The 144,179-nt window shown below is 41.4% G+C and overlaps 1 protein-coding gene and 1 non-coding gene across 2 annotated transcripts; one reads left to right on the forward strand and one right to left on the reverse strand.

The window, feature by feature from the left end:
* Positions 1–5,915: 5,915 nt before the first annotated feature.
* Positions 5,916–76,048, forward strand: LOC126162184 (probable peptidyl-tRNA hydrolase 2). Its single transcript, XM_049918513.1, has 4 exons — positions 5,916–6,291; positions 15,275–15,448; positions 63,428–63,513; positions 74,659–76,048. Exons 1-4 carry the CDS (start codon positions 6,211–6,213, stop codon positions 74,861–74,863), a joined length of 546 nt encoding a protein of 181 aa, XP_049774470.1. The 5' UTR covers positions 5,916–6,210; the 3' UTR covers positions 74,864–76,048.
* On the reverse strand, positions 35,170–35,244 carry Trnaw-cca (transfer RNA tryptophan (anticodon CCA)). Its single transcript has one exon. It is a non-coding gene; the product is annotated as a tRNA-Trp (tRNA).
* Positions 76,049–144,179: the final 68,131 nt, after the last annotated feature.

A 144,179-nucleotide genomic window follows, 5' to 3' on the forward strand; every position in this document is an offset into this window, starting at 1 on the left:
AGCAGGAAAGGGTGGTAATGACTGGCACATAAAGTGCCCTCCGCCACACACCGTTGGGTGGCTTGCGGAATATAAGTGTAGATGTCGATGTAGATTCAGCTGCCTTGTGAAATACTGAAATATTGCAACCCTAAAATTCTACCAGTCTCCAAATAATGACTCCAGTACTAAAATTAAAATGCTTAGATAGGTAATTAGGCTGTTTAGTAGTGGATACATATTTCTAACATGCCATAACGCTAGTAGACGAATCAAAATAGGTTTTCCTCTTATTTCTTGTTACAAATTTATCCATAATTAAAAACTATCACAACAGCGCATGCTACCAAACAATAAACGACAGCACTTACACTAAATTCAACTGCAAGGAAAAACTGGCCTGCTTACCACAACAACATCTCAGCTCAAGTAAGGTCAACAACAATGCACAGCACTTGCTCTTGGCTTAAATACAGATGGGCGATAGCTGATAGTGTTATTGGCATATCGGTAGCTTTACTCTATCTATGGCATGGTTGACTTGATAGCACATATCCATTTTTCGTCTTATGACTAAAAATCAAACTATCTTTCAGTTTCACTTTATAGCAATTAGATCATGTGTAATTTCATTTAGATGATATGAGAGTTCCAGACCCCCTTGACCCTTCCCCCCTTCGGCTAAGCCTTTGAAGGAGTGACAGGGTACTCAATTAACATTTTTGAGAACCATCTTATCGAAATATAGCGACGATGAGATTAAATGTACTATTCTTTCCACAGAACCAATAGTGAGGGAATAATCAAAGCTGTGGAGTGTCTCATGTCAGTAAAACAATTGGCTGCACTGCCGTTTCAGACCGGAATTTGGCCTCATATGACTAGCTGCTGAACGCGCCTGGCTGCAACGTCAGATGAACAGCTGAAGTGAAATTCTGAGTTCAAGTGAATAAGATTTATATTCGAAGCTATAAAATTCTTGTACTTTTCCTCATTTTGATTGCTCATTTCTCCATAAACAAGTTAGCGAGTATACTCAAATGACTGTTAATAAAGGGAAGAATATGGTGTTCTAATTACATTTCAGTTGTGGTTAAGAACTTTCATGTGACAGAAAGAGTGTGCTTGCTTTTTTTGTAACAAATTGTACTCCTTTGTAGACGTAGACACAAACAGTAGTCAACATTTGTTGTAACATATGTCGTCAAATTAATCATCACTGTTCATTAAATACCGAGAAATGTGTTACTGTATTGAAGCTTTCCTTCAGGCCGGCCGGAGTGGCCATGCGGCTCTACGTGCTACAGTCTGGAGCTGAGCGACCCCTATGGTTGCAGGTTCGAATCCTACCCTGGGCATGGATGTGTGTGATGTCCTTAGGTTAGTTAGGTTTAAGTAGTTCTAAGTTCTAGGGGACTGATGACCTCAGAAGTTAAGTCCCATAGTGCTCAGAGTCATTTGAACCATTTTTTCCTAGCAGAATTAATACAAAAGGACCATACCATACACTAATGGCACTATGCAGATTACTTTAAGTACCTTTACACAGGTATTTAAAATGTAACTACTATTCTATGCCCATAAATTTCTTTAATGTTGTACAACTTTTTCTAAACCAAATAAAAAACCTTCAACTTTCTTAATCACTTCTCTGTCTGTTTGGCGTGTGACACAAAACTCCCATATTTTTCTAGGTGTCTGTATCACTGGTAAGGGTAGTATACTGACATATTCATGCTGACAAAGTTAAAACTATTAAGATTCATTCTGTCTAAAAGCGAAATCTAAATTACTATCATATTTAGGGTAATGTGTGCTTATATCAAGTCTTTGTGATAATACTCACGCAACTTTTGTTTGCGTTTAGAATAAGGCATTCTTTTAGTGAACAATTGTAATACAGCTGATATAAATCACTGAGAAGGGTGGCCTATATGACTCAGTCACATATTTGGTATTCCTTCAATAGTCGTGATCGTTTTCTTTTGCCTCAGGAATACTATTACTGTGTGGTATGCTTTACACAGAGACTAATACAAAAAAGAAAATTTTAACAGAAAAAAGTGTAGCACGTAAGCAACTGTTTTTCACTTACAGTGATCCTTATTTAGTGAAGGATGAAAGTACTTTTAAGAGCTTGCTGTATATCTTTTGTATACGTGCGTACCCTGTCAATCTGAGATACAGTTATATGACTAGTGGTCTGACTGAGCATACTTATTAACTCCATCCATTGTGATACAAAATGTAAACAGCATCTGCTTCAGTGTTATTTGAAATATGGACGCCCTACGAAAAAACAATTAAGATTATTTACTTTTCCACCTCAAATATGGAGTCATATTATGGTTTGAAGTGAAATGAGGGTATGGCATTATCGGCCGGGAGGCCACAGCTGGAGAGTTTCGGGCGCCAAGTGCAAATCTTATTTCAGTCGACACCACATTGGGCGACTTGCGCTCTGGTGATGAGGATGATGACAACACAACGCCCAGTCCACGAGCAGAGAAAATCTCCAACCCAGCTGGGAATCGAACCTGGGCCCACTGCAAGCACGTTACCGCCTAGCTAAACAGGCGGACATATTATGGGATAATTTGGCAGCAACTAAGCAAGTTTTCAGAATACGAAAAGGACGATTAAAATCATAAAGGATGTAAACCTAGAAAGTCCTGCAAGCACATGTTTAAGAGTTTAAGTATTCTACCTTTAACGTTTATTTACATTATGGACGCTTTCATTTTTTAAAACTAATGTAATGGAATAGCAGACTACTTAAATAGTGACAATCATCACAATAACAATGTTGTTGTTGTTGTCGTTATCTTCAGCTCGTGACTGGTTTGATGCAGTTCCCCATACTACTCTATTCCATGCAAGCCTCTTCATCTCCATTAAAATACAGAGACCAACATCGTCTTCAACCTGCTTGCTGTATTCATCTCTCTAGTAGCATAAAGTATATAAAATAAGTAAATTCCTGCCGCAAATATAAAACAACAAACAAAAAATAACAAAGAAAGCAAGTGAAATGAGAATAAACAAACGATATGGGAGGAAGCAAGGTTAGTACACGTCTTAGCGGCTACTTTCAAAATGGTAGAACACATGCAGCCACGAGTTCTCTGAAGCTGGGTGGGTTTGGTCACATGACATTAGAAATGTCAGTGTAGCCACGGGGTTTGCTGCCACCAGACACTCCCATCAAAGATCTATTAGGCTACATGTCACATAACAAGAATATAACAACCAATTTATGAACCGGTTGACAGATCCTCTCTTATGTTACTGGAATTATTTCACCTGCAATGCTTTCCATAATGAACTATGCATTTAGCTTTTTATGTTCTAAATTGATTAAGTAATCAAAATTTGTTGATTGACTTCTTTGTGGTATTGCACCAATAGAATCAACAGTATGTGGGACCATCAATTCTCATTAGTGATATACTGGCTGTTCCATGAGTCGTTCGATTGCGTGTTTCATTCAGAAGTATTCAGAATGTCAAAAGTTTGTGAATATCAGCAATTTATCACGATACTATACAGTAATGTTAACAACGATCCACTATTTTCCTCGATTACATCACTAACTTTTAAGGAACAACTGCAATACAAATAAATTTTTGAGCAGTGAGTAGCCTACTTTGAAGGATGAAAAAAGTTTGGCTTTAATTCAGAACAATCCCATATTGTGCCAACCATTTTGAAAAACAAATGCACGTTATCGCTTTGAAATTATTCATTGAGCCCCATCCATACATAACGATCTGTCTAAGCAAATGTCTATACTTGCAAAAAGTCACTGCAAATGTACTATGTTCAAAGGTACAAGCTCCAGTCTTCGTTCTCACATCATCTGTCGGTATAGAAAATAAATTTCAGTGGCATGCGACAAGCCTCTCGTAACATCTAAGTTTATTTCATTTATTTAGGAATTTCTATCATGGTCTGTGTTCACAAATTATGTAGCAAGAAAAATGCGAGAAACTGCAAGAAACAGAAAGAGCGATCAAAATGGACTAGGCATTGGCAGGTTAAGCAAAGGCAGTTTTCGCACATAAATTTACTTCTCGAGTTGTATCGTGAACCTGTCAATTGGTGTAATTATTTGCAGAAGGATTTGTAAACATATAGTTATATTTTGACGCCTAAAACCTCTTGTATAATACGCAAGAGGAGATCAGTTTCTCTGCATGAGCCGGTGATGCTCACGTTAAAATTCCTGAAGAAGCTAGAAGAAGTAGAATTCTCTACTGCAATTTCGAAATAAGCGTAAGTGAAATCATATATGATACAATTGATGCTAATTATGCTGTCCTGAAGAAGGATTCCACGAAGGCAAATAAAATACCTCTATTCTGTATTACATCAATTCTGCGAAGTTACAGGTAATGTTTCGGTAGTCAGACGTGTTCGAATCTTAGTATATTCTTAGAAATTACAGATGTGGCTACTGAGCTATAATTTAGTTTTTTTTCTGAGTCTCGATTTTCAATTCAGTTTTTTGAACTCTAGCAACAAACAGGTATAGACTTTTGTGCCAGCGTATAAAACTCTATTCTGAACTCCAGACAGGGATTCATAATTAATCTGGAAAGTTTTACTTCTAATTTTGTGATAGCGGATTCTACACTTCACCTCCCATTCACTTTTGTAATGAAAAACGTATTATGTTAGAAATAAAAACAAGTGTATGAATCCCTATGACCCTGAAGGCACTGCTGCAGGGTCTATCATTATCAGCTGAACATAATATTCCGCCTACACCTCCTCTGGAATAAATAGGGCCTAACACTAAAAGCTTCACTGTCATGTAAGATTATGTCATAAGGCAGTACTGATTAAACGTATGCTAACAATCCCTTTGTCGGCAACGTAATGTGAGAGATTTATAAGTTCAAAGCAAGCAGAACTGCAAATTTTGGTTAAGTTATCCACTTGCTACTGTCACCTCAGTTTTACGAAATGGTTTCCACCTGCAGCGTCTTGGAACTGGGTACAGCTTTTTGTTAATATCTTCAGTCATGTCCGTCAGTTGTAACTTCTCTTTTTTTTATCGCTTAGATAATTAAATGACATTGTGAAAGACGTGTAATATTTATTGTTATCCATAACATAAACCTTAAACTGTATTTCATGCGATTCAGCTTCACTGGAAACACTTATAAAGCAGAGTGGCTTAAAATACCACAAACTTGGCTTACATATTCGTTCATTCCCAGCGTCTGATAGAATAGATTTCGTTACTTTGCTTAGCTATTTGCGGTAAACAATTCGTAACTTTTTTGCCATTTCTCTGTTTGCAGAATGGTCAACTGCTCGTAATTTCTGTATTAAAGAGTTATGAGCAGTTGCCTTCTTATCTTCATTGCTCTTAATTTTCCACAAACTTGTGTGCCTCCTATACCTTTCAATAAACTCTGCAATGAACTCTCTAGACTACTGGCGTGCTTCTGCCATTTTAAAATTCACTCTGCACATACAGTAGAGACACACTCGACTGAACCAACAAGCTGACTCAAACACGTTTCGCGCGGGCTGGTTTGAGGCTATCTACTGTTTATAAGCTACGATTTGTGTGTACAGATGTGGTTGGTGGCCACAGAGTTGAGCAGTTTTATTCAAACCTCCATTTCCAGGTTCTGCGCACGTCTGGTATCTGTGCGAATCTCCAGTCCACTTGCGACGATCTGTCGTGCAGATGTTTCGTGTAGAGATATTTGCATACATAGATCGTTGCATTTGAACAGGCCTTTACTTAAACTACGTTTTTTTTCAGTATGCACGCTTTAATCGCTGTGGAACTATTACATCAATACAGTTAAGAGTACAGTGTACAGATTCTCAAGTAACGTGAACACTCAAAGGGACGTTCGTTTTCATGCGCTAGCCAAGCGGTCTGTGCGAAGTCTGAGAAGGGATTTTGTTTGCAGTTTGTTAATGGCTGAAACGGAAATTCGTTCTCAAACTCATAATAATGTGAAATAAAAACTAAGTTTAAAAACGACTGTAGTTTTGTTTTTACTAATCGCGTGTACGAAAGTATCTCTGAGTGTTTTATTGACAATAATGTCTTTGAAAAAACTAGCAGTGGGGAAATTGGCAGAGTTTTGAATCTGTTGTTTGTGGTTTCTAACTTCCTGGTAATTTGAAGAATAGCGTAATATTGAATAATCTGCAGTAAGTGAAATTTGTACGCGTTTTTGTGTCGTGTAACACCTGGTATCAATGGATGGTGAGTGGAAACCAAATGAAGAGAGCTTGCAACAACTGTTGGAAATGGGAATATCGAAGGAAGATGCGGAAGAAGTATGTGCAGCAGTATATTTTTGTTGAATGTTTTTTCTATAAAGTTTCACTTCTCTTAGTGACACTTTCAGTTAGCATTATTCTCGATTTATTTTAATGCTGTGCTGAAAAAAAAAAGAACCATTGTTGGCATTCCCAGGCCGCGCATTTAGCTACGCCTCTTTTTATGACAATTTATTACTGTCGAATTTAATGAACGACGAATTGATATTTAGCTCTACATATTTATCAACGGTAAAAGTATTCAGAATTATTTAATTATATGTATATGCCGTACTATGCACCGTTCAGTATTTTCAGTAATATTTTCATTGCAGTTGTCAAATTTGTTTTATATTTTCATTTTTGTCAAATTTGTATCTACTATTCATAGAATTCATGTGCGTAGTGTTAGAAAAACGGCATTGTTGGCCATAATCATGGACATGACCTGAGTTCTAAAGTGTCGAAACGAAAGATTATGTGGAGCCAGTTTCGTGACTTAAAATATTGTTCCACTGTGTACTGTTTTCCCACATTTTGCGTTTTAATCATTTTCATGTACTCATTGAGTCTTGTTTTCAATCAGTATGGTGCTAGCTTACATTTTGTATTTTTGTTTACATATTGTAAGAATACGAGTAAAATATTTTTTGTGCTTGGGTTACGCTAAACCTCGACCCTTTTCTTATACCAGATTTAAAGTAATAGAAACTTTTAGTGGTTGTAGGAGAATAAGTTGTGGTGGTTGTTGTCTTATTCATTAGAGGATCACTTTTACCAGGGTATGGCAACAACGTATTTCATTTTATACAGACATTTACATACAGTTCTACTTTACCTTGAAGGAGACTTGTTATCATCCATAAGCTTATAGAAAAGCCATCCAGAATTTGCTTAATTCAGTTTAGGGAAACTAAGTGCAGCACCACTCAGGACGGCTGCATGAGGATTATAGCTTCAAACCTTTTTATTATAAGACCATTATGTTAGGTGGCATGCAGACCATGCTGATTGTAAGCTTCGATTTTGTTTACAACAAATTGCCATTAGTTTCCTGGAAACTTTTGAGAACTTTGATGTAAAATTTTGCAACACAGGAAAAATTATAGGTAGGCCCCTACTGTGGATGTTTTGTGAAATAATAAGTGTGTTTTATTGTTATTTACTTGTGTTATAATTTTTTCCACAGACCTATACTCACTGTTGTCTCAGTAATTCTTCACTGCACAAAAAATGTTACTCATCAGATATTTTAACTGCTTGTAAATAAGTGTATTTAGAAATTTTTTATTGCCCTTTGGTAATTTATAGTGCAGTTTTACTCCTTGGTAAAGAATGGCACATTTGGTTTTCTGCTTCTTCTTTCTTGGTACACACCATTCAGTCTAGATTTAGGTGTTTATGGGCAGAGCTGTTGATGCAGTAGATTCCAAGGCTTTTTATATGTGTAATTAGTTGGTTGATGTAGGTCTGCTGGTATGTTTTAGTTGAAATCACATATAAAAAGGCTTTGAACAGATCTTTAAACCGAGCTTGACTACAATTTTTGATTATTGTTCTTGTAGCCCTTTTCCAAGATTGAAATATCTGTTCATAATTGTACTACTGCTCCTTTTACTGCCTTGTAGACAGCAGTGGGAACAGCCCAAGACATAATCTGTGAGTGATGTTTATGTTTTACCAGAAATAATTCCACAGCTAATAATTGAGTATGCTTGCGAATAGAATGAAATTTACAGGTGTTGGCCATTAGGCACCGAAGATAGGGCTGTGGAACGTAACATAGTGCGGACATTCTGTTTGGAAAAAAGATAGAAGTTCCAGTCTTTTATAGTGCTCTATTCATTACCTCACTTTTGTTAAACAATAATAAAGCTCTTCTCTTTGCAGTGTATAAGGGAAATTTTATGTCTCACGGTATGGTAACATCGCAGGTTAAGCAATCCCAAACACCAAGTTGTTTTGGAGGGAAAATAAATCGTGAGGTGATTGATAATGATCTGACAGCTATTTTTACTGGTTTTTACAAGGTCAACCTTATTCAATGCATAATTTGTAACACTTACAAGTTAAATTTACTGATAATAATATATGTGAGTAGCCCATGATACTGTAGTAAGTGAAGTGACTCATTGTAAATAAGTTCAGTCCTAGCTGCTAATTGTAAGAAGGGCTGTATAAGACTGGTACATCATTTTCTATGATTTTCCGGTCTTTGACACCTCCTGTGCAATGGTTTTGTTATTACACTGGGTTCAAGACATAAATGACAAAAAAAAAAAATCTGCTGGACAGTGTATAATGAACAATAAATAAAATGAAAAGACTTCACCCACACACTCGTCTAAGAACATATTACAATTTTTTTTCTGTCTTGGGTAACTGAACAAGAAATCCATTGACTTATGATATTTTACATTGAAAAGTGGTCAACTTTGAGTTAAATCTATCCTATACAAAAAGTCCTTAGAGTCGGTACTAAGTTCTCCTTATGGTACCGTTAGATTCATAGTTTAATTTCAGAAGTCAATTATTTACAAATTAATTCTGAAAGCCATATGGCAACACATAGTGTAGATGACAGCATTTTTGTGCAACCCATATCGTAGTGATGCCATCAGTAAGTAACAGTGAAACTGATATTTTGTGTGATGATTGTGGCAAAATGTGTTTCTTAAGAGGGAGGCAATATTAATTGCTCTAATTCCTCACTAACCAGCTGTAATTTAATAATGTGTGCACTGGTGGTGTGTCCTGTCAGCACCAGTTCCTGTGTTTCTGTTCTAACAATCCCTAGAACTGATTAATATATACTTATATGTAGCATGTTGCTGCTGTGTTACTTGGGGCAGGTTGTGAGTTTTACAAATCAAGGCTATTGAACTATAGGAAGAGGAACACTGGGGAACCATTATCATCACAAACTTATTCTCTGTTTATATTGGCTTGCCTGTATGTTATCTGCTTGGATGTGATGTTTTCTCCTTACTGTATACCTGGAATTACGGAAGCGTCCGATCCCACCAGTCTGCTTTGACCCATGACATCACATATATGGGGGAAACGACCATAAACCATGATTCCAATATGGCGCATATAAAGTCGATATGTACACAGTATGAGGACTAAAATACATCGAAAAACAAACACACGCACTTTCCACAAAAAGCCTAATGACACTAACGGGACAAGTGCGGGAAATGGGGTGTTTTTGGGTGGAGGCAAACTAAATATAAACAGATTTAGATACCCACCCCATACAAAACCACACAAAATGATAAAAAAAACACATCACAGAACTCCCCAAATACCACTAAACACAATATCATTTGGAATCAGACCCTTCCCTTGACCTATATAACTCAACAGCAGCTCCCGGTCCTATAAATTAGGATAAAACACTTCCCTTGTCCTATATAGCTCAAAAACATCTCCCGATACCAATATCATCATACACAGCCACACATTGAGATCTAACACTTCCCTTGACCTGCACACTGTTGTTTTTATCCGTCATATCCATTCCTGAACAAAAACAACAACCAATTAACTTTACTAAAATTACCACACGATGTACAGTGAACAACACTAAATTAACCTTCACACAAAATCGTTAATTCACTGAAACGAATGCCACTACAAACACAGCCGACACTCGAACAATTCTGGATAATGAGCAAAAGCAAACTGAGCCCATTACACCACACAAACGAAAACCCTGAACATACCACCAGAGAGCACAACATTTACAAATACGCCACACTCACAAATCAAACTCCACGCCATCATGACTTCACACACGACAACATCCTTACGTCACGGGTCAAAGCCGACGCGTGGGGTCGGACGCTTCTGTCGACCCGTGTACCTTAGTTGTTTGATTAACTCAGTAAGGAGTGCACTTTGAATGGTCTTTTATATAAGTGTGAAGTGTCACTGATGCAAAGAAAACTGGAGAGAAAGATTGTCCATATTCAACTACCAATGGCTGGAAGACTTACAGTGTCTTAGAAATTGATAAATGAGCCTTATAATGGGATACCTGTTTTGAAACAACATTTCAAAAAGAGCAAACCCAAGGGACTATCCAGTTACTACATAACTCCAGTAATGGTCTTTTCCTAAGAGTGCGTACACATACGCATCCCATACACGTTTTGACAGTAGTTCTGCACACAGAATGTCAAAATGATGTGTGTGTATTGTGCAAAACCCAATAAAGCATTTATACTTCCATTCAGTTTCGTTGGCTATATTTACATGGTGTTAAAGAATTTTTCGTAAATATTTAAATGCAGAGATAAAGATCTCCGCATAAAAATTGGTTTGAACACCATAGTGCTTTACTAGGTAAGGTCCTATTGCAGATGGTATTGACATGCTGGGGCCAACTCAGAACTGTAACCTAATCCTTGTGATTTTTAGTCTGACACTTAGCCATAGAGCCACACCCGTGCAGTTATATTAATAAATTTGGCTTACAAATGTCATTAAAACATAGGAAAAATTTCTGATGATTGGCGTTAAAGCTACTTAAAATTTACAAATTAAGGTCTGACTCCTAAAGATTAATCTGAAACATCTGAATAGATATCATTGCTTTGTATCTGAATCAGACAAGGCTCCAGTTTCAAGCTGATAGATTGCATTAATGCAAACATTTAGAAACCTTGTGCCGAAGGATTATAGCACCCACAAAAGCAATTACCTTGGTGGAAGGAAAGCTAAAGGTGAACGATCCCTGTTGCTGAATTATACATACTACCCTCGTACTTCTCCCTCCTCACTAACTGAAAATCAACATACTTTCAACGCCCAAAACCTGCTTCTAACAAAGCTGGAGTGTCTCATACCGAACTTAAGCGACAGTTGACCGGTTGTATCCATTTCACCTTTGTGGATATGATGCATTAAGGAGCTCTGCCTCCATATATCCCAGTGGTAAAGTGGTTCAGATCCTCATTTTACTGGAAATATGTCTTCAGTACTCGGGGAAAGGCAGTCGCTTTGGCAGTGCTAACAAGATTTTTACCAGTACTTTTAATTGTAGTATTCTATGCTTAAAGTAACTGCTTAATTGATGTGTGCCCACGATAAAAATCATTTGACCTTTTCTTAGTTTGGGGCATGTCACATTTAGCTGTGATCTTAAGTCTGCATTAATACTCAGCAAGTCAATATTGATTCTAAATAGGTCATTTAACTTACACTGAGCCAAGCTTGTGAAATGCATTGATCATATTATGAATCAATTCCAAGCAGTATTAGTACAGGCACAGTTATTTTGTGGATTTACTGCATATTTAATTTGACTAGTGTTCAATGTATATCTCCTCCTTCCCCTCCATCTCCCTCTCCCCATCCGCCGCTTGGGGTGCCAGAGGTGACAAAACTTGACTATACTGGATGTATCATGACTAGTTGCAAAATTGACATTGGTGAAAGTATGCGGTAATAGAAGCCAAAACGTTCCACTAAACAAATAATTGTTTATGTATGTTGGGAGACACCACTGCCTCGGATATCAATATTGCCCTTGTTAGTATAAAAGCACTTGAAGTGTAAACTTTTCAATTAAGGCCTCATCCAGTTGCATTCAAGTGTCCCCCAAAAGCCGGCCAGTGTGGCCACGCGGTTAAAGGCGCTTCAGTCTGGAACCGCGCGACCGGTACGGTCGCAGGTTCGAATCCTGCCTCGGGCATGGATGTGTGTGATGTCCTTAGGTTAGTTAGGTTTAAGTAGTTCTAAGTTCTAGGGGACTGATGACCTCAGATGTTAAGTCCCATAGTGCTCAGAGCCATTTGAACCATTTTTTTTTTTGTCCCCCAAAACCTACCTTAACAATAAATAAAATGCTATTTCAGCACACATATTTTACTATTTAGGTTTCATGTGTTGTCCTCACATAAATATGTTAATAGCATATTTCTCTTTTGTGTTGCGTACCAAAAAAATTTGACTATCTTTACCCATTTTCAACTACTCTCAGGGCAGGTTTTTTACATGCTGATAGGGTTTCATCATGTGAAACAACTTACACAGTAAACTGTGTCTTATGTTTAATACATAAGTAGAAGATAAGATTATCTATTTTGTATTTCTGTCCCTATTTTTTGAACTAAATTGGAATAATTTGCTAATTATGTAATTCTCTTATCAAACTAATAGAATAAGAGAAATTTTATATCACCAATTTTATTGAAGCTAGGGCAATGCAGTAGCTCTAGTTCTTCCTGCTTACAGTCAAAGCTTTTTAAAGATTACGGGAATGAAAGGGAGATGAGCTGTTTCTTCTTGTAATATTTAACACTGAAATAATAATTAGAAGTTTATTTCTGTTACAGAGGAATTACTTTGCAGCACTTAATTTAAGAGAACAGGCAATCTATTTTCATGGTCACTAGATTTATATTTATTTTTAAGGTCTTATCAAGAGCTCAGAGATAAGCAACTGATGTCTGGGGGAGGTGGGGGGGAGGGGGAATACCATATGATACATCATTTGTGTGGAAATGTTAGACTCAGATGAAGCTTTTGACAGTGTTGACTGGAATACTCTCCTTGAAATTCTGAAGGTAGCAGGGATAAAACACAGGCAGAAAAAGGTTATTTACAACTTGTACAGAAACCAAATGGCAGTTATGAGTCGTGGGCATAAAAGGAAAGCAGTGGTTGAGAAGGGAGTGAGACAGGGTTGAAGCATTTCCCTGATGTCATTCAATTCATACCTTGAGCAAGCAGCAAAGGAACTAAAGAAAAATAATCTGGGGACGGAATTAAAGTTCAGGTAGAAGAAATAAAGCCCTTCAGATTTCCTGATGACATAGTAATCCTGACAGAGACAGCCAAGGACTTGGAAGATCAGTTAAAAGGAATTGACAGTGTCTTGAAAGGAGGACATTAACAAAAGCAAAACAAGGTTAACAGAACATAGTCAAACTGAATCAGGTGATGCTGAGGAATTTTTATTAAGAAAAGAGACACTACCAAGTTGAATCAGGTGATGTTGAGGATATTTCATTAAGAAAAGAGACACTACAAGTTGTAGATGAGTTTGCTATTTGGGCAGCAAAGTAACTGATTGTGGTTGAAGTAGAGAGGATGTGAAAAGTGAACTGGCAATGCAAGAAAGTTTTTCAGAAGAAGAGAAATTTATTAATGGGGAATTTACACAGAAGTAACAAGTCTAGGGATAGCAATATGCACAAATGCAGATGGCAGTAGTATCAGATACACAAGGTATAAAAGGACAGTGCATTGGTGGAGCTGTCATTTGTATTTCAATGATTCATGTGAAAAGGCTTCCGAAGTGATTATGGTCGCACAATGGGAATTACCAGACTTTGAATGTGGAACGGTAGTTGAAGATTAATGCATGGGACATTCCATTTTGGAAATCGTTAGGGAATTCAGGAATCCAAGAGCTGCAGCATCAAGAGTGTGCCGAGAATACAATTTCAAGCATAACCTCTCACCATGGACAATGCAGGCTGGCGGCGTTTGCTTAGCGACCGAGAGCAGTGGCCTGTGGGTAATTGTCAGTGCTAACAAACAAGCCTGAACTAACCACAGAAATCAATGGTGAACATACAACAAATGTACCTGTTGGGACAGTGCAGCAAAATTTGGCGTTAATGGGCTATGGCAGGAAACGACCAGCGAGAGTCTGCAGTGCTTCTCCTGGGCTCGTGACCGTATCGGTTGGACCCTAGACGACTGGAAAACTTTGGCCTGGGTAGATGAATTGTGATTTTAGTTGGTAAGAACTGCTAGCAGGGTTTGAGTATGGTGCAGACCCCATGAAGCAGTGGACCCATACTGTCAACCAGATACTGTGCAAGCTGCTGGTTACTCCCTAATGATGTTGGCTTTGTTTACATGGTATTGGCTGGGTCTTCTGGTCCAACTGAACCAATCATTGACTGGAAATGGTTATTTTCGGCTTCATGGAGACCATTTGGAGCCATTCCTAGACTTCACATCCACAAACAAGGATGATTGAATTTTTATGGACAGCAATGTGCCATGTCACCAGGCCATAGTTGTTTGCAGTTGGTTAGAACAACTTTCTGGACAATTCGAATGAATGATTTGGCTATCCAGGTCACCTTACATGAATCCCATCAAACATTTATTGGACATAAATTAGAGATCAGTTCGTGCACAAAATCCTGCACCAGCAACACTTAACGCAGTTACGGACGACTGTAGAGGCAGTATGGCTCAATATTTCTGTAAGGCACTTCCAGTGACGTGTTAAACCCATTCCATGTCGAGTTGCTGCACTACACTGGCCAAAAGGAGGTCTGACACAATATTAGGATGCATCCCATGACTTTTGTCACCTCATCGTATATTTAAGTGCTGGGAAGACTTTTCTGAAGGTATGTGTGTGAAGTGTAGCCTTATATGGAATGCAACACGGATGGTAAACAGTTGAGGCAAGAAGAGAATAGAAGCTTTTGAAGTGTGGTGCTATAGAAGAAAGCTGAAGATTAGATTGGTAGATCACATAACTAATGGGTAGGTATTGAGTAGAATTGGGGAGAAAAAAAAATTCTGGCATAACTTGATTAACGGAAAGGTTCTGTTGATAAGGCTTGAACAGGATAGAGTAGTGTGAAGAGCTGCTTCAAACCAGTTGTCGGACTGAAGACAACAACATCAGCATTAACAACACGCCCTAATGATGCCTGCTTATGTTTGTGTGTAGTTTAATTGATAGCTCTTTCTTATTTTCCTGGGTGAAAATCTAGTGTTGGTTTAATGGCTGAATAACTCGTTTTAATGTTCTTTATTTCTCTTTCGAAAATGCACATTTTGAATCTTTTCAGAAACTGATATTCAATGAGATGGGTCTGTAAACCATTTTAAGAAAATTTGAAAAGGGTTGTCTGTTTCTATAGAAAATAAATGAATAAGTATATGAGGATAATCTTGATTGTCATTGTTTAATATTACCTTTTTTTTCTAAAATAATGTGTTAACTATGTTAATGCAGGCACTGAGGAACACTGGAAACTCATCAGTTGTTTTTGCTGCTGATTATGCATTTGCAAAGCAAGATAAGATTGACCCATTTCTGTCTAGAGTATACCATATACCAGAAGGCTGTAAAATGGTATTTGTTGTAAACACTGATCTTGGCATGAGCATAGGGAAAACTGCGGCACAGGTATGTGGCTCACATTGTGTTTTATTTGTGTGTGTGTGTGTGTGTGTGTGTGTGTGTGTGTTTGTTTGTTTGTTTGTTTGTTTGTGTGTGTTTTTATCCCAACTTTTGCTGAGAATACAATCATTTTAAAACTTATTTATGTAAAATTGATGCACATGCCAAATGAATGTATTGCTTGGGATTGGCCAACAGGTTTCGGGGAGAAAGGGAAATAGTCAGTTGGTGTTAAGTGAGAGGGAGTCTTGAACTGACTGTGTTGATAAAATTCCATTATTACAAAAGCTAAGGATTGGAATTTGCACTGAATGGTGAACACAGTGAGTGCTTTACAACTTGTGACTTTATTCAGAGAATTCTCTCGACCTAGTATACATTTGCACTAAATGAGCTGTATCCACTAAAGACCAAGACATTACATAGAGACATTGACTAACTAGTACTGTTCCTTCAATTAAAAGAACCTGTCTGTACTAACAGAATCTGCACCCACAACACAGCACGCAGATGTCCTCAGCTACCCAGCTAGAACTCCATCTACTGTTCTGTGCTACTGCAGATAACTGTGCTCAGTCCTACTCACCAAAAACTTCAGCTGTTTCTGCCAGTACTGCCATCTCTTCACTTCCACTAGGACCTGCCTGTCTTATCTATCCTCTACTCCATTCTGCTGTAACTGCTGTGACTCTTCCTTTGGAGCATCCAAGTTTTAATCAACTTCCCCATTGCTACCACCAGTCCCTGACGTGGCATAATATTGAAGGTTCTTAGCCATCTCATTGGCTCTGATTATGCATTGTTTTTCAGAAGCTGATTGGAGGGAAGGAAGGAGGGAGGGAGGGAGGGATCTGATGTAAATTCGTCCTTCTATAGGCTCTTAATGATGTATATGTGTCCCTTCCAGAGACTCTCCTCTATATCTCTCTTACTCCCACTCTGAAGTGATATTCATGGCTTACAGCATTATTTCAGAAGTGCAGCTGGCATTCTCTATGCCACCACTGACAGAAAAAGATTTTCTTCTACATGACTTGAAGCATCTGACATTCCATGTAAGCCTGTTGTGATCTGGTGCTCAATACTGCCTTCATGCCTTGCCTGCCTTGTAACTTTTCTCTTGATGTGCTGTTGAAGTTTTCCTGTTATTAACTGTTAAGGCTTGGCTGTCATTTCTGTGGATACAAGACATATCCCCTGCCAATGTAATTGACATTACGCCTCAGAGTAGCATCAATTAAAACCTTTAGTCATCCTTACAATGTTTCTTTTACAGTAATATCTTGCATACATAGTCAGATATATTCTAACTCCTCATTTATTCTTTTAGAATAAGCAATTAATTTTATTTTCATTTACAATAACACAATATAAATTCTCCTTTCCTGAAACAAATACTTCATGATTAGGATAACTGCATTTTATACTTTCCAATTATGTTTGTTGTCTGTTTCTGACATGTACCTTGTCTTCTTGCTCATTTGGAATTCTTTTTCTTATGTTACTATTTCCGAGGAGTACTAGTAACAGGTCTTCATACCATTGGATTTTCCGCTCATTGATTTACAAAATCTGTTCAAAAAATTCTGGAACATTCATAATTTCGCGCCAGTGGTGTGTTGGAGTGAAATGTGGTTGTCATCCTTGTGCATACCTGTGTTTAATGTGTAACTGCCAGAAGTTTCATTGTTGTATGTTTGTTGGTTATTGTTCAGAGCTGTATTGAGTAGAACATCGTATTGCACAGTTTGCGAGTTTTGAGATAGCAGAGTTAGAGGAGCAACGCGCTTGCATTAAATTTTGTGTGAAACTCGAAAAACCTTTACAGAGACACACCAAACGGTGCGGAAGCCTTTGGTGATGAGAGTTTAAGCCATACTTAGTGTTATGAATGTTTCACACAGTTTAAAAATGGCCAGACAGAAGTTAGATGCCCCTCATTCAGGATGCCCTTTGACGTCTACCGATAACGCTAATGTCAGGAGCGTCAACAAAATTGTGCATGCCAATTGAAGACTGACTGTCCAAGAGATTGCAGAAGACTGTAACATTTCAGCTGGATCATGTAATAAAATCCTGACAGCATCTTGGAATGCATCATGTTGCTGCCAGCTACATCCAACAGCTAGAGTCAAGATCAGAAATACATCTGCCTCGCAATCTGTGAGGAGCTTTTGCATATCACAACTGAGAACAAAATGTTCCTTATGAGAATCGTAACTGGTGATGAGTGTGGGTCTATTGTTATGGTGTTGAGACCAAGGTTCAGTCTTCAAAGCGGGTTGGGAAAGGTTCTCGAAGACCCAAAAAAGCTTGTCAGGTCAGGTCAGGTCAAATATCAAAGCCATGCTGATAGTTTCCTTCGACTTGGAGTATTAGTTCATTAAGTATTCTTGCCACAGGGGCTAACTGTTAGTCAGTGGTACTATCGGAACATGTTCCTATGCCTGTGAGAAGAAACGGCCTGATATGTGGCGAGACAATTTGTGGGTCTTGCATCACGATAACATACCTGCACATTCATCCCTGTTCGTTAGTGACTATTGCACAAAAAGAGAAATCACCATGCTGCCTCATCCTCCCTACTCTCCAGACCTGATCCCTTTGGACTTTTCTTTATTTTTAAAGTTGAAAACTCCGTTGAAAGGATGAAGATTTGCAACGATAGACAAAATAAAAGGAAATTCACAGATGGCGCTTCATGTGACCCAGTAAGAGGCATCCAAAGACTGCTTCCAGAAGTGGAAACGGCTTTGGGAGCCATGTATCAATTGTGGAGGAAAGTATTTCAAAAGAGACCATGCACAATAAGTAAAAGATAAGTGTAAAAAATTTGTGGACGAAGTTCCAGAATTTTTTTAATAGACCTCAAATGATAGTTGTTCTTAAAAATATTTTACCGCAACAATTGTTGTCATCAAAGTAATTCCGTGTAAGTCGAAAATGTTCTATACAACATTTACAGTGTCGACAGGTTAATATAACGAGTATAATTAAGGTTACGATCACAAATGTAGTGACAGAATAATATATCAGATACTTCGTGTGTCATTCTTTCGTGCTGTTCATTAATCATATGATGTAAATCATTTAGATGTTTTCCAGCAATTTGTAATTGATTTAGCTGTGTGACCACATGATCTGAAGGTAACTCTAATTTTAGCAAATAAATGTTTGTGTTTTCCTTAATAACTGTTCAACAACCAAGCTCCAATTATATTTGTGGTGTTAAATCGTTTTTAGTTGTGTTGATGCACATTGTTCAGTTCGTTTGTATGAAGGCTCTTGTACCATTTATTGTAGAAACTTGTTTTTCCAACTCCTCTTAGTACTACATCTCATGGTGCTTGTTTCCCACACAAAACTATCAGACCTCCTTCCTTAGCAACTATGTATAACCACTAACCGTTATTTGAAGGTGTCCAGATACTTTGTTACAATACTATAATTCTGTTTTTCACAGTCCTCTGACATTATACTTGTTTGCTGAAGCAACCTCCCCCCCCCCTCCCACACACACACACACACACACACACACACACATTCGTGATCAAAACTAGATAATAGAGCAAAAGTTTGCCTACAAATTCACTGTTATTATTTAGATTCTTACCATCTAATTGCTCTGTCATTAATTTGGTGCCTTTTAGGTTTGTCTGTGAGTAGGTACTCCTTTTCTGTCTGAAGGAAAATATACTTTCTTTCTGACTGAGGGATTTCTTGTGGCACAGGGAACATTCTGTATAAGGTAAACATGTTATTAGCTACTGAGGCGACATGAGTCACATAATCTGATTAACTTTAATAAGAGGTAGCCCAAAGATTGGGCTAGAGACACAGGGAACCTTACATCTCTCATTTCATCACTTATTAGACTGAGGAATTCCACAATTTGTATTGGGTTTATGATGTGAGTCTGCAGTGTGAAGTGACTATAGTATTTATCATTTGTTCATACTCTGATTCTATATTGTTGAACACATCTGCTAGTTTCAGTACTTTCACATACAGTTACAAACATGGCAACCCATTTAAATCCTATGTCTGCCTCTTTAACATATACCTTAATAAACCTTTCTAATATTTCCATCGCAAATTTTAATGCGTACTTGTTTCCTTTTATCATGCTTACTGTTCTGTTTATCCCAGATAATGTGACTCTTACTGCTGCCACTTGTTCTTTAGTTAACCTCAAAAGATCTGTGAAATTCTTCTCCATCTTCCTTGTCATACATAGCATCAGCCTCATCTAGTGTTCCCAAATTGTGTTTTGCTTAACTCACCAGTGAAGTTCCTTCTTGTGTCATGTCTTGTTAACTGACTCACCATCCTTCCTAACTCTTATTATCTATTCCAAGGATGTGCACCTGTTGGCCTAGCAAACAACATGGTATTAAGCCCCATAGAGTTCTTTTGAAGTGTCCCTACGTTTCTGTACTGCTAGGCTGTCACATCATTCAGCCTTCTGAAAATGTTCAGTTATAGCATCTAAATTTATGTATCTTACAACCATCCATGTGGTACTGTATATTTTCACTTCTTCTATATTATCATAGTACAATCCTGAAGACACCTATTTTTCAAACTTTGTAATCCATTGTCAATGGTTTAGTTCTTGCTTCGGTTGCTTAGATTAGATTAGTTAATAAAAGGTTTCTATACAAGATATTACATTACACAAAATATTACATGACACTCAATATTATTATTATTATTATTATTATTATTATTATTATTATTATTATTATTTGTGTAGGGAAATTACCCACTTACTATATCCAAAAATTCATCTAATGAATAGAAGGAGTTGCCATTAAGAAATTCTTTTAATTTCCTTTTAAATGCTATATGGCTATCTGTCAGACTTTTGATGCTATTAGGTAAGTGACCAAAGACTTCTGTGGCAGCATGATTTACCCCCTTCTGAGCTTAAGTTAGATTTAACCTTGAGTAGTGAAGATCATCCTTTCTCCTAGTGTTGTAGCCATGTACACTGCTATTACTGTTGAATTCGTTCGGATTGTTAACAACAAATTTCATAAATGAATATATATATTGTGAGGCTACAGCGAAGATTTCTAGCTCTTTAAATAAGTGTCTGCAGGATGATCTTGGGTGAGCTCCAGCAATTATTCTGATTACACGCTTTTGTGCAATGAACACACTTTTACTCAATGATGAGTTATCACAGAATGTGATGCCACTCGAAAGCAGAGAATGACAATAGGCGTGGTAAGCTAATTTACTCAGATGTATAGCGCCAAAATATGCAATGACCCTAATAGCATAAGTAGCTGAACTCAAACATTTCAGCAGATCCTCAGTGTGTTTTTTCCAGTTCAACCCCTCATCAATGCATACACTTAGAAATTTTGAATATTCTACCTTAGCTACCGATTTCTGATTGAAGTCTATATTAATGGTGTCATTCCATTTACTGTGTGGAACTGTATATACTGTGTTTTGTCAAAGTTTAATGATAGCCCATTTGCAGAGAACCACTTAATGATTTTCTGAAAAACATCATTTACAATTTCACCAGTTAATTCTTGACTGTTGGCTGTGATAGCTGTACTTGTATCATCAGCAAGAAGTACCAGCTTTGCATCTTCGTGAATATAGAGTGGCAAGTCATTAATATAAGAACGGCAGAGGACCCAAGACCGAACCTTGCGGCACTCCATTCTTGATTGTTCCCCAGTTTGAGAAATCACCAGTTTTTTTGCATGTTTTTTGCTTGTAGTAGTAGTATTCTTCCTGCTTGTTGTGTCATACCTGAAATTGCAAGTATTGTTTTAATCTGGTTGCCCACCTTGGTTTCTTTATTTCTTCTTAATTTTGTGACATTCGGCATGTCTGTTCCAACTACTTCATATTGTCCTCGCAACTGAATCTAGTGTTGTATGTCTTCCACCCCTAACTGTTTCATCGTACAGCAACGCTTTATCACCTACCTTGAATTCTTTTGGATTTTGTTAACTATCATACTGTTTCTTCGTAGCCCTTTTATTGTGTATTATTTATTCTCTACTCTAGCTTTGCCTACTCATATATAGCTCAAATTCGTAACTTATCTTTGCACATTCTTGTTGCAATGTTCCTGGGATATTTACCTTCCTGCCATATCCCAGTTCAAATGTCGTGTAGTCTGTACAGCTATGTGGTGTTGTTGTATACAAAAATTGCATATGAGACCCACTTGACCCATGTATTTTGCTCTCTTGTCACAAAGTGTCTCGGATATGTTGTCAATGTATGGCGACTCCTCTCCAATGCACCGTTTGACTCTGGGTTGTAAGCCTTAGCAGCATCACTAATATGCAACAATTTACAAACACTCTTGAAGATCGCTTAAATAGAAGCACTGACAAAATGTCATATCTTAAAATTGTGTGTCCTGCAAACACTTCTGCCACTATCTCAGTGTCTTGACATTCTGTTGTTATGACTAATGTAAACTTACTTGTCTTGGAATGTCAACATGTATCTCTTACCTGTGCTTCACGCATTTAAGTGACCTACAGTGTCCATTGAAAACTTTCAAATATACTTCTCTACCACATCCGTTATTTCTAGCGGCATTTTTGTCCTTGCCTGTGTGATGTTCATCTGCTTTATTTCATCATTGAATATCCTTGGTGTCGACATACTGTGTTGTGATACTGGCTAAAAAATGGGGAGGGGGGATGAAGTTCAAAACTGACTTCTTTAAATGATGTATCCAACAGGTGCACAGTTGCATTTCACTGTTCACAATCCCCCAATAATACACAGTTCTATGGCCAGTGCACTATTGTTTAACTTTCAATAGGCCTCATTAATAGTTTGCAGCCAAATATCCACACAGTGCTACAGTAGTTCACTGTTGAATATCTACGAGCAGTAAAAACCTAACCACACATTTCACAGTCTTTCGTATAAATTGAACAGACACTGTCATTGCTTTAACACACAGCCTGTTGGTGTAACACTTATTTCACAGGTAAATTGATGCATTGTTGTTGTTTAACCAACACAGGTTTCTTGTCTGAAACTTGACCATTGACTGACTGAGTCGGGACCAAAAATCGGACCCTTATATATCCTCACAATAACAGGCACTGAAACTACACATTGTTCAATGTTTAATTTACGGAAATTACAATTAAAACTTAACTCCTTCAATTAACTGTGACATCGTAAATTTGTGCCTTTTTAACAGTTTCTTCTACTACAAGAGTTAAGCCGAATTATTTGTTTCAATCATAAAATTAACAGATATAGTTACGCAAACCGTACTTGTGACAAAACTGTTAATTACTGTGGAATTAATAAAGAGCTGGCTTTGCTAACATATTTTCAAATAGAGCCAAATAGATCCTTTAAGATTAGTATTAGTTGTTCCTCCAAATGTCTATAATCCGTACAGAATTTATATTTGTTTATACGTCAACAACAGACTTTTAAGTTACAAAACAATCACTGATTTCACCCTATAATGAAAGTATTAACCAGAAATAGTCAAAATAAATTAGATAATCAATAACATACATAAACTAAGCACAAAATTAGATCTGGCGCTTTTTATTTAAACTGAGGGCTAACCTTTCTCTTTTATGAAAATGCTGTTTCAGTGCTCGCTTGGGTTTGTTGCATGTTCACCTGATTACCCTTGTTCTTTCCTTCCAGCTGACCTCATTCATTACAGATACTCATACTGGGCTGTATTCTTCTAAGAGCATCCACATTCAGCCTACCCATTTGTAAATTACTTCATAGGCATTATCCTAAAGTTTAAGCCTCCACTTTAGGAGTTTTGTGCTAGGATCCTTTACACTGAATATCCATGTTAATGGCTTATGGTTTATTACCTCTGATGCCCAAGACGGGTGAAGTCATTACTGATGAAGGCAAACAAATGGAACGCTGGGTTGAACACTACCTCGAGTTGTATGCAGCCGAGAATGAAGTTAGCGAGGATGCATGTGACGCCATCAAACAAATGCCAGTTATGGAAGAACTAGATGCAATTACTACTATGGAAGAACTTAGTAGAGAAATAGATTCTCTTGCTAACGGAAAGGCCCCAGGTGAAGATGGGATCCCTGCAGAGGTTATTAAATATAACAAGTCTGTTCTTGTGAAACATTTATATTCACTTATCACAACCAGCTGGGAAGGAGGTTATGTCCCGATCAGTATGCGGAATTCAAGGATAGTTACTCTATATAAACAGAAAGGGAACAGAAGTGACTGTAACAATTACCGAGGCATCTCGTTACTAAGTGTAGCCGGGAAGCTTATGCAAGAGTCATCCTAATACGATTACAAATCTTAGCTTCCAGAATCTACTCAGAATCTCAGTGTGGCTTCAGGCCCGGCCGATCAACCGTAGATATGATCTTCTCCTTAAGACAGCTACAAGAGAAATGTCGTGAGCAGCAGAGGTCACTTTATATTGCTTTCATTGACCTTGTTAAAGTGTTCGATTTAGTGAGCAGAAATGGGCTTTTCAAACTGTTGCAGAAGATTGGATGCCCACCTAAATCACTACAGATAATTGTCTCTTTCCATGAGAAAACACAAGCAACAATCTGCTTCAGTGGTAAAACATTAGAAGCATTCCCTGTTAATAGTGGTGTGAAACGGGGTATGTGTTAGCTCCTACATTATTTAGGATTTTCTTTTCCCTTCTGCTCAGATTTGCCTTTGAAGACTGTGAGGAGGGAGTGTATCTACATACGCGGTCTGATGGAAATCTTTTCAACATTGCTCGCCTCAAGGCCAAGACCAAAGTAAATACAGTTGTTATCCGTGAGTTGTTATATGCGGATGATGCAGCTCTAGTAGCAAACACAGAAGATGAGCTGCAGTATATAATCAACAAATTATCAAATGCCTGTGAAAGATTTGGTCTACTTATCAGCCTTCAAAAGACTAAGATCATGTCGCAGAGCACTACGAGCCTTCCATCCATCAGCATTGATGGCAATCCTCTCCAGGTAGTTAATGACTTTACCTACTTGGGATCCATAATATGTAGCAACTTGTCCATGGACACTGAAATTACTAACAGAATTGCAAAGGCATCATCTGTCGTGGCTAGATGAAAAACAGAGTATGGAACAACGAACTGCTTACCATTTAATGTCTACAACGCTTGTGTTATAAGCACCCTCCTCTATAGCTGTGAGACATGGACAACTCTTTCTAGGCATGAATCTCGACCAAACAGCTTCCATCTCTGCTGTCTCCGGAAGATCCTTCAGATGTCTTGGAGAGATAGAGTACCCAACACCGAAGTCTTTCATTGTACAAGCACAACCAGCATCTTTGCACTCCTGAGTCATCGACATCTAAGATGGTTGGGACATGTCAGGCGCATGGATACTGAACGGATACCGAAACAACTGCTGTACAGAGAACTTCAGGAGGATGTGAGGCCAGTGGGACGACCACATCTTCGTTTCAAGGATGTCTGCGAGAGAGACCTGACCAAGACCAGAATCAATCCAAGTTGCTGGGAAAGCATTGCAGATGACCGTGTCAAGTGGCGAGTAACTGTGCGCAACGGTGTCAAGCTCTCAGAGGACGAATGCACACAGGAGCAAATCAGGAAGAGGACAAAGCGAAGAGACAGAGCGGCTTCCGTTTGAAGTCCCTCAAATTTCACATGTCCAAACTGCAGTAGGGACTGCCACTCTCGAGTGGGACTTTTTAGCCACAGCAGACGCTGCAGACTCTGAACTAAGCATGTTACACCATCATCCCTCAAGGATGGACGGATGCCATTATTATTATAAACTGTTGTCCATGTATGTATGGTTGGAATTGCTTTGCTGCAAATACCAACAGTTCTTTCTCTGTCGTACTATAATTTAATTCTGCCTTGTTCAGTGACTTAGATGGGTACACAGTGAGTAAATATGCACCATACCACCAGCTCCTCCTCCTCCTCCTCCTCCTCCTCCTTCTTCTTCTTCTTCTTCTTCTTCTTCTTCTATATGAGAAGACTGCCTCCTATAGCTTAATTGCTCACTGCCATATAAACGGTTTTGTGAAATCTGGGTACTGAAGTAGTGGTGGATTAACCAATTTCTGGTTTAGTTATTCAAAAGCATTGTTTTGTCTTTCACCCCTTTCCTATTTTACATCTTTCTTTAGCAGTATGTCTAGAGGATTCACAATTCTGCTATAATTTGCAAGAAACTGATGGTAGTACCCAGCACTTTTTCGCCTTTGCCATGTTCACTGTGATCCTCTTATCTGTGATACAAAGACGCAAGAAAATAACTTCTTTTCTAAAAAACTCACACTCACCTGGTTGCAGATTTAAATTGCAACCTGTCAAAGATCGAACAGAGGTACTTATATGCTTCTGCAGGTTTCTTCCATAACACATGGTATCGTCTAGATACGTGAAACATTTAATACTTGGCAGACCTGCCAAAACTGTGTTCATTTATCACTGGAGACATTCTGGGGCTCCTATCAGTCTCACTGTTATCCATTTTTACTCATAATGTTGATGGTTTCATTTGAATGTAGTCTACTCTCTGTCCTTTTCACCCGTCAATATGTGATGGTATCTCTTTACAAGGTCAAGTGTTGAGAAGCAGTTTGCTTACTCTAATCGTTCCAAGATACTGAAGATATTTGTTTAGCGAAAATGCGTCACCTACAGTAATGTTATTCAGTTGCAAGTAGTCCACTACAATTGTCCACTTCTGTTTACCACTGACTAACAATAAAGGTGTGTTCCAGGCATTCTTGTTTTAGACAATTATATCGTCATTTGACATCTAATCTCTCTGCTCTTTCAAAACCTCTTTCTGTGTGTCGGGTATTCTGTATGGTCTAACATTTATCACTTCCCTGCATGTTATGGTCATTTTGGGATTATGTGCATCACTGTGGAAGAATGTGACAAATTGTCACCTGGTAGATGGAATACATCTACATACTCTAATGCCCTTCCTTTCTTTGGCATTTAAATGATCCGCTCTGCATTGTTTCTGCAAAATGCTACCACGATTTCCTGTTTTCCCTATGCTTCCTCGCTTCTTTTTACTTTCCGTACCTTTGTTATGCTAATTGTTCTGTCACCTACTTGATGTTCTTTAATTGTGCTTTGCCTTCTGACAGATTTATTGCACTTACTATGCACCTATTGTTTCGCACTTTCACTAGTGATTCCTGAACATACACTACATTTGAAATTTCCTGTTGGGAATATCTTTCCTCTTATCACTGCTTTCAACCACAATATCTTTTCCACATGTCACCCAATTTCTTCTTGGACTCCTGATCGGACTGGAACTTACATCCTTTCGATTCCTTTTCCACTATTAAGGGTACGCATTTCCATTGTAAACTTTTCCCGCATAGTCTAATTTAACTTCCTGCTGTGCTAGAAAATCACTGCCCATCAGTCCGTCATATGGGATGTCTAACCCCGAACTGTACACATGAAATGTGTGTTCAACATCTCCAACACCTTTCACACTGCTCATAATGCACTTACTGCTTCGCTGGTAACACCCTTTAATCGAAGCCTGTCTGCTTCTGTATTCTGACTGTACAGTCTACGGGGATACCTCTTCTCTTTAACAAACATAGCCATGCACCTGTATTTGTTAACAGTTTTAATTTCTTCCTTAACTCTACACAATATAACACTGTTAGTGTTTCTAACTATTGGCTTGTTTACTGTGATAATGCTCACCCTTTAGTTTTCTTAAACTACTTTCCCTGTTTTGCTTGACACTGTAACTCTTCTTTTTTCTCCATGCATGCCAAGGCCCTTCATGATAGTCATTAGTGTACTGACCTGGTCATTGACACTTAATGTCTTGTATCCTGATGCATGGTACACCACAGTTCCTGACAGATTACACAGTTGGCCTCCCCTTTCTCACAATGAATGCAATCTGTTAACTTTTCTGCAATTTCCTTTTAACATGCTGTGGTCTGTTTTCATCATTTTCCTTACGCATGCCATGCATGGGCCTGTGTGACCTGGTTTATCACAATCATAGCTGAAATTTGTGAATTTTTGTCTCTGCATAGTGCAAATCCTTCTTTCTAGGATTTTTGCTACACTTACTTGCTATGTGCCCTTGTACACTACACATAAGAAATCTTAACTCATATTTGACTTAAATGCTCCATGTGCATGCTCATTCCTTATTTGCAGGGCTGTTCTGTGTTCTTTCATTGACAACTGAGCACTTTTCTTCCTGTAATACTAATTCTACTACAGGAGCTAATCCAGTTTCAACTCAACTTCTGACTTTTATTTGTATTTAATCATTACTTAGCCCTTGTATAAAGCATTCTCTACCTAAAATGTCTGCCACCTCTATGGCACCTTTTTTGTTTTCTCAACTTGTGACCCTAGTCATGGCTTCCATAAAACTCTATTTTGGTGGTCCATTGGCCTAGAAGAAATTGGTTCCCAATGGCCTTGCCTTAGCTGGAAAATGGGGGAATAAGAATTTTTCAGTGAATTCCCTCAGGTCTCATTCGTTACTGTCAAAAGATTTCCCTAACATACACAACAGTTCCTTAGGAGTTACTTTGCTGTTTACTGATGATGAAATTCTCTTGATGCTCAGCTATGAATCGGTGGCGTTTGCACTGACCTTGTGGCTCTGCTCAGTGGAACGGTCTAATTCCCCTTGGAGCAGGATGTGGCCATGCATCAGGCCACCACTGATTTTGCTTGATGCACTGCTCCTTGCAGCTCACCCTGTGATAGTGTTGCCCAAATGCTGTGTGTCCCCTTGTTTTTCTATCCCACACCTATCTGTCCGCTACTCCTATCTGCTTCAACTGCCGTGACTCTCCCTTCAGAATGTTTTCATCAGAGTTTTAATCAATTCCCCCATCCCCCTTACCAGTCCCTGACTTGTTGTAGTATTTAAAAGCCCTCGCCATCTCACTGACTCTAAGTACGTACTATTTTTCAGAAGCAGAGTGGAGGGAGGTAGGCATCTGTTGTAAATTCATATCCTGGGCTTGCTATAGGTTCTTCATGACATATATATGTCTCTTCCAGAGACTCTCCCTTATCTGTCTCTTACAATGGCTCTGAAATGATATTTATGGCTGACAGTGTTATTTCTTAAACACGGCTGGTGTGTCTATGGCACCACCAGCTGAAGAGATTTCCTTGTGGTGACTTGAAGCATCTTGACATTTTATGTAAGCCTGTTGTCATGTTCGTGCTCTGCCTGCCTTGTAACTATTCGTTCATTGTGCTTGTGATGCTTTCCCTTGGTATTAATTCTTAGGACTTGGCTGCCATTTCCATGGATTAAAGACACAATGTCTTTCATTATGAAAACAATTTGAAGTTATCACATTGCTCTGTTACCTATCAGGAAACTCGTTATGAGTTGCAGCTTTTTAAACTTGTTACGCAGTGAAGTATCGAAATAATTATTTTTTCCATATACTTAGGTAGTAGTTGTCTTTGCAATATACGAGGGCCTACTGAAAAGTAATGACTGTGAATTTTTTGTGTGAGAACTCTTAAAGCTTTTTTTCTTTTTTTTAAAAAAAAAAAAAAAGAAACGTTATTAACATTCTACATCTTTATTCTTCGTGTTTACGTATTTGTTTCTCAACATAGTCACCCTGGCAGTGAACACATTTCTCTCCCAATGAGAGACCACTTTGTTGACACCATCGCTTTAGAATGCTTGTCTTTGTTGGCGGAGCCACAACCTGACCTCTGCTTGCACCACTTCATTACTATCAAAATGAAGTCCTTGATGTTCTTTAAGTTTTGAAAACAGATGGGTCCAAGTTGAGACCATATGGAGGATGATCGATGACAGTGAACCCAACACATCGGATTGTTGCAGATGTCGCAGCCCTCGTGTGTGGTCTGGCATTGTCTTGCTGAAGGAGAGGGCACTCCATCTGTGGACGAACTCTTCGAATTCGAAACTCGATTACAGCATGCTGTTTGTCATGCACCAACATAGTTACATTACACACAGCCATGTTACACGCTACAATTGGGAGTCCTCTAGCGGCAGAGGGCTGCAAGTAAGTAAACATGAGGAATAAAGATGTAGAATGTTAATAACATGTGTTTTGTTTGAAAAGTTTTCGTATAAAAAATTTGGCGGCATTATTTTCCGGCATGCCCTAGTACAATCACAATTGTGATTTTATTAGTACACACACGAGGCGATTTTGATGGCTCATTTGCTTCCATTTCCCTCGTGGCACGTGTAACAAGTTTCTTACTTCGTTTTGTAGTCAAATATTGTCAGATTTAGTAGTGTGTTCACTATTGTAATAGAAAACTTAGGTGTGGAAGTGCTGCTTGTAATTCATATGCCTAAACTATTATGTTAATCTCTGGATTATGTTTAACTTCTTTTACTCTTGGGAGGTTTTTGTGTAATTGTTGCGATATGTGATACTCTTTTGCTGCTTCCTTACATATTGGGGATTAAAGGTACAACAAACATAAAACTGAGCATGTAGTACCCTAACAACATGAGTTCACATCTTTATTTCCCACTTTCCATTATTGAAGAAATTAAGTGAAAAGTTGAAGTTTTTGTAAAAAGGATAAAAATGCAATTTTTTCGACCTGGTTTTGTAAAAATCTTTGCCCTATAAAATTTTCCAATCTGGGCTCATTAGAGAGACCATGCGTTTAACCACAAGAAAAGGTGTATTGAATTATTCAATGCAGGCAAACAATTGAATCAAGTTGGGTGCAAAAATTGCGGCACAAAAAAATGTAAGCTTCGCATTCTTGATTCATAGAGTAAATGCGTGCTGAATGTGAAACTTGATACCCAGTAGTTCAGTAGCACAAGGTTGTGGACTACAAAATTCCTCTCACCTGTTATTTTCCAGTAGGCTGTAGCTGGGTTAATGTTTGAAGTCATGCAGAATGTAATGTTTCCTGTAACCCCAGTGCAAGAAACCTTCTGTCTATGCCAACTGACAGTGAATGTTTATAATCAATTGCCTCAAAATTGACATTGCCAGATTCTACCTTTACCACAAAGGTACTGCAAAGAAAGGATCTAATGGGGTTTGCTCATTTCTTCTTGATTGTATTGAGGAGAAAGCCAGCCACAAAATGAAACTTCTGTATGTCTTCCCAGGTGGGTGTGGTAGACAGAACAAAAACCACAGTCCTGTTCGTGTCTTACGTTGGTGGATGAAAAGGGATGTGAAACAGTAACGCATTGTTTCCCAATCAGGGGCAACTCATACCTACTGTTTGATAGTATAATGTAATGGGATAGATAAAAAAAATCTACTGATCAAGCAGCAGCAGCAGGAGAACACACTTATCAAAATGGTTTTACATATGCAAGCTTTCGGAGCCAGTGGCTCCTTCTTCCAGCAGAATGGTTGAAGAGGGAGGAACAGGGATGAAAGAAAAGGACTGGAGAGGTTTAGGAAGTGGATTAGAGTTCAGAAAAGTAATCCAAAACCCCGCATCAGAGGAGACTTACCAGATGACTGAGAAGGAAGGTCTGATATTGTAGGCTTGATAGTCATAACTCATTCTTTGATATGATTGGTACTATAACAGTGTGATGTTTGTGTTGTCAATGGAATTGAATTTAAAGCCAGGGTAACAGTTCTTCCGTGTGAATTTTAAGTGTCAACAGGCTTTGCTCTGCAAATTCTTTGTTCCACTTCGTTCACTTGTAGTGATTGAACCCATGTTCTGTGACCACATATGGACTAATTATGTTCGTTCCACGTGTGCGTGTTTTTTACCATGTGCATGTTCTTTGTTCAAGAGGTGGTGTGTTCATTTAATGAATTAAGACTGTGTGTGTTTTGACATGCTTCAGTGAAGTGTTTGACTGCCTTGAGTTGTTTATGTTAAATATGATGTTCAGTGATCCAGGTTCCTTTCAATGTTTCAGTACATATCGAGACATTCGTGCACACTAAAATCAAGAAAGGAAAAAAAAAATTGCCTTTTGCATGCTATGCGGGTGTGATATTAATGTTGTGCATACTGGAAGAAACAATTTAAGTAATCATGTGAAGTGCACTAAACATGCCAGTCATGTTAAATCGGAGGAATATAACTAGAAAATTTTTTTTTTTTTTTTTTCCAAACCTGGAAATATTGACAGTGACATAATTAGGGCTATAGAGCTGTGGCTGCATGAAAACGACATGCATTGTAAATAAAATAGCAAAAAATGAATTATCTGAAGTAGTTAGTACCTTCAGAATGGACCGTTTTCTTTGGCAGTGGATGGAAGAAATGACACAAATGCTAAATTGTATCCTGTTGTTGTTACATTCTATGATATTTCACGGGAAAAAGTAGTGAGCACTGCGCTATCCATACCAGCTTTAGATGGATGCTCAATAGGGCGAAACATAGGTAACATGACGTTATGACAGCTGAATTCTCATTACATACCAGTTGAAAACTGTGTGGCTTTCTGCTCTGAAAATGCTCTTGTCAATGACGACACAAAAATGGAGTTTCAGCAGTTCTGAAAGAAGTTCAACCAGATATCGTCGTCGGAGGTTGCATTAGCCACCTGATTAATCTAGCAGCTGAAAAACATGCTGCGAGATTACCACTTAAAGTGGATCATATCCTTGTTGATATATTTTATTTCTGAGAGAAGAGTGTCAAAAGAAAAGAATGCCATAAATTTCTGAAGTAGCACAATAAAGAGGCAAAGAAAATTCTGAAGCATGTATGTACTGGATGGTTATCTTTTAGTAGATGTTTGGATAGGCTACTGGACCAGTGGGATCTGCTTCACTCTCTCTTCAAGGAGGAAGTAATATTATGTACCCAAAACATTTCCACAAGCTTGCCACCTTTGAGAATACCTAGAGTTGAACAAAGTGGATCCAATGAGCATTAGAAGAGGAGAATTCTTGATTCTGCTACTACACATGCCAGTAAAAGCATAGCATATTCTTCCAAATGTGACCAACCCATCCTAAAAAGTAAGACTTCTGCTACAAAATATGAGGAAAAATTGTTTATGTTCATATCTTCAAACTTGAACAAGGCCTTTTGCACCTCCCTTCATCTTCATGTGACTATTCTTGTATTTCCCTTCAGTCTTCTTGCCCATAAGTTCTGTTTTTATTAGAACTTCTAATGGATTTGCTAAAGCAATTATCAAAAGTTCCTCATTGCTTGAAATTGTGTACAGCTTGATTAAGAATCAAAGAAGTGATGACAAGTTAATTATTGGCATTCAGACTTCAGACATAGTGAATGATCTTCAGGATACAGATAAATCCCTTTTCTTTTCATCCTTGAGAAACTATAGTTTACTGCCTGTGACTACATCATCAAGTTTCCATTCAAGGATGATATGGTAAAGCACGCTCAAGTTGCTAGGGTAGACAAAATTGAAGATGCAAAGGTTTCTTCTGTTTGTTGTTTCTTGGGCTATCATGTTATGCTAGGAAGAGAATGAAACTACAGCCGAGGTGGTGAATGAGATTGAGGCAGTTCACAGCTCTTCAGGTAGATGACGCTTTGGCTGCAAATCGAGATGCTGCAAGTGATTTCAGTTGGGCACAGGTATCAAGAATTTGCGGAGCCAATGGACCTCTAAACCATAACTGAATTTCTAGAGTTATGCTCTCTGTTCTCACCATACCCGACAGCGGTGCAGAATGTGAATGTGTTTTCAGTCTTGTGAAGAAAAATAGAACTGAGTTCAGATCATCCATGTTGAATGAATCTCTGGAGTCTATTTTTATTTTAAAAATCAGAAGGAGTTCTGGTCCGTGTTATGATACAACATTTTCTCAAGACTTTTTGTAGGAAGCTAAGTGGCCAAAACTATGACTTTAAAGTCTAAGTAGCATGTGATTTGAATTGTATATTATATTATTTCTTGGAGTATACTGTGTAGAGCATGGATTATTGTTATTTTGTAGCCCAGAAGTATTACTACTTTCATCAAGCCGGGGTATTTTGGAAAACATTCGATTTTTTGTTGCACTTGAGTTTTACTGATACCCCTTTTCGAAAGTTGGCAGGTATGTAATATTCAAGACAGAGAGTACTGATAAAACATTGTGCATGAGTAAATAAGAATGAAAAGCTAACTGCATTGTATATATCAGAGGTGGGAGGGGGATGGCAAAAAAACAGACAGGTCAGAAAATGGAAGACGTAGAAAACTAAAACAGAGCAAACGCAGAGCAATTACTGTGAAGAAATACTGAGACAGAAGAAGTTTACGTAAATTAAGGCCAGGAGTTGTGAGAAACTGTTGTCTGGGGGAAGAATCCAGATAGTGAGCGTAGTGGAACAGCCACTTAGTTCACAACTGCCATGTTGTAAAGCATGCTCTGCAACAGGAACTCGTGTGTTGACAGTACACACCCTCTGTCTGTGGCCATTCATCCTAACCGATAACTTGGTGGTAGTCATGCTGATGTAAAAGACCAAACAGTGTTTACACAGCAACTGGTATATGATATGTCGTTTCACAGGTGTCTCTCCCTTTGATAATATATGTTTCGCCAGTTACAGGGCTGGTATAGGTGGTGGTAGGAGGGTACGTAGGGCAAGTCTTGTACATAGGGCAAGTTGTGCAGGAGGGATGGTCACAGAGGTTGGAGCCATAGCTTAGATACAAGGGTGCATGAGGAGTATAGGGCATGACAAGGATATTGTGAAGGTTGGGAGGGCAACAAATAACTATTCTAGGTGTGGTGGGTAAAATCTCAGACAGAACGGATCTCACTTCAGGGCACGATTTTAGGAAGTCATAGCCTTGTCGAAATAGCTGATTAATGCATTCGAAACCAGGATAATGCTGAGTGACAAGTGGTGTGCTCGGAAGTTGTATTTTGGGACCAACAGCACCAGGATTGGATGTGATTTCCCAGGAAATTTGCTTTTGAACTAGGCCAGTGGAGTAATTACCACCAGTCAAGGCTGAGGTGAGATTGGTGGTGTGCTGCTGTAAAAAGTCAGCATCTGAGCAGATAAGTTTGCTTGATTTCCAATGCTGTCTGGGAGGGAATGTTTGACGTGGAAAGGATGACAACAGTCAAAATGTAAGTACTGATGTTTGTTGGGTGTAATGTGGACAGAAGAGTATTGCTGGCCTTCAGTGAGGATGAAATCAACATCAAGGAAAATGGCATGGGATTCGGAATAAGCCCATGTGAAATTTAATTGGGAGAAGGTTTTAGAGATTCCATGAATTTTAACAGGTCAGCCTTACCATGAGTCCATATGGGAAAGATTTCATCAATGTATCTAACTCAAAGCAGAGATTGAGGCTTATGGATCCCAGGAGAGCCCTCTCCAAGTGACCCATGAGAAGGTCGGCATAGGAAGGAGCCATCCCAGTTCCTATGGCCGTACCCCTGATCTGTTTGTAAGTCTGCCCCCTCCTCAGAGGTGAAGTAGTTATTGGTGAGTATAAAATCGATTAATGTGAGTAGGAGGAATGTCATAGGTTTTTGATTATTTTAGTTGTTATATCTACCTTTTGATAGGGACTTCAGCATGGTCGAGGGGGGGGGGGGGGGCTGTATCTACATTCTTAAAGAGTATACAGAACTTTTTCTACAGTCAAGTGTTCGGGGTATTTTTGAGGTGAAAATGGTTGAAACATCAGATATCAGTTACATACCTGACTAGTGGCCTTAGTACGACAAAGAGGTTGTTTCCAGAATGAGATTTTCACTCTGCAGCGGAGTGTGCGCTGATATGAAACTTCCTGGCAGATTAAAACTGTGTGCCGGACCGAGACTCGAACTCGGGACCTTTGCCTTTGGCGGGCAAGTGCTCTACCAACTGAGCCACCCAAGCACGACTCACGCCCCGTCCTCACAGCTTTACTTTTGCCAGTACCTCGTCTCCTACCTTCCAAACTTTACAGAAGCTCTCCTGCGAAGAGCACCTTTTTTTGGCTTTTGAAATTATGGTCCCCATTTTGAGTTTGACCTCCACTTGCCAAATTTTGCAGAAGTGCGGGTCATATGGGGAAGGACGCCCTACTGTTGTACATTAATTTTCCACTATGTGCTGTTATCTTTCCCACCTACCAATCAAGTGGATCTACGTCTGCACCCAAAACCCATTGTGGCGACCAGTCCGTTTGATGGATTTGTCATGTACCCTCTCGCCCCCTGACAACGCAGGGATTGCTCTGTCGATGCCTGAGCAGTAACCCTCCTGTGTCAGCCAAGAAGTAGGTGCCTGTCAACTTCGGAGTACCATGACTCGAGGCAATGGCTACTGTGCCAAGTGGCATTTGCCTTGGTGGAGTGGTGCCCACGGGGAGAGCCTCCATTCAGAGTGGCATCGGGGCAGATGTTCCCCAGTGAAATGGATCAAACTTAACTGGCTGTGCCAACACAGCCATCTTAGCATTTAAGAACAGTGACTTTAATGCAGAGGTGTACAATCCTGCGGCATTTCTGTCTTTGTCCAGGTCTCAAGACAAGAGCCATGTAAGAAGAAATGGAAGCTGCATACTAATCTGGTGCGACATGGAGTCCATTTTGCTTGCCGCACCCAGAAGGGACCCAAAGATAAAAGAGTGTATACTGGAGCTTTTATCCTGGTTAGTGTCAACCTGTCAGTTCGGGCAACAACCTGTAATGTTTATCTCCCACCAGATGGACCCTTCCATTATCACAAGCTGTAGAGTCAGTGGAACAGCTGTCTTCGCCCTTCCTGGTACTGGGGGGTCTTTAATGCCCATAATCCTCTGTGGGGCGGCGACACTATGTCTTGAAAAGGCCGTTTGCTGCCTGCTCAGCAAGAGCTGCAACACATTTCAGTGCAGCCCACGGAACATAGTCAACTATTGATTTCACAGTTTGCAGCCCAAGTATCTTACCCATTATCCAGTGATGTGTCCATCACAATCTTTGGACAGTGACCATTTTTCTATTGTTTTCTCCTCTCCACCCATGGACGTCTGGAACACGATCCACATTAGTCACTTAGGGAAGCTGATGGGCAGGCTTCCTCCTCCACGACCAATTTAGCTGCCGGTCGTGCGACGGATATCAACAAACTGCTACAGGATACTGTTGATACTATCATTCATGTTGCCGTAGCAACAAAAACCTGCTTCTTGAGCTCATTTTAAGCAATTCTTTGACAAATGGGCTGTGTAAGCCATATGGTCAGTCACCTTTTATGTTGGTACCTTGAAGCTGGAGGCACCACAGATTATGTGGTTCATCTGGAATCTGCAGTGTGCAATACTTTCGTGCATCACCAATATCTGATTGTTGTGTTCTTTGATCTGCAGAAGACATACAATACCACCTGGCAACATCATGTACTATGTACACTCATGAGTGGGGTTTACAGGGCAGTTTACCCATTTTTATCCAGAATTTTCTGTCTCTGACTTTTTGGGTCCAAATAGGTTCAACTCTCAGTAACCAATATATACAGGAAACTGGAGTCCCTTAGAGACGGTTCAGAGTGTAATGCAGTTCACCATCCCCATCAGTGGTATCGTAAATGCAATGGACCCCACAGTCTCTGTGTCACTGTATATGAATGATTTTTGCCTGTACTATGCCTCTGCATCACTGCCAACCACTGAGTACCAACTTCAGGGGGCTGTCTGGAGAGTATCTACATCCACATTTACATCATACTCAGCAAGCCACCTAATGGTGTGTGGCGGAGGGTACTTTTTCGGTACCACTATCTGATCCTCCAATCCTGTTCCACTCACGATAGTGCGTGGGAAGGATTGTCAGTAAGCCCCTGTATTAACTCTAATTTCTCGAATTTTCTCCTCGTGGTCAATACGCAAGATGTATGTGGGGAGGAAGTAATATGTCGTCCGACTCCTCCTGAAAAGTACTGTCCTCTGAAACGTGCTGTCCCAAAATTTCAATATTAACTCTCTCCGTGATGCACAACGCCTCTCTTGCATCGTCTGCCAGTGGAGTTTGTTTCTGTAACACTCTCTCGCCAGCTAAATGATCCTTTGACGAAACACACTGCTCTTCATTGGATCTTTTCTATTTGCTCTATCAGTCCTATCTGATAGGGATCCCAGATATAGGAACAGTACTCAAGAATCGGTCAAATAAGCGTCTTACAAGCCACTTCTTTTGTGGATGAGTTTCATTTCCTTAAGATTCTTCCGATAAATCTGAGTCTGGTGCCTACTTTCCCCACTATCTGTTTTATATGGTCATTACACTTAAGGTCGCCCTGGATGGTTAGGCCCAGATATTATATGGCAAACACTGTCTCCAGCTGTTTGTCATCAATAGCGTAGCTGTACAGTAGTGGATTTCTTTTCCTATGTATGTGCAATATGTTACATTTTTTTTACATTAAGGGTCAACTGCCAGAGCTCGCACCCATCATCAATTCTCTGCAGGTCGTTCTGCAAATTCTTATTATCTTCTGGCATTGCTACTTTGATATAGACAACTGCATCATCTGCGAATAGCCTTGAAGAGCCTCTGATGCTTTCTACTAGATCATTTATATATATTGTAAACAGCAACGGTAATATCACACTTCCTTATGGTACTTCAGATATTACTTTTAAATCTGTTAATTTTGTTCCATTAAGAGCGACGTGTTGATTTCTATCTGCAAGAAAGTCTTGAATCCAATCACAAGTCTGCTCCAATACTCCATAAGCTCGTATTTTTCTCATTAAACGGTAGTATGGGACGGTGTCAAAGGCCTTACTGAAATCAAGGAACAAGACATCAACCTGAGTGCCGTTGTCCACTGTGCTGTGGATTTTGTGGAGGAACAGAGCGAGCTGAGTTTCGCAGGATCTCTGTTTGCGGAGTCCATTTTGATTTTTATAGAGGAGATGTTCATTTTCCAAAAAAGTCATAATTCTTGAGCATAAAACATGTTTCACAATTCTACAACAGTTTGACGTCAGTGATATAGGTCTGCAATTGTCAGGATCTGTCCTACGGCCTATCTTAAAAACAGGAATGACCTGCACTTTTTTCCAGTTGTTATGTACCTTTCTTTGCTCAAGCAATCTACAATAAATTACTCCTAGAAGGGGATCAAGTTCTTTCGCATAATCTTATAGATGAAACTTCCTGGCAGATTAAAACTGTGTGCCAGACTGAGACTCGAACTCGGGACCTTTGCCTTTCGTGAGCAAGTGCTCTACCAACTGAGCTGAACTACCCAAGCACATGCTTGGGTAGCTCAGTTGGTAGAGCACTTGCCCGTGAAAGGCAAAGGTCCAGAGTTCGAGTCTCGGTCTGACACACAGTTTTGATCTGCCAGGAAGTTTCATATCAGCACACATTCCACTACAAAGTGAAAATCTCATTCTGGAATCTTGGGTATCTCATCTGGTCCTGACACCTTTCGATTGCTAAGCAATTGTAGCTGCTTTTCAATTCCGTGATCGGTTATCTCAATATCTGCCATTTCGACGTACGCATTGAAGGGAAGGACAGTGTTACGATCTTCCATGGTGAAACAGCTTTGGAAGACCGAATTCAGTATTTTGGCCTTTTCTCTGGTATCTTCCATTTTGGTGCTGGTGTGGTCACTGAGAGAATGAATAGATGTTTTTGACCCACTTACTGATTTTACATATGACCAAACTCTCTTAGTGTTTTTACTCAGGTCGGTTGGCTTTCAAAATTGTTGAATCCTTCTCTCATTACTCTCCTTATGCTCATTTTCACTTCATTCAGCTTTTGTTTGTCAGCTAGGTTTTTACCTATCTTGAACCTGAGATGAAGTGCTTGTTGTTTATGTAGCGCTTTCCTGACGTGGCTATTTAACCATGGTGGATCTTCCCCATCACTTAAAACCTTACTCAGAACATACTTGTCTAGGGCATATTGAACGATGCCTTTGAATTTTTTCCATTTGTTCTCCACATCTTTGCCCTCGTCACCAAATATTTGATGCCGACTGCTGAGGTATTCTGAAATTTGTATCCTGTCACCCTTGCTGAGCAGGTATATCTTCCTACCTTTCTTAACATTCTTTGTAGGACCCATCATCATAGATGCTGTCACAGCCTTTTGATCACTGATACCTTCCTGTTTGTTGCCAGGAGGTCTAAGACATTACCCTCTTGAGTTGTTTGTCTTACTATGTACTCAAGGCAATTTTTGGACAAGACATTCAGAACATTGCCACACGAATCCCTGTCTCTGCCACCAGTTTTGATGGCGTAACAGTCCCAGTCTATTCCTGGTAAGTTGAAGTCATCCCCTATTACAATGGCATGATCAGGAAAATTACTAATGATATTCTGCAATTTCTGTCTGAAATGCTCTACATTATTGGGCCCTGAATCACGGCTATTAATTTTCTGCTGCGAAATCACAAGTTGTGCCTTTTTGCCGACTTCGGGCTGTGCACCCATGCCCAGAAATTTGTGGTGACCAGTTACTTGAAGTCATTGAAACTTTTCAATTATTTGGTATTTTATTTGACGACAAGCTCAGTGTAACGTGCATGAAGAAGCTAAATGGACTATGGATGTGTTGCCTCTGGGGTGGCAGCTCTTGTCCGTCCTGAGCTTGATGGACCCTGTTCACCATACTGATGTGCAGTTGGCAACGACGACGCCCGTATGAACCCTGATGACAACCTCCTGGTGGAAGCCAGTGTCCCACCACTGCGTTTTAGACGACAGCAGCTTCTGGTTAATTACGCAGTCACAATCTGTCAGATGCCTACTCACCAATATCACTCAACTATGTTACATAACCAACAGTTTAGACTCTTTGGCACTGCCCAAAACTGGGGATACCTGCTGGGATCCAACTTGATACTCTCCTAAAGGACCTCCAACAACCTCCTTTAGTTTGCATTCCTAGGGCTCCCTCTCGACCCCCCGCCACCCCCCTGTCCATGGTCTGTACCTTTCCTGTGATACAATTGGATCTGTCTTGGGGCCCCGAGAAGGATGCTAATCCTACCCAACTCGAACACCTATTTTGCTCGATCCTCTAAGGTCATTCTAATTTGGTATGCATCTACATGGATGGATCAAAAGTCAGTGACAGTGTTGGTTACGGGTTTTGCATATGCAAGAGGACACGAGCAGCACACTCTGCCAAGTGCCTGTAGCTTATACACTGTAGAGTTGGTTGCCATATCTCAGGCATTGCACTACATCAGATCCCTCGCCACGACAAACTTTCTGATATGTAGCGATTTCCTGGTTTGTTTAAAAGGCCAATCCCTGTGTTGTCCCAAAATCTTTTGGTCGCCAACATCCAGGATTTACTGGTTGACTTCTGCTTCTCTGGAAAGACAGTGACCTACATCTGGACACCGAACCACATAAGCATTCCAGGAAATTAAGTCGCCAACTGTATAGCCAAAGACGCAATTATGACAGATCATCTTGATATGAGAATACCAGCCACAGACTTAAAATTACAACTTCGACGCATTATTTTGAGGCTCTGGGAATTGGAATGGCAGGCTGCTATGGCCCAGAACAAATTAAGAGTGATTAAGGGGTCCACTAAGGTTTGGCATACATCTTTCCAGGCCTCTTGGAAATATGCCTTTGTGTTGTCCTGACTATGATTTGGCCACACAAGACTCGCCCACAATTTCCTTCTGCATCGAGAGGAGTCACGGCAGCTGCGATAGTCTACCGACTATAGTGCATGTTCTAGTTGAGTGCTCCCCACTGGCCGATCTGCAGCATGCTCTCAGCTTGCCTACCTCACTAACTCAAATGCTTACAGGTGACGAGACAGCCACTACCAAAATGTTGCATTTCCTGAGAGAGAGAGAGAGAGAGAGAGAGAGAGAGAGAGAGCAGATTTTACACTAAACTATAAGACTCCCCTACTTTCAGTGTTAAAGGTGGTTGTGGAGGGAGAGCCTTCCCCTGTGGCAGTTACCCCATGCGACCCCAGGTTACTTTCTTCCCCCCTTCGCCTTGTGCCGTGAGAACCTCTTGTGCATGGTGGTGCCTGGGTTATCTCGATTTCGTTTTACGCATTGTGTTACAACTACTGTCATTTCCTTTTTAAACTCTTTGATTTGCTTATATAGTTGGAGCAGCCAAGTGCCCACTTTTTAGCTTCTTATATGTTTCTCTCATGAAATGGATGGACTGATGACCAAGTAGTTTAGTTCCTTTAAACCCATAATCATCAATCAACCAACCAAGAAAGGTACTGTTCATGTTCTTATGGCTGGTCCATTGTTACTCTATAGGGTACACAGCTAGAGTTAAATATTATGAGAGTTTTACAAATTTCTTTAATGACAGTTTCCATGAAAATAGGTAATACCAGCTAACTTTGAACATGCTGAAATCTTATGAGGAGAAATAAATAGCACCACTGAAGAAGCGGGTTTGATAGAATTTTAGAATACACCCAAGAGCAGTTGGCGAGTCTGTTTACAATTCTCATTTGTTTATCACAAGACAGTAGGGCAGGCACATTTATGACAATCATACATTTTTGTTTAAAAACAAAGAAAATCCCAAGCTAGTACCAATTACCAGGGATACAGTACAGATAAAGGGTATGGAGTCAATGTTTTGGGTAGTCCTAGTGGTTTCATTGTTATAGTCACTATATAGCTTTGTGATATCATAAGGAAAAGCTCACATCAGTTGTCTCAGGATTGTACTGAAAATGAGTTGCAGATTTTCTACATCTACATCTACATTCATACTCCGCAAGCCACCCAATGGTGTGTGGCGGAGGGCACTTTACGTGCCACTGTCATTACCTCCCTTTCCTGTTCCAGTCGCGTATGGTTCACGGGAAGAACGACTGTCTGAAAGCCTCCGTGCGCGCTCTAATCTCTCTAATTTTACATTCGTGATCTCCTCGGGAGGTATAAGTAGGGGGAAGCAATATATTCGATAGCTCATCCAGAAACGCACCCTCGAAACCTGGCGAGCAAGCTACACCGCGATGCAGAGCGCCTCTCTTGCAGAGTCTGCCACTTGAGTTTGCTAAACATCTCCGTAGCGCTATCACAGTTACCAAATAACCCTGTGACGAAACGCGCCGTTCTTCTTTGGATCTTCTCTATCTCCTCCATCAACCCGATCTGGTACGGTTCCCACACTGATGAGCAATACTCAAGTATAGGTCGAACGAGTGTTTCGTAAGCCACCTCCTTTGTTGATGGACTACATTTTCTAAGGACTCTCCCAATGAATCCCAACCTGGTACCCGCCTTACCAACAGTTAATTTTATATGATCATTCCACTTCAAATCGTTCCGCACGCATACTCCCAGATATTTTACAGAAGTAACTGCTACCAGTGTTTGTTCCGCTATCATATAATCATACAATAAAGGATCCTTCTTTCTATGTATTCTCAATACATTACATTTGTCTATGTTAGGGTCAGTTGCCACTCCCTGCACCAAGTGCCTATCCGCTGCAGATCTTCCTGCATTTCGCTACAATTTTCTAATGCTGCAACTTCTCTGTATATTACAGCATCATCCGCAAAAAGCCGCATGGAACTTCGGACACTATCTACTAGGTCATTTATTATTATTATTATTATTATTATTATTATTAGTCGTAAAGCTCCCAACATGGAAGACGCTAAGTAAAGATGGTTCACTTCTGGGGCTTCTTATTCTTCTTGTTTGCCCACCAGGTCTTCATTCTTTGCGAGAATTCAGCTTTTCTTTCTTCGCTCCATTTTGTTCCAGTTCTCGGCGCTTTTGTCTCTGGTTTGACCTCCCATTTGTCAACTTTAAGTTTGAAATTGTTTCTTTTGTTCATGTCTTCAGTAGTAATGTTGGCTAATTCCAGATCTTTCTTTACATTTTTAATCCATTCTCCTCCATTAACAAGGGATGCTACGTATCTTACTATTCTTTTTGTAAGTCTGTGATCGGGAAGTCTCATTATGTGGCCATAGAATTTTAGACGCCTCTTCCTCATGTCTATCTCTATGTTAGAATATTCTTCAATTTTAGAATTTTTCTGTAATCTATACCCCTCTTTGGTCCATCTTGGTCCCAGAATTTTCCTAATGATTTTCCTTTACTCTTTCTTCAGGTTTTCCATATCTGTTTTTCTTTTAAGTGTCAAGGTTTCGCTGGCATATAGCATTATTGGTTTAATTACCGACTTATAATGTTTAATTTTTGTATTTATAGATAGACATTTTTTATTGTAAATGTTTTGGACCAGCCCTAGACCCCTACGAGCTTTTAATATTCTTTCTTGTTGTATTTTTCAGAAATTATCTCTCCTAAATATTTAAAGTATGGTACCCTCTTAATTTCTCCATATTTGGTTTGTAACTTAGAAATTTCTAGATTTGTTGTTGTAAACACCGTTTTCTCAAAAGATATTTGTAGGCCAACTTTTCCTGCACACTCTTTTAAGGTTTCTATCTGTTTGACTGCCATTTCACTAGAATCTGCCATTATTGCAAGATCGTCTGCGTAGGCTAAGTAGGGGATTTGTAGGTCATCTTTTTTGGTCCCAGTGATATTGGTTTCCAGTACTTTTCTTTTTTGAGTTCTTTTTCCCATTCTGCCATGACTCTATCCAGAACCAAGTTAAATAACAGAGGTGATAATCCATCACCTTGTCATTTATATATATTGTGAAAAGCAATGGTCCCATAACACTCCCTTGTGGCACGCCAGAGGTTACTTTAACGTCTGTAGACGTCTCTCCATTGATAACAACATGCTGTGTACTGTTTGCTAAAAACTCTTCAATCCAGCCACACAGCTGGTCTGATATTCTGTAGGCTCTTACTTTGTTTATCAGGCGACAGTGTGGAACTGTATCGAACACCTTCCGGAAGTCAAGGAAAATAACATCTACCTGGGAGCCTGTATCTAATATTTTCTGGGTCTCATGAACAAATAAAGCGAGTTGGGTCTCACACGATCGCTGTTTCCGGAATCCATGTTGATTCCTACATAGTAGATTCTGGGTTTCCAAAAAAGACATGATACTCGAGCAAAAAACATGTTCTAAAATTCTACAACAGATCGACGTCAGAGATATAGGTCTATAGTTTTGCGATCCACTCGACGACCCTTCTTGAAGACTGGGACTACCTGTGCTCTTTTTCCAATCATTTGGAACCTTACGTTCCTCTAGAGACTTGAGGTACACGGCTGTTAGAAGGGGGGCAAGTTCTTTCGCGTACTCTGTGTAGAATCGAATTGGTATCCCGTCAGGTCCAGTGGACTTTCCTCTGTTGAGTGATTCCAGTTGCTTTTCTATTCCTTGGACACTTATTTCGATGTCAGCCATTTTTTAGTTTGTGCGAGGATTTAGAGAAGGAACTGCACTGCGGTCTTCCTCTGTGAAACAGTTTTGGAAAAAGGTGTTTAGTATTTCAGCTTTACGCGTGTCATCCTCTGTTTCAATGCCTTCATCATCCCAGAGTGTCTGGATATGCTGTTTCGAGCCACTTACTGATTTAACGTAAGACCAGAACTTCCTAGGATTTTCTGTCAAGTCGGTACATAGAATTTTACTTTCGAATTCACTGAACGCTTCACGCATAGCCCTCCTTACACTAACTTTGACATCAGTTAGCTTTTGTTTGTCTGAGAGGTTTTGGCTACTTTTAAACTTGGAGTGAAGCTCTCTTTGCTTTCGCAGTAGTTCCTAACTTTGTTGTTGTACCACGGTGGGTTTTTCCCGTCCCTCACAGTTTTACTTGGCACATACCCGTCTAAAACGCATTTTACGATTGCCTTGAACTTTTTCCATAAACACTCAACATTGTCAGTGTCGGAACAGAAATTTTCGTTTTGATCTGTTAGGTAGTCTGAAATCTGCCTTCTATTATTCTTGCTAAACAGATAAACCTTCCTCCCTTTTTTTATATTCCTATTAACTTCCATATTCAGGGATGCTGCAAGGGTCTTATGATCACTGATTCCCTGTTCTGCACATACAGAGTCGAAAAGTTCGGGTCTGTTTGTTATCAGTAGGTCCAAGATGTTGTCTCCACGAGTCGGTTCTCTGTTTAATTGCTCGAGGTAATTTTCGGATAGTGCAGTCAGTATAATGTCACTCGATGCTCTGTCCCTACCACCCGTCCTAAACATCTGAGTGTCCCAGTCTATATCTGGTAAATTGAAATCTCCATCTAAGACTATAACATGCTGAGAAAATTTATGTGAAAAGTATTCCAAATTTTCTCTCAGTTGTTCTGCCACTAATGCTGCTGAGTCGGTACTCGGTAAAAGGAGCCAATTATTAACCTAGCTCGGTTGTTGAGTGTAACCTCCACCCATAATAATTCACAGGAACTATCCACTTCTACTTCACTACAGGATAAACTACTGTTAACAGCGATGAACACTCCACCACCGGTTGCATGTAATCTATCCTTTCTAAATACCGTCTGTAACTTTGTAAAAATTTCGGCAGAATTTATCTCTGGCTTCAGCCAGCTTTCTGTACCTATAACGATTTCAGCTTCGGTGCTTTCTATCAGCACTTGAAGTTCCGGTACTTTACCAACGCAGCTTCAACAGTTTACAATTACAATACCGATTGCTGCTTGGTCCCCGCATGTCCTGACTTTGCCCCGCACCCGTTGAGGCTGTTGCCCTTTCTGTACTTGCCCAAGGCCATCTAACCTAAAAAACCGCCCAGCCCATGCCACACAACCCCTGCTACCCGTGTAGCCGCTTGTTGCGTGTAGTGGACTCCTGACCTATCCAGCGGAACCCGAAACCCCACCACCCTATGGCGCAAGTCGAGGAATCTGCAGCCCACACGGTCGCAGAACCGTCTCAGCCTCTGATTCAGACCCTACACTCGGCTCTGTACCAAATGTCCGCAGTCAGTCCTGTCGACGATGCTGCAGATGGTGAGCTCTGCTTTCATCCCGCTAGCGAGACTGGCAGTCTTCACCAAATCAGATAGCCGCTGGAAGCCAGAGAGGATTTCCTCCGATCCATAGCGACACACATCACTGGTGCCGACATGAGCGACCACTTGCAGATGGGTGCACCCTGTACCCGAAGATCAGTATCAGCCTGAGACAGAGCTTGAAACCGGTTCGTCAGACAAACTGGAGAGGCCTTCCGTTCAGCCCTCCGGAATGTCTTTCGCCCCCTGCCACACCTTGAGACGACCTCCCACTCTACCACAGGTGAGGGATCAGCCTCAGTGCGGGCAGTATCCCGGGCAACCACAGTCGTAATACGGCAACCACAGTCGTAGTCCGATCGGGGGATGTGTGGGACGAGCTGGCCGTCCCCGACAAACCCCCATCCGGACCCCCACAGTGATGCCCATTGGCAACAGCCTCAAGCTGTGTGACCTAAGCCAACACTGCCTGAAGCTGGGAGTGAAGGGATGCCAACTCAGCCTGCATCCGGATACAGCAGTTGCAGTGCTAAAAACTGTTGTGCAAAGAATGTCTGAACTAATCTGCAGAGAGCGCAAACAAATCGACAGAAAATTTAAGATTGCCTAGTAAATGCAGTTATGCTGCTACTTGCGCACTGCTGACACACTGCTCGGCGGCGGAAGGAGACTACGCGATTTTACATTATTCAGGTACTAAAACGCGATGCTACAACTCTCAAATACTATAATACGCCCGAAATTTATGAATTAAACAATGCAAGTACCAAAACACGCAAAGAAATTAAGAATTAAACTATGTAACAAATGAGTGAGCTAGGAGTATACGACTTGCTGCTGCAGCTGCTTATCCAACAGCGGCAGGTTGTACCTCCTGATTTTTAAAATTGAACCTCCCAACTTTTGAGTTTTGAAAGCTAGTAGGTGTAGACATGGTTTTCAGAGGAGAAAGCTGATTAGCAAGTGTCAGCAGAGAAAATCAACTGTAATTGTCATGTTCTTGTACATTTAGAAGATGTAATCATGTTACAAACAAGCATACACAGAATCTACATCTACATCAATACGCTGCAAATCACCATGAAGTACATGGCAAAAGGTATGTCCCATTGTACCAGTTGTTAGGGTTTCTTGCCATTCCATTCACTTATGGAGTACAGAAAGAATGATTGTTTGAATGAGTCTTGCGTACTATAGTTATTGTAATCTGGTCCTCCAATCCCTACGTGAGCGATAGATAGGGGGTTGTAGTCATCTTTCGAAGCCAGTTCTTGGAACTTTTTTAGCAAACTTTCTCCAAATAGTTTCTGCCAGTTCAGTGTCTTCAGCATCTCTGCGACACTCTCCCATGGGCCAAACAAATTTGTGACCATAAATGTTGCCCTTCCCTGTATAAGCTAAATATAACTGTTAGGCCAGTTTGATACAGGTCCTGCACACTTGAGCATTATTCTAGGTAGTGCAAGTGGTTTGTTAGCAATCTCCTTCGTAGACTGATTGCACTTCCTCAGTATTGTACCAGTAATCCAGGGTGCATAACCTGAAATCTTTCCTTACCAAGGTCTGACTGAATATTTATGCAGCTTCTTACAGGCAGTATTTCAATATTGATAACTGCATCATCCGCTAAAAGTCTGAGGTTAACGTTAATGTTGTTCACAAGGTCATTAATATACGACATAAACAGCAATGGTCCCGACACATTTCCCTGTGGCACACCCAAAGTTACTTATCGTCTGACGATGACTCTCCATCCAAGATACTATGCTGTGTCTTCCCCACCAAAAAATCCTTAAGCCAGTCAAAAATTTCAATTCATAACCCATATGATTGTGCTTTTGACAGTAAGTGTAGGTGTGGTATTGAGTCAAATGCATTGTGGAAACCAAGAAATACTGCATCTACCTAACTGCCTTGATCAAAAGCTTTCAGTATGTCGTGAGAAAAGTATGAGTTGTGTGTCACATGATCTGTTTCCAGAATCCATGATGGTTGGCCAGAGGAGGTCATTCTGTTAAAGATAACCTTCTTATGTTTGAACTCAGAATATGTCGTAAGTTTTTACAACAAATAGATGTCAGGGATATTGGGTGGTAGTTTTGTGGATCTTTTGTACTACTCTTGTAGATGGGTGTGACTTTTGCTTTCTTCCAACTATTGGGCATGGTTTTTTGTTTGATGAATATACGACAGTTTATAATTAGAAGAGGGGCTAACACAGTTGTAAATTCAACTATAGAATCTGATAGAGATTCGATCGAGCCATGGAAATTTGTTCTGTTTTAATGATTTCAGCTGTTTCTCAGCACCACTGACACTAATATTGAATTCACTTGTACAACTATTAAATTGGAGCAATTCTCCTGGATTTTCCTTTGTAAAGGAAACATTTGAAAATGGTGTTAAGCATTTCAGCTTTTGCTTTGCTAACCTTCAATTTCATTTCCTGTCTCGTTCGCTAGCGACTGGACACTAACTGTGGTGTCATTTACAGCCTTTACATACGACCAGAATTTCTTTAGGTTTAGGATAATATCATTTCACAATATCCTGCTACATCACTCATTGAATGCCTGACATGTTGCTCTTTCTACATCTACATTTACATCAATACTCTGCAAGACACCATACAGTGTGTTTCAGAGGGTACCCTGTCATTTCCTTTCCCGTTCCACTTGCAAATAGAGTGAAGGGAAAACAACTGTCTGTATGATCCCTAATTTTTCATATCTTATCTTTGTGGTCCTTGCACGCAGTGTATGTTGGTAGCAGTAAAATTGTTTGAATTTGAGTTACCAAAGCATCTCTGTAACGTGTTGTTTGAACCTACCAGTAACAAATCATCTAGTAGCCCGCCTGAATTGTCCGACCTGGTACGGATCCCAAACACTCAAGCAGTACTCAAGAATAGATCGCACCAGCGTCCTATATGCGATCTCCTTTACAGGTGAACCACTTCTTTCTAAAATTCTCCCTATGAACCGAACTTGACCATTCGCCTTCCCTACCAGTTCTTGCATGCTCATTCCACCTCATATCACTTTGCAATGTTATCCCCAGATATCTAAATAACTTGACTGTGTCAAGCAGGACACTAAGTAATAATGTATCCGAACATTACAGGTTTGGTCTTTCTACTCACCAGCATTAACACATTTTTTTCACAATTAGGGCTAGCTACCATTCATCACATCAACTGGAAATTTTGTGCAAGTCATCTTGTATCTCTCTACAGTCACTCAACTTTGACACCTAAGCTACACCATGGCATCATCAGCAAACAACCGCAGATTGCTGCCCGCATGTGCGTCAAATCATTTATGTATATAGAGAAAAACAGTTATCCTATATCACTTCCTTGGGGCACACCTGACCATACCTGTCGAGGAGAACATATTGGGTTCTATTATTTAAATCCTCTTCAAACCATTCACTTCTCAGTGTACTTACTCCATATATGCTCAAACCTTCGTTAACAGCCTGCAGTGGAGCATCGTGTCAAATGCTTTCATATGTAATCCAACTGTTGCTCATCATCCATAGTTCTCAATGTATCATATGAGAAAAGGACAAGCTGATTTTCACACAAGGGGAACAGCCAAACATGTTTCATTCAACATCTGTCTATCTATAATCCTATGCTTTGTTTTACAGCTATTATGCAGTAATCTCTGTTTCTTTCAAAATTTTTTTATGGTGAATGTATACCATGGAGGCTCCTTTCCATTATGAACCGTTCTGCTGGGTATGTACCTGTCCAGTGCATGGTCAATTATTCTTTTAAACTTGAGCCATACTCCTCTCCTGTGCTCAGAGTTGCAAGTTCCTCATTGTTGAAGTATGACACTGCTGATTTTTTATCTAGTTTACTGAACATGTATATCTTTCTGTTTCCTTTAGTTGTTCTGTATACTTTGGTAATCATTGTTGCCATAACTGTGTCATTGTTACTGATACCAGTTTATTAGGATTTTAGCATCCTCAAAGAGATCAAGTCTACTTGTTGCATTAGATCATCCAAATATTTCCATCACAGCAAGAGGGGTTCCAAAATATCTGTTAGAGGTAGTTTTCAGAGAAGGCATTTAGTACTGTTTCACAGGCTCTCTTGTCATGTCCACCACCAACAAAACTGTAATTTTCCCAATTGATTGTTAAATGATGTAACATTTCTGCTGATGATTAGAGTATGATTGAGGAACTTCAATAAAAGCGAACTGAGGTTTTATCTAGGGTTTTCGGTTACATCAGAGATGAGTTTGATGGTTGATAGAAGCATCCAGTTACCATTTTATGCTTACCCCTGATACTGGGTCTTACCCAAACAATATCACATGCAGTTCCAATTTTTATCTTGGTGGATTTAAGTTTCTTGTCTGCTGTGACAAAGATAATACCTCCATTTCCCATTTGCCTGTCTTTAGAGACGCGCTTAAATGTTCCCCAAAAATCTCACTGCTATCAATTTCAGGTTTCAACCAGCGTTCTGTACCTAGTATTATGCGAGCTTCACTGGTTTTCAATAGCATTTTGAACTGTGGGACTTCATTGCAAATGCTTTGGCAGTTAACCATTAGGAATTTAATACTCTCACCTGTGGGAGGCATTTCTTTTGACCTTACACTGACACTTCGGGTTTTCCTACAGATATCCGTATCTGTATTGGACAGAGTGCAACAAAACAAAACAAAAAAAAAACCTGTTGTGCACCACATGCACAGTCAGATACCTGTGTAGTAGCTTCTGATGCGAAGTGCACAACTGACCCGTTTAGGGGGACCCTACAGTTCTCAACCCTATGGCGCAAGTCCAGGAAGTCACAACGTAGCTTGTCACGGAACTTTTGACATCTGTGGTTCAGTCCTTCCACTTGACTGAGAACCAAGGGGAGGAGCCACAGTCAGTTATGGGGACAATGTTGTAGATTGTGAGCTTTTTTGAAACTCCCAAGTGCAAGGTTGGTCTTCTCAACCCTTTGTGACAGTCACTGGAATGATCCAAGTATGACCTCACAGCCCAGACGACAGGTCTCATTTGTTCCAACACGTGCCACAATCTGCTGTTGGTTGCAACCTGTCCCCTCAGTGACTTTCAAAATAGCCTATTCAACATGTTGAATGAGGCTACCAGGCATACACATTGAGTTAACTGGGTGTCCTTTCCTGTCTTTTGCTCCCATTTCCCTAAGGGTTACCGTCATTCGCCGTACATTGAAACAAACGCAACCATCCACCTTCTACAGGGCGCCCAGATCTACCATTAAAACGCCACTTGCAGTCAAGTGGACAAGTAATGACAATCCCATACTTCCGCAGAGGAAATACGATCCATAGAAGAGGGTAGTATTTGAGGTACCTCTGGCAGTGGTATCACATGTTCACGAATTTCGGAAACTCTTCCAAGATTCCAATTTGCAATAGCTGACAATAATTTGACAGTAGTAAGGGTGATTTCCACTTGCTTACAAACGTCAACCAACTCATCTCGTGTTCGAGAACAGCATTGACAGTGGGGCTGCATTTTGGCAGGTGCAATCTATTATAGTCCAGTAATGGTGTCAGAGAATCGTGCCCAGTTAGCTGTGCAGTCTAATGCACTGCTTTCTGGGCGGGAAGGCGTGCTGGTCAATGGCATGAATCCGCCCGGCGGATTAGTGTTGAGGTCCGGTGTGCCGGCCAGTCTGTGGGTGGTTTTTAAGGCAGTTTTCCATAGTATGTGATTAAGACGGACCTGTAAAATAAAGTTTTCCATCTGCCTTGGCGAATGTAGGCTGGTTCCCCTTATTCCGCCTCAGTTACACTATGTCGGCGATTGCTGCGCAAACTTTTTCTCCACGTACGCTTACACCATAATTACTGTACCACGCAAACATTGGGGTTGTACGTGTCTGGTGTGAGATGTTCCTGGGGTGTCCATTTGGGGGCCGAACTGCACAATAAACCTGGGTTCAGTGTGGTGCGGTGTTGGGGTGAGTGAACTGCTGTAGCCTGTTGTGGGGTTGTGTACAACTGCAGGCTATGGCAGGGACGAAGCCTCTCTGTTGTTTCTAGGTCCCTGGTTCCATACTACAATACAACAATGGTGTCACAGAAAAAGCCTTTTGCTTGCAAAAAAATGAGAAGATTGTAGGTTCCCCCCCCCCTCCCCCCCCCCCCCCCGTCCCCCCCCCCCCCCCCCCCCCCCCCCCCCCCCTTGTGCGTATATAGTTGAGAGTACTTCGAATCCAGGTTCTCAACCTTCAAAATGATCGGGACAACTTTTTGTGCCAAAAAACCACTATTACCAAAACAAAAGAGTATTAAATTTTGTGGCAAATGGCCTACTTAAATGTGAAAATTGGTGCAGCCTTTTGGCTGCAATCAGTTGTCAAAGTTCATTCATTTTTACTAATTTGGCTAAAAATTCGTCACCAGTGCCTGTAACTCAAAAGCGACTACTCCAAAAGAAAAATGTCAAGTTAGCAAAGTTCTAGAGCATGAAAATTCTTGTTACAAAAGCATCTAGTTTTTCAGCTTTAGGCACTATTAAGCGTTCATACACTTGAAAGCCAGAGAACTCCAAATTTACTTATTTATTTATTGTAAGTCAAAGTTATTCAGTGAAATGAAATTTTCAGTGAGAAGACTGTACTCTAATGAGCACATACGTGTTTCCTATATATGTCATTTTAATATTCTCACTCATGTATTTTTATTCCTTTTTATCCATGCTTAAATGGTAAGAGTGGGTTGCTAAAATGAAAACCAAGTACATGTATATTTACGTATGAGTAATATAAAAATTTGTGCAAATGAACAAATACAGGAGCATGACAATACTACAAAACACAATTTAAGTATCAGAGATTGACATTTTTATCAAATTTCAATTCCATCGAGGTAATTTGGGAGACTGCGGCAGGTCCTAGTCCAGCATCTGATCTTCAGGATCCGTTGCGGCACCTCCACCATCTTTCTCATCCTGGAACATACATTCAATATCTTCCTCCTCTTCCTCTTTGAGCTCAATTTCTGGGGCATTCTTGCAAAATAAGCCACAACAGTGTTTGCACGTGGAGGAGCAGTTCAGTCCAGGTTTGCAACATCCACATACTGCTGTACATCCTGTTTTGCACGAGCAGGAAACCATCTTCAGTAATGTGTGTGGTGCTGCATCTTTTGTCATCATCAAGGGAAAACAAACATAAGAAGTTTTTCTTCCAGCCTCACGAGCATGGATCAGTTTTCTTCCCCCTGTCAAGATTGCATTTGATGATAGGATCACTACACCTGATGTTGGCTGGTAGCGTTTCAAGTCTGAAAGATTCAGGGCAGACTTCACAAAAAGCTCGTACCTGAGCTCATCTGAAGTCGTGCAACTTTTTCCGACCTGTGCTCTTACGTCTCAAGAGGCTGAGGGTTTAACAAATTCACAGCTTGCACTTTTGAGATGTGGCTGTTTTTCATAAGGTTTAGTAATTTCCCTTCTCCTTGACCAAAACAAGATGATGTAGTATCACATCCTGTGGAGGCATGGTTGTAAAGGGCATTTCAGGATTGAATTTGAGAGAATTACTGGAGTACCACACTCTTGCTGATTTCCCTGTTACCGGTTTTTGGAAGTACAAGTTGTTTCCTTGACCGGTTAGGAGCTGTCAGTGTCCTTGCTTACAATTGCCGCACTGTCAGGCTGAACAACTTGGGGAATAACTGTTTTCACAATTAATGAAAACCACATCTTCTTCTGCTTGTTGAATTTGAATACCTCCATCCTCAAATTTCTGCACGAGCGTCAAAATCAAGCAGTTCTTGTTGCTCTCATTTGTGAGAAACTTCTATGCGACTGCCAGCATTTGTATCTTCATCGAAAATGATACCTGATAAAGAACCAGGTGTCTTTAAATTACAAGATCGTTCAGATAATTTAGTTCCCCCTTTGGAATCATCACTTGGGCAACCGTCGAAATTAACTGTATTTTGGGATATGTAGTGCTTTCTGAAATGGGTTTCATGTTTGATACAGATGGCTCCAAACTTTTCTTTGATGTGCCAAAACAACTTTATAGAGCAGGTGACCGCCTGTTTAATAGCTAGTTTGTCCATATTTGGAATGAAATACATAATTGACTCTGCATATCAGAGATCCAAAAATTTGTTGGTAGGGTGCGTGGTATTAGATGTGTACGCACAAGTCATTTAATTTGCGTAAATAATGGGCCACTGATTTGTGTATGCAGTGATGCCCGCCTGATAGTGACCTACATGGGTTTCATAGGATTTACATCAGATGAATTTGGTCGCTGAAAATTCAACTTGAGTTCACCGTAATGCTCCTCAAACCATTTTAGTATGCTTCTGGCTCCGAGACATGAGCAATTATACTGCTGAAAGATGACATTATCGTCAGGGAAGACATCAAGCATGAAGAGATACAGATGGTTCGCAGCTGTCAGCGTGTCTTCAATTACTACCACAGGTCCCGTGCAAGTGCAGGAGAATGTCCCCCCATAGCATGATACTGCTCCCACCAGCCTGCATCCATAGCATACTGCATGTTTCTAGCCGCCTTTCACCTCGATGACGGCATTTGTGGAGACGAACCTCAACCTAGTGTAGCAAAAATGTGATTTACCCAAAGAACTGACACGTTTTTATTGATCGGCGATCGAATACCAATGGTCCCGTGCCCACTGCAATCATAATTGATGACATCATTGTGTCAACATGTGAACACATAGGGGTCATCTGCTGCAGAGTTCAATGTTCAACAATGTACTATGAACGGTGTGCTCTGCAACACTTGTACTTGTTTGGCAGATGTGCCACAGATCACCATCAGTCCTCCTATACAGAGCAGACAAGCCTCCGATCCCCATGTTCGGTGAAGAGCTGTGGCCGTCCAACCATGTAGCACCTAGTAATAGTTTCACTCGGACTTCTACCTCTTTCCATAGCATATGAACATTTGACAAGCTTCGCTGTTTTTGAAATGCTCTTTCATAGGCTCTGTGTAATAATAATCTGCCCTTTGCCAAAGTTGCTTATCTCAGTGGATTTCCCCAAATGCAGCTCATATCTTCACTGGGGTGATATCTCGCCATTGTTGGCTGTGCTTACATATTTCTGTTACTGCATCCTTCACACAACACAGGTAAACTGGGCATGGCCAACAGTGGAAACAACATTGAAGGAACGGTGGGTATGGCTGACCCGACTGATTACGATCAAGAGAGATCTGTAAGATACCTCTACACTGGAAGGTTGGACAGATTTATGTCTCCCTATTTGAAATTTCATTTCATTGAATAACTTTGGCTTACAACAAAATGGAATTACTTTGGCTTTCAATTGTATGAACACTTAATAGTGCCTAAAACTGAAAAAGTAGATGCTTTTGTAACTTTGAAATTTCATGCACTACAACTCTGATAACTTGACAATTTTCATTTGGAGTAACTTCTTTTTGAGTCATAGGTGTTGGAGCCGACATTTTGGCCAAGTTGGTAAAAATGAACGAGCTTTCACATCTGATTGCGGCCAAACAGCTGCACCAATTCTGGCTTTTAAGTAGATCATTTGATGCAAGAATTAATGCTCTTTCATTTTGCTAATGGTAACATTTTCAGCAGTGTGCAAAGTTTCTGAGTAATAGGTGAAAGTCTGAAAAAATTGCCAACTTTTCGTGGTTTTTGGCTTCAGAAAGTCAACCAGAGGGTTTTGGATGTTGAAAACATGGATTCAACATAATCCCACAGGGTGTATACGACCCAGGAGATTCGGGAAAAAACCAGGAATTTTTTCATCCGGGAGAAAACCTTGAAAAACTCGGGAATTTTTTAGAATTCCGGGAAGTTTTCATTGTTTTAGTTCTCAGAATAGTACTGTATATCCTTCGACCATAAATATAATAGACTGGCCCTGACGTTATTTTCGTGGCTCCAACATCTCTGGGCTGAAGTCACGTGAATGTTGGCAAAACATGGTTGTTTCGTGTTGCGCTTATGGCTGTACTCAGTGTTTTGTCGGGGAAATGGCATTACATTTCACGTGTAAGTGTGTATAAGATAGTGCAGATGCGTTTATTGAAATCTGCTGAAGTGACTTTTATATGTTTTTTACACTTGAAATAGAGTATCACGTAAATTAAAGTGTTGAAAGTGATGCCTGTAAAGTCAGACTCATATTACATTTTGGAAAGTATCTGTGATAATTCGGTTACAGAAGTAAGTATAATCGTTTCTCGTTCCTACTCATAGGTTCTGTAAGGATGAAAACCGAAGGCAGCTTTGGATACAGGCCTTGAAACGGAAAAACTTTAAGCCGTTTGCACATACGCGTCTTTGCTCGAAGCACTTCGAGGAGAAGTGTTTTGATAGGTTAGTTATTATTTACAATGTATATCTATAATTTATATTTACGGTGTCTGTCATTTTTAAACCTAGGCTCCAAAATTATTTTCTGAAACTGCAAAGTCTCACCTTTCATCTAAAATATCATTTTTTTTTTAAACTGATAGTTTAAACTTTTGTAAAAATAGTGGGAACTGAACCTTTGAAGTGCACCTAAAATTGATATTCTAAAATGGACCTGCTCCTAAAGTAAACAATTTTGACACCTATAGTTGACATAATTCCCATAGCCCATTTTCTTTTATAAGTGACTAAAGCTCGAAACGTGGCGAATACAATGTTTAAAGTTTTGAGACGAGCCCACTCTTACTGTTTAAAAGAATTTTAACGACATTTTACTATAATTGATAGTTTATAGTAATTTCGTCCCACTGCCCACCAGAGTGGCGTTCGATGTATTTGTTAGATTTTATAAATGGTACTTTGAAGAAATCCAGGTCAAATGTAGTTCTGCCATAATTTTTCACAAATAAGAAAGTAGTTTTTGTTGGAAGTGTTTGGCAGTCAATTGAGAAATGTGGGGAAAATCCGATACAAACATAGGATGGCAGACCGCTGATTTGAAATCCCGCCACGTTTTGCCAACAGTCATGTGGTTTATGTTGGAGCCACACTAGCCCCATAGCTTCTGCACAGCAAGGCCAGTCTACTAGTATCTATGGTCGAAGTGTATATCCCTACCGCAGAATAATACTGCAGCAATAAAACACGAACGAGAGAAAAAAAAAGAATATAAAACTAAAGTTGCAAAGGAAATGCACCATGTACAACAACAAAACACAGTCCTCATACAAGGGTGTGCCAACAGCAAGATGTGTCAAAGGATTTGGGAAGACAATGCAATTTTTCATGCTATCCGCAAAAATTTTACTGGTGCGCCTAAGCTGCCAGATTCACGTATGTGCAACAGGCCCGGAACTAGGGGTAGGGAGCGGGGACAAACCGGATATCTACCCCGGGCGGCAGTTTCGGGGGGGGGGGGGGGGGGGGGGGCAAATTCGTGTTATTGAGGAAAAAGACCTTGTTTCACAAAGCTCCTAGCATCCAGCGCACGTTGGTCTATCGATTACTCATATGATTTTCAACACATCCCTATTCATTTTTTATCAAATTTTAAGTTGATTTCTGAATGAATCTTAAGTTGATTTTTGAATGCGTGCACAGTGTACGTGATGTCTCTGCCAGGGGAATCCCCGTCACATCTAGAAATAAACTTTCCTGCAGACAAAAAGAGGATGGGGCTATACGAGCTGAGTGAATAGAGCCGAACGGGTGAATGCCAATCACTGTTGATGTGGTTCAATGGGTTTACAAATCATCGGCATTGTTATAATTACTAGTGAATTCCGTAGATTCAGACTACCAGAGTGGAAATAAATGACTGACAGGAATAACAGGCTACAAAGATTATGTATTGTCTTCTCCGAGTATCCAAGGAAATGAAATTTTGACCGAAAATTTTTGGCCAGACCGCTACACTACTAAGGGCCAGTTATACAGTCCTCAGCTAGCAGCCGCTAAAGCTCTATTCTTGGAGTCGCGCGGAAAACGCGTTGTACGAACATGTAATAACCCCTAACCGGAGAATAAATGCGGGGTAACTAAACCGGTAATTGTGGCAGGGTTAGTGAAGTTAACCAGAGAATAAGTTTTGACACTGGCAGGAATAGTTACAGAATTAGTGATGACAAGATTGTTTGTTGAAATATGGAAGGAGAAGAAAAGGGGACTCACACAAATTACGGAAGAATATGACGATTCAAAATGTATATTAAGATTTCGTACTACTACTTTTCGATCTCATGCTTCAGAAGCTAGAGAGTATGAATAAAGTGTGAAACTGTTTCCTAACATAAAACTTTTTGCTTGTAGTATGTCTAATAGGCATTTGATATTGGTACTTCGTGAATTATATTCTGTCGTGTTATAAAAATGACCATTTATGCCAAAACAGTCTCGTTTATTTGGTGTGTGAAACAATTGCTGCAATATTAGCCAGGCCTGTTTCGTTTTATCTAGCAGACAGTGCCAGATACATGTAATCAGATTGAGAAACCACACCAGTCTTGGGTACTATTTGTATTAACATAGTTTCTAGTATTAAACAACGACATTTCGTTTTTCCATGTAGCAAAATGTTGACGAACTTTGATGAGGTAATAGATTCTTTCCCAGAAATGAAAGTACGCCATATAAAGCTGTGGCAAGATTAGAGAGGAAAAAAATGCTAGGACTTAAGAATTGAAGAAATGTGTACTGTCTTGCTTGTCTCTTGTTTTTACTCGTTTTATGTATCCTATATTTAATTTTATGTCACAAAACAGCAAATTGTTAGCTAACAGGCAGCAGAGACTGCATATTTTCTGAAGAGTTCTTGTTCTTCCAGTTACAAATAATACAATCCAGTATTAATTGCGAGATTTTTTTTAAGAGGGGCAGGATGTCAAACCGGCCGACTGGGAGCAGGAGAGGCACCACAGGACATTTAAATTTCCACTTGCCTGAATATAGTTTGATGGCCCCTTTACAAACTTTTGCACGTTTGAATTCCACAGAGCGAAATACAGGGATGTGCGATGGAAGAACGTTGTGTGAAGAGGCGTGGCACTGTACTTCGGAACACTTAAGACCAAATAATATGTATTACGTTCCCTCGAACATATATGTTTTATGTGTCAGACTCTTCAGAAAGATGTGAGCTACAAAATGAAGATATTTTTGAAAAGTCGATTTTTTAAATTTTTGGCTTCCTACCTCAAACGCTCGAGGGAGGGGAGTACCACTATGTAATATTGCCGCGGTTCGAAAATATTGTATATATGGACCTGATGCACAGAGTAATCTGAGTTGTAGTGGGGAGGTGGTAGTCTCCACATGACCTGTGTTTACGTTAAATGATTTTGCTGTTTCCTCTTCGTTTATTGCTCTCAGATCAAATGAAAACAAAACGGATTTCTGTGGGCGGGAGCTATCAAGTGAATTAAAATACATTCACATAATTACAGAAGGGTAAAATATGTTATTAGTTTCAGATCGTATTTTGTTTCCACCTTTCTGACAGTCAAGCGTTAATCGCCTTGCAGAACAGTGAAGTTATTTTTGTCGGTTTGTTAAAGAAATTTGACTTTTATTAATCTTTCCTGCTGAGGCAGTCAATTTATTTGAAACGAAGTGTTTAATTCAGCACTATTGGCTAGTTTCAACTGTTTGTTGCATTTCAAGTTCACCTTTTCATCTTCTAGCATGTGTGGCATTATGCCATAATAAAGAACCAAACATGAGATAATACAGTACTGGTACTCGAAGAAAATACGAATGTGCGCTTTAAGCCGAATTATGCATTTTAGTATGGTTCACAAAATTCCCATGTCTTGTTTATTTTATGACATAATGTAAGATCTTTTAATGCGTCATCGTAGCTGCGCAAGGGCGGTGACGCCTGGTATCTGGCGCTCTCTGTCAACTGCTGAAACGAATCGATTTCTAACAGGTCACGGGAAAATATTCCGAATAGTCATTTGAAGAACGTTACATTCAAAGTAAATTTCCTATTTCGCAAGATGAACTCTGTGCTCAAATGTCCGATGAATTTCTAAAATCACAGAGCGTTTGACTCTCATTCAAAAATCAGATCTTTGAGGATGACCATTTAGAATATTTTCGAGCCCAAAAGATCAGACATTTATGTCATTGTTAAAAATTTTACTGGCACATTTGTGTGATCCATCTTAAGGTGTAACTCTCGCAAAAAATATCAACTTTATGTGTGACAGCATAGCTTCTCTTGCAGCTTATTAATGTTAGAGACCAATATTATATGTGAAAGCTTTTCTTTTCTAGTAGCAACACTATGTATATTAATTTAAACCATTACCTTTTCCTATTTGTGTGTTCGCGGTTCTTAACAGTGATGTTGCTACTGGCTGACTACATCACATATCCTGTGCTCTGAATATCCGCTGTCATCGGCTGGCGAGATCGCTTGACATGAGCTACAACTGGCTTACAAAAGCACATCGCAATGTCCATTTCAATGCTTCGGAAAGCAACATGCGGTGTTTCGTGGAATTCGAATTTATAATTTCGTAATACGAAAATATGCAGTGTACATGTTGCTGCACATCAGACATCTTTTCAAAACGTATTTTCCCCCTGAGTTTCGTTTTTTAAAGTGCCAGGAAATTCTACACTGGTGTATAAAACCACTACCATTGAAAGGACTGATAAGTTTAACAGTTCCGAGGAAAAGTATGCTGTAACTTAACATGGAAAAAATGTATTTTCATCCGGGAGAAAGTGAATTTTTAACCGGGAAATCAGGGAATTTTTTTTCCTCGTCCACGTATACACCCTTTCTCAACTGTATGTATGAGAAAAAAAATAAAATCTTCTACCTCGTTTTTTGCAAGCAAAAAGTACCCCGTTACTAGACTATTACAGGGCAGTGGGCAAATAACTTTAAACTAAGCCTGCTGAATATCTTTTAATCTTTTCAGGTAAAAAATTACTAATTCCCTAGAAGATTTCAAGCAAATACACATAACAAGATTGCTATTAAGGCAGTAGGAAAACTTTTGGTAAAAATTACTAGTTTCTTAAAACTTTTTGCAGTTAATCTACAGTAAATGTAAATATATTCTCCATACTCTTCTATAGGAGAAAATTAGATGTAACACAATATGTTAATTATAATATCTACTACAGTAACTAAATTCCAAACATTAATTTACTACGAAATTATATTGTGCACAGGACAAAGGTAACTTTCGAAAATTCTCTAAAATACATATTTATTCTCGTTGATATGCAATGAAATTTGGGGTGATCTATTCTTTGGCAGTAACGGTGATTCAGTGATTCACAAATGCTGATTTGCATCTAAATAAGTAATCCAAAATACATGCATCGTTAACTTGCAAAAACAATAAGCATTCAAAAATTCTGAAAAATCTGTTTCTCAAGTAAATACAATGAAGTTAAAGAATGATCTCTTTGAATGAGGATAGGACTACTGTTCTCAAAAATTTTAGATGGGCACAAATAAGTTTAAGCCTTCAGTTAATGATAACAGCATGAGTTTACTGCAGCATGCACAAATGTTCAAAATTTCGCAGTACATCACAATACAAACAGGAATTGATACAATCAATGAAAGGTGATGCAGAAGCAACAGAAGCAGTAAAATATGTGAATCTTACAAACATGGTCTTGACATAAAAGAACATTTTGGAAGTTGACTGTTATGTGTAAATAAACGTGTGAAGTGCATGGTTTCTTTTTACTTAGTTGTTTTTTGTGTGTCAACTCTTACACTGCAGCATGAGTTTATCTCAGTCAAAATCATGAAAATGTACAGTACCAACAAATCAAGACTTCTACCTGTTGCAGCTAACAGTGCACATCAATTTGTAATATATGTAAGATTTAAGGAAATACCAGAAGAGCCCATGTTTTGAAGAAGACAGCTGTATAAATTCAGAACTTGGCTGTAAAGTACATATTGTTTTCCCACATATGTTTCTCTGATTTTCATTTAAATTAGGACAGAGTTTTTCGTTGGTCTTCTGAACAAGCTCTGTACAGTGAATACTTTGCTCAGATATTATTGATTTGTGGGTTAGAAACAGTAATGAAGGTCGAACCAGCCAAAATGAATAGGGGATTCACCCCCCCCCCCCCCCCCCACACACACACACACACACACACTCACACACACACTTGCCTTCAGAAAAAATTGTTATGGTAAAAATAAAAATTGATGAGTACAAACAGCATTCCATACCACAAAAATGTAACTCTAAAGACCGCAATATTGTGTTCATATGAACAAACAAGTTTGAGTACAGGAGTATTTGGAAAGAGTGAACAAAAAATCTACAGGAAACACACAACAAGCCATGATGGTGATAAGCACACGAGTACCTACTCTCTGTCCGCGGTAAAGCTCACCTTATCCTTCATATAGCAATTATTTACATTAATATTTTAATTCAAATTTCAGTACACTGTCTAATATTTACGAAGGATTCAGAAATTCATGACAAGCAAGTAGTTTTAGTTTGTTGTTGTTGTTCTTGTTCTTGTGTATGCAGCAGAGACCAGAACACAGTCTAAAACTTTTAGGGCAATGCAGGAAACAGACATTTATCTGCCCTACACACCACGTAGGGTCGTAGCTTTATAGTAGCAAGCTTCCACTTAGATTATAATACTTTCTCCAGAAACCAGTGTTATGATTCCAGGCACTCCTTATATTCCCATCAAATGACTGTTTACTACAGTCAGCAACCATTAGCTATCAGTGATTGTCTCCATCATCCACTTATTTGGCTACTGGTTATTAATAAAGTAACTCCCGTAGTTGCTCTATGTAGTTGCATTTATTATCAGCTGACCAGAAATGTTTGCTGACACATTGTTTTTAAAGGGTTGTAAACTGAATTTGGTAATTCCTCTATTATTTGTCCAATCAGTGAAGTAAATGGTGTAGATTTACTGATAACTTCTGTAGTTGTGAAAGCTGTACTATAACTTTCCGTCTAGGTTCCTTATTTTTAAATGAGTACTCGTTCTTAGGTTTTAAGAAATATTGAAGGCCAAGGCAAAGTCATTTGCACAAGTTACGGATGTGTGAAATATACTTTACCAGTTCACTGCTGCTTGGACTCCTGAGAATAAAAAAAATTCTTCATATATTATACCTAGTCTTCAGTTCGCTTGTTTCTATTGTCAGATAATCTGACAACTGTTTTCATTGTTAAATTTGGAAGTAAACTGTGTAATTATTGACAGTGTTGATGTTTGTTGCAGGTTGGGCATGCAACATTGGGCCTTTACCAGAAATTAACAGCTTCACCACAGTATGCTGAAGATTTGATTAATTGGGAAGATAATGGGTAATGTCATTTGGCTTGTTCATAAGTGGTATTAGTTTATGTCATTACACTTGTAATACTTGACAGTCAAGTAGTTGTTGCATTTTGGTACTATTTCATTTTATTGACAAATGGTTAACAGCCACTTAAAAAAATGCTACATATAATTCATTAAAAACTATCAATGTTTATTTTGAAGTGGAAGTGATGTTTCTATTTTTTATTTATTTATTTATTTATTTATTTTCAAATTAATAGAATAACATAAGTTTTAGTTGTGATAATGATTTATTCAATCCATGCCAGTTTCGGGACGTTAAAATTCAATCATCAGAAGAACAAAAAAAATTTTGTTTATGGTCATGCATAACATACAGTCAGGCCAGTCAGTGCAAAGGCTCCAAGTCACTGCATCTTAGGTGGAAACTGCCCACTGTCTGGCAGCTGCGCATGCTATGGACACCAACAAGGACTCTTGTCCTTGCTGGTGTCAATAGCATGCGGCTGCCCAACGGTAGACAGTTTGTGCCTAAGGTGCAGCGACATGGAACCTTTGCACAGACAGGCCCGGCTGTGTGTTATGCATGAACAAATACAAAAATATTTTATATACCTGAAAATGGGATTTAACATCCCAAAACTGGCTGCAGATGAATAAATCATTATCACAACTGAAGCAAATAATATTCTATTCATCATACCTCTCAGTCGTTGATGTCATACAAATCAAATTTTTTAAATGATTAATGGAAAATCTCATATAAAGATGTGAAACAAATACTAACAAAGAGATAGAGGGGCTGGCCAGTACTTACCTCAGCTCAGTACAGCCGATAGATACACATAAAACAGAACCGAAAATTACATTCCTAGCTTTCGGAACAAATGTTCCTTCATTAGGGAGGAGAGAGGGGAAAGAAAGGGAAGAAGGGAAAGGAGATTCAGTTACTCACAACCCAGGCTATGAAGCAACAGGGAAAGGAAAATAGGGAGGGTAGCAAGGATGGAGGCATGGTTGTCAGAGGGAAGCCAAAGATATTCTACTGTAAGTACTGTGCCAGCTTCAAACCAAAGAGGATGCATACAGAAGTAAAGAGGTATATAGTATAAAGATAAACACAACTATATCTTTATATCTTTATCTTTATACTATATACCTCTTTACTTCTGTATGCATCCTCTTTGGTTTGAAGCTGGCACAGTACTCACAGTCGAATATCTTTGGCTTCCCTCTGACAACCATGCCTCCATCCTTGCTACCCTCCCTATTTTCCTTTCCCTGTTGCTTCATAGCCTGGGTTGTGAGTAACTGAATCTCCTTTCCCTTCTTCCCTTTCTTTCCCCTCTCTCCTCCCTGATGAAGGAACATTTGTTCCGAAAGCTAGGAATGTAATTTTCGGTTCTGTTTTATGTGTATCTATTGGCTGTACTGAGCTGAGGTAAGTACTGGCCAGCCCCTCTATCTCTTTGTTAGTATTTGTTTTAAATCAAATTTTTTCCCTAATTGTTCTCTTTTTTTTATATAATGCATCTCTGTGCACCCATTCACGTGCCTGCCTCCCAATTATGACTCTTGCAGTTACATTTAACTATCTAACAGTAGCAAAGTAAATTAAAATTGAGGAACTGTGTACCACCTATTTTTAAAAAACATCCCAACACAGGAGAGACTTAAGAAAATCTAAATCAGTATGTTCAGACTGATATCTAGTCCCAGAAAATGAGAGTTATTGAGTAGCATGGAGGGCTGCATCAAACCAGTCTCTGGACTGAAGACAACAACAACAACAACAATAACAACAACAACAACATGTTGAAACCAGTGAAGACACAAAATGTCAATGTTGTCACCTTACCCACATGTGTGGTGCTTCTTTTTCTCTTTGTCATACTACTACTTGTAGCTGTTTTTCACTAACTAATTGTCTGTTGTGTATGAATTTGTGTTATTGTTAATATTCCCACACTATCCAGAATTTTGAGTAGCTATTGCTGTTTGTGTTGTTGCCCCCTATGCTTTCCATAGTCAATAGAAGTTGTTTATCATCCTCTTTTCATCTTTCCACACTTTTCTTGTCATCTAACTCTGCTCAGCTGCAAGTCTGCATCAAATGGTAGTCTCAGCTCATTACAGTACTTCTGCTACTTGTGCATGTGGCCATGTCAGTAAACACTGCTAATAAGAGTACAGTTTCACTAATACTTTATGGTATGAGAACTTGGTGTATAGTTTTAATTATCACTTGAAACAAAATCAAGCTGCCGCCATGAAGCTTGGTGATGCTGTTAGATCTTCTCAACATTTTCACCCTACAATACAACACATTTTTCCCAGTGATAGATGACTTGGCAGTGACCTTGGCTGTATAAATTTGCATTTTGGCTGATCAGAGATGACTTGGCAGTGACCTTGGCTGTATAAATCTGCATTTTGGCTGATCAGAAAATGGTCTGCCTTGAAACTCACCTCATCATTAATCTGCAAGTATCACTGAAAAGATAACATAGTATTAATGAGTTTATGTATGGTTCCTATCAGTTTCATTACATGGTTTTTGTTAAAAGTATGTCTGTGTGTGTGTGTGTGTGTGTGTGTGTGTGTGTGTGTGTGTGTGTGTGTGTGTGTGTGTGTGTCATAAGCTGCCATCCTACTTTAAATCATTTTAAATATTGATATGTCTGTCATGATTTTTTTCCTTGTATTGAATAGATTGGTAGATATTGTCACCCATTTGTTTCACTTCTTTATCTGAATTGTTCTCAGAATTCTGAACCTCATAATGCACATTGTGGAAGACTTCCCCAAAGGATGGCGTGAGGGTATTCCAGTTCTTTATTCTTGCCTCCATCACTAAGCATAGGGACAAAATTTCTACACTGGTACCTTTGTGTTTGAAGGCTACTGTTTCTCTAGTATCTCCTCAGATGTTTTGTTCCTCTGCATATTATTATAGCAGAATCCATGTATTTTTTTATGTCCTACTGATCATTCACTTAGTGTCTCATTTATCTGTTCCTGTCTTCATTGCCGGCCGAAGTGGCCATGCGGTTCTAGGCGCTGCAGTCTGGAACCGCGAGACCGCTACGGTCGCAGGTTCGAATCCTGCCTCGGGCATGGATGTGTGTGATGTCCTTAGGTTAGTTAGGTTTAACTAGTTCTCAGTTCTAGGGGACTAATGACCTGAGAAGTTGAGTCCCATAGTGCTCTGAGCCATTTGAACCATTGGACCTGTCTTCATTAGTGGTATTATGGCAACATGGTGCTAGAAAGCTGGTGATAGATCTTCTGTTTCGAAGATTTTGATAATTATAGAGATATTTTATGTTCCATTGCTGATTTGTCGTAACTAAAATCCTTCAATCCCCGATAGTGTGGGGCCAATTTAAAGGTAGATTTCATTTCTCTTTTGTGAAAAGGTTTTTCAGAGACCACTCTCACTTACAGTAGTTTCAGCACTCTCACTTACAGTAGTTTCAGAAGAACCTTTTCTCATTTTTTAAACAGTAACACGTCATTAACACTTAGTATGGCATTAAAATCTGTTCTGTAAGCTTTCCATTGCATTCTTTTCTCAATAAGATATAATATTTTATGTAATATCCGTGGATTCCGCGTCTCTGCCTTTCACGCTTGTGCGATTGGATTAGTTGGTATGTTATTTTCTTCATTATTGGATCCTTCCTCTCCTCTTTTTACATAATCACACTCATATTTTTTCCTTAAATCAATGATTATTATATCAAGCAATGGAAACTCCACATTCGAATACCAACAATGTAGGAAAAGATATATTGCTACTTACCATAAAGAAGACGCATTAAGTTGCAGATGGGCACCATTAAAAGATGCTTGCACAAAGCTGTCATCCACAGCCTTCAACAGCAAAATAGAAACACATAATTCATACATGCAAGCACTCACACCTCACACGTTCTTGACAGCCATTCTGGCAGCTCGGGTCAAAATGCATTTATCACATGGGATGTAAGGAGCAGCAATCTGGAGGGGGTGGGGAAGAGAATGGGATAGTAGTGTATGGGTGGGTGGAGGGGGGAGGGGCAAGAGAGGGACACTTTTTGGCAGAGTGTGCAGGGACTAGAATAGCAAAAGGTGCAGCGTCCAGAGGTTGTGGGGCGGGGGGGGGACAAAAAAAGGGAGGGAAGTGGGGAAAGATGGACAGGTGCATTGGCAGAGAGTGGCAGATAAAGAGTGAGAGAGATGACAATGTGACAGTGGAGAGGAGATGATAGGACAGAGGGTGGAAATTGTTGGGTGAAGGGTGTGCGGACAGCATGTTACCATACTGGATAATTACAGGAGTGGAAAATGCATAGTAAAGATAGCTCCCATCTGCACAGTTCAGAAAAGCCGGGGTGGAAGGGAGGATCCACATGGCTTGAGTAGTTAGGCAGCTACTGAAATCAAGTATGTTATGTTCAGCTGTGTGATGTGCCACAGGGTGGTCTACTTTGCTCTTTTCCATAGTTTGGCAGTGGTCGTTAATTCTGTTGGACAGCTGGTTGGTAGTCATACCGATATAAACAGCTGTGCAGTGATTGCAGCAGAGCTGGTAAATGTTATGGCTGCTTTCACAGGCGGCCTGACTCCTAATGGGGTAGAATGAAACTGTCATAATGCAGGAACTGTTGATGGTTGGTGGGTTTAATGTGGATGCAGGTGTAGACGGAGCCATCAGATAGAAGTGGTCAACATCTAGGAAGGTGGCAAGCTGAGTTGAGGAGGACCAGGTGAAGTGGATGGGAGAGATGGTGTTGAGGTTGTGAAGGAATTAAGATATGGTGTCTTGGTCCTGAGTCCAGATGATGAAAATTATCAATGAACTTGAACCAGACCAGGACCCTTGCCACAAGGCTCATGTCCCTGTGGAAGATCCAGGTGCAAGACTTGTCCAATCCACCCACCCAACACTTCCTATTGTAGTCCTGTCACAGGTTTATCCTACCCCATCAGGAATCGGGCCACCTGTGAAAGCAGCCATAACATTTACCAGCTCTGCTGCAATCATTGCACAGCTGTTTATATTGGTATGACTACCAACCAGCTGTCCACCAGAATTAACGGCCACTGCGAAACTATGGCCAAGAGCAAAATAGACCACCCTGTGGCACATCACACAGCTGAACATAACATACTTGATTTCAGTGGCTGCCTCACTACTCATGCCATGCGGATCCACCCTTCCACCTCTGGCTTTTCTGAACTGCACAGGTAGGAGTTACCTTTACAATACATTCTCCACTCCTGTAATTATCCAGCTCGACCTTTGGTAACATACCATCCACACACCCTTCACCCAACAGTTTCCACCCTATCTGTCCTATCATCTTGCCATTCTTGTCTCCCAATCTCTTTGTTGGTTGCCCTCTGCCAATACACCCACCCGTCTTTCCCTGCTCCTCTCCTTTTTTCCTCCATTTTTCTCCACCACCTTGCCCCACAACCTTCTGATGCTGCACCTGTTGTCATTCTAGTTCCTGCGCACTCAATCAGACAGCGTTCCTCTCTCTCCCTCCACCTGTACACTACTATCCCTTTCCCACCCCCTCCAGATTGCCGCTTCCATCCCACATGACAGTTGCATTCTGGCCCGAGTTGCCAGAGTTGACAGTCGTATGCATGAGGTGTGCTTGCCTGTGTATATGAATGGTGTGTGTTTCTCTTTTGCTGATGAAGGCTGTGGCTTTTAAGTGTGTCTGTTCACAACTTAAACGTGCCTTCTTCATGTGAAGTAGCAATGTATGTTTTCCTACATACTTGATTATTATGTTAGATATTTTATTTCTGTTTACCTCTTACAGCATTTTACCAGGTATCAAACGCATGCAGATAGCTATTATTATTTTTATCAGTAGTAGTAGTAGTAGTAGTAGTAGTAGTAGTAATAATATACTTTTTCCAGTTTCCCTAGAAACATTTATTTTTGTAATACTACTAGAGAGTTTGCAGACAGGGTGTATTTAACCCTTATGTTTATTAAATGGAAAAAAAGTTATGGAAAATAAGATTGAAGACACATTCAGTTTTTCAGTACAATTCGTGACATGGATTATTTATTAAAATAGTTTAACTTGAGTTAAAGTGGTTGAAGTTTAAATGTTTCCTTTATTCAAGCTCAGGAAGGTGAGGTACCTGCATATTTGTTAATGACTGCTATACAAATAACACAACTTACACACAGTTTAGTTCTATGACTGGTTGCACCCTCAGGTGCAAGTGTTACCAGATGATCATTGCCCTGGGGACAGCATATTAGGGGCTTAAAAGTACTGCCCATTTTCACAGTCAAACACAAAGTAGTGTGGAATCATAATGTATTGTAATATTGTCAGATTTAATTATTTATTGTAGAAGATAAAGGCTAAAAATTGAGAACTTACCGGATTACTTTGTTTTTATTAACCCTTTTGGTTTCTTCTGTCTTCCTCATTCCAAAAATATATAGGAGTTTGCTTGGCATAACACACACTCTCTTACATCCAAGTTGTGTGCTCCCTGCTGCCGTTGGATAAGCAGCTGCAGCAGCAAGTCGTATACCCCTAGCATACTTATTTGTTACATAGTTTAATTCTTAATTTCTTTGCGTGTTTTTGGGAACTTGCGTTGTTTAATTCATAAATTTCGGGCATATTATAGTATTTGAGAGTTATAGCATCGCGCTTTAGTGTTTACTTCGTAGATTCTTACTTAAATTGCGTGTGAGTTTCGTATAGGAGGTGTAATTTCGAGTTTTAGCTTCTGTAATCGTAAATTCAGGCAGATTGTAGCGCAGTCGTTAGGCATTTGTACAGGTTAGTTAATACATTCTTTGCGTGTTTCCCTTGCGTTATCTAGGCACCGACTCTTGTTTCAGTAACTGTTGTTCAACATCGATTAGAATGGACAGGGACTGTGTTCGGATGAGGGCTGAGTTGGCATCCCTTCGCTCACAGCTGCAAGCGGCGCTGACTTTGGTCGTGCAGCTTGGGGCTGTTGCCAATGGGCACCACTGTGGGGAGCCGGACTTGGGTATCACGGGGATGTCAACCTCGTCCCGTCTGTCCCCAGATCTGTCTGCCGCTGTGGTTGCCCCGGTTGCTGCCCGCAGTGGGGCTGAGCCCTTGCCTGTGATTGATTGGGAGGTCACTCCAAGGCGTGGCAGGCTGCGAAAGACGTCCCCGGAGGCTGATCAGGAAGCCTCCCCGGTGCGTCTGACGAACAGGTTTCAGGCACTGTCTCTGGCTGAGCCAGATGCAGCTGCGTGCCCTGTTTCAGAGGATGATTCTAAGCCTTCAAGGTCCGGGCAATCACAGAGGGTGGGCTTATTGGTAGTTGGGAGCTCCAATGTTAGGCGCTTAATGGGTCCCCTTAGGGATATGGCGGCTAAGGAGGGGAAGAAATGCAGTGTGCACTCCGTGTGCATTCTGGGTGGAGTCATTCCTGATGTGGAAAGGGTCCTTCCGGATGCCATGAAGAGCACAGGGTGCAGCCAGCTGCAGGTGGTGGCACGTGTCGGCACTAATGATGTGTGTCACTTTGGATCTGAGGAAATTCTCTCTGGATTCCAGCAGCTATCTGATTTGGTGAAGGCTGCTGGTCTTGCTTACAAGATGAAGGCAGAGCTCACCATCTGCAGCATCATTGACAGAACCAACTGCGGACCTTTGGTGCAGAGCCGGGTGGAGGGTCTGAATCAGAGGCTCAGACGATTTTGCGACCGTGTTGGCTGCAGATTCCTTGACTTGCGCCATAGGGTGGATGGGTTTCGGGTTCTGCTGAATAGGTCAGGAGTTTACTACACTCAGCTGGCGGCTACACGGGTAGCGGAGGCTGTGTGGCGTGGACTGGGCGGTGTTTTAGGTTAGAAGGCCTCGGGAAAGTACGGTGTGGGTTGCAATCTCAAAGGGTGCATGGCAAATACAGGACGTGCTTGGATCAAGGAACAGTCGGAATTGTAGTTGTAAATTGTTGTAGTTGTGCTGGGAAAGTCCCTGAGCTTCAAGCGCTAGTAGAAAGCACAGAAGCTGAAATCGTTATAGGTACAGAAAGCTGGCTAAAGCCTGAAATAAGTTCCGCAGAAATTTTTACGAAGTCTCAGACGGTGTTCATGAAAGATAGATTAGGCAGAATTGGTGTTGGAGTGTTTGTGTCTGTCAGTAGTGGTTTATCCTGTAGTGAAGTCGAAGTAGATACTCCGTGCAAATTGGTATGGGTGGAGGTTATACTTAGCAGCCGAACTAAGTTAATAATTGGTTCCTTCTACCGACCCCCAGACTCCGATGATATAGTTGCTGAACAGTTCAGAGAAAATTTGAGTCTCGTAACAAATAAATACCCCACTCATACGGTTATAGTTGGTGGGGACTTCAACCTTCCCTCGATATATTGGCAAAAATACTTGTTCAAAACCGGTGGTAGGCAGAAAACATCTTCCGAGATTGTCCTAAATGCTTTCTCCAAAAATTATTTCGAGCAGTTAGTCCACGAACCCACGCAAATTGTAAATGGTTGCGAAAACACCCTTGACCTCTTAGCCACAAACAATCCAGAGCTGATAGAGAGCATCATGACTGATACAGGGATTAGTGATCACAAGGTCGTTGTAGCTAGGCTCAATACCGTTTCTTCCAAATCCACCAGAAACAAATGCAAAATAATTTTATTTAAAAAAGCGGATAAAGTATTACTAGAAGCCTTCCTAAGAGACAATCTCCATTCCTTCTGAACTGACTATGCAAATGTAGATGAGATGTGGCTCAAATTCAAAGATATAGTAGCAACAGCAATTGAGAAATTCATACCTCATAAATTGGTAAGAGATGGAACTGATCCCCATGGTACACAAAACCGGTCCGAACGCTGTTGCAGAGGCAACGGAAAAAGCATGCAAAGTTCAGAAGAACGCGAAATCCCGAAGATTGGCTAAAATTTACAGACGCGCGAAATTTGGCACGGACTTCAATGCGAGATGCCTTTAATAGGTTCCACAGCGAAACATTGTCTCGAAATTTGGTAGAAAATCCGAAGAAATTCTGGTCATATGTAAAGTGCACAAGTGGCAAGACGCAGTCAATACCTTTGCTGCGCAGTGCCGATGGTACTGTTACCGACGACTGTGCCGCTTAAGTGGAGTTATTGAACGCAGTTTTCCGAACTTCCTTCACCAGGGAAGACGAATGGAATATTACAGAATTCGAAACACGAACAGCTGCTGGCATGAGTTTCTTAGAAGTAGATACCTTAGGGGTTGCGAAGCAACTCAAATCGCTTGATACGGGCAAGTCTTCAGGTCCAGATTGTATACCGATTAGGTTCCTTTCAGATTACGCTGATACAATAGCTCCCTACTTAGCAATCGTATACAACCGCTCGCTCACCGATAGATCTGTACCTACAGATTGGAAAATTGGGCAGGTCGCACCAGTGTTTAAGAAGGGTAGTAGGAGTAATCCACCGAACTACAGACCTATATCATTGACGTTAGTTTGCAGTAGGGTTTTGGAGCATATACTGTATTCAAACATTATGAATCACCTCGAAGGGAACGATCTATTGATACATAATCAGCATGGTTTCAGAAAACATCGTTCTTGTGCGACGCAGCTAGCTCATTATTCGCACGAAGTAATGGCTGCTATCGACAGGGGATCTCAAGTTGATTCCGTATTTCTAGATTTCCGGAAAGCTTTTGACACCGTTCCTCACAAGCGACTTCTAATCAAGCTGCGGGCATATGGGGTATCGTCTCAGTCGTGCGACTGGATTCGTGATTTTCTGTCAGGAAGGTCGCAGTTCGTAGTAATAGACGGCAAATCATCGAGTAAAACTGAAGTGATATCAGGTGTTCCCCAGGGAAGCGTCCTGGGACCTCTGCTGTTCCTGATCTATATAAATGACCTGGATGACAATCAGAGCAGTTATCTTGGGTTGTTCGGAGATGATGCTGTAATTTACCGTCTAGTAAGGTCATCCGAAGACCAGTATCAGTTGCAAAGCGATTTAGAAAAGATTGCTGTAGGGTGTGGCAGGTGGCAGCTGACGCTAAATAACGAAAAGTGTGAGGTGATCCTCATGAGTTCCAAAAGAAATCCGTTGGAATTCGATTACTCGATAAATAGTAAAATTCTCAAGGCTGTCAATTCAACTAAGTACCTGGGTGTTAAAATTACGAACAACTTCAGTTGGAAAAACCACATAGGTAATATTGTGGGGAAGGCGACCCAAAGGTTGCGTTTCATTGGCAGGACACTTAGAAGATGCAACAAGTCCACTAAAGAGACAGCTTACACTACACTCGTTCGTCCTCTGTTAGAATATTTCTGCGCGGTGTGGGATCCTTACTAAGTGGGATTGACGGAGGACATCGAGGGGGTGCAGAGGAGGGCAGCTCGTTTTGTGTTATCACGTAATAGGGGAGATAGTGTGGCAGATATGATACGCAAGTTGGGGTGGAAGTCATTAAAGCAGAGACGTTTTTGTCGCGGCGAGATCTGTTTACGAAGTTTCAGTCACCAACTTTCTCTTCTGAATGCGAAAATATTTTGTTGAGCCCAACCTACATAGGTAGGAATGATCATCAAAATAAAATAAGAGAAATCAGAGCTCGAAGAGAAAGGTTTAGGTGTTTGTTTTTCCCGCGCACTGTTCGGGAGTGGAATGGTAGAGAGATAGTATGATTGTGGTTCGATGAACCCTCTGCCAAGCAGTTAAATGTGAATTGCAGAGTAATCATGTAGATGTAGATGTGTAGTGTTAAACTACTTTGGCTTTGACTGTTGTAGTGAATGGTACTTTCACTCGCCTACTAAGGTAATGATTATCTAATGGTGCTAGTGTGTGACGGATGAAACTGGTTGTAATATCAAATTTTGTGTGACTTAAGCTTGTTTTACCTGTATGTTATTTACAATGGTCACTGTGTCCCTGGCAGGCCAAGTCTACGTCTGCTAAGACTACTGATGCTTCATGCACTTAATATTGGTGTGTTTTTAAAATTGTGTTTAAGTACTTTGCAGGTGAAGCTTACTCCAGTGTGATGAGAAGCTCTTCACACTTAATACTAGTTGTCTGCAGAATTTCTTTTAAGCATAGTTCTATAAATAGTCTTTTTGTTTCACGCTTACAGCGTTATATCACAGTCTCTGTTTTATTTTTCTATTTTTTTCCAGTGGAAAAATGGTCGTCCTTAAGGGCCTTAACTACCAGCACCTGAAGTTGCTAGAAAAAGAGGCTGAGGTGAATAAACTTCCAGCACACTGTATTACAGATGCTGGTCTTACTGAAGTACAGTCTGGTTCAACAACTGTATTAGCAATTTTTGGCAAAGAAACTCAAGTTAATAATGTTACCGGAGAACTAGCCCTGTTGCAATAGGGGAAAAAATGCTACCATATTGGCGAAAAACACTTTAAACCAGCTTTGTTATTGCAGTGCTTGTGTCCATAGAAATTGTATACATAAATTATGTACTAACAATCTTTTTAAAAAATGAGATCTTTTTTCTCTCTGCTTGTTTTACAGATAGTGTAATACATGCCAAGAAATGCACAACGAAATTGCTTATTGCAGTGAGTAGTTACAACATACTGTAGATTTATTGCAAAACAGTTTTTCATTTTGAATATTTGTTTCAAATTGTTTCAGTGACAAGATTTTATGTATACTTAAGTGTTTAAAATGTACATTGTTTCTCTTGAACTGTTGTCAGGTTGCTTCAGTTGATAAGCATTTCAGCACGACCAAATGAAGTATAGGCGTAACCTATTACTTGTGCAATATTTATATTTTGATATTGAACTGCCAAATATCATTGTCCATACAGACCTGAGAGAATTTGGTTGAAGTAGCTGTTTAATACTTGTATATAAACTTGTAACTTAATATTTAATCCATAATGTTGGTTCTACAAAGACTATGTTATGTGTTAAGCTCTGTGATTACAAGACAAAGAAATGAAGCACAGGGAGGAAAAACAAAAGCTAAAAGTTAAATGCGAGGACTTCTGTTGCTTCGTTGTCTTATTTGTGCTTATAGAGGTAGTTTCCCGTGACTGATGTTGAGTGGTTTGTGTTTGTTACACTACGAAGTCAAGAATAAGCAAAAACAGATCCTCACTGTTATTTGTATTTGTCTATACTGAATTGTATATGAAAAAGATGCTGCCAAGGTGCTATCAGATAGTGTTGACTGTTAAGTATTTAATGCCAGTGATATAGTAACAGAGTGGTATAAAAGGCAGCACAAGCATATCATGTAGTACTCTGTTGTTAAAGCAAGAAGACATTAGCCATATTTTATGAAACCTGTATCAGTGATGTGAGATAGTCATATTTATGTATAAAAGGTTTTCCCTCATTTAGTGAAGTTAATGGATACTACAGTTTCGATCATGACATTTGAACAGTTTTATTTTTACAAGGTTTTACTGTTGTTTTATATTGTTTAGGCAAGTCTTATAAAGCATTAGCATGCTGACTTTGTACCTCAGTAAACTCTTTGCACAGATGTGTAGGAGTTAATTACATTAATTAACAATAAACACCTACTTCTTTAGCAGAATTTTGAGTTTTTATACTCTGTCTCTCCTGTTATGCAAGAATGTAAGTCTTACTAGTGGACTCACAAACATACAGAAAATTGGGTGATTTTTACTACTTCGTGTCACTGGAAATTTCTGTTGTAGAATGAGAATGACATTCAATAAAAATTAGAATAACACAAAATGAATATGTAGCTTATTGTTCATATCCAGTATAAATCCACACAGAGAATAAATCTGTGCCTATAGTTTTACTCATTTCTTATCTGCTACTTAAAATAATGCAGACTGGAAAGGCAAAAGTTATGCATATGTGTATTGTTTCCTCTATATACTTGGGTGAGTATTATGTCATTCCCTGTCAAGTGGTCCACAGATTCCCACATAACTCTCATGGATTTTGATAAAAGTGTATGTGAACATTCACTCATGTTCCCAGTAAACATTGGTAAAGTGTCAAAATCATCTATTCTGGTACTTGAAGATGTTGTCATTTGTTTAATGCCATAGCGCAGCCGTCGGAAGTGAGTGCACCCGCTGAGTATTCGGCGACTTTGAGGCGTATCCTCTCCGGCTACATTTTCCTCAAAAACAACTCCGCCATCTTGCACAACGTTTTGCATTCTCTTAATTGAAATAATAAGATTTCATAAGCAGTTTCAATAGGGATAATTTGAGGCAAAGTCGGGTGAAAAAATAGATGCTTGAGAAAAATGTCAAGTTCAGATTTTTATATCTGTGGAAGCAATTGTGGGATAAACTTCAAACTTCGCATGTCATAAATTACCGATACAAGTTCTTTGAATATATAATTCCATTCAATTCGAAGTTGACAGTTTTTGTAAAAACTCCCTCCCCCTCCCCAAGCGCTTTTAAATGTTTTCATTCTTAAGACCCACCATATGAACCACCAAGAAAAGGAGATTTGGTTTTGCAGCACAAGAGTATGTAAGGCTCTAAAAACAATGACAGTGTGTGAAGGTGCTTTGACAATATGCTCATATTCTGCAGGTAGTCAAACTAAATCTAACATATTATTATTATGTTCTACAATTATTTAGTACTCATTTGGGAAGGTAATGAAAAGTGCGTATGAGTAGGAAGGGAGGTTGAGACAGACGAATTCAAAAACTAAATAAAAGTGGGTTTAATTTTTTTATATTTTTTTAATTTTTTTGGAGACTTGTTCAATTTCTTCTTTGCGAGTGAAAACATATTTAATGCCATTAATGCTCTCAGTGCAGCAGCAAAACACATACCTAGCCAGCTGAATCTGCCTATTACTTTTCTGTTGCAAGCATGTTCTCATTGCTAATCGCTTTGCTTTACCTCCACTTCCATCGCAAAGTGACTTTGCATGACTTTTAACCCAAAAAAATTAAATAAATGAATAAATCCATTCTGCCATCATTCAGAAGTTTCTTTTGTGACAGCACAAAATGAGAAAATTTTTGTATTGTGTACTGCAGACATCACTGAAACAAGGGGTGTGGGATACCTGAGCAAACTGTGTTTTTACATACGTAATCAACTTCTTAGTAAAAACATGCACAGTACTTGTCATGTCGCAGACAGTCACTGACAATGCAAAAATTCATTGACTCCATCTTCTGATTTCATAGAAAATAAACAACAAATGGATGGATTGTTGCTTGACTAATTTTCTCAGTGCTAACCTTGTACTGAGTCATGAATAGTGAATGAGTAATTTTCAACAAAATCCAGTAGGATAATAAGCTTGTGTTCCTTTAAGATGTCACATTGATGTTTGACGATGATAGGCTCAAAAATTTTGTTGCTACTTCTTCAGTAAATTCATCTACTGTCATTTGCTTCATGTCGCAAATGTCCGAATCAGTATGGATCCATTGCTTATGCACAACAATTTCCTCTGCATCATGCTCTATGAAATAGCTGGCAACTGCAGATGCTACAGCTTCTGGCCCAGTACATTTTTCACAGCTATGTAGCATGCATTCTTTAGATTCCTGCTGCAAAAGTTTTCCACATTGTTTACTTTTACTGACACTTTCAGTTTGCCGATTTACACTTATAGCATTTACAGTTTGATTTTCAATAACATGATGTGCCATTTGAATTTTTTGCTTCACATACTGATCCTTTTCTCTGGTGCTTACTCTTTGTTTCATGGGTGAAATACCAGTTGATGACAAGCTTGTGTGTAACTCTTTGCTTGGTGTGAGGTCCTCATCTGACTGTGGTGATAACTTCCTCCAGATATTTATTTAGTGCAGTCTTGCAAGATGGACAGATTTTCTGACTTTGCTGTATATTACGAACAGGCTTCTTCTTCTTCTTCTTCTTCTTCTTCTTCTTCTTCAGAGCACAAGCCTTATCTGCTCTTCAGTATCAGCTTCCTGAATTCCTGTCTTCACATTATGGAATTAGACCATGTATATATAATTTTTATGGTACCTCAATTGGTGAAAATGGAACCCTTCTAGGATCACTTTGTTTGTCTGTCTGTCTGTCTGTCTGTCTGTCTGACTGTTAAAAATCCTTTTTCTCCAAAATGTGTAGCCATATGAAGTTGAAATTTATGTCACTGTGGTCTTGGTCCCTTGGCAGTGTAAAAAGTTGAAGCTTCTGTGTCAATGCAGTCAGAAGATATAGCCATTTATGTCACATATTTTGATACTCACAAACTCAATCATCAAAACCTATAGGCTACTTTCCATTGACCTACAATCATGAAATTTGGCAAGATGCCACAGTACAGTTAAATGAAAAATTCTGAAAATTGTTAATTTATAATGATACCATGCGAAAAAATTATTTCTTTTTTATTTGTTATCGGAAATCAAACTAAAAGTAAAACCTTCGCAAAAATCTGGGAATCCCTGTGATAGATACCTTGCCAGTATCAGTGTTGATTATAGGTAAAAATGGTAGAGATTCTCGATTTTTTTTAACTCTAGCACCGAGTCAGCAACAGAGCTTAATGGTGCAGACTTGATATGTATTGTACAGTGTTGCTTCAGGGCATTGGACTAGCAACGCACATTCGCATTCTCTAAAATTGGCAAACCATGTTAAGCAGCTGTTCTTGCATAGAAAATTACACGACAATTGAAAGCTCCACCTCCCTGCCCAATTGGGTTCCCTTCTCTGTCCTTTTCTACTCAAACCACAGAAGTATTACTGGCGAATCACATTGGTTCAGATTGCAGTTGAATGAAATCATTGTAAAAAATTCAACAAAAGTATGTAACTGCACAAAAAATAATCAGAAGTAGTATTGTTACAAATATACACTCCTGGAAATGGAAAAAAGAACACATTGACACCGGTGTGTCAGACCGACCATACTTGCTCCGGACACTGCGAGAGGGCTGTACAAGCAATGATCACACGCACGGCACAGCAGACACACCAGGAACCGCGGTGTTGGCCGTCGAATGGCGCTAGCTGCGCAGCATTTGTGCACCGCCGCCGTCAGTGTCAGCCAGTTTGCCGTGGCATACGAAGCTTCATCGCAGTCTTTAACACTGGTAGCATGCCGCGACAACGTGGACGTGAACCGTATGTGCAGTTGACGGACTTTGACCGAGGGCGTATAGTGGGCATGCGGGAGGCCGGGTGGACGTACCACCGAATTGCTCAACACGTGGGGCGTGAGGTCTCCACAGTACATCGATGTTGTCGCCAGTGGTCGGCGGAAGGTGCACGTGCCCGTCGACCTGGGACCGGACCACAGCGACGCACGGATGCACGCCAAGACCGTAGGATCCTACGCAGTGCCGTAGGGGACCGCACCGCCACTTCCCAGCAAATTAGGGACACTGTTGCTCCTGGGGTATCGGCGAGGACCATTCGCAACCGTCTCCATGAAGCTGGGCTACGGTCCCGCACACCGTTAGGCCGTCTTCCGCTCACGCCCCAACATCGTGCAGCCCGCCTCCAGTGGTGTCGCGACAGGCGTGAATGGAGGGACGAATGGAGACGTGTCGTCTTCAGCGATGAGAGTCACTTCTGCCTTGGTGCCAATGATGGTCGTTTGCGTGTTTGGCGCCGTGCAGGTGAGCGCCACAATCAGGACTGCATACGACCGAGGCACACAGGGCCAACACCCGGCATCATGGTGTGGGGAGCGATCTCCTACACTGGCCGTACACCACTGGTGATCGTCGAGGGGACACTGAATAGTGCACGGTACATCCAAACCGTCATCGAACCCATCGTTCTACCATTCCTAGACCGGCAAGGGAACTTGCTGTTCCAACAGGACAATGCACGTCCGCATGTATCCCGTGCTACCCAACGTGCTCTAGAAGGTGTAAGTCAACTACCCTGGCCAGCAAGATCTCCGGATCTGTCCCCCATTGCGCATGTTTGGGACTGGATGAAGCGTCGTCTCACGCGGTCTGCACGTCCAGCACGAACGCTGCTCCAACTGAGGCGCCAGGTGGAAATGGCATGGCAAGCCGTTCCACAGGACTACATCCAGCATCTCTACGATCGTCTCCATGGGACAATAGCAGCCTGCATTGCTGCGAAAGGTGGATATACACTGTACTAGTGCCGACATTGTGCATGCTCTGTTGCCTGTGTCTATGTGCCTGTGGTTCTGTCAGTGTGATCATGTGATGTATCTGACCCCAGGAATGTGTCAATAAAGTTTCCCCTTCCTGGGACAATGAATTCACAGTGTTCTTATTTCAATTTCCAGGAGTGTAGATCAGATCATGAATGTTGCATGGTATTATGAAGCATATAAAAGCTACACTCAGCCAAAAGAACCCACTCAGTACGCTGCAAACACAGGAATAAAATGCAGATAGTTTGAACAAGGCTTCACAAGAACAAAACAAACAGAAGTATAGCTGATTGTTTCAGTTATTGCTGATATGACGTTTTCTAAAGTGTACCATGTGGTATTTTTCATGTGAAATTTGTTGCTTAAATATTTAGGGGTAGTATATTTATACAAAGTGCTGAAATACAAACTTACTTCTAAACCAATAGTTATTCAACAGACTAATGTCACAAAAAAAAAAAAGAAAAAAAAAAAAAAAAAGAAACACGAGTACACATTTGAGAGAGAATTAAATAGTGTCCAATATTGATTATAAACATTTTTATCATGCAAAGCACGATTCAACACACAGGGCTGATTGGAAAGAATTTTTGGTAGGATGGAACACTATTCTTTTTATTGAATTCTTTATTCCCTTTTGTTATTTATAAAAAGAATATTGTAGAGCTAAATGCTTTAGCGAGGTTAAAAAACTAGTTTTGCAGATTTTGTGACTCAAGCTCATTCAATAGTCATTAGGACTTCTGATGTTAACTTCCTCACACACTATTTGAATACTGTAAAACAAAATACGTTAGATTTAATCTGAGTACCAGCAGAGTATGGGTATATTTCAATGCACCTCAAACTTGTCATTATTTTGTCAGGGCCTTATTCACTTCCATTTTAAAGCCAAATTCAGTTTTTTAGGTGGTATGGAACATGGTTTTGTAATTAAAAGAGTTGGCAGGAAATACTTCCTTCTAAAAGTGGGCTAAAAATGTCCATTTTTGGTGTGTTTACAAAAATCGCCAAAGCCCTCAGTTTGTAAACCATTGTAAAGGAGTAGGAGCATGAAGTGTTATGTTCGAAGACCTTGTGTTGGTGAGTTATTACATACAAAGTTTGAGGTTTATTCCACAATTACTTCTAGAGATATAAAAAGCTGAACTTTACTTTTTTTTCCAAGCGTCTATTTTTGACTGACTTACCCCAAAAAGTTGTACAAGATGGCATAGTTTTGTTTCTTTGAGGAAAATATAGCCAGAGATTTGTCTCAAAGTTGCCGAATATTCAGGGGTGCATTGTAGATAGTTTTACTATGAGGTCAAACAAATGACTATATTCCTGCAAGTACCAAAATGGTGAAAGTAAAACTTTACCAATGTTCATTGGGAATGTGTCTGAATGTTCACACAAAATTGCAACAAAGTCTGTGATGGTCATGCAGGAACTTCTTCCAAAATTAAGAGCACTTGGCTCATTTTCTTAGTGTAGCTTTGAGTTACAGGACTGACTGGTATCCTTAACCATATAGCCTTTCTTTTTATAGATAGGTGCTTAGTTTTGTTACAGTTTGAATGACAAACAGCAGCAACAGACCTTCAGTAAAGTTGACACCTAAAACTTATTCATTGTTACTATTTACAGCTGTCATTGTTATTACACTGCTTTCTTTCTTCTGTCCTTAAGTGGAATTTGAAATGAATTGTTGCGTAGTGGATTTCTGAGTGTCTGCATCTGTTTTATGTAAGTGGAATGGTTCTGTCAGAATCAGTCTACCTACTTTGGCATCTTCTGGTTAGCAGGTCGGAGGTGCACTTGTCACCTGTGGTTAAAACACCTTGCAGCAGTTAGTTGTTTTTTTTCTTTTCCTCTCTCTCTCTCTCTCTCTCTCTCTCTCTCCCCCCCCCCCCCCCCCCCCCGCCCTCCTCTCCCTGAACATTGCATTCCACAGTTACTTTCTTAATTTCCGTATTGGAAATGAGACATAACTGTATCTTACATCTGTGTGTAGCCATAAGGTAATATAAGGGGCGTTCAAAAAGAAACAAGCTGGAGGCATAATTACAGAAACCGGTACCTGTATGTTAGAAGCATTGACACTGGCTGTTGAGACACTTACCTCACTGTATCACAGCAATGAATGGCTGTCTCATAAAATTCCCGGGACTGCAATGTTAATGAGTTCTGCACGTACAGCTGGATGTCGTCGTCAGAGATGAATTGTTTGCCCCTCAGAGCCTTTTTAAGGGGACCAAAAGTGGCGTAATCTTAGGGATAGAGGTCCGGCCTGTGTGGAGGGTGGCCGAGAACCTCCCATTTGAATTTCTGCAGGAGTTCCGTGACTGTGTTGGCTGTATGAGGCTTTGCATTGTCGTGGAATAGAATGACCCCATGGATCAGATTGCCTGGTCATTTTGATTGCTTGGTGAGGAAGGGTGGTCGAGGTTTGCGAGTAACACTGGGCATTCACTGTTGTCCTGTGCTGCAGGAAGTGAATCAAAAGGGGACCATACTGGTCAAAGAACAACATCAGCATAGCCTTTCCTGCACTTGTGTGGATGACAACATGGAACAGTGATGGTTCATGGTATGTTAACTTAAAATTTGTTCCTTCAATTTTCCAGTTTAATGATCAATAAATTCCTTCAAGACTGCTGAAAATAGTGTTACAATACAGAAGTAGGTACAATGGATTTTTTTCATTCAAAGAGCCAGTGTAGTGTGTTACAGTTAGTTCAGCTTTCCTAGGATCAGAATTTTACTATCTCGCTAGCTGTTACCCACAGATATGCTCACATATCAGTAGTTTTGTTCTGATGAGTAATGGTGAGTAAGTAAGCTACGGTATGTACAATAATATCAGCTGCCCTGAGGTGTCTGCCTGGTCGGGTAAGCACAGCTAGTGAAGTACACCCCGCCCTCCCCAGTCCCAAGCTGTCCCAACACATGATGCGTCGACGTGTGTGGCAGTGCTGCCGAGCGGTGTATATGAAGGGGCATGTGCAGGAGGGTGCATCTATGCATCGTGCTGTTGAAGTAACTGCTCATTGCACAATGTGTAAAGTATGAAACAAATAGTGTTGAAGTATGGATTAAAGTCATTGAAGATTATATAAGTGTTGTATTCAGTACTTGTAATTGTATTATATAGTGCATATAACCCAAAAAAAGCATTTTCACAAATATGATAAAGATCAAAAGTCTTCATGTCATATTCTTCAAATCAATAAGTACTTTGTACTATCCATTTCCTAAAGTAATCTGTGTTCTTCCTCGGGCTTCAGATTTCAAGTTAGTTAGTCATGAAAACATAACAGACAGAGATAATTTCACATTTGTTACATTAGTATGGGTAAAACTTTAAATTATCATATCTTTTTTTCCTCTCCGATCCAATTTTGAGGAAGTAAGGTCTATATGGTGCCCCAAGCTAAGCTTGAGTTGCCTGCTAAAACTCCATTTAAATTGGTCTAGCAGTTTTGGAGAAGTATATTCAGAGAGACAGCCAAACAGTTTCACAAATTTGTTATTATTATAGATTATATTACATATATTAATTATTGATTTAATGTGTAGGAGGCTTGTCAATATTGCTAATATATTTTAGAAACACACCTAAAACTAATCTTAATTTACAACCAACAGTACAAGTTTATTACATTATTGTACATCATTCATAATGCCATGACTGCTAATAAAATTTTGGAAAATGACAGAATGTAAGCTTCTCTTCACCAATCCTAGTGCTGCACACTAAGTTTTTCTCCTGTAATTTACTATACATTTTCACAGCCGTGTAGTGAGGAGTTTTGGAGTACAGTTTTAATTTGTGAGATGGTAATATGCAGTTATGTTTGTAGAGAGGGGGGGGGGGGGGCACTCGCATGTTCAACAAAGGAATTATTCCAAAAGTTAGGAAGTTTTCTTTCTCTTTTGTGTGTGCCTGTCAATCACTCAATACTTCCGTTATTCAGTGAGTGGAAATATAAATGCATGAAACAGTATGTTAATAGAACCTTAAATAATGGTCGCTGTGATCCCTAAGCTTAATATTACAAATATTTCTAATAATAGCTTTTTGTACATTTGTGTTTACAACCTGCTTCCCCAACCACCCACCTAAAAAAAAAAAAAAAAAGTATCCATGTCGATTTGTTAGGACAGTATTGTTATTGCAAATCCATGACTTCTAACTGGTTTGTCAAGTAACTTACGTGAGAAGACCATGATAAATTATTTTCTAGAAATATCCCTATGAAACTGACAGAATCTGCTTTGCTAAGTTCCTAATTTTTTGTGTAATTTGATTTGGGTTGTTTAGTTTTAAACTGTGTTAGTTGGTGAAGCACACTGTTAATATGTTAATTCAGTCTTTATCATGTTTCATTTTATCCATTTCAATCAAACCAGTGTTCCAAACTGTTTGGGAAATATGTTCTGTGGTCTCACTTCGAATGAAAACGTGTGTTGTTTGCAAATAAAATTGAGTGGGATGTTGATTTGGAGGTAAATCATTTATATAAAAAACATAAATAAAAAAGCAGATTTGGGCCTAAAAGAGAACCTTGCAGTAAATTTGTGAAATACTTTTCGGTCTGAGAAACAAAATCCTGTACCTGACATTGCAACTATCCAGTACTGAGTTGAGCCATTTCAGAGCATTACTTGTGATTCACATCTTTCTTATTTAGGGAGCAGCAGTATTCACAGTGAAAAGCCTTTATAAGATCATGGAAAATTCCTGTGACAGTTTAAGGCCTGTCCAAAAATAGCAAATTTGTTGATGCCACTTGTTGCCCTGTTGTGTTTTTGGAAGCCAAACTATTTTGATGTGGTGTTATTGGATTTAACTCATAAATTTTGGATCTGAGTTGCAACAGTGTGGTTTTTTTTTTTTTTTTGGGGGGGGGGGGGGGAGATATACTGGTCAGCAATTCCTCACATCTCCCTTTGAGTCTTTCTTGAATGGATGGTTTACTGCTCCATACTGAGCATCCGGGAAGCAGCCTTCTTCTTGTGACTGATTATTTATTACAAATAGGGGCCCTGATGGTGCACCAGAAAATGTTTTAACTTTCTAATGGGTGTTTCAGTCCATCCAGCCAAATTTTTATTCTTTGAGGACAAAACTACTTTCCTACTCTCATAAGTCTTTCAGATTTTGGTGGAACTTCCATTTTATTCTGGTGGAAAATGAAAGGATCAACATTATCTAGGTAACCACTGACATTAGCTGATCTAAGTTGACTTCGGAGATTCAGCTATAACACGAAGTTCAGATTTTATGACTGACCACATTATCTTTCACTTACCTGTATGGTTCAGAATGTATTTATTGTGTGCCATTTCTTTTACTGCCTTTACTAAGCTATTAAATACAGTTTTTACCACTTTATATAATTCAGGAAATCTATGTTTGTCTTACGTTCAGATTGTTGTGAACCGTCTCTCTTCAGTACTTCACACTTTTGTAGCAGCTGTTACACATTTGTTTGCTTGTCATATTTTATGGCAGACTATTGAGGGATATAATTTGTTAAAAGCATACAAAAAAGTTTCAAGAAGTCCATCATAATTTTTAGAACTTGTAATATAATGATTCACTGGCCACGTTACTTCAAGTGTACAATAGAATAACTTTGTATTTTCTGTACTGAAGTCTTGCTTGACGAACTAGACATTAAGAAAACGTTCACTTATTTTTGGTAGCTACAAAAAAAGTGTAGAATGATAAGAAATTCCCAGATCAATGCAGAAATTTCTCGTGTCATCAAATATGCACCTTGCAATTTTAAATCTTAATTAAAAATCGAACTATCAGGTGCATTCTGAATGTATTCATTTCGGTTTGAATGAATTCCTTTTATCATCTTCCCCCCCCCTCCCCCCCCCCCCTCTCTCTCTCTCAATTAAAAATGCCCATTAGGCATGTGTTGCTTTACACAGCACTTGCTAGATTAACTGCACCCTCATATCCCTTAGCTATATTACAAATTTATATTCCTGGCAAGTGATCAGTGCATCACATTATTAAGTAGTTCATGTGTTTTGCTAGTGGAAAAGATAATGAGATTTCTGTTATCCCGTGAAAACCAACAAATGCATTATTTCTCATTTGCATGTGTGCACTACCTGCTTGGCTGACGTGTGTGTCCTTAACTCCTCTTCAACAAAATCATATTTTTATCTGTAGAGAACAAAAAGGAACTAAGAAAGTTCAATTTGTTAAAGGATTGGGGGGATAAGTATGCAGGTTTCAAAATTCTGTCAAGCACAGGACTTTCTGTACTACACTACTGTCTACTGTATGCTCTATAAGAACCCTGAAAACAAAAATCTTACCACATTCTCAACCAGCAGCCTTTATCTTTTACAAAATTAAGAGTGGAAATGGACAACAATCTGTGATTTTTCACAAAATGTGTTTTCAGTGCCTCTGTGTTCTTCGTACTCTGTTGCATGTCCCTAGACTTTGAGGGGTCAAAGTCTTTCAAACATAGATAGTACAAGGTCTTCGTGCCAAGCTGTGCTCCCGCTGGAGCTCCAAAATTTAAAAGCTATGAGAAGTAATTTTTGTTGTCTACATACAATTCTACTAGTTAAGAGCCTAATGCTGCATTTCATCCTTATATTATCACAGATAAACTGTAATCCCTCTGTATTAATGGCACCTGAAACTTTTATTTTGTCAAAAACTGATGTTTTTGAGACTGTGCTTTACAAAGCACAAGTTCATTCATGCAAAGAAGAAAACAGCAGCTAACAAATGTAATGGAAACATGAACAACCATCTGAATATGAACGTGCCAGTTCGAAACCGGTGACGGCACTATTTGTGTAAATAAATACCATTATTAACAGTTACTGCTAGCTGTTTTCATCTTTGCAAGAATGAACTAGTAAAAACTTTCTTTTTGGCACTTAGAAACAGTCAGCTTCCAAGTATGGCTTTTAAGATGCTCGTTAATTTTTGTGATGATGTCAGCAATATAATTCTGTAGTATCAGAGTACCTTCTTAATTCTTTTTTATCTAGAACAGCTATGTAGAAACAGATATCCACTGTTTCTTCACCCTCCTCATGAATATCAGATTTGTCACTTAGAACATTTTCCATCTCAGCTCTTCAAATGTTGAATTACTAAGCTTCATATTTCCTTTGGTTTGCAATTGGTTTTTCTCTATTTAGATACAACTCATGTTTAGTCCAGTGGCGTTAACTGAAAAAGCACACTTGCTGTGTATAATATTTTTTAAAAATACTTTAACATTAACTGTCAATTTAGCTTACATTTTAGCCATTTGAACTTGATCCCCCTCCTCCAATCACTAATCACTCTTCAGCCTAGTTTGCTGTGACCCATCACAGACTCCTCTCTTATGCCAATCCCTTCATCTTGGAGTAGCACCTGCATCTAACTCCCTCAATTATTTGCTGCATATATTCCAAGCCTTGTTTTTCCCTGCAGTTTTTACCATCCACAGATCCCTCTAGTACCATATAAGTTATTCCTTGATGGTGCTTTATCACACGTCCTATCATTATTTCCTTTCTTCTTGTCAATGTTTTCCATGTTTCTCTCCTCGTCACCGAGCGAGGTGGCGCAGTGGTTAGACACTGGACTCGCATTTGGGAGGACGACGGTTCAATCCCGCGTCCGGCCATCCTGATTTAGGTTTTCTGTGATTTCCCTAAATTGCTCCAGGCAAATGCCGGGATGGTTCCTTTCAAAGGGCACGGCCGACTTCCTTCCCCGTCCTTCCCCAAACCAATAAGACCGATGACCTCGCTGTCTGGTCTCCTTACCCAAAACAACCCAACCCCAACCCTCTCTCCTCGTCAATTCTGCAGAGAACCTTCTCATTTCGTATCTTATCAGTCCACCTAATTTTCAACATATTTCTATAGCATCATCTTCTTTTCTGTTTTTTCCGCAGTCCATGATTCAATATTGTGCTCCGGACAATCAATCTCAGAAATTTCTTCCTCAAATTAAGGCCATTCTTTGATAATAGCAGATTTCTTATGGTTAGAAGATTCAGCACGTGTTATTTTGCTTCCAAGGTAACACAGTTCCTTTACTTCAACTATTTTGTGGTTCTCAATGTTGATGTTAAGTTTCTCACTAATCTCATCATTAATGTTTTTATTTACTCTCAGTTCACAGTGAGTGCCAACTAGACTGTTCATTTTATTCAACAGTTCCTTTAATTCTTCATCACTTTAACTGAAGATAGCAATGTCATCAACAGATCTTATAATTGATATCCTTTCTCCCTGAATTTAAGTTCCATTCCTGAACCTTTCTTTTATTTTCATAATTGCTTCTTCAATCTATGGACTGAGCATAGGAGTGAAAGACTACATCCATATCTTACAGCCTTTTTAATCCTAGCTCTTCATTCTTAATCTCATTCTTACTAAATCAGTAATGATTCTTGTACATACTGCATATTACCTGTCTTTCCCTATAGCTTACACCTATTTTCCCAAGAATTTCAAACGTCTTGCAGCATTTCACCTAGTTGAAGGCTTTTTCTAGATCTACAACCCTATGGAGGTGTCTTGCTCCATTACACACGCAATGTCAGAACTATTTCCCTGGTACCTTTATATTTCCTAAAGCTGAGGTGATCCTCATGTAACAGATCTTCAAAATTTTCCTTCTCCGTCTTATGTATGTTGTTATTGTCAGCAACTTGGATGCCTGGTTTTTCTGGAAGTATGAAAGCCCGGATGTAAGAAATTTAAAAGATGCAAACATGTTGGAATTATTAAATGTCACTGAAAATGTGAAATTGGCTTTAATTTGGAATAATTTTCTTAAATTTTGTTTTTTTGGCAGACTAGATAATTTCCTAGCAACTGGGAAATAACATATACAACTAACACACTGCAAAAACACATGGTAATGAGGCAATACAAAAATGTAAGATAATGTATTTGTTGGAAGATTTGATCTCTACACTGTTATCTGTTAGTGGTTTTTGCTCTATTTATTACCTTTAATCATTATGTAGTGTGGGTATCTTGAAAATTAAGACACAGCATGTACTTGCAGTTGTTCTTCACTTTACGTTTGGGAACAAGAGGTGTAGCTTCTCTGAACACAAGGTGTAGCTTCTCTTGATACTAAACTTGAAATGTACTTATGAAAATCTTCTGTGTGTATGTTTGTGGTATATGTAACTTGTAGGCCTCAGGAACATCCACACATGTGATAAAAAGAAACAGGTTTTTAATTTTGGAATATACAGGCTGATTCGATGATGACGACAACGACGATGATGACAACTTTCAGGGATGGCGGAGAAGGGCAAATGTATCAATTTGTGGTGAGGGACTGTGGTCCAAAGACAACAGAGTTGAAAGGTACAAGCAAAAGTCATTGTGATACCTCTACAATTGACCTCTTTTACTGCAAGCTCTTTGCTTTCCATATTTTGGGAGGAGATAATACAGACCAAAACAAGAAAATATTGTGTAGTAAACATGAGCTCTAAAATGCGTACCTTAAGAGGTATGAGCACTTTTTCAGTAGGAGAAATATATTTCACACTGGCATTAGCTCCTAAGATATACATTCTAGAGCACACGTTTTCTGGATACCTTCTTCTTGTTTTGGTCCATATTATCTCCTCCAAAAATATGGAAAGCAAAGGCTTGCAATTGAAGAGGTCCATTGTCAGAGGTATCATGATTTTTGCTTATAACTTTTGACTTGTTTTTTTTCCAGACCAGGGTCGCATACATCAGAGTGATACATTTACCCTTCTGTATCATTCCTGAAAGTTTGTATCATCATCACGGTATGAAGCTGTATAAGCAACACAAACTCTTCCATACTTGGAGCCAATTTGATACATCCAAAGTAGAAAACATTTCACACTCTAGTGGCATGTTAATGATTTAATAGTCTGTGTCAACACTGCATTGATGTTCTGTAAAAAGAGTGAATAACCTACTAACGTTGCCAAAGCACATGTTTGAGCAAATAAGAAACAAAACCATGCTTAGCAGAAACTGCACCCAATCTGTAAAAATGTTTTATGGAAATTACAGTTACTGACAATGACTGTGAACATACTACAGCGTAAACGAGTTGTTCTCAGGTATATTTATCTATAGTTGTATTTTTAAATGGCCAGCCAGTGACAAATTTCCTGTGGCATCCTTGCTCCTTTCTCGTTTTCCTTAAGTTTTACTTTCTTATACAGCATTTTGCATCTTTTCCCACTTTATTTGTGTGTATGCTTCCATTTTACTAAATTTGTCCACATTTGTGTCTTTTAACGTGTATCAGGGTGCTGATGACCTCAATGTTGAGCACCCGGAAGCCCCAAAAAACACACACATACCAATTTTCTTTTCATAGATATAAGCCATCTTATGCTCCAACATTCAAAAAATTGCAAATTTCCGAAATACTTTATATTCAACTCATGGAAAAAGTGAAGTTGTTCCGTGGTTAACATATCATGTTCAAATACAGGACCATCAGCACTCCTGTCTTTATCTGTTCACAAATCCAAGGCAGGCAAGGGCATGACACCTTAGTAAGACACCCATATGTTGAAAACAACATTCATCTGTGGCAGGTTAACTCTGTGAAATATTTGGCCACTTCTTGTAACTCTATACGTTTACTAATTGAAGAAAGGGGGATTGAGGTCCTCATGTTAGAAGTTAATGAACTTTTTAGAACGTGTGAACTACATTTTCTTTTCTGTCCTAATGGTAAAAATTGGAACTGCCTGTATTGACTGTGTGTGTAAGTGCCATATTACCACATATTGGTGAATATGTGCAATGCACATTAAGATTGGTGAAGAAAAGTTCAGGGGCTGACAACAATTTTCACAAAATTTGGATATTAAGTAACTGCAGTAGTACTTTCAAGTTGAATATAATTATTATTTTCTCAAGCTTCAAAAATGGACTGAAAAGTGTTTAAAATTAATGTGAATCACAATCTCCAGTACAAAATTTGGACAACTCCATTGCAGCTCTGCTTCATATTCGGACAACTCTGGCAGCAGCCAATAAGTTGACAGAAATGCCTCTCTGGCATTCCCATAATGCAGCGGCACATCCAATATGCCAAAATCTCTTCTGTTGGAAGACATATTTTTTGTCATATTCAGTGTTACTAATTTAACATAATAGAGTGCAACCATGGGAGAGAATGAGCAAGAAATCCACACTAAACAAACAAGTTTGAGGTGGGTTGCATATAACTGGAGAGAAGCATGAGTAGTAGAAAAATCATCCAAAAGCTTAATTTTCAAAGGTTGGTCAAAAATTAGAAAAAAAATTCTTGTCAAAGGAGAGCTGAATTATAACATTGATGCAGGAACTCCCCCTTTTTGTAACTAAGAAGTTTATATCGATGCTTTATATTAATTCCTGCTGGCTGCAAAATCGACCCTGAGAAAGAAAATTGTGTCAAAAACAGTTGACTTTGCACCGTGTAGCTAAGTGGCATGACCTGTTGCAGTGTGTGTCTTTTTTTTTTTTTTTTTTTTTTTTTTTTTTTTTTTTTTTTTATTATAACTCGGCACTCTCAGTGTTAAAGTGTGTTGTCTATAGCGAAATTTGTGAATGTTAACATTTTAAACTGTGATTGGCAGTATCAAGTAGTTCATCAGCATCACAAGAATATTGTTTGCAAAACACATGATGATTGAGTGAAACTTAAATAAGGAAAGAAGATTAAGAAGATACCACAGTGTGTTTTTGATTGACATAACAAGCTATTTATTTATACTGATTCAGTTCTATCACTATCAAAAAGGCTATAAACTAATTTTTTTCATAAAGTGCCAAGCACACTGATTTAAAAATTCTACAGATATGTTTAATAGTCTGCCATCATTTCAAACTTGGTAAACAGATCCTCACATGTGCAATGAAACCTGATAACTCGTAAATTCATTCACATATATCGACCACATTGTTCACTCTGCATTAAAACATGAAGTGATATTTACTTTTAAGGTATGAAAAACCATTAGAAAAATATTTAGTATTCTATACCAATACCTCCCTACCTGCTATTAGATTTTTGTCCCTCTTGTAAAAAATTGGAAATATATAACGTACCCACTACAGTGCATTTATTTTGAAATAAAGGAATAATTTGGTAATTTCTAACTGGGTACTACAATCTGTGATATCAAAAACAACTGCAACATATACGCTGCGCGTCTGAAAGACTTCATAAATGTTGGAGAAAAAAGTTGAGACTGTTTTACCGGCCACGGAGTATAATTTGTTTGATTAGTGACAAAGTGTAACAAATTACTTGCTTTTTTGAATCGTGTTGGGGTTTAGGCCGCACCTTTTGGTAGTTCTAGAGCCCATGAAAAACGCGAGTCACTTGTCAATAGAAGCTCGCTGCTGGTATGCTTTCTGCTGCGCAAGCGTGTGCTTTGGCTCAGTACGTCTTCGGATGTTGTAACGAGTTGCTATAAATCTGGGAGGTACAATAACGATCGTATTTCACGTGCTAGTGACTGATCTCGTGATTAAACGTCAGTGTCGTAGAAATCGCATTTCGTTGCAGTTTTTATAGGTTAGGTTTGCGCATTCGTTCCGTTTCGATCGCTTCGCTGTGACTGACGCGTTCGCGGTTGACAAGAGTTTGACTCGATGTAGGATTCGCGTCGTGACTTCGGTAGACGCCGTCGGACGTTAAAACCGGTACTATTTTCGCGTGTGTGGCCATGTTATGGCTGTAATCGGGACGGTAAGCGGAGCTACGCGAGCGAAAGTGAAGTTGTGAGGGGTGCTCGTTTAGCGCGTGAGTGGAAAATCAGACACGCCCCGTTGCTGAAATTCGACATCGAAACACCGGCGTTCGTGCGTGGTTTTTTTTCCGTGTCGCATGTGTTCTGTGATAGCAGTGATCTGTGTGTGCAGTTCCGGCCGGCGACCTGCAGTGCTTGCTGTTGGGCGTTGCTAGTCATCAAACAGCTACGGCTTGTTACAGGAGAAGCAGCTTTAATAACACAGAAGATAGTACTCATCGAATATGGCAGACGACGAAGTACTCTTCGACGATGTCTATGAGTTGTGCGAGATCATTGGAAAGTAAGTACTACGCCGAAATTCTGTGTCAGAATTTGCTAGACTCCTTATCTAATCATCGGTCGTAACCATCTTAGGTGTCATAGTGCATACATTTTTTGCTGTGGCAACGATCGAGAAGAACGAAGATATGATTTTTTGAGAAGTGGTGCTCTGCCCTACCATGTTCGCCGACTTTCTTTAAGAGCGATAAATTTGCATGTGAGTGATAGAAAACTATTACATTAAAATAATCAGTAACATAAATTCACGTGCATCTTTCTTAGACTGAGTAGTTGCGCAACATAGGGCAGAATAAGCATTCTTTCTTCTTGTTTATACTGTATGCTGAGGATGGCGTTTAAATGGACGTGACAGACAGTGTAGCCAACTATAAAACACAAATTCGTGCTTGTGCTAGTTCACAGGCTATGAAACCGTTACGGGGCACGGCTGTTTTCAGCTCTATAGTTCTTAGAATGTGGGCAATAATGTGCTGAGTAGTTGCGCGTTTGACGTCCCCAAAGTCGTGAGCATTTGCCGCCCGCTAGCGATAGATATGTTTACAAATGATTAGGAATAAGTGTTTTAAACATAACGCGAAGAAGGCAGTAGATACATGGTCGTTACTTGTGTTGCATGGAGCATCTGTTTGTGTTTGCAACCCGAATGACTGTACTTGAAGGCGACATACATTTCGCGTAACCGTGAGTTATAGTGACCCAAGTGGAAGGGCGAAGTGTGAAGTCAAGAAATTGGTCCATGATCTGCTGCTTGCTGACAGAACAGTGGTTTTCTAAGGTCCGCGAAGATAACTCTCATGAAATATGCAATGAGGAACCTCTGAGACTTAGTCCCGAAATAGTTAATGAGCGTAAGATCTCTTGCAGAGAGTAAATTCTTAAACGCCTTGATACTGTGGCAAACATGAGTTCCTCAAACCATGGATTTTAATTCCGTTTGGAGCTACACATGGCCCAGCACTAATACAGTTTACCAGATTTTACTGAAATTAGCTGAGGTAATAACGTGTTGCTTGTGCTATCTGACTGCTCTATGGCACCTGTGACTACTACTACTACTACTTCTACATGGGCATCTGGCTGAAAGACTGAGGGAGTTGCGTCTTCAGTTCTTGTAACACTGAACAGGTCTTTCAAAAGTCGTTTAGCAGGCCTACGGTGTTCCAGTTGTAAACGCCTTTTTCATTAACATAATACATGGTTGCTGGTTCGTACTCTTCGAATTCAACTAAAAGTTCCCTAATTAGTTTGGCTTGATCGCCGGGCGACAACAGGTTGATAGTTTCAGCTCGGTCGTCTTCATTGTCAGGCTTTAGTTCCTTTTGCACTTTGAGATTTCATAATGCAGTACCCTTATAATTACTAGGTCCTACCCATACTGTGCATCCCGCCAGCTTAAAATTTTCGTAAAATTTGTGAATATTTTTACAGAATTGTTGACTGGAAAGGTCTGTGTTATGAGCATTAGGTAAGTTACTGTTACAGACCGTAGACATCAAACACCGAGAAAATTCGGTTGGAGGTATTACGTCTAATTCGATTGATTTTTCTTATTTGGTTTTTAATTTTTCATACTGTTCAAACGCTTGTTGAGGTCTACAAGGCGTGTGACTGAAGGAAACGGATATTAAAATTAGTAATTTCTTTTGAAGAAGAACGTCACGTTTCTTGTGTGTGCAGCAAAACCTGTGTTTGATAAGAACTCTATATTTACATCATAAAGTGTCTGTATAATTAGATAGTCCTACAATACTTCCGTGAACATTCAAACACAATAGGAAGGACCATTTTTGCTGCTAACTACAGTGAGTCCGAAAAGTATTCGTCTAGTTGTGTTTTTTAAAAAACTAAGTAGGCTACATGTAACGTGAAAGGAAGGGAACATAAAATGTGAACATCCAGTCATATGCAGCGAACCTTGGTAAGTCATTTTTATTGATGGACAAGGAAATAAATACCTCCAAAGCGATAACAAATTTGACAAAATGGAGAATTTATTCAAGGGCTACTTCAAGAAGTATTCTTCCACTCATATTTTTTAATTTATGAGCTGAAAATATTTCAGTTACAAAAAGTATTTAGTGGGGGTTTCCCTTTGCAGCTATTATTACTGTTTGTAGTCGTCTGGGCGTGGACATAAAAGTTTGCTGTCAGAGGGGCTGGAATTTTGTCTCATTTATCTTTAAGTACTTCTTTTAGATCTCTCATGTTAGAAATGTCTTCTACTGATGCTATCTTCCAGTAATTTGCAAAGGTGTTCAATAGGATTGTCTGGGCTCTGAGGAGGGGTGTTGTTTCGGGCTATTGTACAGGAGCGAAAGCCTTGTATTTAGAGCCGCATGCTTTGGGTCGTTATCTTGGTGAAAAATGTAATTTCCTTGCAGACCTAATTTTTCGGCGCTAGGATTCAGATTGTCGTTTAAAATGTTGATATACATACGGTGATCCATTGTACCTTCTATGAAATATAATTTTCCAACACTTGCCGCACTCATTCAGCCCCACACCATCAGGGAGCCACCACTATGTTTAACCGTTGGCACGAGATTGCGTGGCAACGTCTCCGCATTCTTCTTACACCACACCATTTGCCTGCCATCCGACCCGGATAGTTATATTTACTCTCATCAGAAAATATTACTCTATTCCAGAAGTCTTCCTTTTTGAATCTGTTCCATTGCAAAATGAAGAAGCTTCTTTCGATTCTGTTCACTGACCCAAAATTTCTTGGGCGCTACCCGGCCGTGGTACCCATGCGTTTTGAAGGTAGTTTTGATTGTGTTGGCGAGGTCTACCGACTAGTTTAGCAATCTCGTAAGATGATCTGCACTCTTTATGTAAGGGCAGAATAAGTTTCCTTTCGATCAGCGTCGTCTCACTACCCTTCCGGCCCATGGCACTAATTGCACTGTATCGGCGCCGTTCAGAACCACAACGGGCGATAGAGTGGGGCCGCGCACAGTTGACTCAAATGTGTGCCGTGGGTCAGAGTTATACTTCAATCACTGCGCGCGAAATTTCGGCATGTTCAGATGGTGGTCGAATATTTTATGAACTAGCTCTTGTGTTACATTTTCTATTTTGTTAACCTTGCTGTTGATATGGATGTATTTCTTTCCTTACTTTTCAACAAAAATGACTGAGGTACTTCTTATATGACTGGCTCCTTAGATTATGTATACATTTCTTTTGTTACAGACTTTTTTCTAAAGGATATGCAGATAGACGAATACTTTTCGGACTCACTTTAGGTTGTTTCACACAGCATGATTATAGTATTTTCTGTTCAGCCATTCATAGTCAGATCTGTTTCCAACGTTAATTGTGTATAGTAGTTAAAAATTAATTCTAAAGGTTCTCTCAGAACAAAAGGGAGGGAGTAAGGCAGTAGTTCACATTCTCTTCTAGTTTCTTATTTTTGTGATGGTATCGTTCTGCCTTTTTCAGGCTTGTGCCCTAGAATCCCGTGCCGTATGTTTACACTGATGGACAATGAAATCAGCAATAGCTACTACGAACCCTACATGCTGATGGTGTTCGTATTTGATTCTATACAGAATTTTCAACTGAGTTCAAACCTCTGTTAACCATATTGTACTGTATACATATCTCCACAAATCAATTAGGCCTATCTCCAGTGCAACATCATCACACTTGCTGTCGGAGAATCATAAAACATATTCTGAAATCAAAGATAATGAGATAGGTCGAACAGAATGATCCCCATGCCAACCAACATATATTTCTAAAACATCAGTTACACTAAATCCAATTCGCGCTTTCCTCACATGAAATCCGGAAAGTCATGGATTAAGTAGAGGCTGTATTTCTTGAGTCGAAAGCATCTGATTCTCTACTACACCAAAGCTTGTTAACGAAACAAGTATATGGGGTATCGAAAGAAATTCGTAACTGTGCTGAAAATTTCTTGTTAGGGAGAACGCAGCATGTTGTCCTGGACCAACAGTCACTGACGAAAGTGGAAGTTAACTTCAGGAGCGCCTCTAGTAAAATGTGTTGGACGTTTGCTGTTCATGTTGTATATTAAAGTTCGTGTAGACAATAGTAACTAACACCAGGCATTTCGCAGATGACGCAGTTATCTAAAGGGTGACTCAAAAGTTCGTTAACATTTGAAAAATCAGTACTTTACGGAATACTGTAGGTAGGGAGGTAAATATCGACACATATTTGAAATGACATGGAGTTTTATAGAAACAAAAAGTCGCACAAGCTTAGGCTTTACAGAATCCACCGTCTACCGTAACTAAATAGGGTAAAACTGGTGTCTCCAGGCTCGGCCACTGTGCATAACTCTTGTCGCAGAAGACAAGTTTGGATTGCGACCTAGGATGGAGAGGTCATTAGCGAATTCAATGCTAAACGATGACCGCCCTATAACTAAAGAACCATTTCCTCACTCGAGGGCACCAGAGCCATCTTCCCACGAAAGTTCAGCTCCAAATTGCCCATCACATGACATGGAGATGAGTAGGCGTGCAGATGAAAGAACATCCTCGCTAGGCTGATGAGTCGCAACATGTATTGGGACATATCAGTCGAAAATCACACATGATATAAGATTCCTTCTGCGCAGACAGTGGTATTCTCGTAATGTAAATGTTGAAATGAAATGGGAAGAAACTTACCTCACGTTCGATGTACAAATGACCCTGATCATAGGACACGCGTTTTCCGTACGTAGTCCCACTGGGGACGTGTACGTCAGGCTGTTAATATCCCCGTCCATCCAGTTTTCTGTGCTTTGCTTCTCGCTATTGTGCAAATGCCAGGGTGGCTCCTTTAGAAAGGATACGACAGATTTTTCCCCGTGCGTCCCCTGATACGAGCAAGAGCAGACACCCCCCCCCCCCCCTGGCCTCTAATAATCTCGTCCTTTCAAACTCTTCAATGAACACGTCGCACATATGTTTGTATATATGTATTATTCCATATTGAAATCAGTTAATGTTGTAAAATCGTAAATTGCTGTGCTTCAGATTCTATCGGATTATATCTTTTCTGCAATATTGTTAGTTTTCAGGAATTAAGGACTTGGGTATAGTCAGCTTCATCTAGGGACTGATTACCGTTCTATTTAGCCCCTTAAGTGCCAAAAACAAATCTTAATGTCATTTTATTTTTGAATATCAACATTTTGCACTTTGCGCTTTTCGTAAGTTTTCACATATCTGTGAATGATTATGGGAAAGACATTGGGGTTGTACATTTAGATCCTCGTGGTTTCTCTTGAAATGCTTGTACTTAGTTTTCTAGTGTCCCGGACCGTTCTCCTTGAAACCGACGTAAACCGTTAATCACACAGTGAGAAGGTAGGGAGAGGTAACGCTCTAGACTCGGTGTGCTGGAGTAGTAGTGCTCGACTCTTCGTCTTGCCACTGTGATTTGCTACCACGAATTCCCTAAACCGGCTTAGAAAGACCACAGCAGATTTAATTCATTTCTGTCCAACTGGTTTGTTATGAACGCACTGTGGACATGCTTCCCATCTGACTGTCTCTCATGTGCGTAGAGCTTTGTTTTAGATGTTGGAAAGTGAAATTCAGCCAGGAATAGTTATTAAAGCGTATACGTATTTATCCACAACCGCTGAAAAACAGCCTAAACCCGAAGTGCATGAGATCGCTGCGGCAGACAGGCGGTCATTAACGTGATGGGCGGATTCGATCCAGGTCTGACTCACTTCCTCAGTTGCGAGAAAGGGAGTGTAACCCCACGTTCTGCGTCAGCAAATGTACCACGCTAACACAGAGGTGTCGCAGGCGGAGGGGAAAGCGAAATTAGTATTCGCGAGGGGCAGAGACCCGGCTGTCGTCCATTTACCACAGTTCACTGTCACTATAGCATCCGTAAATTGTTTCAGACCGGTGCTGAGATGGCTCCTTGTCAAAGCCCAAACCGCATTCATTCACATTAACTGTATTCCAAAAACAGTTAAGGTTTTGTAGCGGTCTTGTTGACGGGTCATGGAACACTTGCAATAAGGATGTCTTTAGAAATAAAAGAATAATTCAGTACGTTCCGCTGTGCCTCTCACGAAGAATAGTTTTTATAGAATGGAGAGGATTATGAGACAAGCTAAAATAACGATAAAGCATTTTGTGTAAACATTTTGTCCGTCCGTCCGTCAGCGTGTAATGAAACAGCTTTCGATTACCATGTACCAGATTAAAAGACTGATTTAGGAGAATAATTATCGTGACAATAAAAGCCACAGTCTTTCTTGCCGCTACCAACAGAGCGTAAAGATAGCGGACTAATCAGAATAATGAAAGGTGCGCGTGCCGTGTTACCGATTTTGTCATTAATAATAATAATAATAATAATAATAATAATAATAATAATAATAATAATAATAATAAATATACAGAAGAAAACAGGAGAAAAAATTGAAAAATACATCCAACTGGCTAAGGAAGTCAAGGACATGTGGCATCAGGATAAAGTTGACATACCGATTATACTATCAACTACAGGAGTCATACCACACAATATCCACCAGTACATCAATGCAATGCAGCTACATCCAAACGTATATATACAACTACAGAAATCCGTAATTATTGATACATGTTCAATAACCCGAAAGTTCCTAAATACAATGTAACATATACCATACAGTTAAAAGAAAGTCACGCTTGATCAAGGTCCGCGTCACGTTCCATTTTTAACCAGACCTAAGGTCTGAGAAAGGAAAGAAAATAATAATAATAATTTGTTTACAAACGACACTTCTAAATAAGCGTAAAAAGCTACAAACACGCCGTGATTTTCAGATTGCTCAAAGCACGTTGTTGTGTAGAAAAGTCCTTCAGTACAACGTGACCCCTTAGTGAAAGATAAACGAACTGGCAACAAACAGTTCATTTGCAAGACACATCACACTGTCACGTCTGTCTGTCCAAAATTTGCAGGAAGTAAAACCTGTCGATATGCCAGGTTTCAGTAGTGATGAACATGGGCGTCGGCAGAAATTTATCTAGAGGGGGGCTGAGGCAAGACTCAAAATTGCCTTTTTCTGTATATAAATGAGTTGCGCAATTTAGAGACATGTCATGTCATCAGAATTAAATGTTACAGATGTCTCAAAAACTATATATCTCGGAACTGATGGTTTTATTTTATTCATTGTCGTTGGAAAAGACCGCAGCTGTTACCGAAATTACACTGTAAGAAATCCTGCAACCAGCAGCAAGTTTCTTTTAAACGATTTTAATAAAAAAACTTGTTGCTGGTTGCAATACTGTATTTTCTACAACGGAATTGATGATTATCCACTCAACTAAATTTTTAAATCAGATACACAGATGTATAAAATGTCTGACAGATAGCAAAGTAAAATTTCCAAGTAGATTGTAAAAGATTCCCTGGTTCGGAAACGACCAAGCTGAAAATAACCAGCGATAATGATTGATACCTCTGACAGTTGAATACATGTACCGGTACTGTTGTTGCTATAAATGTTGACTATGCAACTTTGAGGTGGTAGTATCGACCATAAAAAGAAAGTGTCTACTAAACATGGGCTCTAAAATGCATACCTGAGAAGCTATGAGCACTTGTTTATCTTCGCTAGTGTGAAACACATCTCTTTTGAACAAGTGCTCATCCATTTTGAACTACGCATTTTAGAGTCCATGTTCACTGGACATTTTTTCTTGTTTACGTCCACACTACCACCTCTGAAAGTTGCCTATAGTACAATCTTAGCAACAACATGCATTCGACTGTCACAGGTATCAGAACAGTTTTCGCTTATAACTTTAGATTCGTTCCTTCCCGGTACCGGGACACTTACCTCAAATTGATATTAATATATCCCTCCCCATCATCCTTGATGGTTTGTGACAATCATCACGGAATTACCCTGTATATACATAAATTTACAGGCGCCGGCGCAAAAATTCGATGCTATTCAAGCATCGTTGGATGACGTTTCTGGGCATAGGTTCATGTTCAAAATATGATGTACTCACTCTCCTCTACAAGTCCCAGAATTTTGTAACAGGAATCTCCGAGCACACTGTATATCATCAGTTTTTTCACGTATTGAAATATATTGTTAGAAACCTTACATATATGACAAAAACAAGTCGGCGACTGTCATATGTCACACATTATTAGTACTGACATTAAATGATGGTACGCAACTAAGAGCGCAAATAATGTTGCATTCTTCGTAGTCTCAGTTCGCTAATTATTGGCTTCACGCGGAGTCGCTTAAAAAGAGAGGCGCCGCTGCAGGCTTCCACGTGAACAGCGTATTCGCCAAGAATGCCATTCAGCGCATTGCGCACTGATGTGAGTTGTCTTTTCCCCCCTTTCGCAATGAACAGCAAAGAAATGGAAGGTGAAATGACCAGAGGAACCTGCACAGCCAAGAGTGAACCTTGCGAAGAGCATAAAAGAGCCGTTAGAGCGTAATTTTTGGGTTGTACGGACGAACAAACTTCCAGTGCCGCATAATCGTACGCTTTCCTATTGGATTGTTCTCCATTTTTTATTCTAGTCACCTCTTTGAAATTACGCTTTCTGCCAGACTTCCGAACTATAAGATCAAACATGGGATCTGTTTATCTATTTCGGAGGCTGAAATTACTGTTAATGGGTATTACTTGTAGCGATGTTTAATTACATTGGAATATGTAATACCATGTTCTTGTTGCGAACTGCAGAATGTGAGAATAAATATGCTGCAAAATAAGACTTATCGATATGTTTGTATAGCTCCATGTGCTCTTGACATTTTCCAACTTTTAGTTTTATGACATTATGGAAACAATAATTAATTGAAACCCTCAGCTGCCGACAGGTGTTGTTGATATACCTCGATGGGGACAGCTGAAAATGTGTGCCCCGACCGGGACTCTAATCCGGGATCTCCTGCTTACATGGCAGACGATCTATCCATTTTTTATTCCTTTTTTTCATTTTGTTCGTTGTTGATTGTTGTTTGGGCGTTGCTGACGTCACGACGACATCCGTTCAAGTTCGTTTGTTGATCCTTCCACTCAGTTTTTTTTTTTTTATTACAGAGGCCAACTGGCTCTCTGACCGAACACGCTGAGCACCGTGCCGGCGAACCATCTGAGTCACCGAGAACACAGATGAATAGCGCGACAGCAGGGACTTAACCCTTGCACGCCTCCCGGAAGACCCACGTTCCCAGCTGTCAACACTCTACATACGTAATGTTCCTAATAGATATTTTGCCCATCCACTCATTACTCGCGCACATTAAGGTGATGATTCCCGTAAGAGTTCGGGCAACCTGTGCGCATTCGCACAGACGAAGGTCAATGGCCGGGTAGTCTTTAACTATATGTGAAGATCGAGCGTCTACCATGTAAGCAGGACATCCCGGGTTCGAGTCCCGGTCGGGGCCCACATCTTCAGCTGTCCCTATCGAGGTATATCAACACCACCTGTCGGCATCTGAGGGTTTCAATTAATTATCATTTATTCTAGAGAACCTGCACGGTCATCAATGGTATCTGTTCTTTCGAGAACAGTTACTATCTTCACGTTATGGAAACAGCTTTAGAATCAATCTGATTTTTCCCTATCTTGCAACTTACGATTAAATCGGATGACGCACAAGGTACGTATAAAAGTACTGTACCTCAGTCCAGAAAAATGTTTCTTAATTTATGTAGGAGCAGCACATCGTTTAGAGAACAGTTAAGGCGATAGTTGATCACTGCCATTGAAAATTTAGCAAAGAATACGAGGGTAAGTCCAAAAGTAAGGTTTCCTATTTTTTAAGTACATAGACCTGTTTATTTCTACAGTGGTTTACGTGAGTTTACAGCTTGAACATTTAGCTGTTCTTCGACATAATCACCATTTCTATCGATGCATTTTTGTAGACGCTGTGACAGTTTTTGTATGCCCATGTCACCCCAGTTCGACGACATGCTGTCCAGAAAGATATGAACATCGTCGGAGCTGAATGGCTTTCCGGCCAAATGTTCTTTTAACCTAGGGAACTCGGCGCAAAGTCAGGACTATAGGTGGGTGATTATGTTCCTCTGAAACTGTTGCAGGAGAGCAACGGTTTGCCGAGCGATGTTTGTGCGAGCGTTGTCACGGAGAATGTGTACGCCCTTGCTCAACATTCCTCTTCTCCGGTTCTGAATTGCCTGTTTGAGTTTTTTCAGAGTCTCACAGTTCCTGTCAGCGTTTATTGTGGTCCCTGCGATTCAGCTCCGACGACTAAGTGATGGAAGAGGTTCATAACTTTCTGAACAGCATGGCGGCGAGCTGGTATGACATGGGCATACAAAAATTGCCACAGCGTCTACAAAAATGCATCGACTGAAATGGTGATTATGTCGAAAAATAGCTAAATGGTAAAGCTGTAAACTGAAGTAAACCATTGTAGAAATAAACAGGTTAATGTAATTAAAAAAAATAGACCTTACTTTTGGGATCACCCTCGTAAATTTAATCCTACTTCTCACAGTAGTTTCATAGGCCTACATTAGGCCAGAGTTTTAAAGTTGAGCATCGTTCAGTAATTTCACGGTGGTTGGCACAAAACATATTATAATCTTATAATTTATTCTTAATAGTACTTATTCGTCCGAAGCTACACGAATCGTTTATGCTTCATCATTTTAACTAAGGACAGGATTCCTCAGATTGGCTTCTTAACATATTTATTTTGAAGTTAATATGTTATTCAGTTCGGTCTTCTTGTTTAAATTTAATGACCCTAAGCTCATTGTTCAGCCTGCCGTTGATGTAAGTTTCAAAATAGTGTGAAATGTGATGCCACTGTCAGGCAGAAGCCAAGAATAACTGTTTACACCACGTCCAAATTGAAAGTGTAAGAGGAGTAAATCAGAACGAGATACACATCCATCTGATACCTTGGGCTACCAGTAGTTCTGCTTTTAGCATGAGTTCTCTCGTCGTAATCTACATCTAAGAGTACATAGATTCTGTGAAGACCTGTGAAGTGCATGGCAGAGGGTACTTAGCACCAGATTTTAGAGTTTCGTCTCTTTCAAATCGTGTATGGTGCTTAAATGCCTTTGTATGCGGTGTAAGTACACTCATGTTCAGAAAAAAAAGACGGAACACCTTGAATACTAGAGACAGGCCGTTAATATTCATAGGACATGTACATTATGTTTTGCAGAAAAGTTAGCATTTCAGTCGCCGCGGTTCAGAATGTGTCCTGTTGTCTGTTAGGCACAAGGTCCATCATGGGCCCTGTTAAATTGTTCCATACGTGATGGGATGGATGCGTTTGGCGTGAATGGCGTTCGCAGTATGGCCATCCATGCTGCATTCACCTGGTTTATCTGTGGTGGTTGCCACTGGGTCACAGCGCTGGATCCGTCGTTTCACCATATCGCATGCATTTTAGATTGGTGAGTCTTGTCATTTGGCGGGCCAGGGCAAAAGGCTGACACCCTGTGACACCAACAAGGCAAGTACCATGAGAAAAAGTACAACCACAGCTTTATCTTGAGAATATCTTTATTCTCCCCAATTGCAGACAACACGGTGTCGATTATAGACGCCTGATGAAAGGATCCCAAGGTAATGCCCCAAGGAAATAACTCTTCAGACAGTGGTCGGGACTGAGGATGGCGGTAACGTGCCGCCGAAACTTGGCGTATGATACAATAAAGATATTGTCAAATACAGCTGTGGCGGTTCTTCTTCTCATATATATGATCAGCTGAAGTCCCTCGTCCATGTAGTAAAATGAACATCGATCAACTGAACAAGGCACGTGTTCGTGCAGCAACATGTGATGGTGCATTGTCTTCCTGAAAAATGGTGTATGGGATGTTGTGCAGAAAGGGTATGACTACGGGTTGCAGGATCTCATTCACGTATGTCAGAATGCCATAGACACGCATCAACTGTGATCCGCGGTTATACCCAATAGCACCCCACACCATAAGGCCTTATGTTGACGCTGTATGTCTTCTGTGCGAATGCAGTCACTGTGATGACGCTCCCCTTGCCTGCGGCGAACGAAAATGCGGCCATCATTTTCAAACAAACAGAACCTGGATTCGTCCAAAAACACTATCTGATGTCTTTCCTGTCCCCAGTAATATCGTTACATGCACAACAGCCGTCTAGCATGTTCCCGCCCACTCGTCAAAAGTAGGCGGAGGACGCGCACGTAACCAATGCCCTAATAAACTGCGACGGACTTGCCACACCACAGTCGAGGAGAACGCACATCTGTCATGCAAAGCCATCCGGGTGAGGTGTAGATCTTCGCGGAGGGGTGGTCTGGGTGGTGCGACCTCACCCATCTCGTCGTGTTCTACGGCCTCCCATGAACCATTCTGCACACAAACGTTGCACTGCCGAAACACGTCGTCCCGCACGAGCTTCAATTTCCCGGCTGGATGCATCACCTTCTCTAATGCCAATAATGCGCCATGTTTAAGACTCCCTGATTTTACGGTACGGTTCGCGCATACGTCTGCGAGGCATCCTGCACGTCTGTTAGTCACACTGATCCATTACATTCGGTTTATAGCGACAACGAGAAACGCAAGCACGTTTTACTGGTAGGTGGTGTTGCGCCGTGATATTAACGCAGAACAGGGAATCAGTTACTGCAGGGAATCGGTTACTGCATCGGTGATTTCAGCCGTAAATATATTAAAAAAGGTAGGAAGATTTTCTGTTTAGCAAAAGTGACAACAAGCAGATTACAGAGTACTTGACGGCTCAACACAAAAGTTTTGTCTAAAGTACAGGTAGTGTTGAGGATCAGTGGACAAAGTTCAAAACCATCGTACAATATGCGTTAGATGAGTATGTGCCAAGCAAGATCGTAAGAGATGGAAAAGAGCCACCGTGGTACAACAACCTAGTTAGAAAACTGCTGCGGAAGCAAAGGGAACTTCACAGCAAACATAAACATAGCCAAAGCCCTGCAGACAAACAAAAATTACGCGAAGCGAAATGTAGTGTGAGGAGAGCTATGAGAGAGGCGTCCAATGAATTCGAAAGTAAAGTTCTATGTTCTGACTTGGCAGAAAATCCTAAGAAATTTTGGTCTTATGTCAAAGCGGTAGGCGGATCAAAACAAAATGTCCAGACACTCTGTGACCAAAATGGTACTGAAACAGAGGATGACAGACTAAAGGCCGAAATACTAAATGTCTGTTTCCAAAGCTGTTTCACAGAGGAAGACTGCACTGTAGTTCCTCCTCTAGATTGTCGCACAGATAACAAAATGGCAGATATCGAAATAGACGACAGAGGGTAGAGAAACAATTAAAATTCCTCAAAAGAGGAAAGACCGCTAGACTTGATGGGATACCACTTCGATTTTACAGAGTACCGAAGGAACTTGCCCCCCTTGTTGAAGCGGTGTACCGTAGGTCTCTAGAAGAGCGTAGCGTTCCCAAGGATTAGAAAAGGGCACAGGTCATCCCAGTTTTCAAGAAGGGACGTCGAACAATGTGCAGAACTATAGACCTATGTCTCTAACGTCGATCAGTTGTAGAATTTTGGAACACGTATTATGCTCCAGTATGACTTTTCTGGAGACTAGAAATCTACTCTGTAGGAATCAGCATGGGTTTCGAAAAAGACTGTCGTGTGAAACCCAGCTCGCGCTATTCGTCCACGAGACTCAGGGCCATAGACACGGGTTCACAGGTAGATGCCGTGTTTCTTGACTTCCGCAAGGCGTTCGATACAGTTCCCCACAGTCGTTTAATGAACAAAGTAAGAGCATATGGACTATCAGACCAATTGTGTGATTGGATTGAAGAGTTCCTAGATAACAGAACGCAGAGCATGTCATTCTCAATGGAGAGAAGTCTTCCGAAGTAAGAGTGATTTCAGGTGTGCCGCAGGGGAGTGTCGTAGGACCGTTGCTATTCACAATATACATAAATGACCTTGTGGATGACATCTGAAGTTCACTGAGGCTTTTTGCGGATGATGCTGTGGTATATCGAGAGGTTGTAACATTGGAAAATTGAACTGAAATGCAGGAGGATCAGCAGCGAATTGACGCATGGTGCAGGGAATGGCAATTGAATCTCAATGTAGACAAGTGTAATGTGCTGCGAATACATAGAAAGATAGATCGCTTATCATTTAGCTACAAAATAGGTCAGCAACTGGAAGCAGTTAATTCCATAAATTATCTGGGAGTACGCATTAGGAGTGATTTAAAATGGAATGATCATACAAAGTTGATCGTTGGTAAAGCAGATGCCAGACTGAGATTCATTGGAAGAATCCTAAGGAAATGTAATCCGAAAACAAAGGAAGTAGGTTACAGTACGCTTGTTCGCCCACTGCTTGAATACTGCTCAGCAGTGTGGGATCCGTATCAGATAGGGTTGATAGAGAGATAGAGAAGATCCAACGGAGAGCAGCACGCTTCTTTACAGGATCATTTAGTAATCGCGAAAGCGTTACGGAGATGATAGATGAACTCCAGTGGAAGACTGCGAGAGAGACGCTCAGTAGCTCGGTACGGGCTTTTGTTAAATTTTCGAGAACATACCTTCACCGAAGAGTCAAGCAGTATATTGCTCCCTCCTACGTATATCTCGCGAAGAGACCATGAGGATAAAATCAGAGAGATTAGAGCCCACACAGAAGCATACCGACAATTCTTCTTTCCACGAACAATACGAGACTGGAATAGAAGGGAGAACCGATAGAGGTACTGAAGGTACCCTCCGCCACACAGTCAGTTGGCTTGCGGAATATGGATGTAGATGTTGATTTATGTTGACCTCGAACCCGCTAGCCGACATGGTTCAAATGCTTATCATTTCTGCAGGACATACGTCATGTGTCTAGTTGTTAAACTTTTTTTTTTCTTCCTCTCTGAACGTGAGTATAGTTCAATCGTCCTCAAGGTCGCTAAGGAAGCGACAGGCAAGGGGTGTTAAATATCTCTCGATCCATAACTCATAACTGGTTGTTGGAACTTGGTGGTAGGTTTTCGTGGGATTATCTGCGGCTATCTTTAAGTGATAGCCAGTTTTTCTAAATTTCCGGGACGCTCTCCCGTGAGTCAAATCTGTAATCATTCGTGCCGTCCCTTCTATCTATACATTAAAATCACCTGTTATTCCGTTTGTGTGGGATCCTAAATGTAAAATTCCATTTTAGTCAGATGTATGTCTGCTAATGACGCCGACAGATCCTTCATACGTCGCTCAACTTATTTGAAGATGCACGGACCAATCACATTAATGTGACAACCGCCTATGTTCGACGCCAACGTACAATAACCACTCGCAGACGCCAGGTAGCAGCACGAGCAGTGGAGGGTAACATAAATCCTGTTGGGGGGAGGCGGACAGCAGTGCAGTCGTTGTCATAATCCGGAAACTGAGTGATTTGTCTGACGTCCAAAAGGGCATGATCATTGGCTTTCGGGCTAAGGATGAAAGCATTTCCGAAATGGCTAAGTTTGTAAATTGTTCGCATGCCTCCGTGGTCAAAGTTCACCGCGCATGGTAAAATGGCGCTGTCCCAAACCGGCAACGAGGCAGCTGGCGTAGATAACAGGGGTGAACGACGTTTGGGGATGTGGGTACGGGCAAATACAGGTGCACCTGTTGAGCAGCTGACAGCCCAAATGAATGAGGGGCTACCAATAGTTGCGTATGAGCCTCGGCAGCAGGCGCCTGGTTCACGGAACCATGCAGACTGCTGTTCATCGGCGACGAAGGCGGAATTTGAACGCCAATACCGCAATTGGAATTTGTCTGAATGACAAGTGGCCCATCCATACAATAACATTTTATGCTCTATCGGACAGATGACCATTGGCGTGCACTCGTGAAACTATTGAAAGCAAGCAAGGAGGAAGCGTTATCGTCTGGGAAATGTTCTCGTGACATTCCTGGGTGATCTCGTCATTCTGGAAGGCACAGTAGACCAACGCAAGTATGCAGCTACCCTGGGGGGCCATCAGCACCGCTACGTGCAGTTTGTATTTCCTCGACACGATGGCGTCTGCGCAGTGTATGCGCGTTTTCGAAGAGCATCAGAAAAAACGAGTTGACCGTACTCCCCTGGCCACCAAACTCTCCGGATTAAACCAATCGAGAGTCTGCGGTGCCATCTCGATCGGGTTGTTCGCGCCGTGGATCCTCAACCGAGAAACCTAGTGCAGGTGGCACGGCACTGGAGTCATAGCTTCGAATGCCTGTCGGTACGTTCCAGGAGGTCACTGACTCCTGCACGTCTGGCAGCGGTTCGCGCTACAAAATGTGGTTAGTCAGGCTTTTGACAGATGGTCACATTAATGTGACTGGACAGTGTAAGTAACTTGGTTCTTCGCTCTTGGGTTTCTATTCACTAACATTGGGATCATGGTGACTAATCACATGTGATAGATCCTTGCACTAGCCGGAGATGATGCATTAAGCATGCACATTTGGTAGACTCTTGACGCCGTTGCTTCAAGAACGTTTACAGTCGGAACAACTTTCGAAATGAGAAGTTTCAGACGCCTCGCACATCCACATTGAAAATACGTTACCTGATTATGTAATCATACAATGGTTATACCAAATCATCCGAGAATTTCCTTTGCACTTTCCGAGGAGCGTATAACGGGCTGTAGTTTACAGTTCTTTCTGTACGGTTTATTAAGCTCATGAGCATTTGAACTACAGATAGTTGCTATAACGGAGAAACAGCTATCCTGCCACGGCGAATGGAATAATTCAAGGTGTTGCACAGTTGAGGTTTCAGCCTTTGTACTGGCCGAATACGTGACAGGAAGGACAGGACGCGCGACATCAGCACATTTGATCGCTACCAGGTATGGATCGTGCGGACACGCCTTGGAGTCAGGAACGTGCTGTGAGACCTGAATACATGGGGAACCAGAACAAATGTTGTCGGCAACAGCCTGGCGACACTGTTCATCATCGCCACCTTTCACCGATAGTAAAAGCGGATAGAAGCGCTATACTACGATAAACCATTCATCAGATCAATGGTGGGCTACAAATGAAGTTCTAATGTACCATCCAGAACTATCACATCCTTGATGTGGGGTAGAGGCCAATGTACGACATCTGTGGCTGTGTTCATCGCATGTTCAACACGAGCGCAGAAACAACACTGAGATAGTGAAGGAAGGAAAGAAGCAAAGAGGAAGCTTAGGATTTAACGCACCGTCGACGACATGTAATTGGAGATGAGTCACAGCTATGGTTTTGGTAGGTAAGGTGGAGGTAAGCGCTCTTGTAGTTTTCCAAAGTAACCGCCCTGGAATATGCCGTAAGCGATTTAGGAAAACCTAAATTTGATGGCTGGGCAGTAGTTTGAACCTCACCAAAATGTAAGCAGTGTCATTATGATAGCGCCATCACGCTCGGTATAGAAACAGGGAGAAAAATTACCTGGATAGATGGGTCGTGGTACGTTGGTACATTCTGATGCCTGGAGTCGTAACCATAAAAACAATGTGAGGCATTGCATCCCACGGGCCAACACAGCAAGTTCTGGAGGTATGTTTATATGGGGTGAAATGAGGTCCAATTTACGTCTTTCATCATTTCTCACGAGGCACCGACACAGGAACCTACTGTCATCATGGACATCAGTTCGTTCTTTAACTTCACCTCTCAAGCGAAGTGTAATTACAGCAAGACGATGCGCCACCCCATCACTCCCGAGTGGTTTGAGGAATGCTCCACGGACACGATAGGGCTTACATGCATCCTCTGCTCCCTTCCCAAGGTCGCTAGACCTCCACCTTACTCTTCGGCCAGTCTCTGTGAATTGAGGACGTTGGCTCCCCAAGCTTTTGGTTTCTCGTGGAATCTATGCCACTACGTATCGCTACTATCATGAGGACGAATGTGGTTTCTGTAGTAGGAAGATCTCTCTGTTCAGCTACCATAACTGTGAATCTTCCATATGTAAGACGTTTGCTGTACAAATATGTACTGATTACTCAATCAAGTTGAGATGAATGGAAAATATTGCCGTCTGTAACTAGAACCAAATCTTTCTGTCCTACCTAGAACGTGTAAACTGGTTTTGCTGGCAAACAATATTGGTACACGGGCTGAGTAACACTGAGCATAGTGGCAATGCTTAGATTCGTCTTCATTCGGCGTTTGCTCCGCGTGTGCCAGTATCTGTTATTGACAGATAATGATATATCTAGGGTTTCGCAGTTATTATTGTTAGTGACGTAATGCCTTCCTGGCTTAATAATATTAATAATTCACTTGAATGTTGATTGCATTGTAAGATACATGTTTCCAGGACGAACTGATTTTGATCTTGGAAATGAACATTTGAATGCCTGGAAGGATGGAAGCTGGTTTGAAGAAAACTAAACAATGTAATAATAGGTATTCCTGCAATGAGGAGATATTTGGAAATTTCTAAGATAGGATAAAATATCGAAATGATGATAATGGGTTAGCAGGACGGTACCGAATCTGGACTTCAGACTATGCAGTGAGAATTAACAGACGTCGTACTAAGAGATACCGCTTCGCTTGCTCTCCACCTAAGCCCATCTCAATCGAACAACTAAAAGTCCATCAGTGCAGTGGATTGTGAACGTGCGTATAACCTTCAATGTAGTCTCTTCCACAGCATTAGTTACTTTCAAAGGCAATATTTCCATTCACCAGATGCTCTTTTCTAACGTTTACCCAGTCGTACGAAAGCCTGCAGATCGGCGCTTAAGGTTTCAATTCGCCGGCCTTCCTGATCTTGTAAAGCGGAGGTTACGGATTCGAGTAGCGTCTGAGGTCAGGCTGATACGTTAAAATGAGCTTGATGATGATAGTAGTAATAGTAAGCAAGCACAATATTTATAAGGGGAGTGTCTTCAAGGATGAGCAAATTACAATGTTAGTATGATGGATGGAGAGCTTGAGCAGTGTCAAGCCGAAACTTCTAAAAACAATCAATTTGTCACTGTATAATACGTACACACTTCGAACTAAATTGAAGAAGAAACATTGACCTGATTGATAAAATAACGTGTGTGCAAGATAAGCAATCGGAAAATTAATTTTTGTGTCCAATCAAGATGGAGGTCACTAGGCAACTTAACACTAGTTCGAATTGCGCAACGAATGGAGAAGAAATAGCCCCTGCTCACTTGTCAGCCATCCGTATGCATGTGCTGCTTTTTATCATAAGGACCTACGAGAAGATTTTTGACAGGAGAAAATCGCTTCAAAACACTCAAAGGAGATTTTCTTGCATAAGACGTGGATCTTGCATAGATCATAAGGACAAGAACAACAGAGATATAACATCAGATAATAACTTAAAGTATAGCTGTTCATAAATACACTAGGCACAATAAATAAATACTGTGACTAGTAGGAAAGTTACTCAGCGTGAAAACTCCAGACGGACAAATAGATTCTGTTGGTACTTAAACAATTCCATATGCTAATTAAAAACTTTAATCCACAGTATTGGTGTTCCACAGTAATATTTATTTATTAGTTCATTATAAACCAGCTTTCGCCTTCCTAGGCCATCGTCAGATAACTTAATACTAAACAGATAGTCCATTCAACATCAATAGGAATTCGTAGATGTACAGATTGCTTTTCAAAGATACGACATTTTACGACTATGCGTTGATACAAAAGCGGAGCCATAATGTAACTCAGGAAGTAGTTTTGAACAAATAAATATAACATTACCTTATACTCGAAGATTAAAGGTGTAGGAATTTATAAGCCTAAAACAGTTTAGTTAAGCAATAGCACAGACTACGACGTTACGTGGACAAACTGGTGAAAGTGATGAACAGGCCGAAAAAAAAAAAGCGGGCAGAGGGGAGAATACTTCAATGGAACATCAATATTGTTTCGAAATTCTTACTGTGTCGAGGTTCCTCGAAGTTCCATATGTGTACTGTAGGCAGTAGTTGGAGCTCCATTCATTATTTTTTCATTGCTGTTACCCATCTTAAACGTAGAGCGATCGCGTGGAATAAGTGGTGCAGCACAGGTGTTTTGGATCACTAATATCGGAAATATTTCTTGTGCTTGACGATGCATGAACAAATAACATTCCCTTATACACACAGGGATCGAGAACAAGGCTCTAGGACGCTTCGCTCCCAGATCTACGTTCTTCACAGCCTCTGACATGAATGTTGCAGCAGTGCGGATATCGAAGGACGAAGGTAGACGTGCCTCACACGGCCATGTAGCATAATCATTCTAGGCAGCCTGTACATTTGATTCATAACATCCTGCAGTTCCATATTAACGCGAAGAAACTTAGTGTTTTGGTCATACCGCTTTGCGAATAGTGGCTCTACTGATGACAAGGGAGGGAAAAATGTTCCTTGAGCGATTTCACAGGATGAATAAATATATTAAGTGTAGAAAAAAAAAGTAGAATTAGTCTTTCACTGCAAAACTGTTTGCGCATTGCTTTGAATTTCTTCGGCAGATTAGAAACCTACGTGGAAGTTTCAAATAACACTGTGTTAGAAACTTTCCGAGTATGTTTTCTTGAGTAACAATTACTTCAGTGATTTCTTTAATCAGGGTGAGTCGTAACTGAAAATAACATAAACTGAAATGTTGGTATCTAGCAATTGTACGTAACGATTGTGCAGGAGCGCCCACCTGAGAGTTGAGGTCTGCCAGTGCGTGCCGCAATCCTGGGCCGAAGTATTAGGCTCTGGCCGGCTTAATTGCAAGTTGCGCTCGGTGATCTACTTGGCTAATTACGGGAAGGCGGATGAACGGAGCGGAGGCGTGCATCTTGAGCCGGCTGGTGATTTATTCGCAGCGTTCAGTGGTGTACGTGCGCCTATTCTGACAGCAAGTGCGCCGTGTGCCAGGTTTCTGGTCACAGAATGGCCCGTCAGCTTGTTTCGTGTCGATGGTTATTAGCAGTAGACAGGTATTTTTTGCCAGCATGTTTTGCTTAGTTATTTTGCTGAGAAGATTTGGTTCGAGTGGCTCCTCATGCATGGCTCGTCGCTACGTTAAGTTAGTGAAACACGGCGTGACAAATAAGACACTATTTGATCACTGTGAACGATAGAAATTTTTGTTTAAATTGTGAATTAGGCTGTAAGTTAGAATGGCATTTGAGCGTCGTTGGTATGCTGCTTTTGGTTCGCCTCGAGAAACTCACAGGTCTACATGTTCTACCTCCCCTTCGCCACTTTTCTTATTCTTGCGTAATCTCGCTTTGTGCGATTGGTACTAGATAGTTGTCAACTCTATTGTGTTTTCTTATTCCTACATAATTGTCGTAATTACAGGGGAATAATATTGCGTCTACATCTGTCTGCTAATATTGCGAAGTATGTTACCACTTCGCGCGTTTAATTACTTGTGTTTTGAGATACGTAAATGTTTGTAACCAGTCACTTTTACTGTATGTTTCTGCTATGCGCTTCAGAAAATAATATCGCCATCAGACCGATTAAGTTAATATGAAGGGAACATTGACTTTGTTCTTTCGTGTATGTTTTAGTGGGTGACATGCCATGGACTGGAAACAGAAGGCAGAAATAAAAGCATTTCAGTGATCAGAGCCCCCTGTTCTGGATCGTAAACTACACGCTTCGCTTTATCAAAACTGATACTGCAGAGATTTTATGCTAGAAGCTGACATGGGTGTTTACTCGTGCGACACAAGCATCCAAGTAACTGTGAATGTTCATATCCTACACATTAGTGGAATGTCCCCTTCTTTCGCCCCTTCGTGTTAAGTAGGGTCTTCCCCATTGCTTAAATTCAATATTAGCAGACGATCCACGGATGGTTGAACTGGTCCTCAGTTTCCTCGGTGAAAGTGGTTTTTATTTCCAGGTATAAGATTCTACTTCAGTCTTGGAGCAGGGGTAGGTTGATCGTGGTTGGGACTTCTTTTAGTCTTCTTGGTCTGTGACCCCGCGACCCCCTCCTTTTTTTTTTTGCAGTTTTTGGATTTGGTCTCACCTTTTATGCCTTTACTTTGTGTGTTTCATGTTCATATTTTATAATTTGACTCCCCTGCCGCCCGCTGTGGCCTAGCGGTTCTAGGCTGCTGCTACGGTCGCAGGTTCGAATCCTGCCTCGGGCATGGATGTGTGTGACGTCCTTAGGTTAGTTAGGTTTAAGTAGTTCTAAGTTCTAGGGGACTAATTACCTCAGATGTTAAGTCCCATAGTGCTCAGAGCCATTTGAACCATTTTTAAACTCCCCTGACTAGATCCGCCCACTTTTAGCGGACACTCTTCTGTGACTAACTTCGGAATCGCGGGACTAATGACCTCGCCGTTTGGTCCCATAACCCCTGTCAATCAGATCGAAACTTTCAGGTCAGAAAAAAGTTACGTCGTTCAGGAAAAATAAAAAAAAGCTGTCAATGTTCAGAAACATACATTAAAAAGATTTTATTTTCGATTTCTTTCATCTTTCCCAGGCTTACTATTTACCGTAAACTGGGTGAATCAGAATTCCACCGATAAAATTTCAGTTTGTTCAGGAATATTTTCTGACCACTTTGGTACGAGGACTAGTGGTCTTCTGTGACTCACTGCGCTGTTGACGGCGGGACATGACAGGAATTAGTGAGATTCGGTTTAGTTGCGAAGCCCACTTTCACTTGGATGGGTTCGTCAATAAGCAAAATTGGCGCATTTGGGGGACTGAGAACCCACATTTCGCAATCGAGAAGTCTCTTCACCCTCAACGGGTGACTGTGTGGTGTACAATGTCCAGTCGTGGAATAATCGATGCGATATTCCTTGATGGCACATTGACTAGCGAACAATACGCGAAGGTTTTGGAAGATGTCATCCTCATTATCCAAAATGACCCTGATTTTGACACGAAGTGGTTCATGTAAGACGGAGCTCGACCCCATAGAAGCGGAGAGTGTTTGATGTCCTGGAGGAGCACGTTGGAGACCGCGTTCTGGCTCTGGGGTACCCAGAGGCCACTGGCATGGGCCTCGATTGGCCACCATATTCTCCGGATCTGAACACATACGGCCACTTTTTGTTGAGCTGTATTAAAGAGAAGGCGTACAGCAAAAACCCCAAAACCGATGCTGAGCTTCAAACAGCCATTCAGGAGGCTATCGACGTTCCGACAGTTCAGCGGCTCATGCAGAATTTCGCTATTCGTCTGTGTCACATTATCGCCAACGATGGCACACACATCTAACATGCTATAACCTAAATCCGAATATCGGTAGTGACGTTTACATGTTGAATAAAGTGTGTGTGCACGCCAAGGTTTGTAACTAATTTACGTTTCTTTTCATATAGTTAAAGAATTGTCACCCTGTCCCTACCGATTTCCGCCCCATTCTGATAATTCCTTCGTGATGCGGCTTCTATTTTATCTTGCATTTTATCTCTGCATTTTCAGTACTGAGCAGCCTCAGAAAGTTTCCCGGTGATGTTCAGATTCAACATGTATGCAGAGTGACAGTTGAATTACTTGAAATGAACCATGTCGAACATCTATAGTAAGAAGTATCCTGTTGTTTAATTTTGTGGACGCCTGATATAACATGAAGAGTTCGCGTTTCAGATTCGGGAGGAGATTAACACGAGGTTCAACTGTAGCAATTTTGCAAGAAAGCTGATATTTTTCAGTGACAAAGACTTTTAACTGATGGGGATGGTTTAAGGTGAGTTATCATTGAACTGGACAATAGCTGTTCAGTAGCACGAACTGTTTCCGTGAAGTCCAGGAGACAGTGTTGGACGACGAAAGTAGTGGTTGGGCGATTGGTACTTGGGCAAACGAGAACATGGTAGGTTTTGTTTAAATGATGAAAGAGGGCCGTGAAGTAACTTTTCTGGCGATAGAAGAAACTCTAAAACCAAAACCAATAGTACTGCCGATCTTCTATGAGATTTGAAGAAGGCACGATCGAACTAAGTCCTCTGAAAGCATGATGATTTGTGACGAAATATTTTGGGCGAAAACTGTTACCGTTGATAAGGCTCACTGTTTTCCCTGAGATGTTAAAACAGAATGTCAGGTTTCCGACTGGTTCGATGAAAATCTCAAAGACAAAGTAAACTCCTCCTTAAAAAAATTAAGGATGGAGACGATGTGTCAAGTGATTTTTGATAGCAAGGTATCTGTTATTAAAACTTTTCCCCTCCTGGTAGAAGAGTAAGGGTTCTTCTCTTTTTTAATTCTGAGACGCTTGCTACAAAGAATCAGATGATGTCGGCCGGACTTACTAACTTCTCGTGATTTTATTCATACTGTCTGAGAATGTCACAGGTCATTCGGAAGCGGTGAATCATTGCTCGATGATAAAGCATGTCTTAAAGTTGGACCATTCTTCATCACTACGTTTGTCACCTCAGCATTATATGCTCTCGCAAAAACTGAAAATGCATTTTGAAGCTTAAAGATCGAATCAACTGAGGAAATTCAGAAGGCTGCATCGGAAAACTCGCGACGGTTTTGAAAGAAGACATTGCAGATTTTATGAAGAGATTGAAACTTCGTTTTTAGCAGTGTATCGCCTGATAAAACTGTCAGTTTGAGTAAATAAGCAGTCATAACTCACCCCCCCCCCCCACCCTCTCTGTGGTTTTCCTTTTTGTGTTAGTCCGGAAACTATGGAGCGCAATGCGTACATTTCTTAGTGTAAAATTTCAGGGTATCTGATATTCTAGATGCAATGAAGACCAGGAAGTCAGATTTCGTTACTACTATGCATAACTACCGGACTGTTTCGCATGCATATGTCTTGGGACATACCAGTTGAGAAAAACCCTACACATCATGCATTTGATTTTTTATATGAGGAAGCTGAGCATAGCCCATTGAACACACTACAGTGTAGAAAATCGTCTCGTCACATTTCATGTGCGCTGCGTATACACTAATTAGCCAGAACATCATGACCAGCGACCTACAATTGATATAAACTCGTCTAGGCGATAGTAGCGTGACGTGGAGAGGAATGACTATTAGTCACCGAGTTTGAACGAGGGCAGATTGTGATGGCCCCGGGGGCTCGGTACGAGCATTTCATGTTCCAGGAGTGTTGGGGTGACTTCAGCACGTGGCGAAACCAAGATGACACCACGACCAGACGTCGTAGGCTTGTCACACTGATAAAACAGGACAGGCAGCGTGCTGTGCGGAACTAACATCTGATTTTAATGCTGGGCAGAGCGCACATATGTCTGAAGACACAGTGCACCGAACACTCCCAACGATGAGCCTCCGCAGACGAAGACCCATGCATGTGCCAATGTCAACACGAAGACATCGGCAACTACGACTGAAATGGGCACGTGACCATCGGCACTGAATATTGGCGCAGTGGCAGAACGTTGCATGGTCTGATGAATCCCGATACCTTCTCCATCATGCCGATGGGAGGGCGCGAATCCGTCGTCTTCCAGTGGAACAGCTTCTTGACACCCGTACTGCGGGATGGAGACAAGCTGATGGCGACTCCAGTATGCTCTGGGGAATGTTAACGTGAGCATCCATGGGTTCAGTGGAGATCATGCAAGGCACCATGACGGCAAAGGGAGTATCGTACACTGGTTGCAGACCACGCACACGCCTTCATGACGATCATGTTTCCCGACGGCAGTGGCATTTTTCAACAAGATAACGCGCTATGTTACTAGGCCAGGAGTGTGAGTGGTTAGAGGAACACGGTGGCCAGTTCAAAAAATTTGATGTGCTGTCCCCCAACTCGCCAGAGCTGAACCCAATCGAACACGTCTGGGATGTGAGTGGCCGTGGCGTCAGAGCTCATCGCCCACCTCCCTGGAATTTACGGGAATTAGGTGACTTGCGTGTGCAAATGTGATGCCAAATCCCTCCAGCGACGTAACAAGGCCTCGTTGCTTCCATGCCACGAGGCGTAGTCGCTGTTATCCGTGCCAAAAATGGATATACTGGCTATTAGATAGGTGGTCACAATGTTCTGGCTGACCAGTGTACATACGTAATAAAGAATCACGAGGACTGACGTTACACTGGTTTGACGTAGAAGACAACTCTCTCTGGGTATCGAAATACTGAGGCGTCGCAGTGTTCGAATCTCAATTGTGAAGTCTCGTCGAAAGAACTGCTTTTCTTTGTTCATATTATTTCACGCGAGAGCTGGAAATCAAATTATCGTACGTCTCGGGGATACTGTTAACAAATATACTATGTAGCTGTCTGGCTACCATGAGGACTGGAAAATCCAAATACCGCTCAGTTTATTTGTGCGGTACACAGAAATGAAAGAAGCAAGCAAATTTTGTCTCCATTACGGCCGAAGTTCGTACTCCCGTGCTATCAGTTCTGTGTAGCGAATGCTGCTGGTCGCTGTTCGTAACAGCACAAGGGGCGCGAGGGATGTGACAGGGTGTCCCCCCCCCCCTCCGCCCCTCCCACGGACTATCCTTTAGGATTTTCTGGTTGATAGTTGATAATTCACTTCGAATAGATAATTCGTTAAAGTACTGGGTTACACAGGATGAAATTAATACTGGAATTATATTTCAGTTGAAGTAAAGATCACTGGTCACCTCCCATTTGACATTTATTTAAAACACTGAACATCATTATGAAAACATTTCCTTGAAAGTCGGAGGTGTCCTATTCAACTACAGCAGCTAATGTCTAACCATTGTGGCAGCAGGGGATTCCATTGTTACAGATATCAGTGGCAGGTAAACCAGTGCTTTAAATCAACATGGTGCTGGCCTGTGCACTGTCCTACACCGATGATTATTCAACGAATGGAACGTCTGTTTCGACTACATAACGCGCGGAGAACATGAAGATTCATTAGTGTTTTCTAACCAACTGTTGATGTTTTTCCAGCTTTGATAGACTAACCGTAGAAATACCGTAAACAAAAAGACGGCTGTACTATAAAAACAGAAGCTCTATAATTCTTAATAATTTCTGGTTGATGGGAGTAGTAGTAGTACTGAGTACGTGGCCAAGTCGCATAAGTTCGCAGTGGGCGTTATCCCATACAGCAAAAAGTAAAAAATAGTCTTCTGATGGTATTGTGGTAGTGTCGGAGGGTATTGATGTGATGACAGTAAATAAGAGTGGTACAGTGATGTAGCTTATAGAATCTGCTTTTCATTGCCAATAACGAATTGAGCTTTTACTTCGTTATCCCGATACCGTCCACCATCCTGGCTTGAAGTCTTCCTCTATCATGGTCTTAAGACCTCGGACGAATGCAGAATCTTTCCTTCTGTGTATTCATTCTACCATTCAACTCTGTTAGTAGTGCATCTCTGGCTATACTTCTCTTTCGCCGCTTGTTTCTCTCCAAGTGTAAATTGAAACAAAATCACGAATGATTAAAGAGGAAATTGTGCAGATGTTAAACGACAAACCAGTGCGGTGAAACCCGTTGTTCGGAGAGCTAGAAGCCCTGGAAGTGTGCACGGTGGCCGTCTAGTCCTGAAAGCCACCAGCAGAACTTGGGTTAACGGCTCGCCGGTAATACCTGTAGTGCTCCCACTACCTGTTGATATGGCTCCGCGCCTCGTTACACACATTCTGCAGTATGGAAACCTGATGTCGATTCCTGGAAACATTAGTGTTGCTGCTTACTTCGTTGGCATTGCGATTTTAGCTTGAACTTCCTAGTAAATCTTTTTTCATTATTTTATAGTAATAATGGTTAAATTTGTCTCTTAACGACAAGAACACCAAAGCCCTGATTAGATTTATACTCAGATGATCTAACGTCTGAAGCTACTGAAAAACTCCATCTTCTCAGCGTCTTCAACTGTGTTTGCCTAGAAGATGTTTCTCCTTCACAATGATATCATGGTCTCAATCATAAACCAGAGAGAATCTCGAGAGCTACCAACCGATTGGCCATACCAAAGTGATCTGCGAACTGCTGGAAATGATGGTAACCGGACGTTCATTATGAGCACTCGAATCGGTATGTTTTTTTGTCCCCCTATCAGTGTTGTTTCTGGGAGGGACCCTCCACAATCGGCTCTCTGGCTACATAGGAATCGGCAATCGCTCAGGCTTTTTCAGACGCCAGCAGCTCATTGCAGTATGTTTGACCTTCATAAGGCGTATTAAACTGCTTCTAATCATCACATTTTACTTAGCCTCCCTGACTGGGGCTTTCGAGGACCCTCCAGACCTTCGTTCGTCATTAACACACTGGCTTACTCTTCTTCGTCGCCATCAGTGGGCTAGTGATGTCCGTCGGACCACTGGTCACCCGCGCGTTGTATATCAACGGCTTTCACATCTGGTATAGGTCACAATCTGTAGCCTTGGCTGAACGCCAGCTCCAAGACGCCATCCGAAGGACCTCTGCTTGGTCCCTTTTCCGTGGCTTTCAGTTCTGTCCCACGAAAAAGCGAGTAACGAATTTCTGTCGTTGTTCCACGGTCCATCATTATCCAGACTCCTACGTAGATACCCAGAACCTAGATGTTATTGTACAGTTCTAATTTTTGGAACTCCTCTTTAAAAAGAGGATGACATGGCTGCCCCATTTTCATCGACTAAAGACGGGCTTTATACGAAAGCTTAGTGCTCATTGCTTTCTTGCTCTCACCTGTTATGGTACGGATGACGCTACTCTCCTCCGTATTTACTGGGTCCTGGTCTCGTCCCAGTTGAACTGTGGTTGCCAAGTTTATGGCTTAGCGGCACCTTCAGGTTTGAAATGGATTATGTCAGTCCATCATGGAGAAAGACAGGTAGTGGCATCTTCAGGATTAGTCTTAATGCCGAAGCGGGAATCTTGCCTCTTCAGTTGCGACGGTACAATCTATTGCTCACTTACGCTATCACCGTGTGAAAATTTCCTGATCATCCTACTTTCCAAATTCTTTTCGCATACAAGCAGCATAGACCCCCTGACACCTGCCTTCGGGTAGGATTATCAGTTGGAGTGCGCCTTGAGGTTCTTTGCTGAGTCATCCGGCCAATCCCCTTAGAATGAGCTTCCCTTGTTTTCCTACTGATAGCCGTTAAAAGAGGCCTACATCTTTACTGAACTGATCTCCCTCGACCACATTTTAATTTGTAGTGACCAAATAAGCAGTATACAGACTGTGGATCGATGTTGCTTTATCATGTGCTATTATTTCATGATCTCTTTCATTTCAGTTACACTGCATGCTCAACTATATTTATCTGTGTCTCATGTCATGTGGGTATACCAGGGAATTAACTGGTCAACCGTTTGGGTAGATAAGCTATTATTTGTCCAGATTCGCTTTGACAATCACAGGTGCAAATTTGCAGCCGAAAATAAGATTTCTGCTCACTCGAAGACTGAGTTAGGTCTGGTCTCCTTTTGCACCCTTCCATAAACTCCGCACTACCAAGGAGACTATTGCTGCATGTCGCTCTTCCTTTTTCCGTTCCTCCCAGAAGGAATCCATCGTCCTATGTCGCATCGGCATTGATCGCATCAGATTAATACAGTTTTATTTCATGTAAGGAGTCACCCCCACATTATGGTTGTGGAGTCAGACATTATCTTAAATCATGGTGCAATACCCCTTGCTTGTGGCTCTTCGTGCTAGGCACGGTCTTCCGGATCTCTGCCTCTAATATTGGTGGACAACTGAAGGACATTTGAGCTGGTCCTTCGTTCTCACAGTGGTATTAGTCTCAGATACAAAGTTTTAAACTGCCTTCGTAGCAAGTTGAGTATTTGGGTATGTGGCATCTCCGGCCCCAGGCTGGGTCTGTGGGAACCTCAATCCTACCTCCTTTGCCAGCTGTCTTTGTCAACCCACTTCTATTCTGTTTTAATTGCTTTTAAATACTTCGTCCGTTTTTTCTACCGCACCCTATTTTCCGTCTTTGGGGTAGCATTCCGATGAATAGCAGGTAATGTTCTCTCTCTTTCGCTATAGTTGATCGTCGTGGGACGGCTGTGGAAAGGACGACCCTCATCATAAACAGAGCTTCGACGTACACTCGCCTGCCCCAGCTATCTACTGTCCCCTTCACCTTCTTTTATTGTTTGTGGTTCAGCTGATGTCCATTATGTTTTTGGCTTCGTCATGTTTATTGTTACGAATCTCTCACTCTGAAGGCATTCTTGACCCTGTAACTGTTTTCGTCCTTAATCATGATGGCAGAGGGTCGTATGCGAGCGGAGTTTCTCTCGCCTCTGATGAGCTCTGGGAGACTTCCCGTCCGCTCTGACCTACATACCGAGCGTTCCAATATAATTCAACGTCTCTTTAAATTATTTCTCAGCTCTGACCTCAATACTGCTTTCAATGTCTCGCTTTTACCGCTCCTGATAATTTCATAATTCAGTCAAATTTCTGTCGGCCGACACTAAAACTACATGAACACTGTTGACAGAGGGACTTAAGACGTTGCTGATGAGTCCCTTAACCCTCACCAACCAACCGAAAATGACAGCCGAAAGGTACTAAGCCAAATCCTTTGTGGACTAACTCTGTGAATAGAATATGATAACTTTGAATCGTTGCTCGTGCAAAGTGAGAAACTGATGTATTATGTACATAGTTGCAAATATTATAGAGTGAGCGAACGGAGCTGTCATGGAGCCGCACATTATACTGAGCGAGGACAAGTAACTCACCGACCTTTCGCTCTCCCTCGTTTCCCTTTGCCTCAGGCTTTGCTGCGTAACAAGAGCACGATAGGGAAACGACTACAGTCCATCCCCTGTTACGAAAAAGATCAGTGTTGCATATGGGGGGGGGGGGCGCAAAATACTTCCGAACAATTGCAGGTTGCCTATTTGAAAACGATCGCGGCCATTAAAAAGACGGAACGAATAACGAAACGCACATCTGATCGCGTAAAAAAAAGAATTTTGGGGTTTAACGTCCCATTGACAACGAGGTCATTGGAGACGGAGCACAAGGAAATCGGCCGTGCCCTTTGAAAGGTACCATCCAAGCATTTGGTTGGGGCAATTTTGAGAAGTTACGGCAGTCCTAAATCTCAATGGTCGGACGCGGATTTGAATCGTCGTCCTTCCAAATTAGTGTATTATGCTAACAGCTGCGTCACCTCGCTCTGTTGATACCTCTGATAAAAATATGTACACAAAAGAAGAACCCTGCGCAATTTCCGACTAGACGTCCTAGTGGGTACATAATGTGCAGTGTCAAGCATACAACATAACCACAATTAATGTTACCATGATTACGCGTGACCATGAGATACGCCCTCTTGCAAATTTTCTCTGCGGAACATACCGCACTCCTCCAATAAGTCGCCAGTGCCGATATTTTTGTAGCAAGCTGTACTGCCACCACTGCTACGAGCTTGAAACCCACGTTACGGCTCTTCGACTGCTTGATAGCTGGGTAATCCTACATGGTAACAGCGTCCAATTCACCTACTTCTCTCACTGCGCGGCCAGCACGCTGTTCTTCGGCCACACACATTGAAAGATGACATAGGCTCTGTCAATTTCTCCGATCATTGTGTTTATTTATGTTCGACCAACGCACAATCTGTCAGTTTTCAGCGGCTTCGGCTACTGCAAACTAAACGCCAGTCTGCTAGAGGACTCTCAGCTCAAAACGGAAATAACGCACGGATGGGAGCAAATACTTTCGCACTGGCGTCTTGACTTGGTGGCTAAGTTACTCAAAACCCAGGCTTGTTGTCAAACGGCATGCCAGACAGAAATGATTCTGACTCAAGCACAGCATTTAATTTTACCATCAAAATATCAAATACTTAAACCGAAAGGCTACTTTCATCGGTGCTGTCGCGTAAGCAAAAATTAATTTTTTTTCAAGGTCAGTATTGCTGAGCTTTGGTGATAACACCTCTGTGAAATCTCCCCGCAGTCCCAGCCCAAAGACTTAACAGAGGAACGTGCGTTCCGTCTCCACGCGATGCACCTCACGCATCATCGCAAAGGACAGCAAATCACTGAAATCTTGAGCGCTACCGGTCAGCGAACGAACTCCCAGCGAGAAATTCTGGACCACAACCACGACTGTGCCCACTGTAGCGATCTACATGCCAGTCACGACATGAACGGTCAGGACTGTAACACATTCTTCGGCATTCTGCAAGGTCATTTGCAGGATGCGGACAGGGACCTCCTAGAAGACTTACAAGAAATTTGCGACGCCCTTTCCGTGTAGCTAAAGGGAAATCGCCAGGGCTTGGTTGGGGGTGGGGCAAAATTTTATCGGTTGTACTGGAACATTCTTTAAGATGCCTTGCATGCTTCTGTTAATGATATACAGCGAGGTGCTACAGCTCCCAACACGTTGAAAGACGACGTCACAGTTCTCTCAAAGACAGTTGACTGAATTCAAGAGAGCAACCTATGTTCCGTCATGCTGCTCAATACAGATGTTAAATAGTTACGCGAGCAACTAAAAGGTGTTCGGAAACCGCCCTGGAAAAGACAGTGGGAACTTAACAATATAGTGCTGTTCCTTGCCGAAATAGTCTGTTCCTCAGTAGAACCTGGCACGATACGAGCATTGGTCTTCCTAGAATTTTCAAATGCATTCGACCTCATCAGCCACGAGGTTGTGATAGGAGTGCTCAAATTTATGAGATACGTGGACCACCTCGCTACTATTGTTAGTGGTCTTAGAACAGGAGCATCCTCTGGAATTTCAGTTAATGGACACGTGACGAAATCTTTATCATTTTGGATTGGCCAAGGTCTGGACGCTTCCCATGGGCCTAACTCCATAACTGTTGAGCTACTGTTGCGTCTTACAGAACTCGGAACGCAAGGCAAATCGGTACTGGATACAAGGATTTGTCGCACAGTATCTGTTGATGGTTTATCTTTCGCTGTATCGTCTCCCAAGATTCACTTTATCTGGAAGGAGAAGTGAATATCTACGTGAGGGCGTAGGGAACGGAACTGAATAGGAGAAATACAACCTTCTACTCGGTGGAGTGAATTGAGGTCAGTGCCAGAAATCGCATCAGGCTCACGGAATACACTGGAAGACAAGTCCTGGACATATAATTACCGGAAGTGGAGTAGTCATCTAAACAAAATCAGAGCTACGTTGCATCTGCACTTACGAAGTAACTGAATTTACGCCAGAAAAATTCAAACCACCCGGATTTCGATTGTCAGCAAGATGTATTAATCTGCACAAATTCTTCCTGTGCCTTAGCCTTTGGCGGCAAACATTCAGCGTGCGTTTAGCTAGTTCCAGTATCCGTGGCTGGTTCCTACTTCGAGGGCACGTTTTTTAAGACAAGTTTCTGTGCACTCGGGTTGCCTCCCTCCTTTGTTGCCCCGGTCACACCTGTCTGTCATTAATAAGCGATGCTCTTGTTTAATCGATCGAGAAAGGAAATTCAACGACCAAGTCCCCGTCTTCTTCCAAATTTAATAGCCAGTACGGAACCAATTCTCAAGGGCCCCTGTTCATTTCGCATGTTTTCCCCCTGCATATCCGCGCATTCCAAAGTAAGATCTTGAATTAAGATTCGTGTGAATAACGGTGTCCGCAACAAAACAGCTTTTGAATAGGATGATACATGACATAACTAGAACAGCCCTTGGCAACCGTATCAAGAAAAAGGAACCACAAATGGTCCGTCTATCCTGCCCTGACAGTCATGTGTGTTAAAGCGCCGCTTCTGAGGCGGGGATGTGCGCCGACCCAGGATTGAATCCGCTTGGTGTGTTACCGACAGGGGCTGATGTGCTGGCCAGTCTGGATGTGGTTTTTAGGCGGTTTCCCACGTCTCACTGGTGAATACCGGTATGGTATCAAGTCCCACCCTAGTTTCTTAGTTACACGACGGGCACACAGTTAAATAACAATCGCTCACTTTCACATGAATAACACTACACGCAGACAGTTGGGTGGCACGTATTTCGTCCTGGCGGAGGGGGGGGGTTGGTGGTGGTAGGAAGGACTTCCGGCCAACCCTTAATCCAACTACGCCAAATCTGTTAATAACAATGCCGACCCTTCGCGGATGCGGGAAAAAGGCACTAGAAGAAAAAGTCAAATGATCAGTCTCACGGAGAAATAGACATCAAAATTTTTTGCCGACATCGGGGCCGTCCGATGTGATACTTAATTGGGAATGACTAAATTCTCACGAATTTCGAACTCTACCACATTCATCTAGTTGCCAATACCGCCTGTGAAATACACATTTGATGCAAGTATCCGGACATCCCTGTGTAATGCGGAACTGAACACTAGACGCCATGAAAGGCGGACACGCTAGTATAAAAGGAGGCGGGGGTATTCTGTTGTGAAATCTCTAGGACTTCGAACGTGAGTTAGTCATTGGATGTTACCTGACTAAAAAAATCTTTCAGGGTCATTTCAACCCTTCTAAAGCTGCCGAAATCGAATCTTTGCGATGTGATCGTGAAATGGAAATGGGAGGGAACAGCAGTAGCTAAACAAAGACCAGACAACAGAACTCACGCATCGACAGATAGAGACTGTAGAACATCGCAGAGGGTAGTGGTAAGAGATGGCCTGAAATCAGCGGAAGGAATCACGCGTGAGTTCCAAAGTGGTAGTAGCAGGCCAGCTAGCACAGTGACTGTGCGTAGAGTGTTAACAGGAATGGGATAAAATAGTCACGCAGCTTCTCAGGAGCTACACATTTCTGTAGTCAGTGCTAAGCGACGGCAATGGATGGTGGATGACTGGAAAGGAGTAATGTGGAGTGATGAATCACGATACACCCTACTGAATTCCAGTGGAGAGATTGGGTTGATGAATGCCTGAAGAACGTCAGCTGTCATCACGTGTATTGCCAACATGACAGTCTGAGGGGGTGGTGTTACGGTTTGAAGGTGATCTTCGTAGTTAAGGTGTGGTCTGCTTATTACGCTTAATAAAACACCAAGTACCGATGAATATGAACATAGTTTACAGCATTGTGTATTGCATACGGTGGAGGAACAGTTCACAGACGATGCACCGTGTATAAAGCAAAATCTGTGAGGCAATGCTCTGTGGACAGTGATGTTTCCGAAATAGACTGGCCTGCCCAGATTGCCGACTTGAACACAGACGAACACTTTTGGGACAAGTAAAACGTCTAACATCGCCACCTTCTCTTTTCGGCTCGTGAGTAAGAATGGGATGTCATTCCTCCACATACATTAACCCATCATTGAAAGTGTCCCCAGCAGACTTCAAGCTGTCAAAAAGGCGAAGGGCGGACACACCACATATTAATAGCCACTAACAGGTGTCCGGATACTTCAGATTAGATAGCGTATTGTGTGGTGGAGGGTACTTCGTGTACCACTGTCACTTACCGTATCCGTGCTCCAATTGCAAATGATCCATAGGGAGAATAACTGTTGGTAAGCCTGCATCTGAGCTAGACCCTGTTTAATTTTACTTTCATGTCCTTATCGCGAAATGTACGTAGGAGGGACCAATGCAATGGATGACTCTTCTAGGAACGCACGGCCTCGGAATTTTAACAGTAAACTACACGGCGATGCAGAACGCCTCTCTCGTAGCGTCCGCCACTGCAGCTCGCTGAGAATCTGCGTGACGCTTTTGCGCATACTAAATTAAATCTGTAACGAAACACGCTGTAGGGCCTACTTCTTTCGAGCTTCTGTATTTCCTTCGTCATTCCTATCTGGCACGGATCTCTGACTGATGAGCAATATTCAGTATTGCTCGAACGAGAATTTTGTAAACTACCTCCTTTTCGAATGGATTACAGTTCGTGAGGATTTTTGTAGTGATTGTGGCATATGTCTTAATTGCGCTCAGTTTCATGTGGTAGTTTCACTTAAAATTGCTTCGTATTCATTTCGATGAATATTTTATGTTATTGCTTCAAGTAATGATTTTTCCCGTCTACACCTATGCAGACGATCATCTGCCATTCGTTGCACCAATCGTCGATCCTCTGCGATTTTCCTGTAGTTCGCTACAGTTTCCCAACGTTGCAACTTTAAACAATAACAAAATCATCCGCGAAAACCTGCGTGGAACATCACGCTACCACTAGGTCACTTATATAAATTGCGTGGCAAAAAAGTGAAATATTTAGAAGGCACGAACGAAAGAATGTCATTGTAACTTCATACACGAACTGTTACCGGGTTTGGTAGCATATAACAGGGACGTGAACGGTGTCAGATGATGAGCGATCATTGTGAAGGACACGGAGATACCGCATACTCCTGTGAGACAGCGTTAGCAGCAGCAACCAGACTAGGAAATCAACGTCGCGCGTGTAGCCTGCAGTTAACACAACACAAACGGCTCGTTTAGAGTGGTGCTGCGACCGGCAAGCATGGACTGCTGACGAGTGGTGTCGCATTGTTTCAGTAATGAATCACGATTCCGCACTATCTCGGACGTCCATTGTCGGCGAGCATCATGGCGACCTGGCGAGAGGTCCCATTTTTTTCCCAACATATTGGAAAGGCACAGCAGTGTTACTCCTGGCTTCGTGTATGACTTAGTCACTTCTAGTAGGGAACTCTAAAGGCGCAGTAGTACGTCACGGAGTTTGTGCGTCCTCATATGTTTCCTCCCATGCAACAGTCAAGTGGCGCCATTTTTCCACAGGACAATGCTCATCTGCGTAATGAACGTGGCTCCATGAACTGTCTGCGTGATGTCGATTTACTTCCATGGCCAGCAAGCTCCCCAGATATGTGCCTAATAGAAGTCGTGTGGGACCAGTTAGGACGTAAACTTCCTCCTAGTGTCAGTATCCAGGTTGTCAAGGATCAGTTAGGATAGTTGCGGGCCAGCTTGCCTCAGTAGAGCACAGCAGCCAAGTGACACCTTTCCTAACCGAATCATTGCATGCGTCTTGGCCAGAGGGGTTGCAACGTCATTCTGATAAGAGGGCTTATACAGCCAACTTCTTTGTGCATTTGTTTTCATTTTGTAATCGATAAAAAAATGAAATGATCGTGTGGCATTGATGGCTGGGAGTTCCCTTCCGGGGAAGTTCGGCCGCCGAGTGCAAGTCTTATTTTAGGTAAGGCCACATTGGACGACTAGCGCTTCGGTGGTGGTGGTGGTGGTGGTGGTGGTGGTGGTGGTGGTGGTGGTGGTGGTGGTGACAACACAACGCCCAGTCCACAAGCGGTGAAAGTCTCCAACCCGGCCGGGAATCGAACCAGGGCCCGCTGCATGGTAGGCAAACACGTTACCACTCTGCTGAGCAGGCAGATTTTTATTCAGTAAAAAAAAAAAAAATCGTATACCCTCTCAAACAGTGGAGTTTGGTTTCGCTTCCTCCTCCGCTTTGGGTGCTTAACTTTCTTGCCAGCAGTGTACAGTGTGGAAAGTAACGGTCCTATAACACTCACTTGGCTGTACCCGAAGTTACCTTTACTCTTGCAGAATTTTCTAAGTTGAGAAGGACATCCTGTGTTCTGTTTAATAGGAACTCTTCAATATGCTTACACATCTGTTCTGATACAATGTACCCTCGTAGTTTCTTCATTACGCAGTAGTGCGGAACTGCATAATGCGCCATCTGGAAGTTAAGAAACGCGACGGAAACCTGGCTGTTGGCATCCACTGTTTTCTGGGTTTCGTGAACGAACAGAGTGAGCCGGGTTTCATGCGAGGGTTGTTAGCGGAATCCACTTTGATTGACAGACGTGGTTTTCTGTCTTCAGAAATATCAAAATCCACGAGCGTAAAAAATGTTCCAAAATTCTAAAACATACTGACGTCAGCGATATACGCCTGTGGTTTTGTCAGTCTGTTTGACGTCTCTTCCTGACAACGGGAATGACCTGCGCTTCTTTCCACTCAAAAGCAATGCTTCGCTCCGTCGCTTTATAATTGATCTTCGTTTGCGCATGTGGTTCCAAGATGACGCCTTAACTCATTTTGCGCATTTTGCTCGTAAACATCTGTGGTTTACATAGGCCGGGAGGTGGATAGGAAACGGAGGTTAATTTTTGTGGGCAATTAATTCAAATGATCTTACATACTTGATTTTTTTCTTGTGAGATAGTATGAAAAGGTTTTTGTCATAAAAAATTGTCGAGAGTGAAGTGGATATTCTAGCAAGAATTCTCGGTGCATGTGACACTGTTCGAACTGGACTGAATAAATTTTTGTGATGTCATGTCAGCATAGGAGCGGTTGGTGTGTGCGCAGCACTATGTGCAAGTTGCGCAGATAAAGCGATTACAAAAATATCTACATTCATTTTATCATCGTCTACAGATCACTGGAAAATTGGAAATTTTGTCGTTGTTGCTTATATGATACGACTTAGTCATCCTCGGACCTGTGTTACATATCCATAAATTGCATGTACCGCCACCGAAGCACATCGTGTATTTTGATGGAAAAACTAATGAAACCGACTGAAGGTGGTACGTTAGCTGCGGTAATGTGAATACTTCTTACACCAGTTTTCACAATGACTCAGGGTAGCGCTACAGAAGATACTGCTAGCAGTTTGTTACCTACTGTGCCTCAACTTGATTTCCTCTGAGGATCCATCCCTTTGTTATCTTTAAGTAACTCACTGTTTTGTAAAGAAAAACATAGGGAAACACGTCTGTTCAATTTGTCTTGGTTACAAGGAAAAGAAATTTAAAAAAATGGAAGAACATAAAACAATCTGTTCTGCGGTATCAAATTGTAAAAGGTTTTTAGTACTGCATTGCGTCTGCGAAAGCAAACAAAACAAAAGAAAATCTAGGGAAGGAGAATACGTTCCCAGACACGTGACATCCTGTGCCCGAAAGAGTGTGCGAGTGTCAAGACTTTATCAATCTTAAGATAGCTGGCATTTAAATCGTAAAGTCGCAACAGTCTTAAAAGCTTAGTACTTACACAATCCGCATGCGTTTCTGACAGTCGTTGTTTCTTCCGTGTGTTATCTTCGACTGGATAAGGGTGTCTCTGTATGACGGTGTTCAAGGGGCATGTGGTCGGCATGTCTGTTTGTCGAACATAAACGTTAGCTTTTGAAACCGGATTCAGTATCTTTCCTTGAAGTAAACCTTCAGCTAGAGGCTTAGCCACAGAAGCGATTACAATGCAAAGCTCCATTAACAAATAGCCTACCTGCAATGTACTTTTACTGCATGGATCATTAAATGTCTGTCAACAAAAATGTCGGCGTATGATAGGGCAGCATTTACCGCAGCAAACAACTGGTGGAAACTCCTCTTATAATGGACAATCCCCACTTTCCGCTTCGTTCCCCATCTTCTCTATGTGACTGCGTGATTTACTCTCTAAAACAGAAGTAAAAATCTGGGTGCTTAGACCACGATCATCACGCGCGATGTTCATATTGCGAAAATTGTCCAGACCTGAAGTTCTTCTTTGGCGATAGAAGCGTACAGCACTTCTTTTTCGCAGCACTCGGCTCACCGTGTGCTTGCGGAGCACGTTAGCTGTGAAGCATTGGTTTAGACGTAAGTATCTAGTAGTGTGTAGACGCCTCTTTTGCCCTGGTGATGGTGACGACGATTCATTTTACGGATTCGACGAGGAATAGGAAACCCTTGGGAGCCATAGTGACCCATGACCAGTAAAATGGCGCCCATAACTCCAAGGTGCACGCATCTCGTTAGATGCTGTTCCTCATAGGTAATGTACATCTTAGGCCAGCTGGTCTTGGTGACACCGGTGGGAGGGGGCGGTCGAACAAAGGCCCCCGTGCCCTCTAAGTATTACTGAAATTATTCTGATAAAATCTGGAAACAATCGTATGGCGTCTTGTCTTTCTGAACATAGAGGCTAACTGCAAGTGGACAAACGAATGCACATCGTATTTAGTTAGCCCGCGAAAGACGCTGATACAGGTACTTGGAAACTAGTTTAATCACTCTAAAGTATTTCTCCACGACACTCCCTCCACATCATTTAGATATAAATCGTGTATGTTGTATGAAATTACAGTTGTCACATCGGAACAACAGTCATGAAGTTCTAACAGCCACCTCGAAAAAATCAATCTCTCTCTCTCTCTCTCTCTCTCTCTCTCTCTCTCACATACACACACACACATATATATATATATATATATATATATATATATATATATATATATATATATATATATATATATATATATATATATATATATATATATATCTACGGTACTGTATCATGCCGCAAGAGCCGACTGGATTGTCCTGACGTAGGTGCAACATTTACGCCGCTGCAGTGAACAAATTACCGCATGGTAATCCAACTTACCGATGGACTGCGGCATTTTGTTTGTTATGGCTTGATAAAGTACGGTGGCTTGGGGATATCATTGTGTACCAAACTGTAAACGTGTACCTGCAAATAAGCAAAATCATTAATTAGATAACGTCATTTTTTTCCGAGGTGATAGCTAAAACTCCAAGACTACATCCCGCATGTTTCGTCTACTCCTTTTACTGGATGATGTCTGACTGTAATTTCCAGGAATCTCTCAACTACCTACCTACCTGCATGAGAAAGATGTGGCTACATAGACGACCCACAAGACTGCCTCGTACCTCGCCAGCGCAGCTGCGATGACTAAACGCTGGCTGCAAAGCTGCTCGTGCCAGCCACCTGTAGCAGCAATTTGTAGCCGGCCTTCCGAGTAAGACGGAAAGATCCACAGTTGCAGTAGGAGTAATTACTAAATTACAGACTCGTATCATTAACGTCGATATGCAGCAGGATTTTGGAATGTACAGCGTGTTCGAAGAGAACGGTTTGGTTGGTGACACACGGTCAGCACGGATTTAGAAAACATCGTTCTTGTGAAACACAGCTAGCTCTTTACACTCACGAAGTTTTGAGTGTTACCGACAAAGGCCTCAAATTGATTTCATGTTTCAAGATTACCAGAATGCTTTTGACACCATACCTTCACAAGTGGCTTGTAATTAAACTGTGAGCTTATGGAATACTGCCTGTTATGCGACTGGATTCGTGATATCCTGTCGGAGAGGACACAGTTCGTAATAACAGAGTAACTGACGGAAAGTCGTCGAATAAGACAGAAGTGATTCCTTTCCCCTCCCCCCCCCCTCACCCTTCCAGGGGGCCCCACAACTCTTTTGTGGATATGTGCGTGGCGAACATGGGACCCCGAATTCGTGTAGCTCTTTCCTTTCCGGGCTGCATACTTTTCCTTTCCATATCCCTCCCTGTCCCCGATCCCTACCTCCCGTCCCCCTTCCCTTTCCCTTCTCCCTCTCTTCGGGGGTATGTTTTGTGCCTACGTCCGGATACGGACAGTTATGAAAGAGTGAAGTGGTTTCTCTTTTATCTCTACAATGTAAATTATCTGTCCTTACTTTGTCCTTATCATTCCTTGATTCTTCTCTTTACCTTCTTATCCACTACGGCGTTCGAGAACTCTTCTCTCCCTTCCTTTTCTTTGTTCCTCCTTTTTTTCTTTCCTCTCTGTGCGTACCCCCTGTGGGTCTGGGGATTAGGCCCGAGGTATTCCTGCCTGTCGTAAGAGGCGACTAAAAGGAGTTTCACATGTTTCGGCCTTTATGTGATAGTCCCCTGTAGGGTTTGATCTGCATTTTTCAAAATTTTCCCGAAGAGCGGGCCAATTCGGTAAGGGCGCCTTACATGGTGCATCGTGTCCATTGTGCATTGAGATCTTTAGCCCAATTTGTCGTCGTCGCATTACAGTCCCGCCTATTCTCCATCTCTTGGGCGAGGACACATACTTGGGTGCGTTTTCCACCACGAACTACGCAATGTCACTTTCTGTGCAGATGATGACCATGGACTTCCTTGTACCTCATATCGAGCATGGTAACCAGTCCGTTGCTGTGCAGCCGCCATGTACCCTGTTGGTTGTAGCCCCCTGACCACACACAGATCGCTCTGCTGATGCCTGCACCGCTAACTCCCCACATATACCAAGGAGTGGATACCAGGTGGCGTTTGCTGTGGCTGGGTTGCGCCTGTGGGGAGGGCCCTTGGTCTGGTCAGAGTGGGTGGCATCAAGGCAGGTGACACGCCATGAAGTGTAGTACGTCATCTCTTGCAGGTGGTCCACCGCCAGCAGTTTCTAAACTGGCAAAGTTTAACTTTAATGCCGAGGAATATGATCACAAGCTGTTCCCCTCTGTGGCCACACCATGGAAGGAACGCCAGAGTAAGAATGGCAGTGAAGCTTATTCGTCCTGGTACCTCATATGTACGAGAGTTGATGGGGAATCTTTCATGTCCATGAAACATTAGTTTTTTAGGACAAGTTTGGGTCAGTTTCTATAAAACCAGCAACATCTCCCCAGTCAGGGGCATTACTCACTTGGGGCAAGTTGGGGGATGTTTCTGTTACCATCACACCTCATAAGAGCTTAAATATGGTCCAGGGGTCCCTTAGGTCACTCCCTTCGCTGGTTTCTGATAGTGGGAAAGATGGCACCCGCCAGTGGCTGAAGAGCCCAAAAGCAACTGATTGTAGGGCTTCACGCTCTTCCTCAGTCCCGGAGACTAATTCAGTGAAGTCTTCCCAGCCAGAGAAACCCAAGGAACAGCGCGAGAAATCGAAAAAGAAGACCCCCTAAGAATAAGAAACTAGGGGTGACGTCCACACCACCACTACCTGTAAGCTCTGCGTCTGAAGATGGGATGGAGATTCTGGCTTCCATGAGGACCTGGATCTCGCTAGACCCTCAGACACAATGGATATAAACTGCTCAGGCAAAAAGTCTGTGGCAGCAGGTGACCCTGAGGCGTAAACTGCCTCATTGAAAATTCCATGCCTTCCCAGTCTCAAGATGGTGTCATCCTCCAGTGGAATTGCGACGGTTTTTTCCACCGCCTGGCGGAGCTACGGAAACTGTTATGCTTTACACCTGTTTTCTGCATTGCTCTCCAGGAAACCTAGTTCCTGGCAATGCGGACCTCTGCCGTCCATGGCTATAAGGGATATTACAGGAACTGTAGAGACTATAATAGTGTCAGTTGGAGTTTGCATCTATGTCCTGAATTCAGTTTGTAGCGAACCAGTGCGCCTTCAAGCCCCTCTTGAAGCTGTGGCTGTCAGAATAAGGACGACAGAGGAAATAACTCCCTGCAATATATATCTTCTTCCAGATGGTGCAGTACCCCTGAATGTATTAGCTGCACTGATCAACTCCCTAAACATTTCCTACTTTTGGGAGATTTTAACTCCTATAACCCCTTGTGGGGTGACACTATGCTTACTGACCAAGGCAAAGATGTCGAAACTTAACTGTCTCAGTTCAACCTCTGCCTCTTAAATATTGGGGCTACCACGCATTTCAGTGTCGCTCGAGGTAGTTACTAGACCATTGATTTATCAAGTTGCAGGCCAGGACTTCTCCCATCTATCCATTGGAGAGCACATGACGAGCTGTGTGATAGTGGTCACTTCCCCATCTTCCTGTCACTGCCCCGGCGTCAGGCCCATTGACGCCTGCCCAGACGGTATTTAAACAAAGTGGACTGGGAAACTTTCACCTCTAGTGTCACCGTTGACTCTGCCCCACATGCTAATATCGATATGATGGTTGAGCAGGTGACTAGCACAATCGTTCCTGCGGCAGAAAAGGCGATCCTCGCTCTTTACTGTGCCCCCCGGCGAAAGTCCGTTGGTGGTCGCCAGAAGTCGCTGAGGCAATTACTGAGCGTGGGCGAGCTCTACAGCGACATTAGCGACACGCTTCCCTAGAGCATCAGATAGCCTTTAAGCGGCTCTGTGTCCGCGTTCGTTATAAAACGACAAAAAAAGGAGTGATGGTATAGGTACGTCAGCTTCCCAAGTATGGACGAAGATCAGCTGTATTTCTGGATACCAACCCCAACAGATGTCCCTGGCATTAAAATAAATGGCGTGTTATCTACCGACGCAACCGCGATTGCCGAGCACTGCGCTTGAGCCTTTGTGTCAGAGAATTACCCCCCAGCCTTTCGCACCCTCAAACGGTGGATGGAAAGGAAAGTCCTCTCGTTCACTACACGCCACAGTGAACCCTATATAGCCCCATTTACAGAGTTTGAGCTCCTCAGCGCCCTACCACATTGCCCTGATACAGCTCGTGGGCCAGGTGGGATCCAGTCAGATGATTAAACACCTGTCGTCTGACTACAAGCGACATCTCCTCGCGATCTTCAACCGGATCTGGTGCAATGGCGTCTTTCCATCGCAATGGCGGGAGAGCACCATCATTCTGGTGCTCAAACCCGGTCAAAAACCGCTTGATGTTGGTAGCTATCAGCACATCAGCCTCAGCAACTTTTTTTTTTGTAAGCTGCTTGAATGTATGGTGTGTCGGCGGTTTGGTTGGGTTCTGGAATAATGTGGCCTGCTGGCGCCATGTCAGGGCGGCTTCCGCCAGGGTCACTCTACCTCTGATAATCTTGTGTTCCTCGAGTCTGCTATCCAAACAGCCTTTTCCAGACGCCAACATCTGGTTCCCATCTTTTTTGACTTACATAAAGCATATGACACGACCTGGCAACGTCACATCCTTTCCACATTGTATCAGTGGGGTCTCCAGGGCCCAGTCCCGATTTTTATCCAAAACTTCCTGTCGCTCCATTCTTTCCCATTGATGCCTCCCATAGTTCCCCTGTATTCGGGAGAAAGGTATTCCAAAGTGGCCATAAATACTCCAGCAGCAGCTGTAGGGCCGTCGATCTCGCCGTCTCTGTATGAGGATGACTTCTGCATTTCGTACTGCTCCTCCATTATGGTGTCAATGAGAAGCGCCTACAGGGAGCCATTCACAAAGTACAATCATGGGTCCTAGCCCACGGCTTCCAATTTTTCAGCTGCAAAATCTTGTCATGCACTTCTGTCGGCGTCGTACCGTTCATCTAGAACCAGAACTTCACCTTAGTGATGATCCACTCACTGTAGTGGAGACATATCGATTCTTAGGACTGCTTTTCGATGCCTGATTGACTTGGCCACCTCACCTTCGTCAGCTTAAGCGGAAGTCCTGGCAGCACCTCAATGTCCTCTGCTACCTGAGCAACACCTACTGGGGTGCTGCTCGCCAGTTACGTTGCACATGTTTGTTGTTCTCCTGCGCATCCGAATTAGGTCTCCTTTTTCCCAACCATGGCAGTTCATCTCCCGCATTGGCATCCCAGGTCAGGATTTAGGATAGTGGTTCACGTCCAGTGTCTTCTGTCTGAACTGAAGTCCTTCCCGTTACCACCTCTCCTCGAGGTCCATTGACGTACACCTCCATGGTGTACAGCTAGGCCGCAGATTCTTCCGGACGTTTCGCATGGCCCTAATGACTCGGTTAACCTTGCGGCTCTAAGTTATCACTTCTTCTCGATTCTCGACATGTACTAGGGCCATGAAGTGGTTTACACAGACAGCTAGATGGCTGATGGTCACATAGGCTTTGTGTATCTTCGTGGAGGACATACCGAAAAGCACTTCATGCCAGATGGCAGCAGTGTTTCCACTGCAGAGCTGGCGGCCACATCTTGGGCTCATGAGCACATCGACTCATGCCCTGGCGAGGCATTTCTCCTGTGCAGTGACTCCTTGAGCAGCCTACAAGCTATCGACCAGTGCTACCGTTGCCGTCCTTTCCTAGTGTCCATACAGAAGTCCATCTATGCCCTGGAATGGTCCCGTCGTTCAGTGGTGTTCATGTGGACCCCAGGACACTTCGGAATCCCAGGCAACGAGCTTGCCGACAGGCTGGCCAAACAGGCTACGCAGAAACCGCTTCTGGAGATTAGCATCTCTGAAACTGACATAAGTTCTGTCTTCCGCCGCAGAGTTTTTCGGCTTCGGGAGACAGAATGGCATAACAGTATGCACAACAATCTGCGTGTCTTAAGGAGACTACGAATGTGTGGAAGTCTTCCATGCAGTCCTCTCGCAGGGAATCACTTGTCCTCTGCTGGCCCTGCATTGGCCATACATGGATAACGTATTGTCACCTACTCCGTTGCGAGGACCCAGCTCGGTGTCGCTGTGGCTCACGACTGACGCTCGTCCACCTCTTGCTGGACTGCCCACTTTTAGCTGCTCTGCAGCGGACTTTTAACTTTCCCAGCACCCTACCTTCGGTGTTGGGCGACAATGCCTCGACAGCAGCTTTAGTTTTAAGTTTTATTCGTGAGGGTGGGTTATATCATTTGATCTAAGTTTTAGCCCATCTCCTTTGTCCCTGTGTGTTCTCCAGCCTAGTGCTTTTAGGGTGGAGATTTTAATGTGTTGCAGAGTGGCTGACTTCTCCTTTCTATTCTCATGGTCAGCCAGCCATGGTAATCTGCTCTCTTGTTTTGATCTTTCAAACATGTTTCATGTGTGTCTGTGATTTTATTGTGCGATTGTGTCCATTTTAGTGTTTGTTGCCCTTCCGTCATTCTTGTGGTTATCTCCTTTCTTCCAGCTGTTTTTTATGTCTCGATTATTTTACCCCCACCCTTGTGGAATTATTTTAATCGGAACGAGGGACCGATGACATATTAGTTTTGTCCCTCCCCCCACTTTTAAACCAACCAATCTCCTCCCTGTGCGTGTCTGAAAGCTGACGACCCACGCGTTTCCACGCGTAGTCTGTGACGGGGTAACGCGTATTTCCTCGCCCCAGGTAGACAAGTAGGGCACGTACGTACCCCCTGGTAAGGCCTAGGCCCAGGGAGGGTTGATTAACCGAGCTGGTACCTTCGGAACACTCCGATTGTTCCCTCTGTCCGTTTCTCAGGAGTTGTGACCTGAGGTGTGAACAATCACTTTAGTTGGGAGTGTCCTCAGAGAAAGCCCCCACTAGAAAGGAGCGCGCCATCGGAGACGCCGGTAATGGTGGGGGATACTTTCGCAATGTTTCTTCTACTTCTACCACTTCTGCCCACAAAAGAAAGCTAGAGGAGTCTCAGCCACATAAAATTCTTCCATTTGTGCCCAAGTTCCTAGTTGTTTCTCGGTCTGACGAAGGTCTAGTCTTATCAACGGTAAACACTTTCATTATTCAGAAAGATGTCGACGCAATTGCGGGTCCTGTAAAGTCTTGTTCCCGATTATTAAATGGAACCTTGTTGTTAGAAACACAGTACCCTCTGGGCACAAAATTCCTTCGAACTACAATGCTACACACCTTCCATGTCCGGGTGAAAGCACATCGTACTTCACTCATCGCGCGGGGTGGTTTATAAAAGATCACTCGACGCATTATCAAATGAGCATATTAAAAATCACTTGTCGATCAGGGAGTAGCGGCTGTACGTAGAGTAATGAAAAGGGTTGAAAAAGAATTGGTACTGACTCTCTCTCTCTCTCTCTCTCTCTCTCTCTCTCTCTCTCTCTCTTGACATTTGAAAGAATTCAACTCCCATCGAACATTAAAGCGGGCTATGAGATAATTTCATTTCGCCGTTACATCCCCAACCGTACGCGTTATGTGTCGGAGGTTTAATCATACCAGCTAGTCGTGTTCCAATATGGCCAAATGCGTTACCTGTGGCAGGAATGCACATGACGGGGATTGTCCACTCCTATTCCCTTTTTGCATCAACTGTATGGGCGACCCCGCTGCTCCCTGTAAAGATTGCCCCATTTTTAAAGATGGCCGAATTAGTCAGGAAATACGAGTGAAGTAAAAGGGTGTCCGTCTACCTTTGTTGCTCGTAAGTTATTCGCCAGTAGAAAGCCTACTGTGCTTCCAGCAGGTAAATACAGCACTGTCCTCGCCTGTCCTCGACCTACTAAGCAGGTAGCCATAGACTTGTGATCTCATCTTTAGCGTCACGGTCGTCAGATCGGCCAGCCCAAAGATCGCCTGTTCAACCTTCCCGCTATCACCCGCTCACTCTAAGGCTCAACTTTCATAAGCTCTTGCTAAGTCACAGGCCCCAAAATTGAACACCCAGACTTCCAAAAAAAGAGCCTACTCGTGGAGGTTTTTTACGCACCCAGACATCACAGCCATCAACTCCTCATCCATCTCAACGTTCCGCTTCCAAGAAGGCTCATAAGAAAAACAGTTCGTCGTCTTCTCCGCCACTGCATGTCTCTTCTACAGCGCCACCCAGCAGTAGCCGTCCTCGGCTGTCTTCCGTGTCACCAAGACGTAATGCTGGCGGCCGATCGACCAGCCGATCACTGGCGGCAGGAGCTGCCTCCGAACAACCTATAGATCAGGACCTTCTGCTGCTGGCTGAACGCCATTCCACGGAATCGGCCACCGGCTCTCAGCGGTTGCTGAGCTGACGGCAACTGTGGTGATATTTTTCCATTTCTCGTCCACACTACGTCAATTATTCATTGGAATAACCGCGGAATTCACTCCAATCGGGATAAACTGCCGATCCTCTTACGATCCTACTCCCCAGACATCTTCTGTCTTCAGGAAGCAAAGCTACAGCCACATGATCGCTTTGTCTCCCCTCATTTCCAATCAGTCCTGTTTCATCTCCCCTCTGTTGCTGACGTTACGGCTCATGGGGGACTTACGAGTCTTCTCCATGATACTACCCATTCTCACAAAATTTCTCTTAGACATTTCCTTCCAAGCTGTCACTGTACGTCTTTCCCTTTCTGGATTCACCTTCTCTCTTTGTACGATATACAGTCCATCGCCCACACCAATGGCAAGAGCCGATCTCCTTGGTCAGCTCCCCCCCCCCCTCCCCTCCTCCCCCCCCCCCCTATTTGCTGGTTGCGGACTTCAGCGCCCATCACCCGCTATGGGGATCTTCGTGCCCTTTTCCGAGAGGCTCCCTAGTGACTGATATCTTCCACCAAGCGGATCTTGTTTGCCTCAATACTGGGAAACCTACATTTTTGTCTGCCTCCACGTCAACATGCACTCTCCTCCTCTCGCTGTTGGGCTCTGGGGCCAGATGGTACCCACATCCAAATGTTGCTGCATCTATCATACCCTAGTCTGTGCTACATCCTTCGCCTTCATAATCAAGTTTGGGTCGACAGTACTTTCCCAGAAGAGGAGGGAAACTATCGTCATTCCTGTTCCGAAACCTGAAAAGGACGAACATCTCCCCTCTAGCTATCGCCCAATATCTCCCACGATTAGTGATTGTAAGGTCTTGGAGCGTATGGTAAATTACAGTTCAGGCTGGTGACTGGAGTCCTGTAACCTTTTAACAACTGCCCAATGCTGTTTCTGAAAGCATCGTTCCACACTTGACCATCTTGTTGCTCTCTCCACTTGTATCGTGAAAAATTTTCTCAGGAAACGCCAATCGGTAGCATTATTTTTTTGATCTGGAGAGGGCATACGACACCCGTTGGAAGACAAGCACCGTTCACACATTGTTCTCTTGGGGCTTTTGAGGTCGGCTGCCTCTTTTCATCCGTGAACTTAACAGCGTGCACATTTAAGGTGCGGGTGAAACAAGTCTATCCCGTACTTTCATCCAAGAAAACGGGATGCCCCAGGGCTTCGTGCTAAGCGTTGTATTATTTACCACCGCCATAAATCCAGTTATGGGTTGTCTCCTTCCCGATGTCTTGCGTTCCCTCTTTGTCGACGATTATGCAGTCCACTACAGATCTCAACGGACCAGCCTTCTTGAATGACGTATTCAAGGTTGTCTCGATGGCCTCCACTCATGGATCATCGAAACTGGTTTCCACTTGTCTCCCAGTGAGACCGTCTGTGTACATTTTTGGCGTTGTAAGTAATTTTATCCGCCTTCCCTACATCTAGGCCCTGTTGACCTTCCGTTCGCGGACGTCGCCAAATTATTGGTACTTGGGTTCGACAGAAGACTGTGCTGGTCTTCCCATGTTTCATATCTTTCGGCCCGCTGTCTGCGATCCCTCAAAACCCCCCGTGTTCTGAGTGGTACCTCCTGGAGAGCGGACTGAGTGGTCGTCTTCCGCTTTTATCGCGCCTTAGTGTGCTTGAAATTGGACTACGGAAGCGTACCTTACTCCTCTGCATGTCCACCTGTTTTTTGGCGTCTAGATTCTGTCCACCACTGTGGATTGCGTTTAGCGTCTGGAGCTTTTTACTTACACATTAGCCATGTGGAGAGCCTGTACACTGAGACTGCTGAACCTCCGCTGTCCAATCGGCGAGCTGTCCTAGAGTCGTTAAGCTAAACATGTCTTCCATACCTGCTTAGCCGACCCATGCCCTTTTTTTGACGCCTCCTTGGATTTAGGGTATGCAGGCAGCCAGCCCTCCCTCTCTACTACCACTGGGAGTCCGCTACCGTCAGCTGCTACATTACCTTTCGTTTCACTTTCCTAAAATTTTCTTGACAATTGAGGCACGATGCCACCTTGGCTTCACCCCCGGACCTACGTTCTCCGTGACCTTCGTCAGCTTCCCAAGGATAGTACCCCCCCTATAGCTTATCGTCGGACCTTTGCTGCTATTTGTACACAAATGGAGGATGCCACATTTATTTACACTGGCGGCTCCAAGACCACCTTTGGTGTCCGGGAGTGCCTATATTATTGATGACCCCCCCTATTAAATTTAGTCTTCCCGATCAATGCTCCGTTTTTAGTACGGAGATTTATGCTGTTCTCCAGGCTGTCCATTACATCCGTCGCCATCAGCGGTTACAGTATATTACATGCTCGAATTCGCTCAGCGCTCTTCTCAACCTCTAAGTTCTTTGTCCCGTCCACCCTCTGGTCCACCGGATTCAGGACTACCTCCACA

Source organism: Schistocerca cancellata, chromosome 1 (genome assembly GCF_023864275.1).
Source record: "Schistocerca cancellata isolate TAMUIC-IGC-003103 chromosome 1, iqSchCanc2.1, whole genome shotgun sequence".
Classification (NCBI taxonomy): domain Eukaryota; kingdom Metazoa; phylum Arthropoda; class Insecta; order Orthoptera; family Acrididae; genus Schistocerca; species Schistocerca cancellata.

Bases quoted from the DNA above. Each gene is read 5' to 3' on its own strand.
- LOC126162184 (XM_049918513.1), top strand. From the start codon at position 6,211: ATGGATGGTGAGTGGAAACCAAATGAAGAGAGCTTGCAACAACTGTTG. The intron at 6,292-15,274 runs GTATGTGCAGCA...ATGTTAATGCAG, and splicing joins CGAAGGAAGATGCGGAAGAA to GCACTGAGGAACACTGGAAA. The intron at 63,514-74,658 runs GTAATGTCATTT...ATTTTTTTCCAG, and splicing joins ATTAATTGGGAAGATAATGG to TGGAAAAATGGTCGTCCTTA.